This window comes from Hypanus sabinus, chromosome 15 (genome assembly GCF_030144855.1).
Source record: "Hypanus sabinus isolate sHypSab1 chromosome 15, sHypSab1.hap1, whole genome shotgun sequence".
Lineage (NCBI taxonomy): Eukaryota > Metazoa > Chordata > Chondrichthyes > Myliobatiformes > Dasyatidae > Hypanus > Hypanus sabinus.
The window spans coordinates 28,605,853-28,750,031 of NC_082720.1; the positions used below are offsets into that span (position 1 = coordinate 28,605,853).

Consider the following 144,179-nt stretch of genomic DNA (forward strand, 5'->3'; position numbering starts at 1 on the left):
GTTCAGGACCAATTTTTTTTTCTCTGAGATTGTTGTATTTGACTATATCCAAATCAACTCTTCATATTACTCTGAAGCACTTTCTGATAATTGTTCTCAGGTACTCTGACTATTTAGGAATAAAATCTGGAAATACTCTCTGCCAAATGGGGAGTTAAAAAAATTAAATTGATTATGGAATAAAAAATTGCTGTGGCTGTGCAGGAAAGCATAGTTGAAGTACAATTGAATTAACTACTATCTTATGAAATGGTGGAGCAGACTTGAGTGACTTGTCTGGGCAAATATGGCAGCTTGGATGTGAAGAGCTACTTTATTATTTCTTGTCAGGTCACCTTACGTACAGCCTATTATAGGTATATAATTGGTCTATGTATATACGTTATCTTATGTACAGTATTTATATTTGTTTATTATTGTTCTTTAACTTTTTGTAAAATATTTTTGAGATGGTTGTTAAAGCTGTGTCAATTTAAATAAAATGCAAAGATTAGTAAACACTTTAGAAGCTATTTAGGGATATTAGGTAAATGGAGAACTGAATAGCCATGGTCTAAGTTAATAACAGAATGGCTGCAGTGTTGCACAGTTCAATCTTATTCCTGTTCCTGTATCCCCACTGAAGCAATAAAGTGGATTACAGAGCTAGCTCTTGCAAAATTTGAGGTTTTGGGAAAATGATAGAACTATTTTCAAGAAATGCAATCAAAACCAAAAATGAGAATAACTGATTTCATACATAAATGGCAAAGGAGGTGAGTCAAGAGATTTTGACAGGATTTAAGAGTGTATGTGGTGTTTTGACCAATTTAGTGGATAGTGCCCATTCTTCTGGATTATATAACACCCATTACGATGCTTCTAAATTTTAATCTGCTAGATAAAATATGATGTAAAATTAATCCTTAGTCACATCAAAGAGGTAATATGTATAGTGGATATGAAGAACCTGTGCATATGTTAATGTTTCCAGAGGGAATTTCATGAATTGACATGTCGGGTGATTACGGAAAATAAAAGCTAATGATGCAGGAAGCAACATTTTGGAGTGGTCAGAAGATTGGCCTACCAAGACAAAATAGAGAATAGGCATAAATGGGTCTTTTTCTGGCTGGTAAGAAGTAACAAGTAGTGTACCACAAGAACTGATGCTGGGGTTCCTACAATGGTGAATTTCTTTCTTCTCCAGAGCTGGTTATAAGATTATTGAAATACTCTTACAACTTCACTATAGATTACTAATACCTATAAACATGAATAAGCTTTTGGAAGACCAGCAGGATGGATGCTGCAGAGCTATAGACACCTTCTGCTGCCTGGGAGCTCAATTCACGAATGCATTTCCAACTAAGGAATTCAGGTTACAGATTGATCACAGGTGTGGAACCCTGCTGTAATCTGGGGAGGACCTGTACTTTATTTCCACCACCCTATGAAGAACAGAAATTCCGAAAATTTTTAAGATGGAGGTATACTAGTAATTGACTATGGAATAAAAGATTGCTGTGGCTGTGCAGGAAAGCATAGTTGAGTACAATTGAATTAACTACTATCTTATGAAATGGTGGAGCAGACTTGAGTGACTTGTCTGGGCAAATGTGTCAGCTTGGGTGTGAAAAGCTACTTTATTATTTCCTGTCGTCACCTTATGGATATATAATCGGTTTATGTATATAAGTTATCTTATGTATCTATATTTATTGTTTTTTATTATTGTTCTTTATCTGTGTTTTTTTTTCTGCTGTATTAGATCAGAGTAACAATTATTTCATTCTCCTTTAGTTACGTACAGGAAATGACATTAAACCATCTTGAAAGGCCTGTCTCTTATCTGTATTTCTCTATTACTCTATAGCTTTTCTCTAAATTTGCATAACCTTTATACAAGTATGCCCTCTATAATCTCCCTTTATCAAATTTAAACCCTCCTTTTCTTTTAATCTAATTCAAATCCATTCAGTTTATGGTCCACCCAGACCATAATATTGAGACTACTCTGAAATTAACAATATTGTGTGGAGACAGTGGTGACAAGTTATTCTTTCCAATTTTCGTTGATCGCTTTTAGCATGTCTAGTTTCCATATTGATTGCAAACAGCTACAGCACTACTGATATTGTTGTACATAAGCCATAATTACTGTGACTAAATATGAACTTAACCATTAAACACAAGAATGATACTGTCCTCAACCCTGGCTTCCAGATCAGTTTAAAACAGATGACCCACAACTTCAAATTTCTTTTTGGGTGACTAATAATTCAAACCCACCATCTAGTCTATAAAATTCATCCATTTCCATCTTTGCACCTGTGCTTGTCTCCATTAGGGAGTTTCAAGATAACTGTTTTCAGTTTGGGACTTCAGTTATACCGTCTTACTAAATTCTTTGTTTCTCTTGCAATAGGCGATAACAGTTTTATTGTTCGTGAATTTGTAAATGTCATGCAATCCAACAATCGGCAGTCAGTGTTAATGAGGCTGACAAAGATTTAGTATTTATCAAAACTGATAGAAAGACTTTAAAGAACTCAAATGAGGGTAGATTGAGCTGCAATCAAATCCACAGCAGACATGATTAATATAATCCGATTTACTTGTGATTTTACAGAGCCTTTTACTATTTGAGAACTACATTTCTACGATGAATAATTTCATGAAAAAGGATTCTGTAGCATCCAAGAGGAATGATAGCACTCTGCTACATTAATTTATGATATTGTAATCTGTCAATATTTTATAAAATTCAAATTTGGTTTTTACAAGCCAAACTCCACTGACATATTTGCTGTGCATGAAACAGCTGCTAACTAGCTATCAATGTAATAGGTTTTCAGTACCATGATCTCAAGAAATAATATGACGATTCTATTTTAAAATTTAAAGCCATGTGCTTAAATTAACCATGCTTGTCAACATTTATAAACATCTTCATGAGTTGCTAAGAATCCTTCAAGTAAATTAGTTTTCTTTTTGTGCCGGACCTCTACCAGTGATTGTTATTGTGAAGCAAATTGCTCTTTGGAATGATGTAGAAATCTCAAGGCACAAAGCTGGATTTGGGAACAATTAACTGCAACACTTACCATTTCATTTTAATTTTATACCCAGATAGATTGAAAATCTGAGTGTCTGGGTCACGGATTTCTCTTTTTTTAGTGGCATAGATGAAAATTTATTACGGGAGGAATGCCGAAGAATATACATTATACCTCATCTCTGCTGAAGGCTCATGCACTTTGTATTCCAGGAATCGCCATTTTAGTAGTAACTTCTACCCTTGCTTTATGCCATTTACAAAATTAGCTTTATAAATAGCTATTGATTCATTGAGAACATTACTTGATTAAGATTTGCCCTTCTTATATTTTTGACTTGAATGAACTATCGAATTATTCTGCATACACTTACAGTACATGATAGGCAGAACATCAAGATATTCCTCAGCTCCACCCATTGCAGATGTTCAGCAACATTGATTAAAGTGGCACAGGAGACCAACCTTATACATGAGATATTAAGTACAATTACTGTTCCATTTTATCACTTGATGTAAATTGGTCTCCTATTTACTTTGATATCTAAGTACATACAACACCTAGAATTCAGTTCCATCAATATTCCTGCAGAAGGCATTGCAGTTTAAATATAAGAAACATTTTAATCCTGAATAAACTGCTCTAAAATATACACTACAATTCTTAAAATATTACTTACAAATGATCCAATAGTTTAACATTAAGTTATTTTTCCTAATGTCTTTTAATATGTTTTAATTTTCATTTGCTAATGGAGAATCTAGTATATGTAGTCAAGAATTGATTTAAGAAAGGCATTTATACCTGACCACAAACATATGCAAAATGTTATGTAGAATAGTCTCCAGTTGGCAGTTAAGTCAATCATCAAGAAATGGAAAGATCTGTATGTCCTTCCCTGTTCTGGGTTTATTCTCTGAACCCAAAAGTAAATAAGAAGGATCTCTTATTGAGCATGTTGTAAATGAATTTAATCTTTCTTTGGGTATAAACAAAGAAATGCCTGGCTTCCAACCTGTAACTGAATTACAAGTGAAAACTGATATAAAATTACGAATTATAACTTTTAAATTCTAAATACATAGCAAGGCATGGGAAAAATGACTGAGCAAGTATTAAGAATTTGTACTATGGTAAAGGAGGATGTGGGTTTATTAAAGTGTATCTTGGAGTTCCATGTACCTATAACAAATATTCACACCCTTGTAAGTTTTCATGTTTAATTGCTTTACAACATTGAATCACAGTGGATTTAATTTGGCTTTTTTGACATTGATCAACAGAAAAAGTCTCTTTCATGTCAAAGTAGAAACAGATTCTACAAAGTAAATCTCAATTAATTACAAATATAAATCTCAAAATAACAAAATAATTGATCATTTAACTATCCACCCCCCCCCCCCCCACCTTTAATATGACACACCAAATCATCACTGGTGCAGGCAATTGGTTTCAGAAGCCACATTAATTAGTTAAATAGAGATCTGTTTTTGGAGACCTGTGTATAGTCATGGGGTTTCAATTGATTGTAGTGAAAATACATATTTATCCAGAAGATCCAACTGCTGGGGAGTCAGTATCCTGGCAAAAGCTGCACCATTAAGACAAAAGAACAGTCAAAGGAACTTCACGAAAAGGTTACTGAAAAGCACAAGCCAGGAAATGGATACAAGAAAATTTCCAAGGCACTGAATATCCCCTGGAGTACAGTTAAGTCAATCATCAAGAAATGGAAAGAATATAGCACAACTGTAAATCTGCCCAGAACAGGCTGTGCTCAAAACCTAGAGATCGTGCAAGAAGGAGACTAATGAGGGAGGTCACCAAGGGACCTAATCACAACTCTGGGGAAGTTACAAGCTTCAGTAGCTGAAATGGGAGAGACTGTTTGTAAACAATGTTGCCTGGGTGCTTCACCAGTCGTAGCTTTATGGGAGAATGGCAAAGAGAAAGCCACTGTTGCAAAAACTCACTTGAAATCTCAGCTAGAGTTTCCATAAGTATGTGGGAGACTCTGAAGTCAGCTGGAAGGTGGTTGATGAAAATAAAATTAAGCTTTTTGGCTATCAGACTAAATGGCATGCACATCATCAAAAACACACCATCCCTATCATGAAGCAGGCTTGTGAAGGTTGAGGATAAAATGAATGCAGCAAAATACAGGTAAGTCCTGGAGGAAAACCTGATACAGTCTGCAAGAGAACTGGACTTGGGAGAAGATTTGTTTTCCAGCAAGACAATGACCACAAGCATAAAGCAAAGCCACACAGGAATGGCTTAAAAACAATATTCTGGAATGGAGAGTCCAGACCTTAATCCAACTGAGAAATTGTGGCTGTGCTTGAAAAGGGCTGTTCACTCACAATCCCCATGCAATCTGATAGAGCTTGAGCAGCTTTGTAAAGTATCGAGAAAAATTGCAGTATTCAGATGTGCAAAGTTGAAAGAATCCTATCCACACAGACTCAAGGTTGTAATTGTTGCCAAAGGTGAATCTACTAAATACTGACTTGAAGGGGGTGAATATTTATGCAATCAATTATTTTGTGTCATTATTTGTAATTAATTTAGATCACTTCACAGAGATTTGTGTTCACTTTGACATGAAAGATTCTTTTTCTGTTGGATCAGTATCAAAAAAGCCCGATTAAATACACTGCAATTCAATGTTGTAAAACATGAAAACCTCTGGGGGGGGGGGCAGGGAATACTTTTTAATAAACACTGTATCAGGTAGATAGGATAACGGTTGAGTAAAATATATTCCTAGAAGATAAATAGCAAGTAAAATCAATTTGCATTCTCCCACATACTACAATTGTTGAGTTATATTTACATACACCTGGCAGCAAAATATCTAAGGAACCTTTTATCATCTGATCTGGACATAAAACTATCTTTATTCACTGGAATGAGGACTAAAATAATTAATACGTAGTATTCATTAGCTCAAAAATACTTTTGCCCCTTCCCCATTCTTCTCCCCACCCCACTTCCAATTAAAAGCTACCATGGTAAATCAAAACCATTCCAGTTTGAAGCCTATGACTGTAATCTAGATAAGACACAGTTAATGATATCCATAAAAATCAATCTACATTTGATTGGGTAACATACCCTTAAAATCAGCAGAACCACTGTTGTTTTGTATCACCTGTCAAAATTTCATGGAATTAGGGCCTGCAGTTTGCATGAAAAGAAATAATAAAGCTGGGCTTCATTATATTTTACCGTTTCCTTTTAGTGAATCCTTTTTTCTCTAAAAGTCTGTATTCATTGTTTCAGGAGGATTTAAATGATGTCAATTATTGCTGGAAACAATCAATTTACACAGCATTTTATGCTATTTTCAAAGACAAAACTTTTTTGCTAATACTTGAATCAACAGCTTCTATTACCTTAATGATACCTGGTTTGACCAGAAACTGAATGTAAAATTCAAATTCTACTCAAAGTATCTTAAATATGCAATAACGTATTTAAGTCAAATAGATTTATGTTAGAATACCACTTTATTTAAACTGACAGTTTATTGTGTTATGTTGCAGATTTCAACATTTAATACTGACAAGAAATGGACAAAGTTTCTTGGCCTACATGATTACCCACTATTCTGCAGAAGTGTTCCATTAAAAATACTAAAATCATTAAGTATTCTTCAAATTACAATCAAAGAAAATTTGTAATTTCAGATCTATCACCTGGAAGACATCAAATCATAATTTCAGAATTATATGTGCACAAGCCTTATAAATAAAATGACTGTATTCTTAAAAGTGGACAACTAATGCCCTTCAAATTACTTACAAATTCAATTCAAATACCATAATTTGACTAGTTTAACCAATATATATTTTAATTTAAAGCAATCAGACAATCTGAATAGGTTGAACAAGTTTTTAAAAAGGGCGTGAATTTGGGTTTTGTCATAATTTGTAGACAATCTTTTCCAATCTTGATTATCCTGCTCAATCCATAATTAGGACTAATTGGCTGATGTGTGAAACAAGTGTACAGAGATAAACCTAACAATTTTTGTATAACAGTATATAATTCAATGGATCCATATTATCTGAACATTAAGATTCTAAACATTATCTTCCAAAATAGACCCTGTGTATTCTATCAAGTTTGAAAGTTTAGTGCTTTATATACGAAGCTCATCATAATAATTGATTTAAGATATAAGGTTTATATTTGTAATACATTATTCAGAATTATAAAGGCCCATATTTTGTCTTCCACCAGCAATTGCACGTGAGCTAACCTCATAGCTGAACTTACCTGTTCCTAGTGCAGAATACTCCATCTTGCTTAGATTGAACTGTCCCAGTCGCGAAAAAGGAGATTTAAATGACAGGACTCAAAGCAGTACGATGGAAAAACCCATTTCCAGAAGCTCTCTTAAAAATGTTGACTCCTTGCAAAACCTCATCACTAACTTTGCTGGTTACAAATTGAAAACAAAACATTGAAAACAGATTTTTTGCATTAACACAAAAATTGAAACCAAATAACAAATATTTTAATACATTAAAAATAAGCTTCTCAACTCTCTTTTTAACAGCCTTACAATCCAGGAAGATACAGCATCACAAATTGCTTCAGTGGGGAATTTCAGCAGTGCGAGTAATGGCAAATATAGGGTACCAGGAAGACTTAAGATTTGCTGCCATTCAAAGAGGCACATGTCAATAGTTCTGAATATTTATCAGCAAAATCTGATCACAAATCTCTTGATTTGCTCATTCTGTTTCAGATTTTGCATGTAGGCTGAATACCTAATTATTTTAAATGTGCTGCAAATGTAAGATAACACATGAACAAGTGTATCAGTTGATCTTAAAAAATTCCTCTAAAATCATCCCTAAGGACTATGAGAGAGGCAAGCAGGAACACTAAAATGACCTTCAATAAAACAACAGAGGTGTATTGGGTAAATTTTGAGATTCAATACATAGAAGCAGCATCAGTAATGGTTAGCTAGCTATCCAAATTAAATAAATTAATGAAAAACAAATTGCAGACCAGTATTAGTATAAAGCTGAGACATTTACAGTACATTGAAACACTTTAATCATTCAACATTTCACATTACAAATATTTAAAAATTACTGAGCGTTATAAATAGTTGGCATAAAACTTAACAACATTTTTTTTACTATCACTTCAACAAACAAGCTGTAAAAAGGGACATTTTTGAGGGGGTACATAAAATAAAATCAAAAAAGGTGAACCAATATTAATAAAAATGAGTTTCCTTTATTTAAAATTGTTAATCACTACAACCTCCCCAAACACAGTGAAAAGCACAAGGAATTCAGCTACAGAGTGTCACCACTGATGGCTGACTTCCAGAAATAACTATTCTTCTTATGAATATTTGCCATACAGTGTTGAATACATAAGCTTTCAATAAAAACTAGACATTTTAAAATATTAAAAAAGCTGCACATCCAAAAAATATTACAACATAAAAAATCTCAATGGTCAAAATGATAAAAAACTAATTATACATTTCAATTTAAAATACCAAAAAATAAAAATGCTGGACAGGATATTGACCCAATTATTATAATGCTGCTGAGAAAAGTAGTCTTTGCTACTTTTTTAAAGTAAGGTAACAAAAATAAGCAAACAAGCACATTTTTCCTTTAGTCCATATCTAAAAATAACTTCAATTATTTATATTAGTACAAAGATCATATTCTGAATTTACAAATATCAGTAAGATAAAAGGGAATATAATAACAGTAGAAAATGACATTGTGGACAACATACTAATCTGAATGTTTGCAATTAAAAAAAATCGCATTAAAGGTTTACACTGTAAAGTTTTTTCAGAAGTTAGAAAAAAAGTATTGCACATAACAATATGACATTAACTTTTCACAATTTACCACATTCAAGTCTTCTGTAACTTTGTAAGAAATTCTTAAAATCCAGACACAAAGAATAAATTATCAAGTCCTTCCAATGGCATTCATAAAATCTTTTCCTTCTTGAACCATAAGATCAGATTTAAAATCATGCATTCTGCAGAGGTCTGTTTATGAGGATATATTTGCCATGCTATGGGCAAGTGAGAAATGAAATTTAACCTTTGTAAACAACTTTACAACACACAATAAACAAGTTTTGAATTTTACATATTGTTTTTGTTTGTTCGCATGCATGCTTTTAATAATTTTAACTTTGCACACTATTTAGAACTGAGGTAACTTGATGGCATTTCAAACCAGTTTTTGCCCATCGAAAACAGGTAAATCCAATTTTAAAACCATCAAACACCTAAGAATCCATACGTTCAAGTTTACTGCTAAATTCTTTTGTGTGCATTTTGTATTGTGAATTGTGGCAGGTCTGCTACTATACCACAAATGCAGGAGCTGAAAGAAAGTCTATATGAATATTTTCATTGAATATTAGCTGTAAATGCAATGTAATATTGGAAGAAACTGGAACCCACATTTAGACTTCAAGGTTTGGGCTGAGATTGCAGTTTGGCCCTAATATCTACTGTATCATTATTAAGATGTGAACAATATTTTTGCTGGAGTTAAGAGGGTTAATAATTTTTACATCTGTTTTTTTTGTCTGAATCTGCAGTTTTATTAATAGCATTGCTGATCCCTACCATTCATGATATTTAAATTTCACTTTGCCTTCAAATGCTAAAAGGAAACAAAAAGTGAAAATAAAACTGATTGCTTCAACTCATTCTTGTTGCACAATTAAGTTAGCTATATGTGCAAATCTTTGAATAATAAACATAGAAAAATTATTCATCTCTTCAGATTATGAAAAATCGAGGTATTGCAAAAAGAGATGTCATCTGTGAAAAAGTGAGCTTAAAAATATTAACTGTTGGAAAAATCAAGATATATAAAAGTAGTGCACAACAAATGTTGGTATATGTTTTTATAAAAGGAAAACAAAATAAGGGAACAAAAAGCCAGTTAGAGAAATAATGTCCCAAAATGTTCAAAGGCAGATTATGTAAAAAGGGATTTAACTACGAGTAAAAAAGTTATTTTTCAGTGTCAAATTTTAAAAATGTTAGTTCACTACATCTACAAACATTAGAATTGGGCATGAATGGCACAAAAGCACACCAGTTCACCTAGAAAGGATAATAACCAACACTTCCTATAGTTTAAAAATTGCCACTAAGAATTACATTTTTTTTTACTTTAACAGTAAATCCCTGACGAGCTATGGTAAGCACCCTCACAACTCTCTGCTGCTGTTCATTTGTCACTGCTGTGGCAGAACATAGATCAAATTTAAATTCTAAATTTGATCCTTTCACAGCAAATGTCTCCATTTTGACTAGGTTTAATTCTCTTTAAAGCCTTTAACTCCAAAGCAATAGTTACACTGCTCATTATCATTGTGTTACTTGTGGGTCACAAGTCAGCAATCAGCAGTGAATAATCCAGTCTTTGGTTCGCAGGAGTTTGAAGGTGCTATGAACTGTATCAGAAAAAAAAACAGCAAAAGTGAGGAGAAATAACTTTTCACATATATTTTTTAAAATTACACACGGAAACATAACCACCTTTGGCTGAATCACGCAATACTCATAAGGAATGAATTCCTTCAATGCAGTCCAGCACCTATATTGCCACTGCAAGGCAGTACCACTTAAAGCCAACCTGCATAGTTTACACTTATAGTGTTGTGACACCACATGCTAACCTATAGAAATACAGAAACATGCACATTGGCACTCTCAAATGAACTTCAGTGTTTCCTTTTTTCTATGAATTTTACATTTTGAAATGTAACTTTTTCTAAACAAAGTTTATAGGCAGAATATAAGTACTGTGGATAGTGGGAAAATGTATGAATATATAGTGCATGCAAAATAGGTGTACAAGTAAACATTCAATCATTCATACTATTCCACATAAAAAATAAAATAAAAAATCTTAGGCAGATGAAGCCATAGCCTGTGCTACACATAGTTGTGTTGTAATGTAGCCTTTTACTTTGTTATTTTCCAATTCCCATTTTTACTGGAAAAGACATGGTATTTTATATTACCATTTAAACAGCAGCAAGGCCTTTATTGTCTCTTGCAATTAAATAGCATTACTAAAAATAAAAAAATATAAATCAAGGCTACATTTGAGGTATTACTTTTGTGTGTCAAAATGGAGAGCAAAAGCTGACACATGACAATATATTAGTAGATCAAGTGGACTTTGTAAATAGCAACATCAAAAAAATAAAGGTATAAAATCTCTTCCAGCAACGAAAATGCCTCTCTACAATTAGATTTGTGTCAATCTCAACAACTTTGGTAAACTTTTAGGGGTAGCAGATCTTCAAATTGTGGTTTTCCTTTTCTGAAATAAGTGCACACTTCAACCATAGCAGCAAACTAAACCCCCTTTTCTAAAATCGTTTATTTTGGGGAGGTGAAGAAGGGATATGGGAAAAGCACCAAAAGCATTTATCCCGTATATTTGTTAGTGAAGCCTGTAGTGTGTCAGAAACAACTTTTTAAAACCACACTGATAGGTTTATGTTTGAAAACTACTGGGATTTGTATTGTTTCAGGCTATTTTTTCTTATGTGCTCTTCCGCTACTTTAGATTCAGCTCAATTGAAACAAAAACGCAGAAGGGGCTGCAGTAAAACTTCACATTAATTTTAGTTTTTGTCTATAGAACAATAAAACTGGTTCTCTGTTGTCAATTTCATTAACTTAACATTTTTCTCAAATACAAAAGCAAGCTGTGCAAATATGTTTTCCAGAAATACCAATCATACATTCCATTGAGATAAGGATCACATATCCAGTGTTATCACGAGTAATTCAATGTTATTAAAAACATTGAAACCGGAGATCAATTTAACTATTTAAAATGAATTTAGAAACTATGTTTTGAAATATGGGATGAGGCAGTAGAAGAATGCACTTATTTATTATTCCTAGCTAGTCTGGTGTCTGCAGCCCTAGAACGCACTTATCCTGCCACTAGAATCATATTTGATTATTTGTTAGTTCCAACGGAAAGGAACCTGACGTGGACGGTCTCCTCCTTCTTTGACAAGTGGCTTGTGGAACTCTCTCCCAGCACGAGAATGTATGGCAGCCCAGCAGTATTCACAGTAATACTGCAGACATGTGACATTGGCACAGAAAAACGGAGCAAATTTCCCACCACAACGGGTACCCTGGCATTCATCACATAGTTGATCATCAAGGACATATGGCTTCACTTCCACCTAAAAGTTAGCATCAGATTTCAATTAGTAGATTCAGAGATAAATATTAAACAAGTGTAAAACAATCTTTTAGATTGATGTATGTAATGCAAACTGGTATCTGACATCGGCGTTTTCTGCTCAACAGTAACACAGGGTGATATTTTACCTAGTTACTTTAATTATACTATTGAAAATTTTAAAGTGATAATTTTATTTATACAACAAATATTAACTAATATTATTTCTAAACAACAATATTATTTCTGAAAGACAGTCACTGTTGCATGGAGAACAAAATATTCAGAACAAATAAAAAACAGAAAATACTTGACATTAATATTTTGTTATTTGCTATTTTCACTGAAGGTGAAATTTAGTTAAAATGCCAATAAGCCTCCTTTCTCTCCTGTACCTACCTTAAAAGGCAGAAAAGACCAAAGTTAGCATTCACTTCAAGACAAGGATTTATAACAACTAAATTAGTACTGATCAGTATCTGGAATTGAAAGTAGTAGCTGAACCAGAAAAATGTTTATTACTTGTCATTACAACCATCAGGGAGGAGGCACAGGAGCCTGAATCCCCACACTTAATTTTCAGAAAAGCTTCTCCTCAGTCATTACATTTTTTGGCACAGTCCAAACTCAGGGACACTATTTCTTATTTTTTTGCATTATTTATTTTGTAAATTATAGTAAATGTTATGTCTTTTCACTGGACTGCTGCCACAAAACAACAAATTACACGTCATATAAGATGGTAATAAAACTGATTCTGATGAAATTTCTGCTATTAAGTTATCTGTTTCTGATCACTTCTTCTTGGGTTAAGTTACATGAAAAAAAGTAATCAAAGCAAAATTGTTATTCCAAAGAAAAAAAACTGAAAATACAGGGACCAAAACATTTTTTTTCCTGAAATTAAACTCTTAACTAAATTCTTGGCAAACACTAAACCAAACTTTTATTCATATAAAGGAAGCAAAACTAAAAGCAAAGTTATTTCTAGAAGTAAAATACATTGGGGAATGTAGCTGACACCTCTGGTTATGCTCATGTACATTACATAGAATATGAAATAGCGCAACACAATTTAGCCCAAAATGTCTGCAACCAAAATGATGCCAATCTAAACTAATCTCATCTGCCTACATGTTGTCTTAAAGCTTCTATTCCTTGCCTATTCACGTCTGTCTAAATACTTAAACATTGCTATGTAATCTACTTCTACCATCTCTACTGGCAGTATATTCTAAACTCATACCATTTTCTGTGTAAAAATAAAGAAATGCTTGCCAGTAAATCTTTAAAGTTTCTCCCCTCACCTTAAAGCTGTGCCCTCTGGTAGTTAACATTTCCACCCAGGAAAAAATAACTATCTACTCTTCCTGTGTCTCTTATAATTTTATATATTTCTATCAGATTGTCCCTTGGCCTCTAGGACTGCAAGGAAAACAAACCAACATTATCCAACATATACTTGTAGTTAATGCACTATAATCCAGGCAACATCCTGGAGGATCTCTTCTATACCCTTCTGTCTCCACATCCTCCTGCCTTATCTAATCTCTTCTGTTGTAAAGCTAAGATCAAAGATCTAGCTTACCCAGTTTTTCCTCACAATTAAAACACTCCATCCCAGACTACATTCTAGTGAATCTCCTCTGTACCTTCTCCAGCACTATCACATCCTTCCTATAGTACAGTAATCAGAACTGCACACAATACTCTAAAAATGTTATATAAAGCAACTGCAACATAACTTGCCAACCTTTATACCCAATGCCCTGACAGATGAGAACAAGCAGCTTTACTATCCTTTCCACTTGTTGCCACTTTCAGGAAGCTATGAATTGTATCCTAAAATTTTCCTGTACGTCTGTGTTCATAAGGATCCTGTAGTAGATGTTGCATTGAATCTCTCAAAATGCATTACCTCACACTTGTTCAGATTAAATTACATCTGCCATTACTCTGCCCATATTTTATTTAAATGATCTATATACTGATGTATCCTTTGACAACCTTCCGTGCTAGAACAGCTCCACAAAATTATGTCATCTGCACACTTACTAATCAGACTACTTGAAGGCAACCAAATGTGAGACAGGATTTTTCCTGCATAAATTCTCTTATAATATTTTTAAAACATGTTTGGTGATTTTCACTTACCCGTTTATCAATGTCTCCATGCTGTAACTGGACAAAGCGAGCACTGATAGCAGCAATATAGCTTTGTTGATTTGAGAAAGCCACACGGCCTGCACCTTTTGGATATTTTAACTCTGGATCTGTGTCAATGCCAGCATAGCAAACTCCACCATACAGCCTGTCCATGATCATTGCCAGCTCCACTATAGTGCAAAAATCATGACAATAAGGTAAGCAGAACAATTGCGAAGTGCTAAATGTATTAATATAAAAGAATTTCATTGAAAAATTGTGAAAAAAGGTAGTCTTTCTTGTATTTTTCTTTTCACGAATCATAGAGGTCGTTCACTCCGTGAATCACTTGTCCATTCATCCCTCTCCACTGACCTCAGACCCGGCACTTACAAAATGCCTTGTAAAAGTATTCAGCCCCCAATTCTTTGTTCACATAATTTAGTATTACAACCAGAGATTTTTATCAAATTAACTGATAATTTTTATCCTTTTTTGCCCCACAGTAGAGCCCAAAAATGAAAAATTAAAAAATCCAAAACTTAAATGTCAGCAGTTCAAAAATATTCATCTCCCTTACCCAGTACTCTTTTTCAACAGTCTCTATTAGCTTTGCACAGTGTGATGGGAGCAAGATTTGCCCATTCCTCCTTGCAAAATTGCTCAAACTGTGCTAGGTTAGTTGGGGAACAGCACTGGACATCAATTTTCTTTATTTGAAGTCATGGTTGCTCTGGCAGTACATTCTGGGTTGTTGTCCTGCTGAAAGGCAAACTTCCTCCCCAGTTTAAGATTTCTGGCAGAGGCTAGCAAGCTTTCATCCAGCATCTCTGCGTATTTAGCAGCATTCATCTTCGCATCGATCCTGACCATGATGCTACCTCCACCATACTTCAAAGTATGGATGGTGTTAAACTGACTGATGTGCAGTATTAGGTTTATGCCACACATACCGCTTAGTATTGAGGCCAAAAAGTTCCACAAGACCTTCTTCCAAATCTTTATAGTATCTTCTAAGTGATACTTTGCAAAGTTAAGTCACAGGCAAGGATATGCTTTTTTTTTACGTAGTTGTCGTTTTTGACAGACAGATAGACATACTTTATTGATTCCGGGGGAAATTGGGTTTTGTTACAGCTGCACCAACCAAGAATAGTGTAGAAATATAGCAATATAAAACAATAAATAATTAAATAATAATGTTAATTATGCCAAGTGGAAATAAGTTCAGGACCAGCCTATTGGCTTAGGATGTCTGACACTCAGAGGGAGGAGTTGTAAAGTTTAATGGCCACAGGCAGGAATGACTTCCTATGTCGCTCAGTGTTACATCTCGGTGGAATGAGTTCCTGGCTGAATGTACTCCTGTGCCTAACCAGTACATTATGGAGTGGATGGGAGACATTGTCCAAGATGGCACTACCATCAGAGAGTCCAGTTCCACCCCACAACATCACCGGCCTTACAAATGAGCTTATTGATTCTGTTGGTGTCTGCTGCCCCAGCATCTTCAGCATCGTCTGGCAGATGTTAAGGGACCTCGGTCTTCTCAGGAAACAGAGACAGCTCTGACCCTTCTTGTAGACAGCCTCAGTGTTCTTTGACCAGTCCAGTTTATTGCCAATTTGTATCCCCAGGTATTTGTAATCCTCCACCATGTCCACACTGACCCCTTGGATGGAAACAGGGGTCACTAGTGCCTTAGCCCTCCTCAGGTCCACCACCAGCTCCTTAGTCTTTTTCACATTACGCTGCAGATGATTCTGCTCGCACCATGTGATAAAGTTTCCCACCGTAGCCCTGTACTCAGCCTCATCTCCTTTGCTGATGCATCCAACTATGGCAGAGTCGTCAGAAAACTTCTGAAGATGGCAAGACTCTGTGCAGTAGTTGAAGTCCCAGGTGTAGATGGTGAAGAGAAAGGGAGACAGGACAGTCCCCTGTGGAGCCCCAGTGCTGCTGACCACTCTGTCTGACACACAATGTTGCAAGCGCACGTACTGTGGTCTGCCAGTCAGGTAATCAATAATCCATGACACCAGAGAAGCATCCACCTGCATCACTGTCAGCTTCTCACCCAGCAGAGCAGGGTGGATAGTGTTGAACGCACTGGAGAAGTCAAAAGACATGACCCCCACAGTGCTCGCCGACTTGTCCAGGTGGGCGTAGACACGGTTCAGCAGGTAGACGATGGCATCCTCAATTCCTAGCTGGGAGTTGTACTGTGTCATGTAACATCATGGTTCTGAAAAAACGTTGTCTCATTTTTACTATGTACTGTACCGGCAGTTATAGTCAAAATGTCAATAAAAGTGACTTGAACTTGAACTTCTTCCTTGCTACTCTTCCACAAGTACCCTTTTTGTGCAGGGCCTTAGAAATTGTGGAGCCAGGAACTTCATCTCCAGTTGTAGCTACTGACTTCTACAGCTCACTTAGAATGACTGTCGGCATCACAGTATCCTCTCTTACAAGTGCTATTTTTTTCTAGCAACTAAGTTTAGCGGAGTGGTCTGACCTAGGCAGTGTGGCCATAGTTTCAAATTTTTTCCCCAGGTTTTTTTTTACAATGGAATGCACTGAGCTCCGAAGTATGTTCAGTGCCTTTGAGGTGGTCCTGTACCCTTTTGCAGACTTCTGCTTCTCTATTATTAATTTCCATGACTTATCTTGAATTATCTTTTTGTCTTCACTTTGGTTTGATCTGTTGAAATCTACCATACTGTTGGACCTTACAGAGGGAGGGGTTATTTATTCTTATGAATTCATTGAAAACAGGTAATCCTCCAATTTTCTACATCAACAAATTGGGTGAGTTGATAAGATAAAATACAATATTTCACCTGAGGAAAGTTAGCATAGTAATTACAAAGGGGATGAATACTTCTTCAGCCTCAAAATTTTGGGTTATAATTGTTAAAAAATTGCTGACAGGTTTTGGAATTTTTCTTTCGATTTAACATGATGGATGATGTTTTGTAGATTAGCTCAAAACTCATACTTCAATATATTTTAAATTTAGAAAATGAGACAGTAAAATGTGAAAATAGTTGTGGAGGCTGAATACCTTTTCAAGGCACTGTATCCCTAGAAGTGGAAGAAATACTTAACCTGCCCATTCACCTCTATTCAGGACCCCAATCAGTCCTTCCAGATGAGGCAACACTTGACATGCAAACCTGTCAGAGTTATCTACTGTATCTGGCGCAATTGGTGAGGTCTCCTGGAGACGTAGATTGGGGGCCCACTTTGTAGAGCACCTTCACTCCTTCTGCAACACACAGGATTTCCCAGTGGCCAAGCATTTTAATTTCAATCCCCATTCTGATATGTCAGTCCATGAACTCCTCTACTGCTATGATGAGGTTGCCCTCAGACTGAAGAAGCAACATCTCATAGAATGTCTGGGTAGCCCCCAACCTGATGGGAGGAACATCGATTCATTAACTTCCAGTAATTTGTACCCCACCCCCTTTCTCTCTTCTTTTGTTCACCATTTCGGCTCCTCTCAGATCTCTTTCTCTTCTCTTCACCTGCCTAACACCTCCCCCAGTAACTTTCCTCCTCCCCTTTCTCCCATTGTCCACTTTCTTATCAGAATCCTTCTTCATCCCTTTACCTTTTCTGCCCATCACCTCCCAGTTTCATTCCAACCCCCTGGCTTTATCCATCATTTTCTAGCTTGTATTCCTTCCTCTCCCCTCACCACTTTATTCTGTCTTGTCCTCCTTCCTTTCCAGTCCTGAAGAAGGGTCTGTGTCCAAAATGTCAACTCTTTATTCCTTTCCAAAGATGCTGCCTGACCTGCCGTGCTCCCCCAGCATTTTGTATGTGTTGCTCACAATCTTAGTTTCTAGTCTTTTTTATGAACTAACTGCTGCTTTTTATAGTAGCTATTATGTAAACCCAAACTGGTCTTGGGAAGAACTAAATTTTTCATGTCAGATCCTGGATAGAATATGGGCAGGATTTTATAACCTGAAAACTTTACCCTATTTAGCCTGATATCATCCTCCTTAATACAAACATAACCATGATATTGTAGATGTTACCACACTTAACAAGCACAATAATCCTGGTATGGTAACTTCCTTCTTACAATCCATCGTGTACACCAATTATATCACCCTTTCTGCCAAGCTAAATGGGAATATAAATAGATATCCTATCCAATCAGGACTACAATGATAATTTGGCTGTTCAATATTTAACAAATGTGGAAAAGGCTGGGGTTTGAACCCAAAATATTTGATCCATATAATTTTTGTGGCCTTTCCTAAAACTAAATGGGGCAGCTATTTTCTCTCTTTATAACACCCAGTTTCAAATACTTATCAATTTCTCTTTCACTGCAAGTGTCTCAATAGTTGTTCAAAAATATCATAAACTCACTCAGCTGGTAATAACCATCTTAAATTGATGACCACTCAGCACTGAATCCACATCCACCACAACCAGGAAACTCTCTTCCTTTTCATCTGACACAACCAAAGCCTAATGTAACTTGCAGTTTTAAGCCACTGGCAATAATTTTACTATCTCAATTATTTCTGACATCATCTTGCTAAATACTCTCTGAACACTTTCAACGACCTTAACATTTTTTCTTATAACACTGCATGTATCTCAACCATGCACTTGTCCAAATATTTTTATTCTTGTACACTGTAACATAAATGCTAAAAAAAATACAAAATGCTGAAGTACATTGTACGTTATGCAAATAAGCATATCATGAATTCTGTGCAGCTGTTTATACTGTACACCGTATGTGGCAACTACAATCTACATCTGATGATCACCCTTTTTTAAATTTCTATTTCTCTCATGAACATTGCCTTAAACTGTTAGTCACAATATTAGAAACATAGAAAACCTACAGCACAATACAGGCCCTTCAGCCCACAAAACTGTGCTGAACCCTACCGTAGAAATTACTAGGCTTACCTATAGCCCCCTATTTTACTAAGCTCCATGTACCTATCTAAAAGCATCTTAAAAGACCCTATCATATCCGCCTCCACCATCGTTGCCGGCAGCCCATTCCACGCACTTACCACTCTCTGGGTAAAAAATTTACCCCTGATATCTCCTCTATACCTACTCCCCAGCACCTTAACCTGTGTCCTCTTGTGGCAACCATTTCAGTCCTGGGAAAAAGCCTCGGACTATCCATACGATCAATGCCTCTATCAGGTCAGCTCTCATCCTTCTTCGTTCCAAGGAGAAAAGGCGGAGTTCACTCAACCTATTCTCATAAGGCATGCTCCCCAATCCAGGCAACATCCTTGTAAATCTCCTCTGCACCCTTTCTATGGCTTCCACATCCTTCCTGTAGTGAGGCGAGCAGAACTGAGCATAGTAATCTAAGTGGGGTCTGACCAGGGTCCTAATATAGCTGCAACATTACCTCTCGGCTCCTAAATTCAATTCCATGATTGATGAAGGCCAATACACCATACACCTTCTTAACCACAGAGTCAACCTGCGCAGCTGCTTTGAGCGTCCTATGGACTCGGACCCCAAGATCCCTCTGATCCTCCACACTGAGTATTACCATTTATATTATATTCTGCCATCATATTTGACCTACCAAAATGAACGACTTCATACTTATCTGAGTTGAACACCATCTGCCACTTCTCAGCGCAGTTTTGCATCCTATCAATGTCCCGCTGTAACCTCTGACAGCCCTCCACACTATCCACAACACCTCCGACCTTTGTGTCATCAGCAAACTTACCGACCTCCATGCAGAATATGACCCGTCTACAACCACTCTTTGCCTTCCGTGGGCAAGCCAATTCTGGATCCACAAAGCAATGTCCCCTTGGATCCCATGCCTCCTTACTTTCTCAATAAGCCTTGCATGGGGTACCTTATCAAATGCCTTGCTGAAATCCATATACACTACATCTACTGCTCTTCCTTCATCAATGTGTTTAGTCACATCCTCAAAACATTCAATCAGGATCGTAAGGCACGACCTGCCCTTGACAAAGCCACGCTCACTACTCCTAATCATATTATACCTCTCCAAATGTTCATAAATCCTGCCTCTCAGGATCTTCTCCATCAACTTACCAACCACTGAAAAAAGACTCATTGGTCTATAATTTCCTCTTGCACTTCACATACTTGTAGAATGCCTTGGGGTTTTCCTTAATTCTGCCCGCCAAGGCCTTCTCATGGCCCCCTCTGGCTCTCCTAATTTCCTTCTTAAACTCCTTCCTAGTATTGTTATAATCTTCTAGGTCTCTAACATTACCCAGCTCTCTGAACCTTTTGTAAGCTTTTCTTTTCTTCTTGACTAGATTTATTACAACCTTTGTACACCACTGTTCCTGTACCCTACCATAACTTCCCTCTCATTAGAACGTACCTATACAGAGCTCTACACTAATATCCCCTAAATATTTGCCACATTTCTTCAGTACTTTTCCCTGAGAATATGTTTCCAATTTAAGCCTCCAATTTCCTGCCTGATAGCCTCATAATTCCCTTACTCCAATTAAATGCTTTTCTAACTTGTCTGTTCCTATCCCTCTCCAATGCTATGGTAAAGGAGATAGAAGTATGATCACTATCTACAAAATGCTCTCTCACTGAGAGATCAGACACCTGACCAGGTTCATTTCCCAAATATCAAATCAAGTACAGCCTCTCCACTTGTAGGCTTATCTACATACTGTGTCAAGAAACCTTCTTGAACACAACTAACAAACTACACCCCATCTAAACCCCTCGCTCTATAGGGAGATGCCAATCGATATTTGGGAAATTAAGATCTCCCATCACGACAACTCTGTTATTATTATACCTTTCCAGGATCTGTTTCCCTACCTGCTCCTCGATATCCGTGTTACTATTAGGCGGCCTATAAAAAACACCCAGTAAAGTTATTGACCCCTTCCTGTTCCTACCCTCCACCCACAGAGACTCTGTAGACAATCCTTCCATGGTGTCCACCTTTTCTGCAGCCGTGACACTATCTTTGATCAACAGTGCCACGCTCCCACCTCTTTTGCCTCCCTCCCTGTCCTTTCTAAAATATCTAAAACCCAGCACTTGAAGTAACCAATCCTGTCCCTGAGCCATCCAAGTCTCTGTAATGGCCACCACATCATATCTCCAAGTGCTGATCCATGCTCTAAGCTCATCTGCTTTGTTCACAACACTCCTTGCATTAAAATAGACACATCTCAAGCCTTTGGTCTGAGCGCGTCCCTTCTCTATCACCCACCTATCCTCCCTCTCGCACTGTCTACAAGCTTACTCCATTTGTAAGCTAACCTTTTCCCCAGTCTCTTCAGTTCGGTTCCCACCCCCCCAGCAATTCTAGTTTAAACTCTCCCCAGTAGCCCTAGCAAACTTCCCCGCCAGGATATTGATCTCCCTGGGATTCAAGTGCAACCCACCCTTTTTGTACAGGTCACACCTGCTCCAAGAGGTCCCAATGATCCAGAAATCTGAATCTCTGCCCCCTGCTCCAATCCCTTAGCCAACATTTATCCCCCAACTCATCCTATTCCTATTTTCATTGTTGCGTGGCACAGGCAGTAATCCTGAGATTACTACCTTTGCGGTCCTGTTTCTCAACTTCCTTCCTAACTCCCTGTAGTCTTTTTTCATGACCTCTTTCGTTTTCCTATGTACATCATTGGTACCAATATGTACCATGACCTCTGGCTGTTCTCCCTCCTACCGCAGGATATCTTGGACTCGATCTGAAACATCCCGTACCCTGACACCAGGGAGGCAAACTACCATTCAAGTTTCTTTCCTGTGTCCACAGAATTGCCTGTCTGATCCCCTAACTATAGAGTCCCCTTTCACTATTTCCTTCCTCTTCTCCTCCCTACCCTTCTGAGCCACAGGGCCAGACTCTGTGTCAGAGGCACGGCCACTGTTGCTTCCCCCAGGTAGGCTGACCCCCACACCAGTACTCAAACTGGAGTACTTATTGTCAAGGGGTACAGCCACAGGGGTACTCTCTAGTACCTGACTCTTCCCTTCCCCCTCCTGACTGTGACCCACTTGTCTGTCTCCCATGGCCCTGGTGTGACCACCTGCTTGTATCTCCTCTCTGTCACCTCCTCGCTCTCCCTGACTAGGCGAAGGTCATCGAGCTGCATCTCCAGTTCCCTAACTCGGTCCCTCAGGAGCTGAAGCTTGACACACCTGGTGCAGATAATGACCGTTCGGGAGGCTGGGAGATTCCAGGACCTCCCACTTCTGACACTAAGTACAGAAAACTGGCCTCACACACATACTTCCTACCTTGCCTGATCCCGCCTAAGCCCGCTGAGCCAAAGCCCTACCATTCTGCTGCTTCTCACTCCGCTGCCTGCTCCAACGCTGCCCACTGGATATGGCAGTCTTCTTAAGTTAATAGCTTGACTAATCACACCAAGTAAGGAAACAACCCATTTTTCTATTTGATTTATTTGTATTCATGGCTGCAGATAATGGACTTGGTCACAAACAGAAGAATCCTCTTTACTTCTATCTTCTATTAAAAAAAAATATAATCTTGTTTTCTCCTTATCATCCCTTTTGAATCTCTGTTCAATCTCTTGCAATAATTATTCTTTTGGTCTTAGTGTCCTCTCACCCAGTCATTTTCTGTTCTCTCCCCTTCCACTGGGCAGAAGATGCAAAAACTGGAAAACATACTTGAAAACGGCCAAGTTCAAGGTACTTTCTGTTGTGTTTGATATTGAGGGATAGTGCAGAGCACACCAAGATGCCAACATGTAGGATATTCAACTCAACTTTATTGATCCCCTGATTGAACAGTATGTGAACTCCTTTCATGTGGGAGTGGCTGAGTGGCATAGGAATAACACTATTAACTACCACTCCATCTCCCGTTGTTGGAGAAAAAAATACTAGGTATGTTCTTCTTGTCCATAGAACTGCTTTGAAATTAGTCACTGAAATAGAGCAATTTTGTGCACTTTACCCATAGCATGTAATTTATGCTCCTTAAATAAACAAAAAAAAGACTTGCCAACATTAAAACTGTCTTTGTTTTAATGGTCTCCTTCCCTCCTTTCATCAATTCTTTTTTGGTTAAAGAACAGTCTCATTTAGTGAAATGTTTTCAACATTACAACACTTTGAAAAAAAACACTATATCTAATGGAGATCAGAGTAGACTACCTGAACACACTGGCAAATTGAGAGGATTATTCTGCCTCTTTATTCACTTGTCCTAAGCTATCAGGTTATGGCGTGTATGTCTGTGGTAGGACAGATAAATGACCCGATCTGGTACAAGTTCCTGGAAGTGTTGGGGTGAATGGAGATTCTTGAACAGGTATGCCACCTCAGATAAATTGCCCTCATTATAAGGATCAGGCCACTCTATTTCTTCCTCTACCTTCTGTGGACTTTGAAGGCATACGAGCACATCACTGATCTGCCAGATTTCACCTCGTGATATTCTGATCACAAGCAATTGTGGTGCATGCATGCTATTATTCCTTTGGTGAATTGATCTGAAACCCAAACAGCTTCACCACTCCTGAGTGGTGACAAAGCTTTTATTTAGTGTCTGAAATCATGCATGTTCTTCATTTTCTCACACTGTGTTGTCTCAAAATTTCTTACTTTGTCCAAGTCCGGTAAGTGAGGTTGGAAAAGGGAAGAAAGAATGGGCAGGTGTGTTCTCAGTCTCTGGCCCGTTAACAGCCCTGATAAGCTGGAGCTATTCGCAGCAGGTGTGGAGTGATTAGCTTCGTAGGATCTTTTGCCTTCAGAATGAGACTCTTAACAGTTTGCAGTACTCTTTCCACTTCTCCATTTGCCTATGGGTATTGAAGAGTGCTTGACTGGTGTTTGAACTCAGTCCCTAACAAATATTTTAAATTCTGAACAGCTGAATTGTGGACCATCGTCTGACACAAGTGTCTCTAGTATTCCACGGCGAATGAATACAACTTTCAGGTGCTGTATAACTGCTGCTGAGGATGTAGAGGACTGCTTGGACACCTCAACATTCCATGAGCAGTTATCCACAGTGAGAAGATATCTGTCTCTTCTCAACTTGAAAACGTCTGTGCCTACAATTTGCCATGGAAAGTCTGGGAATTCTGTAGGACAGAGGTTCAGCATGATTTTTGTGCAGTTTTCTGCATGCTTCACATTGCTTTACATAATCTCCCAGTTGTGTCCTCAGACCAAGACACCACAAGGATTGCCTTGCTCTTAGGCAACACTTTTGATGCCTTAATGTCCTGGGGAGATTTGACTGATGATTTTGGCATGCATAGATAGAGGAGCGATGAGTCCTTTAGCAGTAAACCATCAAGAATGGTGAGTGTGTCTCTTTCAAGCCAGTAAAATCTGAATTTGTGAACTCCTTCTGGAACAGCTGGCCATCTATGGTCACAATATTGCATGACTTCACTGCAGATTTGGTCCTTTTTCAACTCAGCACAAATTTTGTCCAGTTTACTCTTTGATGCATAAGCCTCATTCTGAACGTTTGCAAATGTAGAGGTAAGTCATCCAAGTGTTTCAAGCTGAAGAGGCTGACAAGTAGCTTGTGGTCTGTTTCAAGTGGGAATTTAGTGCCGATCAAGCAGCAGCTGAACTGTTCACAAGCCACGAGAGCCAGCGTATCCTTTTCAATTTGGGTGTAACACCGTTCAGTAGGGAGTCAGTGCTCTTGATGCATATTTCACCGGTTTCCATATCCCACTGCAGTTTTGCATGAACACTCTCCCTAGGCCAAAGGACAACGTGTCTGCTAAGACCACGGTTACTTTGTTTAGATCAAAGAACACCCATGTTGGCTGTGAGATAAGCTTTAAGTGATGAGGATAACTTTTCTTGTGGTGTGTCCTAGGTCCAAACGTTTCTCTGAGAGAGGTTATGTAGTGGCTTTGTTTTCTCTGCCAAATCTAAAATGAACTTTCCCAGTTGGTATACCGTGCCAAGGAAACTGCGGATCTCTGATACATTCGTAGGTTGTTCCTTGTTCTGAACTCCTGTCAGTTTGTCTGAATCTGAATGCACTCCCTCTGAGGACAGTTGGTGGCCTAAGAACTTTGCCTCCAAATTTGCTAATTCACATTTCTTTTTGTTCAGGATTATTCCAGCCTGTTGCAATTTCTCCAAGACAGCTTCCACTCTTTTGTCATGTTCCTCATTTGAGTCTCCGAAGATGAGTATTTCCATGTGGCAGACTACTCCTTCCAGTCCCTCCAAAATTTGGTTTGTCCTTATCTGAAAGTGTTCAGGGGATAATGAGATGACAAAAGGGAGTCTCTTGACTCATATAGTGCGATTAGGATTGTGAGCCACTGTGGCTCAGGAACTAAATGGATCTGCCAGACTCTGAGTTTGCTTCTAGTTTGGTGAAGAACTTTGCTCCACCCAGCATACCCAATGTGTGCACAACAGGGCAGAATAAACTTCTCCCACCCCACTGCACTATTCAATTTTGCTAGATCAACATAGATCCTCACTGTGCCATTTGGCTTAGGAACATTCATTCTTGTTATGATGTCAAGTGCTCCATTTGCTCAAGTTCAGCTTTGTCTTTGTTCCACAGTGGGAACGGCATATGCCTCACTGTGGTCAGAGAGTTGAACGTCACTCCTGACCTCAGTTGGATACGGTACTTTTCTTTCAGTACCCTCAGGGCTGTGAACAACTTGGGGTATATCTGCCACTAAACATTGTTTAGCCAATCCCAGCTTGCATTGAATTTGCCCTGCACTGTTTTGTGCTCCTTTTTCTGAGCATCTGTCAGTCCTAATCCACCCATGATGTCATCTGGTTTGCCACCCATGCAGTGTATCAGTGTGCTTACTCAATGCTCTTCTGAACCGAGTGAGATAACTTACAATCCTAAATCTCTCAAAGTTTCTGAACCATCTCTCAAAGTCCCTTAGAAAATTAAAATGTCTCAGGGGCTTAATTAAGTAAGTAGATGTTGGTACTGCAGGTATTCACTCCATTTTCCTGTTTGTTTGAATCTATTTATTATTTTATTTATTTGGACTACAAATCTTCTTTTATCTTCCTGAGAGTTTGAGTGACTTCTCTGCTGTGTTTGTGTCTCTGTGCACTTTCCCAGGCTAGTGGCCCACAGATTATTACAATCTATCCATTTCTGGGAACAGCCTGAAGGCTATCCCGAGCATCTCTGGCCAATTCTCAGCTCAAGCGGTGCATACAATTAGCAACTAGCATAGGGAGTTTAGGTTGATAAGTCTCTGGATATTTTTCATAGATATATGCAAGCAAGAACAGTCTCACTGTAAATTCTTGCTTGCTGGGAATCTCACTTGGCCTGTAGCATCAATTCATTGATGATCAACCACCTCTTTAACCATGTTGTGTTCAATATTGAGAAATTGTGCAGAACACACCAGGATGCCAGCACACAGAATATTCAACTAAACTTTATTGATACCCTGCTTGTACAGTATGTGAACTTCTCCCATGTGAGAGTGGCTAACTGGCATAGGATTAACACTAACTACAACAACAGCTCTATCCTGCTCTTATCGGGCTCTTGAACGAACCTTCTTGTATTTTATTTGTTTATATACTGGACTACAGCACAGAATACAGCCCTCCTCCCCTTCGAGCCACACAAACCAGCAATCCTCCGATTTAATCTGAGCCTAATCGCAGGACAATTTACAATGACCAATTAACCTACCAACCGGTACATGTTTGGACTGCGGGAGGACATCGGAGCACCCGGAGAAAACATACAAATTACTTACAGGCAGTGGCGGGAATTGAACTTAGGTCGCCTATACTGTAAAGCGACATGCTAACCGCTACTCTACAGTATGACAAAGATAAACTCTCCATCTCTGAAAACCTCGTTGCGACCTTGCAACTTATTGTATACATCTGCTGAACTTCCTGGGTATTCTGTTATTGCCTTTCCCATTGTACTATCTTGATGTACACACGTTTTAAAATATTCTGTTGGAATGGCATGCAAAACCAAGATTTTCCACCTTAGCTTGGTACATGTGATAACAATAAATCAATTACCAATCCTCGTAAATCTTTTTAGCTGTTTTCCCAAAGTTTCTATGCCCGCTTTAATGCACAGTATAATAGTGTAGCTAGTTTTAACCCATGGAAATTTAACGAAACATAGAACAGTACAGCTCAGGAACAGGCCCTTTGGCCCACCATGTCCATGTCAAACAAGATGCCAAATTAACCTAATGCCATTTGCCTATACATGATGTTTTTCCATTCCCTGCCTGTTTAGTGTCTGAATAAATGCCTCTTAAACATTGTTATCCTATCACCTTCCACCATCTCACCTGGCAGTGCGTTCCAGGAACTAATCCGTACAAGTGGAACACCTGCCCCTACACCTCCTCCCTCACGACCATTCAGGGCCCCAAACAGTCCTTCCAGGTAAGGCTTCATCTGTGAGTCTGTTTGGGTTACCTACTGTATCAGTGAGACATAATACAGACTGGGAGACCGCTTCATTAAGCACCCTTGCTCTGTCTGCCACACAAAGTAGGATTTCCCAGTGGCCATTCCCATTCTGACATGTCAATCCATGGCCTCTTAAACTGCCATGATAAGGCCATGCTCAGGCTGGGGGAGAACGTCTTATATTCTGTCTGGGTAGCCTCTAACTTGATAGGATGAACATCGACTTATCAAACTTGCGGTAATGCCACCTCCTCTCCTTTAGCATTCCTCATTCTTGTTTCCCTCTCACATCTTCTCTCCTTACCTGCCCATCAGCTTCCTCTGGTGCTCCTCTCCTTCCATGATCCTCTTACATCTCTATCAAACTCCTCCTTCTTCAGCCCTTTATCTCTTTCACCAATTACCTTCCCAATTCTTTACTTCACCCCAACCCCTCTCCTGATTTCACTTACCATCTGCCACCTTGTACTTCTTCCTCCACTCCACCCAATATCTTATTCTGACTTCTTCCCCCTTCTTTTCCAGTCCTGATGAAGGGTCTTGGCCTGAAACATTGACTGTTTATTCCTATCCAAAAATGCTGCCTGTGTTTTGTCACAGGAATCTCTCTCTCTTTCTCTCACACCCACAACCTCTCTCAATCTCTCCCTCCCACTCCATCTCTCAAACTCTCCATGTCAGTCACTTTCTCTCTCCCTTCCTCTCCCAATCCCTTTCTCTATCTCTTTCTCACAATCCTTCACTCTCTCTCCCTCTTTCCACTCACAATCTCTTTTTTCCCTTCTCTCTATTCCCATCTCAATCTCTTTCCCTCTCCCAATCTCCCCATCTTTCTCAATCACCCTCTCCCTCTCTCTCAATCTCTATCAATCAGCTTCTCTGTCAAGCTCTCTGCCCTCTTTCTCAAAATCTGCCACACTCTGTCAAACTCTTCCTCTCTTTCTCAAACTTTCTCGCTCTCAAACCACCCCTCTCTTGAACTCTCCCTCTCAAACTTTCCTTCACTCTCACTTTCAATCACTCTCAATTTGCTTCTCTGTCACCCTCTCCCAATCTCTCTCTATTAATATGCTTATCTCACAATCACCCTCTCTTGATGTTTCTCAATCTTTCTCTATATTTCCCTCCCTATCTGTCAATCTCAATCTCTTCCTAGCCATCACCCCCTCTCTTTTTCTCAATCAGCCTCTCCCAATCTCTCCTTTCTGCAGCTTATTTTGATCCTGCGCAGTAGTAATCCCACACTAGATGGTGATGCAGCCAGTTAGAATGCTCTCCACAGTACATCTGTAGAAATTTGCAAGACTCTTCTGTGACATACCAAATCTCCTCAAACTCCTAATGAATTATAGCCGCTATCATGATTCTTTGTAACTGCATCAATATGTTGCGCCCAGGACAGATCCTCAGAGATGTTGACACGCAGGAACTTAAAATTGCTCAATCTTTCCACTTCTGGTCCCTCTATGTGGACTAGTGTGTGTTCCCTCGTCTTACCCTTTCTGAAGTCCACAATCAGTTCTTTGGTCTTACTGACGATGAGTGCAAAGTTGTTGTTGTGACACCATTCAGCTAGCTGATACATCTCATTCCTGTACGCATTCTTATCACCATCTGAAATTCTGCCAGCAATAGTTATGCTGACATAAAATTTATAGATGGCATTTGAGATGTGCCAGCAAGGTGGAGATGTTATTTGCAATCCGCACAGATTGTGGTCTTCTGGTTAGGAAGTTGAGGATTTAGTTGCAGAGGGAGATACAAAGGCCCAGACTTTAGAGCTGTTAGAACAGAACTGTAGGAATGATTGCGTTAAAACGCTGAGCTGTAGTCAACAAACAGCATCCTAACAAAGTATTAGTTTTGTCCAGGTGATGCAAGGCCACATGAAGAGCCAATGTGATTGCTGTAGACCTATTGTGGCAATAGGCAAATTGCAGTGGGTCCAGATCCTTGCTGAGTCAGGAGTTGATATTAGGCATAACCAACCTCTCAAATCTCTCACAGCACTTTATCACTGTAGATGTGAGTGCTACTGAAAGATAGTCATTCAGACAGCTCACACTGCTCTTCTTGGGCTCTGATATGATTGTTGCCTTTTGAAGCAGCTGGGAACTTCTGACTGTAGAAATGAAAGACTGAAAATATCTTTGAGCATACCCACCAGTTGGTTGGCATAGGTTTTAAGAGCTCTAACCAGGTACTCCATCAGGGCCTGTCACCTTGCAAAGCTTCACCTTCTTGAAAGACAATCTAGCCTTGGCCTCTGAGACAGAGATCACAGGGTCACCGGGTGGTGGAAGGACCTTCATAGCTGTAGTTTTATTCTCCCTTTCAAAGTGTGATCAGGTGATTGGACTTTCCACAGTGTGGGTGTAGGATGGCATGGTAAGTGCTCTTGATCGTAGTAAACAGTGGTCTAGGATGTTGGCTTCTCTAGTTCCACATGTGATATGTTGGCAATAATTATTTAGAGACTTTTTCAAGCTGGCCTAATACAATAGTACAATTCAGCCCAACTTAGCACGTTCACTCTTATCCTTATCCATAACTACCTGAAAACTTAAGAGTTATAATCATTGTTTCCAAAATTACCTCCTACTAATCACCTGGCCAGACTCCTTTTTTCAATACTAGATCTAGTATGGCACCTTCCCTAGTTGGATTATTTACATATTAAAAACACTCCTGGATGTGCCTAACAAATACTGTCCAACTTCATTACTTTTAACTCTATATTACTGGAAGGCAAAACGATGTTTTTCTTACCTGCATTATTACTATATTAGACATTGAGAAATGATCAAGGTTTAGAAAAGTAAAACATAGAATCAATTTTCGTGGAGATGACAATCAACATTGTCTTGTTGGGTGACTTCTCAACTTCTAGTTTATAAATTTCAGATTATTAAAAAATCCATATGCTACTATGCATTGAGTCCTACTCATCATTAATATCCTTAAACTGTGCCTAAATAGCTCAAAATCAATGTTTTCATTTTCAGGCTACTATCATGTTGAGGATTCAGCCTTCAATCTTTCTAAACTCTGCCACTATAACCTGACCTTGTACCTTACCAATTCACTTGTAATCTATGGTGATTTTTCTATTCTGTCTTCTAGGCATCCCCAAGTCCTGGAATTTCTTTCCTAAATCTCTGATCTCAAACTCTCTCAAGATTCCCTTGAAACTTATTTCTTTGGCCATGCTTTTAATGTTTTCAATGGCCTTTTTCATTGATTTGTTTTAATTTATTTTGTCCAAGTACCAGTTGTAATGTATATTGGTACATATACCTTTAATGTATTTTATATATTATGTACAAATACAGGTTGCTTACTTCAATCTGTTGTTTTATTACTTGATAGTGAGGTCAGCTGAGATCATTGGGGTCTCTCATCCCGCCATTATGGACGTTTACACTACATTCTGCATCCACAAAGCAAACAGCATTATGAAGGACCCCATGCACCCCTCATACAAACTCTTCTCCTTCTTGCCATCTGGGAAAAGGCACCGAAGCATTTGGGCTCTCATGACCAGACTATATAACAGTTTCTTCCCCCAAGCTATCAGACTCCTCAATATGCAGAGCTTGGACTGACACCTTGCCCTATTGTCTTGTTTATTATTTATTGTAATGCCTGCACTGTTTTGTGCACTTTATGCAGTCCTGGGTAGGTCTGCAGTCTAGTATAGTTTTTTTCTGAGTTTGTTTTTTTTACGTAGTTCAGTCTAGTTTTTGTACTGTTTCATGTAACACCATAGTCCTGAAAAACGTTGTCTCATTTTTACTGTGTACTGTACCAGCAGTTAATGGTCGAAATGACAATAAAAAGTGACTTGACTTGACTTGATAATCTCTTTTTGCTGTTTCATGTAACATATAATGCTACTGAGGTAATACAACCTAAAATATCTTTGGAGATCTGGAACTCCTAGGATGATTTTTGTAGAAAGTGCACATTACTCTACCATTAATGAAAATAAAAAGCCTGATCATTATTAAATATGATCATTGCTTAGTAAAGTACCACATTAGTTAGCCTTTAATGTTGTTATATTGAATTGACAATTTTAAAACATGATCAAGAAGCACTAAATGGCATTTTGTGCAATTTCAGAAGTTCTATACTCTCAAAATACACTATAAACATGAACAAAATGTAAAAAAGGGAAGTAGTTTTTAATTGAATCCTTTATGAGATCACTAGTTCTAATTAAGAATAGAAACAACTACACATAATTAGTGAACTTTATTGGCATTTTAGCTTACCAGCTCTAAGAGGCCTGGGAACACCACCTACAAAAATAGTCTTCCGTGGATCAAGTGGCTGAGAACCATCCATTACAAAATCACTGTCATTGAGATTCCATGGGCGTATCTGAACCTGCATTTAGAATTATGTCCAATTGAATTTCAACAATAAGATAACAAAATATACAGATCTTTTCATATACCCAAATAGTTAGCTGAAGCATTAGAAATTAAGAAAAGACACTATCTGTGGCATTTGACTATATGTTAGAATTCAGCTTTTTATAATTTTATTTAAATGATTACTTTTTAAAAACAACTTTGTGGTTTTCCTTCTCAACTGTTTTCTCTGTACTTAGAAATATGAATTTGATGTTACTGGAATAAATAGGTGAGCTTATATAATGTAGAAAGTGACATTGTTTCTCTGTCAAACACATTAAGATTCCTATGAAAGCTTAATTGCATATACAAAAGGGACAAAATTATGCACTTGCAGAACAGCATAGCTAGAGTTCCTATCTAAGGACACAAAACACAATCTAAGTCTCTTCCTAATTGAAAATACAATATATTGAGATTTGATGCTTTGTTATTAAATACACATCTGCTTACTGGTTTATCCTTGATAGTTGGACTTGATACACAAAGATACAGCTTTCCTTCCTCTTCAATGCAAGCATCAATTAAAGCTTGCACAGAACCTTCCTCCTGAAACAGCAGAAACGCATAGCCTGCAAAAGAAGATAAAGAGTAAGTTGAAAATAAAAACACGAAATGCTGGCAGAACTTAGCAGGCCAGACAGCATCTATGGGAGGAGGTAGTGATAACATTTTGGGCCGAAACATCGTCACCCCCTCCTCCCATAGATGCTGCCTGGCCTGCTGAGTTCTGCCAGCATTTTGTGTTTTTATTTATTTCCAGCATCTGCAGATTCACTTGTGTTGCCTAAAGAGTAAGTTGATTCATTTCAACTAGTGTAGTTGATTAGGCACCTTGTATTTTGCATATTATGGGAATATATACTCAGCTGCCACTTTATTAGCTGCACCTGTACCTTAATATAAACATTTAATCAGGCAATCACATGGCAGCAACTCAGTGCAGAAAAACATGCAGATATGGTCAAGAGGTTCAGTTGTTCAGACCAAACATCAGGATAGGCAAGAAATGTGACCCAAGTAACTTTGACCATGGAATAACTGTTGGTGCCAGTTAGGGTGGTTTGAGCATCATAGAAACTGCTGATCTTTTGGGATTTTCGTGCATAACAGTCTCTAGAATGATGCAAAAAACAAAAATCCAGTGAGTGGCAGTTCTGTGGGTGAAAATGCTTGTTAATGAGAGGGGCCAGAGGAGGATGGCCAGACTGGATCAAGCTGATAGGAAGGTGCCAGAAACTCAAATAACCGTGCGCACAACAGTGGTGTGCAGAGGAGCAACTCTGAACGCACATGTCAAACCTTGAAGTTGATGGGCTACAGCAACAGAAGGCCACACACACACACACACACACACACACACACTTAGTGGCCACTTTATTAGACATAAGAGATACCTAGTAACGAGGCCACTGAATGTAGATTTTAGATTTTATGCAGTGATATGATCATTACTACAAATAATTATTTTACCTTTTTATGAAGAGGCATAAAAACTACATGCTTCACTTCAGCAGAATAAACATCCTTCAAAAATCTAGCAAATTAATAAATGAACATTCTTGAAAAACTTGCAAAATATAAAAATTGAACTCTGACAGTCATTGCTAACTATTCAGAGACTGCAAGAAAACCAGATAATGCTACTCCTCTTTCCAAATGGTTCTGTCAGTAATACATGTTCTAATTATTTTATTTATATTGAAGATAAGCTATTTATTGATTGGTGGACACAGGTCTTTTGTTAAATCTTAAGGCATCAACAATGAAACAATTTTTAACATTAAAGAATAAAAGCTTATTGTCCACAGTGCTCCTACAGGGAGGAATAGAGGGAAAAAAAAAGTTTAAGCTGATACTTAGAAGAACTCACAGCATGTACTGTACTTCTGAGTTTCATGATGATCCAGGGAAAAGTAGGATTGATGGCAAGAAGGAAAGCAAGGAAGCTGATAGATCTTCCCCAGTGCTGAATGGCTCCCATTTTTGCAGTATATCACATTTTAAATTCACTTATTTATAATGAAATTCTGATGAGGTAGAAGTTCATTCTCCCTGCTGCCTGATTCTAGAAGTAAGTCTTCAGATCCCTGGTTAGCAATAGCTGTGGGTGGTGCTGTAAAGCCAAGATATGTATTCACACCCCACATGATTATAGTGTAAATTAAAACTTTGATGGGAACTATTATAATAATTCTTGGGGAAATCAATTTGCCTATGTGGTATATGTACTTGACAATAGGCATTGGGCCCACTGAAATACACAAGGTCATCAGTTACAAATAGCTCCCAGAGATAGTGATAGGGATAGTGACTCATTGGTTAAATGAACAAACAGAAAATTCTGTGGATCAGAATGAGGCATCCAGAAGACATGTTGCCTCCTATTTCCAGGGTCAGATCACATACAGCAATCTTAAGGTGGAGGGTGAGCAGTCAGAAAACATAATACACATTGGCACCAATGACAAAGATGGGAAAAGGGTTGAAGTACTGATGAGTGAAAATAGGCGGTTAGGAAGGAAGCGAAAAATCAGGACCTCAATGATAGTAATCTCTGGATTGCTGCCTGTGCCACATGCCAGTGAGAGCAAATGTAGGAAAATTGTGGAAGACAAATGTGTGGCTGAAGGGTTGGTGCAGAGGTCAGGATTTCAGATCTATGAATCATGGGGATCTGTTATGGAGAAGGTATGACCTGTACAATAGGATGGGTTACACCAGAACTCAAGACAAACCAATGTCCTCGTAGTCAGGTTTGCTACAGCTGTTGGGGAAGGCTTAAATTGGGTTGGCAGGGGGTTGGGAACCAGATAACTATAGGTCAGGTGACAGAACAGTTGCTGTAAAGGTAGAGAGAGGGTAGAACTGCACAGGGATAAAAGGGGAAACGTGCCTGGAGGGGGAGGAGGGAGGGGATGTCCTTAATGAAAACATTGTTTCAGCATTTACCAGAGGGACTTTTAATGAATGTGAGGTCAGTGTAGAACAGGCTAATGGGCTGAACCATGTTGACGTTAAGAAAGGTAGTGTTGAGAGCTTCTGAAAAACACTAACATTGATACACTCAGTAGTTACTTTATTTGGTGCTTTCTGTACCTAATAAAATAGCTATTGAGTACAGTATGTTCTTGGTCTTCTGCTGCTGTAGCCCATCCACTTCAAGGTTTGACATGATGTGAATTCAGAGATGCTCTTCTATACACTATAATTACAATGCATTGTTATTTTAGTTACTGTAACCTTCTAGTCAGCTTGAACCAATATAGTTATTCACTGGATTTTTTTTTTTGCTTTTTACACCACTCTCTGCAAGCTCTAGAGGCTGTTTTGCGTGAAAATCCCAGATCAGTAATTTCTGAGATACTCAAACCATTCTGTCTGATACCAACAATCATTCTATGGTTAAAGTAACTTAGATCACATTCCTTGCCCATTCTGATGTTTGGTTTGAACAACTGAACCTCTTGGCCACGTCTGCATTCTTTTGTGTAATGAATTGCTGCCACATGATTGGCTGATTAGATATCTGCATAATGAGCAGGAGTATAGGTGTACCTAATAAAATGGCCACTGAGTGTGTCATCGGGGAACCCAGCTTACTACAGAAAGCAAGGGGAGAGATTGTTGGGTATTGACGATGATCTTTGTATCCACCCTAGCTATACAATTCGTACCAGAGTATTAGATGTTGGCAAATGTTGTTCCATTGTTCAAGAAAGGTAATAGGGATAATCCTGGGAATTATAGACCAGTGAGTCTTCCAACAGTGATGGGAAAATTATTGGAGAGGATTCTTAGGGACAGGATTTATGAGCATTTAGAGAATTATAGTCTTATTAGGCATACAATTTAGCTTTGTGAGGGGAAGATCATGCCTCACAAGCCTTAACTGAGATACTTGAGATGTCAAAACAATTGAGATTTATGATGACAAAACAAATTGATGAAGGGAGAGTAGTAGATGTGGTGTATATGGATATTAGTAGGCATTTGACAGTTTCCTATGAAAGATTCATCCATGAAGTCATGAAGCATGGGATCCCTTGAAATTTGGCAGTGTGGACTTGAAATTGGCTTGCCCATGTAAGACAGATAGTGGTAGTAGATTAAGCATATTCTGCATGGAGGTTGGTAACTAAGTCATTTGCAGAGATCTGTTCTGGGACCTATGCTTTTTGTGATTTTTATAAATAATTTGGATGAGGGGGTGGGTTAGTAAGTTTGCAGATTACATGAAAGCTGGAGATGTGGACAGTGTAGAAGGGTATCAGAGATTGCAATTGGATATAGACAGGATACAGTGCTAAACTTTGGAAGATTGAGCTTGAAGGCAGAATACAAAGCTAGTTTCAAGATCATTCAAGATAGTGAAATTTAAGAGACTACTAGACAGGTATATGGAGGAATTTAAGGTGGGGGATTATATGGGAGGCAGGCTTTAAGGGTCGGGAGAGGGCCTATACTGTGTTGTATTGTTATATGTTCTATATACTTACCAGTGTGGAGTAACAGAAAGATCTTGGGGTCCAAGTGTCTACAGAATTTGTTGCAGAAGTTCATAGGGTGATTAAGAAGGTGTATGGTGCATTGGCCTTCATTAGTCGAGTTCAAGAGCTGCATGTCATGTTACAGCTGTATAAAACTCTGGTTAGACTATACTTGGAGCATTGTGATTTGGTCACCTCCTCAAAGGAAAGATGTGGAAGCTTTAGAGGGGGTGCAGTAGAGACTTACCAGGATGCTGCCTGGATTAGAGAACACGCCTTAGGGTTCAGCAAGCTAGGGCTTTTCTCTTTAGAGCATGAGAGGTGACTTGACAGAGGTAAGAAAGATTATGAAAGGCGTAGGAGTGGACAGAAAGCATCTTTTTTCACAGAGTGGCAATTGCCACCACCATCTGCTTAAGGTGAATGAAGTAAAATGTAGTGTGAGTGTCAGACTTAATTCTTCCCTCCTTCCCCCTCCTTCCAATACATACAGAGTGGTGGTTACCTGGAACGTACTGCCAGGTTTGGCAGTAGAGGCTGATATAACAGGGACATTTAAAAGACTCTTAGATAGGCACATGGACGTAAGGAAAATGGACAGTGTAGGATGGAAGGGTTAGATTGATCTTGGAGGTTTATAGGGGTCAGCACAACATTGTGGGTTGAAGAGTTCATACTGTGCTGTACCGTTCTATGTTCTAGATAACTATAAATGTACCTATGAGTTCAGCAAAATCCTGACCAAATGTCCAATTGGTTAAGAACTGTTCGACTGATTACTATGTTATCAGTGCACACAAACATATGCTAAAAAATATTGGTTTTTATCTTAAGCCTTTGATTGTATTTGTGATCACTACTGTGCACCCCATCGAAGCACAGAATGAAGGTAAAGCATTTTAGTACAACTGTTCCTTAAATCTTGTTAACATTGTGACTTAACTATACAAATTTTAAGCTCCATTTGTATCAAACTCATATAGATCACAAAGCTGCTGAAAACAGAATTATAATCCTGGTGGGGTCAGCTGTAATTGCATTTCACTTTCTTTCTTTCGTAATTCAATTCACATCATCAATATTTAATTCATCTTTCTAAGCATCCTGTATATCAATAGCAACATTAAGCTTAGTTTTTTCAATCAATATAGACAGATTATTCTTGGTTGGCATGGAAATGGTAGGCCTAAAGACCTGTTTGTATGCTTTATTACTTTTATGCTTCTTAAAATTTTACGGTGCTATCCTCAACATCGTCAATAAGCATACAGCCTGATTTTTCATGCTGAAAGTAAAATTTCAGAAAATATTCTTACAAACTGATATCATGGTAACAAATATTTGTTTGCATCTTTTTAAATTATTTGTAATCTATGGCAATATTTAGACTAAAGCTAATTAAAATTCCTTCTTTTTAAAGATGAAAAAGTTATTTTTTATAATCATCAGCTCTTTTTCCATTATGCATACCGAACATTCCAACAATGAATACACTGGACAGTTTTATATTTTTCTCAGTTAGGTACATCATGAATTGCTATGAAATCAAAAGCAAAATCATATGTTAAATACAATCTGGCTTACCTTTTGGTGGAAAATATGACTTGCTCTCTGCTTTGTGAGGCCAATCAACAACCAGGGAACCAAAACGACGAAAACTAGCTGTGATTTCATCTGTTTGAATAAAGTACATTTTCAATCTTTCTGTTGATAATTTTTTTAGGTTCAAATCAACTACATTCTTCATTTACAAATATGGAAGAAAATCATGCACAGCCTTTGGGCCCAAATTGCCCAGTTGGATATATGTGAAGATGTTTCTCATTTCAGGTGTCCCCCGTTTTTTGAATGTTCGCTTTACGACAGCTTGCTGTTACGAAAGACCTACATTAGTACCCGTTTTCGCTAGACTTATTTTCGCTTTATACGCGTTTACCCCGAGAAAGACTACAATGACCGTGAAGTGAAACTACATCGTACATACAATATTTCTACTTTATATAGGGTGTATATTTATCAGATCATTCCTGTTCTTATTTTATGTTAGTGCTATTTTAGGTTTTATGTGCTATTTGGTAGGTTATTTTTTGGGTCTGGGAACACTCAAAAATTTTTCCCATATAATTTAATTGTAATTGCTTCTTCGCTTTACGACATTTCAGCTTACAAATGGTTTCATAGGAATGCTCTACCTTCGGATTGCGGGGGAAACCTGTATATAGTTTATATGATATACAGTACTGTGCAGACATCTTAGGCATCCTAACTATATATGTGCCCAAGACTTTTGCACAGTACTATATACAAATGATATATAAACATACACATTGTAGACATCTAAATATCTGTTTATTTTAGCAAGTTATAAATGATTTTCTTATTTTGTGTTTATAAGAAAATGTAGGTCATTCTCATCTTAAGCTTATTATTCTGCCATTGGGATAGATTCAAATTTTTTGTATATTTTGTTTCAAATTTTGTACCAACAAAACAATTTTAAAACTGCTATCTTACCTTCATCAATATCAGGTGGCAGACCACCAACAAATACTTTGCGGGAATATCGTTCCACTCGTTCACCATTTTGGTGAGGAAAACAATGAGGAGAATTTATGCCGCTATGAAGAGTTTGATCACCACGTCCATCATCAAGGAAACCATCTTCAACAGGGAAGAGGGATGAATGACCTGGATGAAATCAAATATTAAACAATTATAAAAATACACAAATATTACTCTTTAAAGAAGTTTTAATTCAAACTTGTTCACCCAAGAACCTTATCTACTTCTTCTGTGACTGAATTGTATCTTTTCAATGCAGAACGTTGAAATCTTTGTTCACACCGGAACTTGTTCATTCAAGTTTGGAAGTACAGCAAAGTTAAACAAATAGAGATGCAGAATAAAAATAAATTGGCTGACATAACTGGCCATCTGTATCTAAGTAAAGGTTAATATTTGTGTTAAGGATTTAACTGAATCATTTTCAAGTTCTATCATGTAAAATCATATGATTAATGCCACCTGGAAAACATACAGACAGCTGCCTTAGCCATGTCTGCAGTTCAGTCAGCTGTTAAAGACTAACAGTTAATTATTAGTAACATTTAAATATTCTAAAATTAAGAAATATCCCTAAACTTCACTATTTACAGATTAGTTTTATTTGTTTCATGTACGTGAAACATATGGTAAAATGCATTGTTTGTGTCAATGATCAACACAGTCCATGGACCAGTTTGGGGCAGCCCGTGGGTGTAGCCATGCCTCTGGCACCAACATAGCATGCCTACAACTCAATAACCCTAACCGTACATCTTTGGAATTTAGGAAGAAACTGGAGAGGAAGCCCACATGGCCATGGGAAGTACATATACATATAAACTCCTTACAGACAGCAGATGGAATCAAACATCGCCAACTGGCGCTGTAAAGAGATTGCCTTAACTGCTACACTACCATTTTGCTTCCTATTTGTTATAAACTTCTAAAGTTTCTAAATGATTAAATATATTTATGAACAGAGAAACAATGATATTTATAAACTAAAACAATTCAAAGGATTACTTAAGTGTAGAAGTTGTGGATACTATCGAAAAGATCCACAGAGGTTTTGGGACCACTGGGGCCTTTTGAAACCAGAAGGGTAAATGGATAATCCTACAGATCAGTTGACCTAATACCAATTTTGGAGAAACTTCAGAATGCTATAAATTAATAAATTAAAGACAAATGGTGTTTGATCAATTTCTTTGAAGTGGTGACAAAGAAAAATAATGAAGCTAACGTCTTGTTTGACATTTTATCATTTGGAGATTTGTAAGCAAATTTGGCTTTGTAACACTAAGATGTGGCCAGTGAAAAATGTTTATTTTCCAGACCCCATTTCCAGAAAAGTTGGGATATTTTCCAAAATGGAATAAGAACAAAAATCTGTGATATGTTAATTCACGTGAACCTTTATTTAACTGACAAAAGTACAAAGAAAAGATTTTCATTAGTTTTACTGACCAACTTAATTGTATTTTGTAAATATACACAAATTTAGAACTTGATGGCTGCAACACACTCAACAAAAGTTGGAACAGAGTTAAAATAAGATTGAAAAGTGCACAGAATATTCAAGTAACATCGGTTTGGAAAACTCCACATTAAGCAGGCTAATTGGTAGCAGATGAGGTATCATGACTGGGTATAAAAGTAGCGTCCATCAAAGGCTCAGTCTTTGCAAGGATGGGTTGTGGTTCACCCCTTTGTGCAAAAATTCATGAGAGAATTGTTAGTCAGTTCAAAAGGTACATTTCCCAATGCAAGATTGCAGAGAATTTAGGTCTTTCAACATCTACAGTACATAATATTGTGAAAAGATTCAAAGAATTCAGAGACATCTCAATGTGTAAAGGGCAAAGTCGGAAACCACTGTTGAATGCGCGTGATCTTCGAGCCCTCAGGCGGCACTGCCTAAGAAACCATCATGCTACTGTGACAATTATAGCCACCTGGGCTTGGGAGTACTTCGGAAAACCATTGTCACTTAACACAGTCCATCGCTGCATCCAGAAATGCAACTTGAGACTGTATTACGTAAGGAGGAAGCCATACATAAACTCTATGCAGAAACGCTGGCGAGTTCTCTGGGCCTGAGCTCATCTCAGATGGACCGAAAAACTGTGGAACCATGTGCTGTGGTCAGGTGAGTCCACATTTCAGCTAGTTTTTGGAAAAAATGGGCATTGTGTTCTCCGTGCCAAAGATGAAAACGACCATCCTGATTGTTATCAGCAAAAGGTGCAAAAGCCAGCATCTGTGATGGTATGGGGGTGCATCAGTGCCCACAGCACAGGTGAGTTGCATGTATGTGAAGGTACCATTGACTCTGAGGCATATATTAGGATTTTAGAGAAACATACGTTGCCATCAAGGCGACGTCTCTTCCCGGGATGTCCATGCTTATTTCAGCAGGACAATGCCAGACCACATTCTGCATGGGCCACAACAGCGTGGCTTTGTAGACACAGAGTGCATGTGCTTGACTGGTCTGCTGCCAGTCCAGATCTATCTCCTATTGAAAATGTATGGCGCATCATGAAGAGGAGAATCAGACAACGGAGACCACGGACTGTTGAGCAGCTGAAGTCTTATATCAAGCAAGAATGGACAAAAGTTCCAATTGCAAATCTACTACAATTAGTATCTTCAGTTCCAAAACAATTAAAAAGTGTTATTAAAAGGCAAGGTGATGTAACACAATGGTAAACATGCCTCTGTTCTAACTTCTGTTGCGTGTGTTGCAGCCATCAAATTCTAAATTTGTGTATATTTACAAAATACAATTAAGTTGGTCAGTAAAACTATTGAAAATCTTTTTACTTTTGTCAGTTAAATAAAGGTTCATGTGAATTAACATATCACAGATTTTTGTTTTTATTGCATTTTGGAAAATATTGCAACTTCTCTGGAAATGGGGTTTGTATATTTACAGAGGTAATTCATCTTGTTTTCACTTAATGACTTAGGCATTTTTACCCTATTCTTCTTTACAAAACTGCTCAAGCCCTGATAGATGCATGGTCATCGTGAGTCAACAGCCCTTTTCAAGTCCAGCCACAAGTTCACAATTGGATTGAGATCTGGACTCTGACTTGGCCACTCCAGGATATTAATGTCGTTATTTTTAAACTATTCCTGTGTAGTTTTGGCTTCATGCTTGGGGTCATTGCCTTGTTGGAAAACAAATCTTCTCCCAAGTCACTGTTCTCTTGCAGACTGCATCAGGTTTTCCTCCAGGATTTTCCTGTATTTTACTGCAGTCAATTAACTCTCTACCTTCACAAATCTATTCCTATTCTGCTCTCAATTGAGGGTCTGTTATGGCCATGGCACCATGTACTGATCATGCTCTTAAGTTCATTGCCTCTATTAGCACCAGAATACCCAAACTTCAATCTTCCCGCTCCATCATGGATATTACATTGCTCCTGCATGTTCTTACTGATCATGACTTACAATAAATCAGTGTCTTGGAAAATTTCTTGTATCTATCTTCTGACTCATGCTTTTCAATAACCTTTTCGCAGAGTTGTTTGGAGTGCTCTTTTGTCTTCATGATGTAGTTTCTGCCGGGATACTGACTTACTAGCAGTTGGACCTTCCAGAAACAGGTGTACTTTACAATTGAAACGCCCTGACTGCACACAGGTCTCCAGAAAGAGATTTCCATTTAACTAATTAATGTGACTTCTAAAACCAACTGGTTGCACATCAAATAGGGTGAAAACTTATGCAATCAATTATTTTTGATTTATATTTGTAATTAAGTTAGATCACTTTGTAGAAATCTGTTTTCACTTCAACATGGAAGAGTCTTTTTCTGTTGATCAATGTCAAAGCAAAAGCCAAATTAAATCCACTGTGATCCAATGTTGTAAAACAATAAAACATAAAAACTTCTGGGGACGACGACACTTTTTATAGACCTAGAGTGCTGGTCTTTTAAAGAACATTAACCAATATCCTTGACCAATATCTTCATTTCTCTCCAGCCAAAGCGAGGTCCCAGAGGACTGGCAAGACTGACAAGTAGCTAATGTTGTGTCATCATCCAGGAAGGGAAATGGGGATAATCCTGGAAACTACAGACAAGTGAGTCTCACATCTGTAGTAGAGAGGTCACTAAAGAGTATTCTTAAGGATAAGATTTATGAGCGTTTAGAACTTCATAGCATAATTAGGGATAGACAGCGTGACTTTTGATGGGGCAAATTGTGTCTTATTAACATAATCGAGTTTTTAACAGGAGTGGACAAAGGTGGTTGATGAAGCTAGACCTACGGATGTTGTCTACATGTATTTTAAAAAGGCATTTGACAAAATCCCTCACGGGAGGCTATCCAGAAGATTAAGTTGCATGGACACAGCGAATTGGCTATTTGCATTTAGAATTAGCTTGTCATAGAAGACAGAGGGTAGCAGTTGATGGAAATTATCTTGGCTGGAGGTCTGTAAACAATTAAGTGACCTTAATGAAAACATAGAAGGGTAGATAAGTTAGTTTGCAGATGATATGAAGATTCATGGTATTTGGATAGTGTAGTGGACTGCCAGAGAATATAGATCAATTGCAGATTTGGATGGAGAAATGCAGATGGAGTTTAATATGGTCAAATATGAAGCGTTGTACTTTGGGAGATCATATGTAAAGGGACAGTACACTGTTAATAGCAAGAACCTTAATAGTGTTGATGTGCACAAGAATTTTGGGGTCCAAGTTCATAACTCCCTACAGGTGGCCACACTGTGGTAAAGATGGCACATTTATTACGTTTGTAGTTGAGAAACTGAGTTCAATAGATGGGAAGTTAAGTTGCAGCTTTATAAAATTACATCTGGCATATTGCACTGAATTCTGGTCTCTCCATTATAGGAAGGAGAGTTTTGGAGAGGGTGCAGAAGAGATTTACTAGAATCCTGCCTGGATTAGAGAGCATGTGCTATAGGCACATAGACAAACTTCCGTTTTCTCTGAAGTTGTGAAGGTCAAGATTAGATTTGATTGAGGTTTATAAAATGGTATGAGAGGCACAGATAGACAGCCAGTATTTTACCAGAGGGCATGAATTTAAAATAGCAGAGGTAGGTTTCAAGGAGATATATTGGGGATGAGGCACCTTTTTATAGAAAATACAGTGGTGCTGCCTGGAATGTGCTGGCAGGGCAGGTAATGCAGCCAAATATGATAAAAGCATTCAACACGTACAAAAGCTGGACAAACACACAGTATATTGCAGATGCTGTGGTCAAATCAACATGTACAAAAGCTGGACGAACTCAGCAGGTCAGACAGCATCTGTTGAAATGAGCAATCAACTTTTTGGGCTGAGACCCTTTGTCAGGACTGAAGAAGGAGGGGGCAGGGGCCCTATAAAGAAGGTGGGGGGAGGGTGGAAGGTGCCAGGTGAAAAACCAATCAGAGGAAACATCAAGGGGTGGGGGTGGGGGAGAAGGGAGGGGATAGGCAGGAGAGGTGAAGAAGAAATGAAAGGGGAAAGCACTATGGGTAGTAGAAGGCAGAATCATGAGAGAGGTGATAGGCAGCTGGAAGAGGAGGCAGAGTGAAAGAGGGATGGAATTACCAGGTCTCCCTTCCACCATCCCACTTTCACTCTGCCTCCTCTTCCAGCTGCCTATCACCTCTCTCATGATTCTGCTTTCTTCTACTACCCATAGTGCTTTCCCCTTGTATTCCTTCTTCACCTTTCCTGCCTATCCCCCCTCTTGCTTCCCCTCCCCCACCCCTTGATCATTCCTCTGATTGGTTTTTCACCTGGCACCTTCCACCCTCCCCCCACCTTCTTTATAGGGCCCCTGCCCCCTCTTCTTCAGTCCTGACGAAGGGTCTCGGCCCGAAACGTTGACTGCTCCTTTCAACGGATGCTGCCCGACCTGCTGAGTTCGTCCAGCTTTTGTACATGTTGATTTGACCACAGCATCTGCAGTATACTGTGTGTTTGATAAAGACATTCAAGAGGCTCTTAATTAAGCACACAAATTTGCAGGATATGGAAGGATGTGGATATTGTGCAGACAGAAGGGATTAGTTTAGTTGAGCATTTGATTACCAATTTAATTAATTCAGCACAACATTGGGGTTGAAGGGACTGTTCCTGTACTGTATTTTTCTAAGTTCTATCCAAATAGCTGAGTGATGAGAGATTGCAGATATCTGAAATGCAGAGGGACCTGTGTGTTCTGATACTTGCATCATAAGACTAGTATTCAGATAGAGCAAGCAATGAGGAATGTTAAAAGAATGTAATAATTTATTGCTAGGATAAGTGAATACAAAAATGGGAAAGTAATACTTCAGATCTATACGGCATTGGAAAACTATTCATAAAATTGTTTTTCTTACTTAAGAAAGGATGTTAATGCATTAAAGCAATTTAGGGAAGGTTTACTTGATTAATGCCTGTAATAAGTGCACTCCCTTGGGAAGAAAGGTTGGACAGACTTTGCTTGCATCCGCTGGGGGAGTTCAGAAGAGTGAGGGGGAACTTGATTTTAAAAAAGGACTCTGATTGGTCCTGACAAGCTGGACATGGAAAAACTCTCTTTTTGTAAAATCTAGAATAAGGGTTCATTGTTTAATAATAAGGGTGGGCTACCCATTTAAGACAGATAAGACAAAACAATTTCTCCTGGAGAGGCCTGTGAAAGTCTTTGAATATTTTTAAGCCAGAGGTTTATCAAGTTGGGAAGAAAATTATCAAGAGTAGGTGAAAGTGTAGAATTGAGTTTACAACAAGATCAGCTGTGCCCTTATTAGCTGTGCCACTTGCGTGGCAGTGTGAAATGTCAGGAGGATGTTATGAGAATGCAGGGTGACTTGGACAGGTTGGGTGAGTGGCCAAATGTATGGCAGATGCAGTTTAATGTGGATAAATGTGAGGTTATCCACTTTGGTGGCAAGAACAGGAAGGCAGATTACTATCTAAATGGAGTCAAGTTAGGAAAAGGGGAAGTACAATGAGATCTAGGTGTTCTTGTACATCAGTCAATGAAAGCAAGCATGCAGGTACAGCAGGCAGTGCAGAAAACCAATGGCATGCTGGCCTTTATAACAAGAGGAATTGAGTATAGGAGTAAAGAGGTCCTTCTGCAGCTGTACAGCACCCTGGTGAGACCCCACCTGGAGTATTGTGTGCAGTTTTGGTCTCCAAATTTGAGGAAGGACAATCTTGCTATTGAGGGAGTGCAGCGTAGGTTCACAAGGTTAATTCCCAGAATGGCAGGACTGTCATATGTTGAAAGATTGGAGCAACTGGGCTTGTATACACTGGAATTTAGAAGGATGAGAGGGGATCTGATTGAAACATAAGATTATTAAGGGATTGGACACACTGGAGACAGGAAGCATGTTCCCGCTGATGGGTGAGTCCAGAACTAGAGGTCACAGTTTAAGAATAAAGGGTAGGCCATTTAGAATAGAGATGCGGAAAAACTTTTTCACCCAGAGAGTGGTGGATATGTGGAATGCTCTGCCCCAGAAGGCAGTGGAGGCCAAGTCTCTGGATGCATTCAAGAGAGAGTTAGATAGAGCTCTCATAGATAGTGGGGTCAAGGGATATGGGGAGAGGGCAGGAACAGGGTACTGATTGTGTATGATCAGCCATGATTACAGTGAATGGTGGTGCTGGCTAGAAGGGCCGAATGGCCTACTCCTGCACCTACTGTCTATTGTCTTATTAAACTTGGAAAAGGGATGAAGTACTGAGTAGCCTGCTACTGTTCCAAATAAAATCAAAGAAATCCTTTGGTTTCTCATTAAAAACTCAGGGAGAGAAGGATTAACTGCAGCACGGGCATGATGAGGTTTATAACCTTGATCACTTCGAGGTCTCATGTTGTGACAATTTTTTCAATGCTCCCTAAATTTGAGGACACCGTAACTTACATAAAATAATTTTTAGGAAAAGCAACACTTCCTTAATACTAGGAGAAAAAAAGGAAGTAAACTTAGTGAAATTGCCGGTCAAACTGCTATTGAAGTATGACAAAATAAGGATAAAATGCAATACACAATGTAGATGTCGTTATGCTTTAGACACAAAAATAACTTCTCCTTAGGTTATAAGCAGTGCTGAATGGGTCACTTGCTACTGGACAGCAGCAATATACTGTAGTGTGATGAGAAACTGAAATGAGAATCACTATGTAGGGATAGTATGTGGAAGTGCTTGCTCTTTCCCCAGCTCCCCCAAGCTTCCAAATGTAATCATAGTAAAATATGATAAAACTCATTCATTCCATGGTCTCCATGCTGCTTTAAGAACTGCCAAACGCAATTCCACATTCCAGCTACTACAGTTCGCATACTGACATACTGACAGCTATGAAAATCAGGTAGACTGAGATGCGTTGGTGGGGGGGGGTGAGTGTGGAGACTTGTAGGCTGTCAAAGTAGTAGTTCTGAGTCCAGTAGGCTATGCCAACTGTTGGGAGTCAGCTTTCCAAAGGAAGACTACGCTCCTAACAACTAATCAGGAACAAGCAGCACTCTATGGAGGCAAGTGTCGGTGATCTCAGGGCAATGGAAAATCTGCTCTTCTGTCCATCATTTTGTTGAACAATCCATTTTCCTCTAAAGCAAAGAATACAAGAAAATGCAAGTAGGCTCTTCAAGCCTGCCTTACTGATCAATAGGATCACAACTAATCTATCCCCACCTTAAATATTTATTTAGAGATACAGCATAGAACAGGCCCTTCCACCCCAATGAGCTGTAACGCCCAGCAACACACCTATTTACACTATCCTAATCACAGGACTATTTACCATTTACTACTAACCGGTACATCTTTGGAATATAGGAGGGAGGAAACTGGTGTGTCCAGAGGCAACCCATGAGCTCACAGGAAGGATGCACAAACTTCTTGAAGACTTCTTGAACTCTGAATTCTGAAGCTTCGAGTTGTAGTAGTATCGTGCTAACCACTATGTTATCATGGTGCCCTGGTATATATCCAGTGATCTGGTTTCCACAACCACTGGGGTGAGAGAATTCCATAATTTCTCTTCCCTCTGAGAGAAGAAATTTCTATGCACCTTAGTTCTAGATGACCAGCACCCACTTTATCATTATGCCCCCTTGTTTGTGACTCTTCCATTAGTGAAAACATCTCAATATTTACCCTGTCAAGCCCCTTTAGGCTATCACTTTATCATTTGTTTAAGGTCACACCTAATTTTTTTCCCTAAAGAAATACACACCCAAATCTGTCAGCCTCTCATGATAGCATATCCTTTATCCTGTGAATTAGCCTGGTGGATAATCCAGTCCTTGTGCAATCCTTTGGGATTGTATCCTTTTTATGCAAGGGAACTGAAGAGTGCAGTATATTCCAGGGGTGGTCTCACCAACACTGTAACAAAACCTCCCTATTCTTAAACTCCAACCCATTAGTTATGAACGTTAACATACTGTTTGCTTTTGCAAAGCCATAGAGCACTGCACCAAAGAAAAAGGCCTTTCAATCATCTAGTCTGTGCCAAATTGCTATTCTATCTAATCCCATCAACTCACACCTGGACCATAGTTCTCCATACTTCTCCCATCCATACACTTATCCAAACTTCTCTCAAATGTCGCATTATACCTATATACACCACTTCCATGGGCAGCTTATTCCACAGTCGCATCATCCTCCGAGTGTAGAAATTTTCCCTCAGGTTCCTTAAATATTTCACCTTTTACCCTTAACCTACTGTCTCGAGTTCTAGTCTCATCTAACTTCAGTGGAATGAGCCTGTTTGCATTTATTCCATCTATAATCCTCCTAGTTTTGTACACCTCTATCAACTCTCCCCTCATTCTCCTATTTTCCAACAAATAAAGTCCCAACCTATTCAACCTTTCTCTACAAGTCCATTTGTCAAGTGCCTGCAATATCCTTGTAAGTTTTCTCCATACCCTTTCAATTTTATTGATATCTTTCTTATAGGTAGGTGACCAGAACTGAACATAATACTCCAATTAGGCCTCACCAACATCTTAAACAACTTTAACTTAACATCTCAACTCAAGTATTCAAAAGCTTTGATTTATGAAGGTCAATGTGCCAAAAGTTCTCTCTATGATCTTATCTACCTGTGATGCCACTTTAAAGGAATTACGGATCTGTATTTTCAGATTCCTTTGTTTTACTGCACTCCTCAGTGCCCTGCCATTGATTATGCAAGTCTTACCCTGATTTGTCTTCCCAAAGTGCAAAACCTCACACTTAACTGCATTAAATTCATCTGTCATTTTATAGCCCTTTTTTTCCAGCTGGTTTGGATCTCACTGTGAGCTTTGATAGGCTTCATTGCTGTCCACTATGTCCCCAATCTTGGTGCTAACCACAAGTTTTTTGATCCATGTTACCACATTATCATCCAGATGGTTGATACAGATAACAACAATGAACACTGTACTAATCCTTGTGCACACCACTACTCACAGGCCTCTAATCAGAGAGGCAGCCACCTACCACCCCTCGCTGGCTTCTCTTGCTAAACTAATGTTGAATCTAATTGACTACTTCACCCTGAATGCTAAGCAACTGAACTTTCCGGACCAGCCTCCCATGCATGACATTGTCAAAGGCCATTGTCAAAAATCCTTGTTTTTCCTTCAACTATTTTGTATGTAACCTCCTTAAAAACTCTACAAAATTGGTTAATCATACACAAAGACACATTAAATGTTATGTATTGTAATTCCAAAAACTAATCAAAAGAAAAACACCACAGCTAGGGAAAACATGTCTATTAGCTTTACTTTAGTGAGGTGTACAAATACAACATGGTGGTGTAATGAATTATGTATACAGAGAATGCTTAATCAAACTTTACATTTACAATATTACTGAAATATTAAATAAACACCCTCTCTGCTTAGCTATAAATTCCAACTCAATATAGAATGCATCTCAACTATATATATCAAATATGAGGTAAACTTAGTGAAATTATACCTGGTTAAACTGCTTTTAAAGTATGGTGAAATAAGGATAAAATGCAATACACAATTTAGATGTTGATTTTACAGTAAAAACTGCTGCTATGCTTCAGGCATTAAAAATAACTTCTTGGGATATGAGCAGTGCTGACAGAGTCTCTTGCTACTCAAGAGCAGCAATACACAGTGACTATGTAAGTTGAAAGTTATGTTTTACTGTTTTACAACATTGAATCACAGTGGATTTAATTTGGCTTTTTTGAGGCAGATCAACAGAAAAAGACTCTTACATGTCAAAATAGAAACAGATTTCCACAATCAAAATAATTGATTGCAAAAGTATTCACCCCCTTTACTGTGACATACCAAATCTTCACTGGTGCAGCCAATTGGTTTTAGAAGTCACATAATTAGTTAAATACAATTCTGCTTTTCAAGACCGGTGTGCAGTCAGGGTATTTCAATTGAATGAAGTAAAAATAAACCTGAATCCAGAAGGTCTGGTCAGTATCCTGGCAAAAACTACGCCAAAGAATCAAAAGAACACTTCAAGCAATTCTGTAAAAAGGTTATTGAAAAGCACAAGTCAGGAGATGGATATAAGAAAATTTCCAAGTCACTGAATATCCCTTGGAGTACAGTTAAAAGTCAATAATCAAGAAATGGAAAGAATATGGCAGAGATGTACATCTGCACAGAGCAGGCCATCATCAAAAACCAAGTGACCATACAAGGGGACTACTGAAGGAGGCCACCAAGAGATCTATGCCAAATCTGGAGGAGTTACAAGCTTCAGTGGCTGAGATGGGAAACTGTGCATGCAACAACTGTTGCCCGGGTGCTTCACCAATCGCAGCTTTATGTAAGAATGGCAAACAGAAAGCCACTGTTCAAAAATGCCCAAATGATATCTCGGCTAGTTTGCCAGAAGGCAAGTGGGAGACTCTGAAGTCAAGCTGGAAGAAGGTTCTATTGTTTGATGAAACCAACATTTAGCTTTTTGGCCATCAGGATATGCTCTGTTTGGCATAAGCCAAACACCACACTTCATTAAAGACATACAGTTACTACCGTGAAGCATGGTGGTAGCTACGTCATGCTGTGGGGGATGCTTCACTGCAGCAGGCCCTTGAAAAATTGTAAAGTTAGAGGGTTAAATGAATGCATCAAAATAAAATGAAATCCTGGAGAAAAACCTGATGCTGCCTGTAAGGGAACTGCGAGTTGGAAGAAGATTTGTTTTCCAGCAAGACAATGACCCCAAGCATAAAGCTAAGGCTACACAGGAATGGCTTAAAAATAACAAAGTTATTTTGTTGTTGGAGTGGCCAAGTTAGAGTCCAGACCTCAATCCAATTGAGAATTTGTGGCTGGACTTTAAAAGGGCTGTTCACTCATGATTCCCATGTAATCTGAGAGAGCTTGAGCAATTTTTACAGACAAATGAGGAAAATTTGCAGTGTCCACATGTGCAGAGCTGACAGAATCCTATCCACACAGAATCAAGGCTGTAATTGCTGTCAAAGGTGCATCCACTAAATACTGACTTGATGAGGATGTGCAATTATGCAATCAATTTTTTTTGTGTTTAATAACTGTAATAAATTTAGACCAATTTATAGAAATTTGTTTTCACTTTGACACAAAAGAGTCTTTTCTGTAGATCAGGATAAAAAAAAGGCAAATATTCACACACATACACAGTATACTGTATAATACAAGTACTTTATAGATATCGACAGAATAATAAACTTTAAAGTATCCCATTCACTCTTAAAAATTTAATTGCTGTGGAGGATTTTCTTACTTCTATGGGATATCTTTCCTGACAAGGGAGGTCTCTCTACTTGATAGGAGCAACTTTTGGCTGTGAAACAATCTTAGGTTCTGGGGCCTCCACTGTGGTAGATGTAGGATTTGACTCTGGAATGGCAAGAAGTGGTTCACCTTTCTTCTCTAACGAATGACTCTACTCTCAACTTATTGATGTCTCCTCTTCAGATGACATCAGCTGCAATCTTCACTGTGTACGACAGTGGTCCAGTTCTGTACTTAATCTTTCCAAGTACCTGTACCCACTTTTGATCACCTCTTTAGTCCCTCGCCAGCTCTGCTTAATCATAAATGAAACTTCGATCCTCCTTGTTTGAGGAACCCTCTATTTGTCCCGCCTATGAAATTGGGTTTGAAGAGATCTGTGCATTAGTGCAAGGGATGACCTACAAAGAGCAGAGCTGGTGGGTTGCTGGTTATGGAATGTATTGCATTGTGATATGCAAGGAGGAAATTGGTGAACTTCTAATTCAATGTCAGTGTAGTGTGTTCTGCTGACATTGCTTGCAGTGCATTCTTTAGATTCTGGACAAACCTTTCCACCATTTACAGCTGCGTGGTATTACACCTGCACCATACATCTTATTCCAGTCATTTTTCAGAATGACTGAAACTGCTCAGCAACAAACTGTGGCCCATTGTTGCTGACTAAGCGTTCTGGAACACCAGCCTTTGAGAAAAGGCTTTTCAACACCATCAACTCTGTGTGAGGCTGTACTGGAAGCCATTGGGAACACTTTGTAGCTACATCTATGACGAGATTTGTGCCCATGAATAGTTCAGCAGAATCTACATGAATCCTCTGCCAGAGCAATATAGGCTATTCCCATTGAGGGAGAGGCACTGCTCCTGGCATCTTCTGGACGTGTTGGAATGCCAAACAATGCATGGTGAGCCTCTCAATCTGCTGATCTATCCCAGGCCACCAGTCAAAACTTCCAGCCAAAGCTTTCATTTTGATCACACCTAGATGACCAGTGTGTAGCTCTCAGCCTGGATAGTACAACAACTCTGTCTCCACATAAGCCAAACACCAAAAATAGCAAATTCATCCCAGTGCTGGTAAACTTGGGGGAACTGAAAATTCTGCTGAGGATTGCAACCATTTTGGGTTGCCATGTATACCTGAGGCAGTTTGGGACCTCTCTCATTTCTCTTTGGATCATCTCTGCTGGAACAGGGGGACTTTCAATTTGCATTAGTGAGAATATGTCAAGAGGAGTGTCCTCTTTTGTAAATTTTTCAGATATTTCTTTTTCCAAGGGTAAATGGAACAATCTAACAGCATTTCCATGATTAATTGTCCTCTTAAATTCAATCTTGTAATTGTGTCCCTCAATAAACAGAGCCCATCTCTGCATTTGTACTGCTGCTGTTAGTGGACCACCCTTTAGTGGCCTGAAAATGGACACTAGTTGTTGATAATCAGTAGTAAGGGTAAACTCTCTCCTATATAAGTACCGGTTGAAACATTTTACACCAAACCAGAGTTAAGGCCTCTGTCAATCCATGTGTAAATTTTCTCTGCCTCAGTAAGGAAACATGATGCAATGGTTCTGGGGCATTCATTTCCATTGGACATAACATGTGACATGATTGCACCTGTATCATAAGGGAAGGTGACACAGGCATGCTTCACTGGACAATGCGGATTATGTGTGAGTATAGTGCCTGATGTCACCATTTACTTTGCCTTCTGGAAAGCCACCTCACACTACTTTGTCCATTGCCATTTCTTCCTGATCTGTAGTAATGAGTTCAAGGGGTGAAGCACAGTGGCCAAGTTTGGCAAGAACTTACTACAGTAATTGACATATCCTACAAAGGACTGCAACTGTGACCTTGGGGCATCCACCAGTGCTTGATTTTTTTCAGCAGACTTGTGTAAATCTTGTGTGTCAATGTGTGACTACATTGTGATGCTTGGTTTAAAGAATTCACACTTGTTGCATTATGCTCTAAGCCCATAACCTTCTTCAAAGATTCAAAGTACACTTATTACCAGAGTGCATAAATTATACAACCTTGAGATTTGTTTGCTAACAGTTAACACTGTTGAGATTTTGGAGATGTTCCTTGTCATCCTCATCGGTATAATAATGTCATCCAGGTAAATCTGAGTGCCTGGGGTAGCCTTGCAGTATCTGGTCTACAGCTTTCTGCCAGACTGCAGATGCAGATGCTACTCCAAAAATGTCTATTATTTTGATAAAGCCCTTTGCGACTGTTTATGGTCAGAAACAGTTTAGATTCTTTTTCCATCTCTATCTATAGGTAGGCCTCAGTTAAGCTCACTTTGCTGAAGCATTTCCCTCCAGAGAGGTTTTCAAAGGTATTCTCTATCCTGGGTAGATGGTATTGATCTATTTTAAGTACTGGGTTGATGGTGACCTTAAAACGACAAATCCTGACAGACCCATCCTTTTTGGCTACCAGAACTACTGGTGTTGCCCATTGACTCCACTCAACCTTGGAAAGAATTCCTTCAACCTCCATGCAATCTAGCTCACTAGCTACTTTAACAAAGATGGTACAAGAAACTGGATGGGCGGGGGACGTCACGTGATGACGTAGGATCAAGACGCTGGAACCCAGCCCTCCCGTAAAAAAGTTAATAAATTAATGTTTAAGTGAAGAAAAGTTAATTAATACTTTTTTAAGGTTACTTATAAACTACTCCGGATTGTTTTAAGTTATGCCTCATAAACAGAGGACTAAGAAAACTGCTACCGCGAAGACCGCTCAAGTTGGAACAGAATCAAGGCCTACATCTACTGAAGAACCGCGGACTCAGATACAACACACCACCGGTGAAACAGAAAAGGAGACTACGGCAGCATCGGCCATTTCTAAAGGGAAAGATCAACGAAAACTGCGCAAGCGTAAAGGAACGAGCATGCGCAAAAGAGAGCAACCAGAACTACAAAACCCAGCAACGACTGAAACCGACAGTGAAAGTGAGTCTGAGAGAGAGATAGACTCTCTGGAAAAATCAGACGAAGACGGAGATCAAGATGAAAGTTCCTCTGAAAATACAAAAAAGACTTTGAGGCAAATAATGCATAAATTAGAAAAATTAAATGCATTAAAAGTAATTAAAAGTAACCAAAAAGTAATTACAGAAAAAATAACAAATATGGAGGCTATGTTTGATAAAATGACAAAGAAACAGGAAAAAATGGAAAAGAAAATTACAGATTTGGACGTCAAAATGGAAGAAATGGAGGGAAGAATGAAGAGGATGGAAGATGATAATGATGCCTGGACATCAGAAAGAAAACAACTCATGGGAAAAATTGATAAACTTGAAAATTTTAGTAGACGCAACAATATTAAAATTGTTGGACTTAAAGAAGGTACCGAAGGAGAAGACCCAATAAATTTTTTTCAAAAATGGATTCCTGAAAAATTGGAAATGGGAGAAGAAACTTTAATTGAGATTGAAAGGGTGCACAGAGCCTTAAGACCAAGATCTCAAGATGATCAAAATCCGCGATCAATTTTGATAAGATGTTTAAGATACCAGGATAAAGAAAAGATTTTGAGGGCGGCTGCCCAGGGTGCTAAAAGAAGAAAAGGTCCGTTGATGATAGCTGAGAAACCAGTTCTTTTTTATCCTGATATAAGTTATAACCTTTTGAAGAGAAAGAAAGAATTTAATCCAGTTAAAAAGGTTTTGTGGGAAAAAGGTTATAAGTTTTTAATGCGTCACCCAGCAACACTGATAATTTTTTTGGAGGAAGGAAAAAGATTTTTTTTTGATTATCAAGATGCGGAGGTGTTTGCACAAAAACTTTCATCTCTTCGTTAATTAAAAGTAGAGATTTCTAAATGTAATGGTTAAAGACGAAGACAGAGAAAGCAAATGGAACTGATGGACATTTAAGGACGATATAAGGGAGAAAAGTAATATTTTAGAAATATTAATTGAGAATAGTATGTTTTTTTATATGTATATTTTTTATGTTGCGGGGAGGGCTGGGGAGCTTTGAATCGGTTACTACGGGATTCACGTGTGTAATCATGGCGATTGCCATGACCCGTACAATAGAGGGGGGTAATGTTGTGTTTCCTTTCTTTCACAACGTTAGTAGGGGGGTATTTTGTTTTTTTCTTTATTTTTTATTTTTCTTCTATTCTTTTGCCTGGATGATTGGTGGGGACACACATAGCAACATGGAGACTTTTAAAAAGATTTCCCAGGATACAATGAAAGTTGAAGGATTAGGTATTATTATAGATTGGAGTAACATAAATAAAAATAATGACTAATTTATTGAATTTTTTAAGTTTTAATGTTAATGGGCTTAATGGACCAATAAAAAGAAAAAGAATTTTAACATACATTAAAAAAATGAAAATAGATATAGCTTTCTTACAAGAAACTCATTTAACGGATATAGAACATCAGAAATTAAAAAGAGACTGGGTTGGAAATGTTATTGCAGCTTCATTTAACTTAAAGGCAAGAGGAGTTGCAATTTTGGTTAATAAAAATTTACCAATTAAAATACAAAATGTATTAATTGATTTGGCAGGAAGATATCTAATTATACATTGTCAAATTTTTTCAGAACTATGGACTCTTATGAATATTTATGCACCAAATGAAAATGATGTAAAGTTTATACAGGAGGTCTTTTTGAATTTGGCTAATGCACATGATAAAATATTAATAGGTGGAGATTTTAATTTTTGTTTAGATCCAGTTTTAGATAGATCAACAAAGGCTATTACAAAATCAAAAGTAGCAAAATTAACTCTATCATTGATGAAAGATTTAAATTTGATTGATATATGGAGAAGAATCAATCCAAAAGAAAGGGATTATTCATTCTATTCAAATAGACATAAAACATATTCAAGGATAGATTTTTTCCTATTATCAACAAATACTCGATAGAGTGAAAAACGTGGAATATAAAGCAAGAATATTGTCTGATCACTCTCCTTTAATAATGACAATGATAATGATAGATAAAGAGGAATCAATTTATAGATGGAGATTTAATTCAATTTTACTAAAACGTCAAGATTTTTGTGATTTTATGAAAAAGCAGATTCAGTTCTTTTTAGATACAAATTTACATTCAGTTGATGATAAATTTATATTGTGGGAAGCAATGAAAGCATATTTGAGAGGCCAGATAATAAGTTATACTTCTAAAATTAAGAAGGAATATATGATAGAAATAGATCAATTGGAAAAAGAGATTATAAAATTAGAAAAAGAATCTCAAAGAAATATGACAGAAGAAAAACGAAGACAACTTATTAATAAGAAGTTAAAATATAATACACTCCAGACATATCGAACAGAAAAAGCAATTATGAGAACTAAACAGAGATATTATGAATTAGGTGAAAGATCACATAAAGTTCTTGCATGGCAGTTAAAAACAGATCAGATTTCTAAAACAATAAATGCAATTCGGACAAAAGTGAATGAAATTACTTATAAACCTCTAGAAATTAATGAGGCTTTTAAGAATTTTTATTCTGAGTTGTATAAATCAGAATCAAAGAATGATGATGTTAAGATAGAAGAATTTTTATCACAAATAACTCTTCCAAAATTAAATACAGAAGAACAGAAGGGATTAGGTATATCTTTTACATTGAAGGAAGTTGAAGAAGCTTTGGGATCACTTCAAAGTAATAAATCTCCAGGAGAAGATGGTTTTCCACCTGAATTTTATAAAAAGTTTAAAGATTTATTAATTCCTCCTTTTATGGAGTTAATATATCAAGCGGAAAGAACGCATAAACTTCCAGAATCTTTTTCAACAGCTATTTTAATAGTATTGCCAAAAAAAGACAGAGACCTTTTAAAACCAGCATCATATAGACCTATTTCTTTATTAAATACCGATTATAAAATAATAGCAAAAATCTTATCTAATAGATTATCTAAATGCTTACCAAAATTAGTGCATATGGATCAAACAGGATTTATCAAAAATAGACAATCGGCAGATAATGTAACTCGGTTATTTAGTATAATCCATTTAGCACAAAAGAGGGAGGAAATGAGTGTGGCAGTTGCTTTAGATGCAGAAAAAGCATTTGATAGATTGGAATGGGATTTTTTATTTAAGGTATTAGAAAAATATGGACTAGGAACATCATTTATAAAATGGATTAAAACCTTAAATACTAATCCCAAAGCTAAAGTAGTGACAAATGGTCAAATTTCAACATCATTTCAGTTAACAAGATCAACTAGTTAACAAGGTTGCCCACTATCACCTGCTTTATTTGTGTTGGCAATAAAACCACTAGCTGAATTAATTAGAATGGACCCAGATATTAAGGGTTTCAGAGTTAATCAGGAAGAATACAAGATTAACTTATTTGCTGATGATGTTCTACTTTATTTAACAGATCCATTACATTCACTACGCAAATTATCTTATAGACTAGAAGAATATGGGAAAATATCGGGTTATAAAATAAATTGGGATAAAAGTGAAATTTTACCTCTTACTAAAGGAGATTATAATCAATGTCGATTAATAACTCAATTTAGATGGCCAGCAAATGGTATAAAATATTTAGGTATAAGAGTTGATAATGATATAAAAAACTTATACAAATTAAATTACTTACCACTTTTGAAAAAAATTCAGGAAGATCTTGAAAAATGGATGGCATTACCAATAACATTAGTAGGTAGAGTAAATACTATAAAAATGAATATATTCCCTAGATTACAATATTTATTTCAATCATTACCAATACAATTACCCCAGAAGTTTTTTCAAGAGTTAAACAAATATGTGAGGAAATACCTCTGGAAAGGTAAGATGTCAAGAATATCGTTGGAAAAATTGACATGGAAATTTGATCTAGGAGGATTACAACTTCCAAATTTTAAGAATTATTATAAAGCAAATCAACTTAGACTTATTGCATCTTTTTTCGAGAAAGATAAACCAGCATGGATTAGAATAGAATTAGATAAAATAGGAGAAAATGTACCAGAAGATTTTATATACAAATGGGAATCTAAATGGATACGGGAAAAGAAAGAATCTCCTATATTAAAACATTTGATTGATTTATGGAATAAGATAAATGTTGATGATGAGACAAAAAAATCTTTATTAGCAAAGAGATCTTTAATTCAAAATGGGATTAGATATATAGGGAATTGTTTTGAAGGAGGTATATTAATGTCATTTGATCAATTAAAGAATAAATATAAAATATCAAATAACACTTTATTTTGTTACTTTCAATTAAGGGCGTATTTAAGAGAAAAATTAGGTCAAACAATGTTATTGCCGAAATCTAATGAAATAGAAATTTTAATTCAAAAAGGAAATATTAAAAAATTTATATCTTGCATGTATAACTTGATTCAAAGACAGGTAATTAAACAAGGAGTCCATAAGTCAAGACAAAAATGGGAAAGTGATTTGAATATTAAAATTGAAGAAACAAATTGGTCAAGACTATGTCTTGATAGTATGACAAATACAATAAATGTTCGGTTAAGATTAGTGCAGTATAATTTTCTACATCAATTATATATTACACCACAAAAAATAAAAAAATTAAATCCAAATTTATCGGATCAGTGTTTCCGATGTAACCAGGAAACTGGTACTTTTTTACATTCGACATGGTCTTGCTCTAAAATTCAACCTTTTTGGACAAATTTAAGACTTTTACTGGAACAAATTACAGGAACACAACTTCCTCATAATCCAATATTATTTTTACTAGGTGATATTGAAGGGATAAAATCGAAACTCAAACTAAATAAGTATCAGAAAGAATTTATAAAAATTGCTCTGGCAGTAGCCAAAAAAGCTATTGCAGTTACTTGGAAATCAGATACACATTTAAGTATAGATTCTTGGAAGAAAGAAATCTATGGTTGTATTCCATTAGAAAAAATTACTTATAATTTAAGAGATAAATATGAAACATTTCTGAAAATTTGGAGCCCTTATTTACAAAAGACAGGATTAAATATATAGATGCTCTGAAGATGAAACAATTGGTTATTAGGGGAAAGAAATAAATATACATATTAAAGTTGTTACGAATTCCATGGAGCATGTGGAGATCTTCCAACAACCAGGCATTCTTTCTTTCTTTCTTTTTTTCTATAGGGCAGTTAGGGGGGAGGGGTTAAGGGGAGGGGGTAAGGGTTATATACATTGTTTTTTCATACTTTGTAACCATTTAAAAATGCAATAAAAAAAGTTTAAAAAAAAGAAACTGGATGGGCTTTTTAAAATGAGCGTGTGGCATTTTCATTTAACACCATTATACTCTTGATATGTTTGAGTTTTCCAATGTCATCTTTGAACACTGCCTTGGCATCATCCAGCAGCTTCCTTAATTCACTTTCAGTTGACTCTATTGCAGAGATTGTGGAATGCAAATTGTGGATGCATCTTCAAACAAGTTGTGATTAGCAGAGACAACTACATCTCCTGTTTTAAATCACACACAAGCCCAATGTTGCTTTTAGTAGTTGCTTTCTCTGTTATGAATGTCATTTCCCCAGTACAAGTTCTTAGATGGATATCCACAGGCTTTGGATCAGTATCTTTGAAATACTGTTCAAGGTCATTTTGTGTAACGACTGAACAGCCAAGCATATGTTCAATTCCATCTCAATTAATTTGCCATTCACTTCAGGTGTGAGCCATATTGTTTGTCTCATTAGTTTTCACACTGTAAATCCCAAGGCTACGCAGTCCAGTGTCACTCATTATTACTGGAGGTTTCATCAACAGCATACAGATTAGTGCTCTTTTTGAAACTGCAGCTTGACTTTTTCCTTCTGTGCAGTCCATTTATTTTTCTCTGCCCAACATGCTCTTTGTATGTATCATAACTTCTTGTACTTTCTGTAAGTTTCACCTTTAAACCTGCATTGGTCTGGTGACACGAGCCCCTGCCATAACAGTAACCTAATTTGTGCAGCCAGGCAGGTTTCTATTTAGACTTTACAATTTTGTTCATGCTCACTTTCATTCTGACTGCAATTCACTTGCAGCTCTGGCTGATGATTTTAAAATGAGAGCTGTACTTCAGTTCGGAGCCATTTTTGAATCCTATTTTTTGTTCCAGAAACTAAACGATCTCTCAGTGTATCAGAAAGCCCATTACTGAAGTAGTAATGCTCAGATAATTGTTTCAATTCAGTCATATGAGCTGAAATGGACTCCCCTGCCTTTTGATTCTACCTAAGAAACTCAAGTGTTCTGCAATCTACAATGTTTTATGTTCTAAATGTCCCTGCATTACATTCACAATATCAGCAAAGCTCATTTTGGTTGGAGCAGTCTAACTTCCAAATAAACTGTATGCTCTTCCATCAAGTGCACTCAGCAAAACTGACACACGTTTCTCATCAGCTATTCCACTTTAAAATGCAGCTCAATTTCTTCAAAACAGCCAGTTATGTGTTGTGCAATTGACCATGTCTATCCTTCCACTGTAACCAGCTATTTCTGCTTTTCTTTATTATCAACACTAAGCACTGTTTATGAACCTGTGAATTTCATTTGTATTCTGCCTTTTTTTTAAACCTTGAATGTCCGTCTCCCCTTGCAAAGAAACTTGCTATGCTTCTCAGGTTCATTTTAAAACAACTTGGTCGCCACTATTACGCTTTGTGACTCAAAAAACTAATCAAAGGAGAAACAAGGGAGCCAGTAAATGTGTTTACTTAGTTTTACTTCACTGAAGCGTGCAAAAATGACAAGGTGGTATAGAGATGTATGCCATTCACATACTTCTTACATATAACCTGTAATGGACCATGTAAATAAAGAATGCTTAATAAAACAATATATTTACAATAGCATTCAAATATTACAGAAATATTACATAGACAGCATTAAGTATCCCTAATTCGGCCCCGTTTATCCAAATGCTTGTACATTCTGTTCTTCAGAATACCTTCCAATAATTTACCCACTACTGTCATCAGGCTTACTGGTCTAGAATTTCCTTGCTTTGTCTTAGAGCCTTGCTTGAACAGAACAACATCAGATATCCTCAAGTCCTCTAGCATCTAACCTGTGACTAAAGACATTTTAAATTTCTCTGCCAGTGCCATGCAATTTCTGCACTTATCCACCCTAATTTGTCTCAAGCCAATGAGCATTACTTCTCATGTCCCCCCTTCAGTTCTATAGACTCCATGTTCCACTCTCAAGGAAATGCAGATGCAGAAATCCATTGAAGATCTCCCCCATCTCTCTTAGCTCCATGCATAGATGGTTATGCTGATCTTTAAGTGGACCAATTTTGTCCTTGCTATCCTTTTGCTTTTAACGTATCTCTAAAAGGCCTTGGGATTCTCCTTCATCTTGTCTGCCAGACCAACCTCATGGTTTCTTTTAGCCCTCCTGATCGAACTCCATAACCTATGGGCTCATTTTCAAGAACTTTACAACTCATGTTATAAACATTATTTTTATCATTTTTTTTTCTTTTTTGTACTTGCACAATTTTGTTGTATTTTGTACATTGGTTGTTTGTCTGCCTTGGTTGTGTGCAGTTTTTTCATTGTTTCTATTGTGTTTCTTTGTATTCACTGTGAATGCTCACAAGAAAATTATCTTAGCATAGTATACAGTGACACGTACTGTACTTCATTAACAAGCTATGAACTTGATTTCCCTCTTGTGTATTCTTGCATTTCTTGTACTTCTCAAGTACCTCGTTTGTTCCTTGCTGCCTACACCTGCCAAACACCTTCTTCCTAACCAAGGCCTCAAATTCTGTCAAAGATCAAGGGTCTCTACATCAATTAGCTTTACCTTTTATTCTAATAGAACATCAAGTTTGTACTCTCAATATTTTCACTTTTAATATTTTCACTTACCGAACATCCCTTTGCCAGAAAACAAACTGTCCCAATCCACGGATCCATTCTGATGCCATCAAAATTGGCCTTTCTCCAATTTAGAATCTCAACCCGAGGACCTTTCTCTATAATTGTCTTGTAACTAATGGAATTACGATCACTAATTCAAGTCTTCCCTTAAACACACTTCTGGCATCTGCCTTGTCTTGTTCCCCAATAGGAGATCCACTGCTCACTGTAGTTGAAACCTCTCTACATTGATTAAGGATATTTTCCTAAACACATTGGACAAAATATCCCATCCAGCCCTTTTACAGTATCGTAATCCAGGTCAACACATGCAAAGTTAAATTCATCTATTACCACAACATTTCTTGTCTTGCAACTATTTGCTATCTCTACAAAATGGCTCCTCTATATCCTGCTGACTATTCACAGGCCTATAATATAATCCCATTAATGTGTCATCTGTTTCTTATTCTTCAGATCCACCCTTATAGCAGCCGACAAGCACACCAGTCTGCCCTGTCTGAGCACTGCTGTGACATTTTCCCTGACTAGTAATGCTACCCCTCCCACTTTAATACTTTCATGTCTAAAACAATGGAACCCCATAATATTAAGCTGTCAGTCCTGCCCTTTCTGGCTATAATATCACAATTACACGTGCTGATTCATGCTCTAAGCTCACCTGCCTTAACTATAATACACCGTGCATTGAAATAGACGCAACTCAGAACATTAGCCCCACCACACCTACTCCATTAGTTCTTAACTACTTGTTGGATCTGTCTAACTTTTGGATTGATGCCTGGAATACCCAGATCCCTCAAAACTACACGCATTTGCATAATAATCCACCTTTAATTCCTCTTACTGACAGTTTAATATTCTCATCACTATTTAAATCTTTCCAAAGCCTTACCATGCACACCTTGCAGCTCTAAATTCCAGCAAATATCTTATTCCTCTTACTCTCACCTCTTAAGCACTGAATCATCATTGTATTGCACAATGATAGGTAGCTATGCATTCAGTACATGGGTGTTGTTCCCAAATTACATTACATGCCACCTAGAATTACAAAGTATACAAAACTAGACTGTTTAATCCATGACAATCTCAAATAGATTATATTGCTCCCATAAAGCTTTATTCAATCTGTTGTTAATGTTGAAGAGTTCTACTTCAATGATCAGCTTCAAAGTCTAATTCCAGTCTCATCATTCATTATGGGAAAAGATCAATCACCTATTTGTATCCTAAATCTTTCATTTCATCATTATTTAGAAATTTTATCCACTGGAAAAAGTTTGTAGCTGAATAAACATATGGTGCCTGCTTCAGCAGAGTGGCAGGCCTAAATTCATTTTGATCAAAGGATCACCACTTCAAAATATGCTTGAGACCCAAGCACCTATGTGTAAAGCTTCAAAATAGACCTTGGACTCTGTATGCTCAAAGGACCTTACTCTTACACTATCAATACTGAGCAAAAATGGATAAATTGTGTGAAAAATCAAAAAAAAACTACTCAGCAGACAAGGCAGCTTCAATCAAATTCTCCAACTTTTGGTTACTTGCTCCTTCTTTCTGTCTCTATTGAAATAAGCCATTTGTGTCTGTCTTTATTTTGGCTCAGTTCTTCCTCATCCCTTTCCCCTTCCCTATTTGGATAATCTGACTTGTTGGCCATGTCGCACAACATTACTATTAGCAGCACATTCCACAGATGAAGTATAATACAGTCCTAAATACTTTTTAACTGCAACATTGTAATTTGGTCTCACTATTCTCCATCATCTATCCATCCCTCCCCTCTTTGCTAAAAGCTAACTTCTCTTTTCCATTTCTGAAAAGTTCAAGACCTGAAAAGTTAACTTCTCTTTCCACAGATTTCAGCTGACTTGCTGAGTGTTACAAGCACTTCCAGAATAATGGGAGCTGCATTGATTACAGAGTCTCTGGTAGGGAGACAGTCACAGGATTTGTGGCAAGAGATGCACAAGGATCAACCAGAGGTGCAATCCCAGTATTAAACAGGGTAAATCTCCTTTAAATATCAGCACAGAAATCTAATTAAGGCTTGCTATGATGCAATCTTCTCTGGCCATGCATGCGTGGGCCAAATATTTAAATACACAGCACTGCAGATACCCTTGAACAAATGTATGCTTGATACTCAGGCACAAAAAGAGATTTTCCTTTGAATAAAAAAAATAAAATTGAATTGTGTACCTCATAAAACATTGGTGAATTTTTAGGTCCATTTCTCTTTACTGTCCAAACTCTTGTATTGCATCATACTAACCAATAATGTTCTATCATTTGTGTCTATTGTTCCTCTCCTTGAACTAAACAGTTCACTGTTGCACTTTACAAAATTTATTTAATTTACATAGCAATAATCCACGTAATGAAGTCATCCTGCATTATTAGCTCTATAGAAATTTTATTTTGTGCATTAAAAAACCACACTTCATGTTATGAAATAGGATTAGTTTGTATGTTTAAATACAATAATGTTAATACTCAATTATTGAATTCAATAAAAATTTGGATCTAGAGATGATAAACAACTTGGGAGATTCTGTTACTTTATGCAGTTTAAGTCTCTTGCCAAACACAAAACATCTGATAATAGCTATAACTGTTCAAAACTTATGTACTGATTGGTATTCTTGCCAAAATTTCCCATGGTATTTTACAAAAGGGTAGAACAATGTTACAACATACTCATTTGTGTATTGATTTCTCACCACAACAAATAATTTGGCTTTTGAAAACATATTCACATTGATGATCTTTCCCTCAATATAGCCATAATAATTACCACAGGTGTTAGCACTGGGTGTCCTCTTGTGAGGCCAGGTGAGAAGAAACAAAAATTTTGCAATTGTTTAACCAGAAAAGCTTGAAACCTTTTTATAATATTCTCTATGCTTCAGGATGCACAAAATGAAATCAACAGCAATTGCGTTGACCTCAGAAAACACATTTTTAGTTGCAAATTAAAAGACCAAGTTATATTAACTTTCAAAAGAATGTAAAATGGGGAATCCCGAGTAATTTTCATGGCCTCCAACAGATTAAGTATTTAAAATTAAAATCCCTGCCTTACCTAGATAATCCTCTTTAAATTATTTTTTTTTTTTTTGGTTTCACATTAACTCAATCTGGTGCTATTTTATCCCACTAAAGTTAGGCCTTCACTTCAGCAAACAACTATAAAAAAGCATTAGAATTTATAAAACTCACAGAAAATCCAAGATCCCTTTGAGATTTTTTCAAATCCAAACTGAATCAGGCAGCGCACAAAAATGCGACACTCACAACTTGACTATTCCATTTCTACATCATGCTAACATGTAGCATGGGGGCAACATAGCAAAGACATAGGTCAAAAATGGTTGATTATGAGAAAGTAACTTTCTCTTTGTTTATATTCCTAGACAGGTGAGGATTAACCAAGCTTATACCACAGTGATTAAAGGATTTAATAGTGAGAAACCAGGTTCCTTGACATTATTATAGCCAGGGGAGGTAGTAGGGATAAGTTCCCACTACCTGTTAAATGCTCTCAATGGCATCTGTCTCAAATAGCCTCTGACAACCAACACCAGCTTCAAACGTGGCTTAGCTATTAAGCCCAGCATAATTGTTTCTACTAACCGGAAAAGAGGCAAGGGTGGCTTACAGGCACCTTAAAACCAGTTGCTTTGGGCAGATGAGAGCTTATCAGCCATGGCTAGCAGCTCACCTAGAAGGAAAACTCTGATCTCAAACCCCCTCTGCCTTGCAGGTATAACCACTCACGGGGAAGGCATCAGGAGTAAATCCCAGAGCTGGAGCCCTTAAAGCAGTCCTACATGAGTTCAATGCTGACTGGCAACTCCTGTGACGCTGATGGTGCCAAACTATATCAATCTCTGCCGTTCCTTTGATTCATCAACAGTGTAGAAAAGGGGAGTCTGCTACATGGGCGAGACCTTGCCCTCCATATCGTACTGTCCTGGCTTGCATATCATGTAGGCAGCTGAGATGCAACATCCGTGGTTGACCCCAACCAATAGAGGGTCTTAACCTCATCAGTGAGAAACCATTTGTGTTCTGTAACACCATATTGTTTAATTACAGTGCCCATATAAAGTATTCACCCCCCCCCCCGAAGTTTAAAATTTTGTTTACAACATTGAATCACAGTAGGTTTAATATGGCTTTTCTGACACTGATAAACAGAAAAAAAAACTCATGTCAAGATGAAAACCTATTATAAAGTGATCTAAATTAATTACAAACATAAAACAATAATTGCTTGCATAAGTATTCACCCTTAACATGACACCACGTCATCACTGATACAGCCAATTCATTTTAGAAGTCACATTATTGGTTAAATGGAGATCTCTTTTTGGAGACCTGTGTGCAGTCAAGGTGGTTTAATCAATTGTAGTAAAAGAAGCCCACAGGTATTTGGAAGGTCCAATGCTGGTAAAAACTACACCATGAAGACAAAAGAACACTCCAAGCAACTCTGAAAAAGTTATTGAAAAGCACAAGTCAGGAGATGGATATAAGAACATTTCCAAGTCACTGAATAGTTAGAGTAGTTAGTCAAGGAATGGAAAGAATATGGCACAGCTATATGAATCTGCCTACAGCAGGCTGTCCTTTCTAGACCTTGCGAGAAAGGGGCTAGCAAGGGATTCCACCAAGAGACCTACGACAACTCTGGATGGGATACAAGCTTCCACAGCTGAGGTAGGAGAAACTGCACATACAACAACTGTTCACCAGTCACAACTTTATGGGAAAGTGGCAAAGAGAAAGCCACTGATGCAAAAAAAACTCACAAGAAATCTTGGCTCAAGTATGCCAGAAGTCCTGTGGGAGACTCTGAAGTCCACTGGAAGAAGATTCTATGGTCTGATGAAACCAAAATTGAGCTTTTTGGCCACCAGATTAAATGCCATGTTTTGACATAAACCAAATAGCCCACATCATCAAAAATACACCATCCCTACCGTGAAGCATAGCGGTGTCCGCATCATGCTGTGGGAATGCTTCATAGCAGCAGGACCTCGAAGGCTTGTGAAGGTAGAGGGTAAACATACAGAGAAATCCTGGAGTAAAATCTGATGCTGTCTGCAAGAGAACTGCAATGTGGGAGAAGATTTGTTTTCCAGCAAGACAATGACCCCAAACATAAAGCCAAAGCTACATCGGAATGGCTTAAAAACAAAGTTAATATCCTGGAGTGGCCAAGTCAGAGTCCAGAAGCCAAACCAATTGAGAATCTGTGGCTGGACTTGAAAAGGGCTGTTCACTCATGATTCCAATTCAATCTGACAGAGCTTGTGCAGTTTTGTAAAGAAGAATGGGAAAAAAATTGCAGCATCCAGCTGTGCAAAGCTGATAGAGACCTATCCACACAGACTCAAGGCTATAATTGCTGCTAAAGGTGCATCCACTAAATACTGACTTGAACTGGGTGAGTAATTATGCAACCAATTATTTTGTGTTTAATACTTGTAATAAATTTAGACCAATTTGTAGAAATTTGTTTTCATTTTGGCATGAAATAGTCTTTTCTTTAGATCAATGTCAAAAGAGCCAAATTAAATCCACTATGATTCAATTCAGTAAAACAATAAAACATGAAAACTTCTGGGGGGGGGCATGAATAATTTTTATAGGCACTGTATATTGCAACTAAGACATGACCACACTACAGACTAATGTGCACTAATATTAAGTGAGGTGGTTCTGGAATACTTCTGTGCCTCTTCCTCCTGCACCCAACCCACCCCAACAAAAAAAAGTTTGATCTTGTTTTCCACAAGGAAACTAACAAGAATAGAGAATTAAAATCTATACAAATCAAATGTAGAGGCTGTAACTTTGTGTACAATGCCAACAAATCTTTTGATCAAAGTGTTCAATTATACATTTGCATCTTTTGAATGCAAATTAATTTGCTATCAATTTTACTGTTGATGCAAAGGCATGAACATTAATGCTATTTGCAATATATTCTTACTTTTTATTTTAAGATTTAAGGTTGTGAAAAATGTTTTCAATGGGAATAATACTGCTGATTGCTAGTATCCTTTTAAAAATATGCATTAAGGAAGCAGACAAACTTGAATTCTGAACTAAAATGGTAAAATCAATATATTTGTAAATATTAAACTTAATAAAAAATTAAATCTGCAGTTCCAATTTGGTGAACATTTTCCTTAAGATTGTTAATACAAATGTTAAACTGTATTTGTACTGTTGAAACATGAGATTTGAACAATGTTTGTGAAAAACTAACATTGAGTATTCATACAGCAATGTGAAAGGAACACAGCAAGAACACTTGGTGGAATGCAACAGTGCAAGAGAACATAAAACTACCAAGGTTATGTTAATTGAAGGAATGGAGAACAGAACAGTTTTCAGGAAGTAGATTATTTTCATACAAAATAGAGAATGCATAAAGGAAATTTTTCATGTGTCCCAATTACACATATCATAAACAGCTGGCAAAATGTTCAGTTTGAATTACAGGCCCACAGATATTTTAATTTCACCTTCCACTCTGCATCTTAAAAGGACTCTGTCCCAGTTTCCTAATTTCTCCTGCTCTGTTGTATCTGCTCCAATGATTGGTGTTCTATACCAAAGCTTTCAAGATGCTTTCTTTTCTCTCAACTCTGCCTCTAAGTTGACAGAATACTCAGCTGCATCTGTTCTATTTTGCATATCTCTGTTCCATTCCCCCTCCACACCTAGAACTCAGCTATGATATCTTAGACAAGTGCAAATTTGTGTTGTAATTTTGTAAAAGAGGGTAGGACTTGCAAAGTAAAAGGACCGCAAGGAGTGTTGTAGAAACAGTGAGACTTAGGAGGTGCAAGTACATCATTCCCTGGAAGTGACAACACTGGCTGAGAGGCTTAAAGCAGCATTTGGCACACTTGCCTTTACTAGTCAGAGCATCGAGTATAGATTTGGGACATCATATTACAATTGTATAACATGTTGGAAAAATTGTATCTGAAGCACTGTGTGTAATCCTGTTAGCGAACTATAGGAAGGGTATCATTAGGTTGGAAAGGGTGCTAAAAGGATTCAGGTGGTTGTTACCAGGGCAGAAGGGTTTAAGTTTAAGGAGAGACTGGAGAGGTTAGGGCTTTTTTCTCTGAAGCATAGAAGGCAGGATTCTATAAAATTAGGAGGGACATAGAAATGTCAGTCTTTTCCTCAGGGTAGAGAAATCTAAAACTAACAAAGGAAGATTTCAGATGAGGGGAAATTTTTAAATGATACTTGAAGGACAATATTTTCCATATAGAGGTGTTAAGTATATGTTACCAGAGGAAGTGGTAGAGGCAGACGCACTTTGGACGTTTGGACAGGTATTTGGATAGAAAAGGTTTAGAGGAATACGAGCCAAACATGGGCAAATGGCGTGCTGGTCAGCATGTACAGGTTGGGTTTAAGGGCCTCTTTTCTACGCTGTAGAACTATGACTAGGGCAGGATTCTCCTTGCCCCTACTTTCTACTCCACCAGACTCAAAGTGACTGAATATTCTCTAATTTCTGTAATCTTCAATAAGATTCCAGAGAATAAACTAAAGAGCCATGAATGAAATGGGTCCTTTTGTATACCTAAAGGGTGGGAATAAAGGGACCACAGCTCCTTAGTTTATTCTCCCCCAAAATACCAACTCTTCTCACAGCAACTTTCCATGCTACATCTGACATTTTAACTTTCCTTTTCACCATCCAGAGCGAAACAGCAGTAATCCATTTGTATTACTTCCAATTTAATGTACTGCACAAGGTGCTAACAATGTAGCTTCTTCTGTATTAGGGTAACCATGTGTAGCTGACCATTCACAGAACATCTTCATTCCATCTGCAAGGGTGACCCAAGAATTTATAGCTACAGTTAAATCTTCAATCTCAGTAACCCCCATAGTCTTTGGCCTCTCACATTGAAAATGGCAATTGAGTGCAAGTTTCTGGAATAGTATCTTATCTTCTGAACCAATACATTCACATCCATTAGGATTCAGCACAAAGTTCAACCATTTCCAAATGCCAGTCTTTCCAGTTACGATCAAAATTTGTCAGATCTCATGAAAAATCATCAAACTGAATCATTAAATACTTCCTATCTTCATTGTTCTGCTGGATATTTCCAATATTTTGTTCATGTACAATTTTCAAAAGCATTATAATATTCCAAAACTCCATAAAGCCTTCAAGTTGTGCAGCAGTTTATCAGAACATTGAAACAACTATTAAACTTCGTTGGATCCAAATTTGTAACAATATCAAATGAAGTACATATTAAAAAGGATTTTTTTTCTGACTCAGAAGCTCAATGATGTTGACAGAAAAAACTAGGTAGCAGGGTTATTTTAAGATTTCCCTCTGCCCCCTCCCTCCAATGAGCAGATCTGCTCTAAATTCCTCTCCAATAACTCTAGAAAATTAAAATGTATTATAATATTGAAGCCAATATACTCATGAAATAGAAGTAGAAACCAGCGTCATGAATCTCAGAAATTAGAAAGATCGTGTCTACAATTATATGACATATTTACACTGAAAATTAGTTTTATTTTAAGCAAAATACACTTGTTTGCATATGAAACTTAAAATACTTATTTGAAGTGATGTGTAAAAAAGTGATTAAATACTAGTCCATTGTTCTGAGATGCAATACTATGAATACATTACACTAATTTTCAGTTTTACCTCTCCTTCGCCCATATGTCCTTGCTGCATGTAAACAGAAAGAAAATACTTTTCAATCATAAGAGAAAATGGTGTGGAATAGTTGGTCATGGAAACAGTTTAAATTGGATTCAGTTTGCATCTTCAATTGACAAAGGATAGGAAATACCTAATGCTGAAATGTTAAAGCCATTTTATTATGGAACTAAAGGATATGATGCCAAATTATCACCACTTAATTGTGATGACGGGACAAAATGCAGGATAGAGTGTACTAATACAAGATGAATAATAAATTAAAGAAGTTCCTCATGGTGAGTTCCTGACTATGAAAAGTTTTAAAGAATTAGAACACTATTAACCCAATGTACAAAGAAAGCATAGTTAGTCAGTTTATTAAAATTTATGGCATTTTATTTGGAAGTATGTTTCTACCAGGATGATATCTTTAACTGCTTTGAGCAGGTGGTGTGCACCACCTTTGTGATCAGCTGCAACTTCTGTGATGGAAGGTGCCCTCACAGTTACTAAATTGGAACTACTCAGATTTTCATTGATGAATAGCTGATACAAATCCAAGTTACTACAGTGTGAAACTTGGATGAATAAGAATAGAAGTGAATTTTTTTCCAAAGCCATCTGCTGCCTTTTTTCCTTCCAAGGTTAAAGTTTAAGAGCAGCTGTTAAAGAAGCCATGCTGAATTGCTGGAAGACATTATAAAGTTTATGACACAGCTGCAGCAACCCTGTTGAGGACAGAGTGGATATTCAAGTCTATAGACAGAGTCCTAATCATGCATATTTCATAGGAAGTCTCAAAAAATTCTCTTACAAACTCTACTTTGGGCAAGTGAAGTGTACAGTGTTCAATCAGACATCAGACTACATCTTACAAGCAAAAGAAAATGTGCAGATGTTGGAAATCCAAGCAACTGATGCAAAATGCTGGAGGAACTCAGTAGGCCAGGCAGCATCTATGGAAAAGGATACAGTTGACATTTCGGGCCGAAACTCTTCAGCAGGACAAAGGGTTTCGGCCTGAAACGTCAACTGTATTTCTCCCCCCTCACAGATGCTGCCTGGCTTGCTGAGTTCCTCTAGCATTTTGTGAGAGTTACTCAGACTACATCTTTGTAGGAGTGAAGGAACATGAGAGATTTGAGGCATTTACCACGAAGTACGTTGCTCCTGACCTGCTTTGTGCACCCTAACATTTTTTTATACAAAGTATGCACAATTTATCCACAAACATAATTCATGTCAACATCAACTTGAAACCTAACTGCTTAGTCTCAAACAGTCTTGCCCTTAACTGTATATAATCATAAATGAGAAGATATTGGGTATAAACTCCTGATGCAAAGGTTGCGTAGGAAAAAAGTTTATATCATGCATGAGAACATATTACCAGCAATGCATCTTGAGAGGGAAGCTAATGCTTCAAAAACTTCTACAGGGAGGAAAATTTAAGAATATATTAAAATTTCATAAGGGAAGGTATGCTGGTATAAAGAGTTTAGGTTATCATAGCCTTAGTTCATTGATTTGATTAAACAAATGCTATCCTACAATGACACATACTTAAATATACATACTTGTATATCTCAAATATCTGCACCTATTAATTTTTTCAAGATGTAGTGAACAACTAAACTTGCATGGCATTTGGGGGTTGATGCATTGTTCATACTGTATATTAATCACTCAATTCAAAATTAGAAGAAATTGCTTCACAGAAAATTAAATTACAATGTTGGCCTTCCATATATTTAAATACTCAATTATACTGTTTAAACTTTGTGTAAGTAGTTATCAAGACAGTCAGAGCAATACAGCACAGATACAGTCCCTTTGGCCAATGGGTCCAAACATCTCACAGTGCCCACTCAGCTAGTCCCAATTTAGTGTTTGAACTTCCCTATCCTGGGAAATACATGTTATCCACCTTATCCAAGTTTCTCAATTTTAAACAGTTCATTCTAAGTGCCAAGGAATAAAGACTTAGCCTGGCCAATCTCTCCCAAGAACTCAGGCCCTTTAGTCCCGGCAACATCCTCACATTTCTTCCTTTTCAGTTTTAAGATAAAATGCATCTCATTTGCATGCAGGAACACAGCAGTTATAGACTCAGTGGCCACTTTATGAGGTATCTCTGGTATGCTTGTGGTCTTCTGCTGCTACAGCCTACCCACTTTAAGGTTTGATGTGTTGTGCATTCAGAGATGCTCTTCTGCACACCACTGTTGTAACATGTGGTTATTTGCCTTCCTGTCAATTTGAATTATTCTGGCCATTCTTTTCTGACCTCTCATTAACAAGGTATTTTTTTACCACAGGACTGTTGCTCACTAGATGTTATTTTTGTTTTCACACCATTCTCTGCATACTCTAAAAGGAGGATGTGATGGCACTAGCTGAAGAGATTCATCAAGATGTTGCCTGGGATAGAGCTAGTTAGTTGCAAGGAAAAATGGAAGGAAAAATTAGGTCTATTTTCTTTAGAGCACAGGTGGTCAAGAAGAGACATGATTAAGTTCAAACTCAAATTCAGTTTATTGTCATTCAGCTGTACACATGCATAAATAACATTCTTTCAGACCAAGATGCACAACACTGTTCATATAACGCAGACACAAAGTAATATTACCACAAATAAATGAACAAAACATAAGGTGCATTTACAACAAGTTAAAAAGTGAACAGTGCAATGCTATGAGGAGGGTTATGGATACAGTAGAGTACAGTATGATCTCCCCCTCCTCCCCAATCAGAGGTAAATAAAACTAGAGGATATAGATTTCAGTTAAAGGAAAAGATTTAGAGCAGGCACAAAGGGACTGCTCTTCACACAGAGACAGCAACTACCAGGAATGCACTGCCCAAACGGTTGAAGCTTGGTTGCTAACAGGTACTTAAGTAGTGTGTAGACAAGCACTTGAACTGTCTGTCGCTACTTAATAAGGGGTCATCAATTCAAGTTGATGAGACAAAATATATTCTCAGTTTTGAGTCTTTGGGGGACTTCCTCAAACAGTAGGAGAAGCAGAGTCAAAACATTAAGCGGGTCAAAAACACTAGAGTCAAGGTTATAATAAGATTAGCCATGGATCTTACTAAATATGTGTAAGCTCAGGGGTAGGAGAGAAAGAAGGTGCTATTTCATTTCTACATTTATATACCGTACATTTCCATTTCACGCCTTATCATGCTCTCTTTCTACATTCTTTTTGCCCTCACACTCCTCCAAGGCCAAAAAGCCTGTTCAAATCTGAATTTATAAATGCATTTTGAAAACTAAATTGTTTTACATTTGAGCAGCTGTAAGCAAACTGTAGAGTCAGTTTTTGCAATTTCTATTTTAACCATATTTCAACTCCATACTTGGAAAACTAACCAGGAAATTATGATGAATTATATTCCCAGTTTACAATCAGGAGTTAGTATTTCGGATAACTGAAATTTACACTGGAAGCCAAACTCTTTTTACCAATGTTAAAACCAGGAAGCTAATAGTTAATAAAATCTTTTAAACATCTGCTCGTAGGTACATGCTTAAGTTTAAATTTTCCAGACAAATTCACAAATTGGCTAAAATTCTCCAGAATAAGTCAATAGGTGAATTGTTTAATCCCATTACTTAAGTATGCCAAAATACTTCTGAGAAGTACTATGTTTAGATGTGCAGTGAAGTTAGAAATCACTTCATCATGAAGCATGAAGCTAAGAAGTCTGAAGACAAACTTAACTAGGATAAGCTTTATGTTGAGTAACATTAAATTAATAAAAAACAAACAACAAAATGGTGGTGGACTGCCGTTAAACTAAATTATAAGAGATCTTTTTGATAATTGTACTTAATTTATTTTATATTGAGATACAGCGCAGAGTAGGCTCTTTCGGCCCTTTGAGCCAGACTGCTCAGCTTAGTCCTGGCCTAATCATGGGATAATTTGTGAAGAGCAATTAATCTACCAACTAGTAGGTCTTCGAACTGAGAAAAAACCAGAACACCAGGTTGAAACCCACATGGTCATGAGGAGGAAGTACAAACTCCACATAGGCAGTGGCCGAAAATGAACCTGGGTTGCCTGTACTGTAAAGCGTTATTAACCACTAAGCTATCGTGCCAAAATAGAGCCAAAATGTATATCTGATAACCACAAGCAAGAATATGAATCTCGTACTTCAATGCAGAACATTAAAAATTAAAGTAAAAAATTAAGTTAGGTCATCAAGATATTTTCTGAGATCTTGTTGCAGAAATCATTGGCGAAAATCAAATTGAGAAAAGTAGTATTTCCCTCATACATTTGAGAAAACTAGGAATGGAACCAAATCCTCAAGATCCATCATGCTACAAAGGCCAAAAGTTATTTATCTGACAAAGGGCCACTACTTAGATTAAACTTAGCAATAAATTAGTAATAATAGGAAGACTTGTAATTAATGTAAACTGAATTACATTTGTCAGAGAAAATATATGCACCATGAGTTTGCATTTCATTGCAATCAATTACCATTAAACAAATTAGCAGAAATTTATTTTATTTTTCTCTTGCTATTTTTCTTTTTAATTTAAATTCTGGATTGCTTTTACTTTTCTATCATCTGTCCACGTTATCTTCCTGCTTTGAAGATTTGAGTGCCAAATTAAACAAGATTTAGTGCTGAGAGTTACAAAAAACATTAGCAAAATATTATGATTGTTTAACATACAGATTATTAACATACCATGTGAACAGCCCAATGAAGTTATTTATCACTAACCATACATAAGGTACAATTACAGTGCCTATAAAAAGTATTCACCCCTCTCCCTCCAGAAGTTTTCATGTTTTATTGTTGTACAACAATGAATCACAGTGGTTTTAATTTGGCTTTTTTGACACTGATCAACATAAAAAGACTCTTTCATGTCAGTGAAAACAGATCTCTATAAAGTGTCTAAATTAATTATAAATATGAAACACAAAGTAATTGATTGCATAAGCATTCACCTCCTTCAAGTCAGTATTCAGTAAAAGCACCTTTGGCAGCAGTTACAGCTTTGAGTCTGTCTGAATAGGCCTCCATCAGTTTTGCACATCTGGATGCTGCAAGCTTTTCCCCCATTGTTCTTTACAAAACTACTCAATCTCTGTCAGATTGCATGGGGATCGTGAGAGAACCGCCTTTTTCATGTCCATCCACAAGTTCTCAATTGGATTGAGGTCTGGCCTCTGACTTGGCCACTCCAGGGCATTAACCTTGTTGCATTGAAGCCATTCCTGTGTAGCTTTAGCTTTATGCTTGGGGTCATTGTCTTGCTGGAAAACAAATCTTCTCCCAAGTCGCAATTCTGTTGCAGACTGCATCAGGTTTTCCTGTATTTTGCTGCATTTATTTTACCCTCTATCTTCACAAGCCTTGCAAAGCCTGCTGCAGTGAAGTTTCCCCACAACATGATGCAGCCACCACCGTGCCTTCATAGTAGGGATGATGTGTTTTTGATAAAGTGCAGTGTATGGCTTACATCAAACATAGCGTTTAGCCTGATAGCCAAAAAGCCCAATTTTGGTTTCATTAGATGATAGAACCTTCTTCCAGCCAACTTCAGAGTCTCCCACATGCCTTCTGGTAAACTCTAGCTGAAATTTCATGTGTGTTTTTTTTCAACAGTGGTTTTCTCTTTGCCACTCTCCCATAAAGCTTCGACTGGTGAAGTACCTGGGAAACAGTTGTTGTATGTGCAGTCTCTCCCATCTCAGCCACTTAAGCTTATAACTCCTCCAGAGTTGTCATAGGTCTCTTGGTGGCCTCCCTCACTAGTCCCCTTCTTGCACGGTCACTCAGTTTTTGAGGATGTACTGCTCTAAGCAGAATTACAGCTGTGCCATATTCTTTCCATTTCTTTATGATTACTGAACTGTACTCCAAGGAAGATTGAGTGACTTGGAAATTTTCCTGTATTCATTTCCTGACCTGTGTGTTTCAATAACCTTTTTGGAGTATTCTTTTGTCTTCATCATGTAGTTTTTGCCAGGATAGTGACTCACCAGCAGTTGGACCTTCCAGATAGAGGTGTTTGAATAGTTTTATAAAGAATGGGGAAAAATTGCAGTGGCCAGATGTGCAAAGCTGATAGAGATCTATCCACACAGACTCAAAGCTGTAATTGTTGCCAAAGGTCATCTACTAAATACCAACTTGAAGGGGGTGAATACTTAAGCAATCAATTATTTTGTGTTTTATATTTTAAATTAATTTAGATCGCTCTGTAGAGATCTGTTTTCACTTTGACACAAGAGTATTTTTCTGTTGATCAGTGTCAAAAAAGGCAAATTAAATCTACTGTATTCAATGTTGTAAGATAATAAAACATAAAAACTTCCAAGGGAGGGTGAATACTTTTTATAGTCACTATATATCACATTCAAAAATGCCACTACAACAAAAATTAAAGCTCATTCACAAAGTGCTTTACTAATCTCCTGTGAATTGTACACAACCCTCAAAGTTATTTGTTTGCTGTAACAATAAATGCCATTACACTATTGGTAGAGAAAAAAAAAGACAGCTTTCAGAAATAGTTTCAGATCATAAGGTTTTCTAGTCAATTCAAAAATACTAAGGCTGCTATAAATAGAATGAAATATGAATTATTTTAACCTACAATGAATTTTTGGGATAAATGGTGGTTGACAGTTAAATATAAAACAATATTAACAAACAGACTACAAAAAAACTTGAGTACTTAGTGATTATAATTAATTTATAGCTTTAACCAACAAATTAATGTGGTACTCTTAAGTTGTTTTGATTTTGTTTCTTGATTAAGTACCAGAAAATCAAGAATGAGGAGGGTTCTAAAAATCTATTAGGATTTATGGTATAATTAGTTAATTATGACATGAACATCCCTTCAGATTTGCTTGCTGATCAATGTAATAAAGACTGCAAAAATTCTGCATATAAAGATTAATTATTAACCTTGAATTGTAATGAAATCCTTTGGTCCCAACTTAATACGTAGAGGTATTATTCCACTATGTAGTTAGCTAGTTTTCATTATTTGTTATGAAACAAAAATATATTCAAGATCACTTGTTTATACAAGGTTAAAAAGGTTTTGATAATAGATCCTAAATTAACACTTACAGAAAATGAAGGACTGTATTTGCAGGTTTCCTCAGAATAGAACCCACTGGACCAAAAGCATCTACTGCTGGGAGGAAGGATACATTGAATTTCTGGTGTTCTGCACCACAGTAATACAGTGCAAGTTGTGCCTGCAATTCTTCGAAAAAAATAAAACACCCAATTTTGGTAAAAGGATATATAGTTTGAACATAAATACTCACCATTAATAGGGAGAGGACTGTCTGATCCAGGATGCGCATAGTTTAAACGACCTATCAAAAAGGTACAAAAAGTTATAAGCAACTACAAACAGTCCAAAAAAACTCCCTTTTCATGCAATTGCCATGTTATATCTATATTCAAGGTCTTAATGACTGCAATTTTGTTCTTAACTTGCAGATTTGTGCAATTAATTATATTTACTTAAGTTACTCAAGTCTTTCAGCATTTTAAAATCTGCAAGGACTAATTCTGGTGTAGCTGTCATCACTTGTATCACAGAGAAGGCTAAAATTATGATGGCTAAGCTAACCTATATCATTTAAAGAACCAGAAGCATATGAACAGCTGTATTGTTTTAAATGGTTATACATTTACATTGGGACTGTTGGTTTCAGTTTAAAATATCACAACTCTTTCACTAAAATTTCTGTACAGCTAATATTTTCATCTGAGTATGGCCAATATGCAACTGTGACTTACATTACATTAAATCTGTCATTCCTGTCCTGTAATCAGTGTGTCAATTTGCTTATTTGTTTCCCTTTTTGATGTTTAATTTTTGAAGTTGTTCATTGATCCATCACAACCAATAAACTCAGTTTCTATAAAACTACCCCTCAACATTACCCTACCAGGGAGACTTGGTCACATCTTTCAGTCACTGATTTCCAGTGATCTACCCTATTTAAGGAACAAATTGAGGAGCTTGGATTATCTACAATCAATGAATTGGATGATAATGTGCAAAGCACAGTTAGTAAGACCACTGATATGTGAAAGGAAGTGAATAGATATTAATGTCAGGAAGAATGTTAAATATTTAAAGAAATACATTACTATGGTAATGTAGTGGTTAGCACAATCACTTTACAGTGCCAGCAATCACTGATTTGGGTTCAATTCCCACTACTGTTTGTACATTTTCCCCTGGGTTTCCTCTGGGTGCTCCAGCTCCCACCCACATTCCAAAAAAAACAATTTAGTTTATTTTCTACTGGAGTCAGATGCAGTGAGGTAACAGGTCTTTCATCCCAGAGTCCTTAATCAACCATTAATTTACACTGTGTGTGCGTGTGCACACACACGCCCTTAACTCCTGGTGAAGACGTCGGGGTGCCGTCATGACAAGCTTTTTGCACCAATTTTTTTGGTGATTGCTCATCGTACAGCGTGTTTTGGGCATCTGAAACCTGGCAGAGACCATCCCTCTCCAGGTTTTTTTTTTACAAGGTCCAGTTGCTAGCTCGACACTCAACCCAGGCACAGATGGAGAGCATGCAAGGGGGAGCCGGCCAGATTCGAACTCAGGACCTCTCGCCCCGAAGTCCAGCGCTGATGCCACTATGCTACCAGTCGGCATTTACACTAATCCTACATTAATCCTCTATTTTTATTCCTCTTACATTGTCATTCTCCCTTCCCCAGGCCTTCTCCAGATTCCACAACTAGTAGCTATTTACAATGATCAATAAACTGCAATTTTTTTGTGATGTAGAAGTAAACTGCAGCACTCAGAGGAAACAAGCAAGTAAACTCCACTTATTCCAACTTTACACTGTACTATTACATCTTGCATGTGTCTCAGTCAGCCAGTTTGACCGAAAAATTGAACTTTTGCTGAAAGGTAATATTTTATTGGAGATTGCTCAACCAAACCCGAGAATCTATTGGGAGTGTTTTCATATTCTTGGCACATCCAAAATTAGTGAGAGTGGTCTTCAAGTTTGTTGAATACATGTCAAGATAGCAACACTCTGGGTGATCAGTTATGTTTTCTTTTTGCACTATTGAATTACCAAGTGGATCAGAAGAAAGCTTGTCCAACTCAACAGAACAAAGACTCTCACCACAACTGTTTACTTAAAACCAACTTCACCCTTCTCTCTGGCAACAAGGCCAAAGCATACCAGTTGCAGTCTTAGCATCATTAAAACTAAATGTAACAAGAGTCCTGTTGATAATTGTATCTGAATGAGTACTTAAGAGGGGTACACACAAGGTCATAGACATGAACATGAAGGGCCCAGTGAGAGTGCCCCAAATTGTTACATTTCTAGCAAGTATAGACACAAAAGACAGAAATACTGCTTCCTCCAGTTTTAATCTGCAGCAGAACAAGGGATTTACTTTTGTTGAGCCTAATGAAACGCCTTTGATATAATTTTCTGTGCAGTTGCAAGCTAATATCATGGAACAACTATTCCAATTATAATTCCAAACTATATGTGTGAGGTGCTACATGCTACATTTTGGTAGGACTAATCAAAATAGGGCATACACGGTAAATGGTAGGGCATTGAGGAATGCAGTAGAACAGAGTGATCTACGAACATAGAAACAGAAAATAGGTGCAGGAGTAGGCCATTCGGCTCTTCGAGCCTGCACCGGCATTCAGTATGATTATGGCTGATCATCCAACTCAGAGCCCTGTACCTGCTTTCTCTCATTACCCACTGATCCCTTTAGTCACAAGGGCCATATCTAACTTCCTCTTAAATATAGCCAATGCACCAGCCTCAAATGTTTCCTGTGGCAGAGAATTCCAGAGATTTACCACTTTCTGTGTGAACATGTTTTTTCCTCATCTCGGTCCTAAAAGGCTTCCCCTTTATCCTTAAACTGTGACCCCTCGTTCTGGACTTCCCCAACATCGGAAACAATCTTCCTGCATCTAGCCTGTCCAATCCCTTTAGAATTTTATACGTTTCAATAAATCTTCTAAATTCCATTGAGTATAAGCCTAGTCGATCCAGTCTTTCTTCATATGAAAGTCCTGCCATCCCAGGAATCAATCTGGTGAACCTTCTCTGTACTCCCTCTATGGCAAGAATGTCTTTCCTCAGATTAGGGGACCAAAACTGCACACAATATTCTAGGTGCAGTCTCACCAAGGCCTTGTACAACTGCAGTAGAACCTCCCTGCTCCTGTACTCAAATCCTTTTGCTATGAATGCCAACATACCATTTGACTTTTTAACCGCCTGCTGTACCTGCATGCCCACCTTCAATGACTGGCGTACAATGACACCCAGGTCTCGTTGCATCTCCCCTTTTCCTAATCGGCCACCGTTCAGATAATAATCTGTTTTCCTGTTCTTGCAACCAAAGTGGATAACCTTACATTTATCCACATTAAATTGCATCTGTCATGAATTTGCCTACTCACCTAACCTATCCAAGTCACCCTACATCCTCTTAGCATCCTCCTCACAGCTAACACCGCCACCCAGCTTCATGTCATCTGCAAACTTGGAGATGCTGCATTTATTTCCCTCGTCTAAATCATTAATATATATTGTATACAACTGGGGTCCCAGCATTGAGCCTTGCGGTACCCCACTAGTCACTGCCTGCCATTCTGAAAAGGTCCCGTTTACTCCCACTCTTTCCTTCCTGTCTGCCAACCAATTCTCTATTCACATCAATACCATACCCCCAATACCATGTGCTTTAAGTTTGCACACTAATCTCCTGTGTGGGACCTTGTCAAAAGCCTTTTGAAAATCTAAATATACCACATCCACTGGCTCTCCCCTATCCACTCTACTAGTGACATCTTCAAAAAATTCTATAAAATTCGTCAGACATGATTTTCCTTTCACAAATCCATGCTGACTTTGTCCGATGATTTCACCTCTTTCCAAATGTGCTGTTACCGACTCTAGCATTTTCCCCACCACCGATGTCAGACTAACTGGTCTATAATTCCCTGGTTTCTCTCTCCCTCCTTTTAAAAAAATGAGACAATGGTGTATAATTCCCTGAAGGTGGAATCTCATGTGGATAGGGTGGTGAAGAAAGCTTTTGGTATGCCGGCCTTTATTAATCAGAGCATTGAGTATAAGAGTTGGGATGTAATGTTAAAATTGTACAAAGCATTAGTGAGGCCAAATTTGGAGTACTGTGTACAGTTCTAGTCACCGAATTATAGGTAAGATGTCAACAAAATAGAGAGAGTACAGGAGAGATTTACTAGAATGTTACCTGGGTTTCAGCACCTAAGTTACAGAGAAAGGTTGAACAAGTTAGGTCTTTATTCTTCGGAGCGTAGAAGGTTGGGGGGGGGGGGACGACTTGATAGAGGTATTTAAAATTATGAGGGGGATAGACAGAGTTGACATGGATAGGCTTTTTCCATTGAGAGTAGGGGAGATTCACACAAGAGGACATGTGTTGAGAGTTTAAGGGGCAAAAGTTTAGGGATAAAATGAGGGGAAACTTCTTTACTCAGAGAGTGGTAGCTGTGTGGAACGAGCTTCCAGTAGAAGTGGTAGAGGCAGGTTCGATATTGTCATTTTTAAAAAATGGATAGGTATATGGACAGGAAAGGAATGGAGGGTTATGGGCTGAGTGCAGGTCGGTGGGACTAGGTTAGAGTAAGCATTCGGCACAGACTAGAAGGGCCGAGATGGCCTGTTTCCGTGCTGTAATTGTTATATGGTTAATTTATGATTGTGCTTACTGAAATTCAATCTTTAAGTAATTATGCCTTCAGAATTGCTATGCAACTTCTGTACTTGTTTTCTTGAAACAGTATTATCTAGTATATTTAATTCCCCTCTTGCTCACACAAATAGAAGTATGTCACTTGCTGCCTCCCACCCCCAAAGCATACTACACTATTCAATGAGGGCATGCCTGATCTGTCCAAGGCAGATTTTTTTTCTGTGCTAGTTCTCAAGATGTTCAATTTCCTGATCTTTTAAATACAAATTAAGCTGCTACTTCAAAAACCTACAATGATCTGACCTCCAATTCTAATCATTCACCAACCTCTGCAAATTCATTTGCAGCTCAGTTCCAACCTATAGACTCCTATCATGCAACTATATCCCCTTATTTGAGATCTTCCCATCAGTGGAAAAATTTCAACATCAAACCTGTCAAGTCTTCTCTGGACATTATGTTTCATTAAGATCGCTCATTTTTTCTAACTTCAAAAGAATACAGCTTAAATTCCTTTGGCCAGTGGCTTTAGGTAGCTCTCTCATCCCTGGAATTACCCTGGTCAATCTGTTTTTGGTCTACCTTCAATGCCAGTGTATCTTTTCTTAAAGAAGAGGATCAAAACTGTGCACAGTATTCCAGGTACAACCATTTCTGTACCCTGTACAACTTTTCCAATAAAAGATAATATACTAACCACTTCTTGTACTGTCTGCTAACATTTTTTACCATGCATAGAGGTCCCTAATTAAGTGATAACTAACTTACTCTTATATTGCTCATCAGTCTTGTGTCACACATTGTTAATCATGCAACATCCACAAATTTATCTAACAACTCAGCTTTTCACATTCTTATAGAAATCTAGCAAATTTGTGAAACATGATCTTTCATAAAATTTCATTGACTTTGAGAGCATCAAGTTTCTCACAATGACCAGCCATTCCTGACGACTTCCTAGAATTTGACAAGCTTCAACCAATGGCTCCAAATACATGCAGCTGCTCCCTTAAAACACTAGTATAGGCTTTTGGGACTTGCCAACTGCTTGCCTTAGTTTTCTCCTTCTCCCTCCATCACCCCCAAACCACCACCACCAAAATACCTTGTCCCTCATGATGGTGATTGCTACAAGTTCTTACATGCTATTTGACATTAGTAATGCAGATAACTTTGGACAATTTATATTGTCCTCTACAATGCAAGCCAATGCAAAGTTTTGATTTAATTTATCCTTCTATCCCATCACCAATTCTCCAAACTTCTCCATTAGAGATCTCACACAACTGATTTTGATATTACATGGCAATTTTCTTAATTTTATACCTCTGTTTTAACAATATATCTTTTTACTGATAGTTATAAAATTCTCCAGTTTACTATTAGTCCTTGCTAGTTAGTAACATATTCCTTTACCTCCTTTGTTGACCATAGATGGTTCATTTTTCTCTTGGGATAAATTTCAGTCAGCACTTTAATTTCCTTGTTTAAATATCTGCCAGTGCCAATTCAATCACCAATACTTGAGTGTACTTGGTCCATTCCAAACAACTGCATTCATACCATTGTAAATGCCCATATTTAAGTCACGAGCATCAATTTACACATGTTCACCCTTAAACTTACAATTTTGACTCTAATGTGAACACTACTATATGGAGGGGGTGGTACAAGGACAGGAAATACTTAGCATATATTTTAATAATCTTACCAATTACACATGGCTAAACTCAAAATCTCATTTCTAGATAGGTTCCATTTCACTTTATTTTCAACAGTACCTTTGATTCACCCAACTATTATAATAACCTATGACAATTAAAGAATGTGCTCATATTTCTCCATTTATGTTTTATTCTATTAACTTATACACTTATAAATTAACCCATGGCCACACTCCACTTAGTTCTTGAATGGTACCTTCAACAGCATGCACTAACTGATATTTGTGAACTTTTCAACTATTTTCCATCTTACCAATACAGTTCCTGACTGAGTGCTTCCACAATTCTATCTTGAAAATTCTTCATGGCATGGATTCCTTCAGTGCCTATTACTTCCAATTACCTGTAATTCTAAGTTGAAATGCCAAGTTCAGCTGTGTTTGCAAATGTCGGTCATTGGCATCTCAGCTAGAGAATAGCTAATGGTGAAACAATCTGGTCTTGCACATTACCAGAAGCAATGCAAATTGATGATTTGTGGATCACTTGAACTCCTTGTCCAATGATGGTCTCTTCACCATTTACTTTACCATACAGACTAAATTGCAAACCAACAGAAGCCAGCAACCACAATCCAAAAAAAGTTACCTATCACTTCAAATGATCAACCAGGATAAAATGCTCCATTTCCAGCTGCAAAATATGCACCTTCTGAAAGGATCAGTTGGACATTATCATGTTTGAATCAGGCCAGCTGTGGCTTACAGTCCTGACATTACACAGAACTTCAGATAGTCCCAAGTTAGTTTACAAAGCCTCCAGCCACTTCATATAGAAGATCCCATCTGCAGAACTAGGACATCCTTGAGTTTCCAATTCCTTCCATGGCTCTAGTGAGGCAACTGGTTTATTGGCATCTCATGCTAACCTGCTCATCTAGAAGAACCTGATGCATCAATGGCATTACTAATCCCACCCCAATAGGCATATATGGCTTGAAGGAACATTTTATGGGGGCCCCCAGCAATCAGTAACTTGCAACTAAACAGTCATTGGCTCTTTGTGGAGGCAACTGTGACAAGTCACCTGCTGCATCATTGCTTCCATATGCAGCAGTCAGAATAGTTCAAGTGCAACAGAATGATAGCCCTTCATCAGAATCACCATCATCAAAAATTGCCACTAGTGACTTGATCTGTGACAAGAGTGAAATGCTTGCCAACCAGGAATTAGATAGTCCCAAAAGTGATGGCTAGATCTTCTTTTAATTTGTGCATCAATTTCCTCACTGGAGGAAAGGCTGCAGAAAACACATTGTCATGTCACAATTCTGTTACAGCACAAACCTTGTTGCTAAAGATACAACATTATAGTTATAAATCAATAGACAAGAAAGGCTTCAAAGCCAAGTTCTGCTCAATATTGTGCCCTCTAACTTTTCACACCCAAGCCAGAAATTCCATTAGTATAATGAGGAACTCAACGTAATGTCCAAAATAAGTGAAGCAGTGGAAAGTTAGCATTCAACATAGGCAAAACTGTTCCAATTCTCAGACCATTCTCATTGATTCCAAATTTTAAGAGGCAGCTTAAGATTGTATAAATGCATGTCTGTTCCATTTTAGCTGGACATTTCTGCCTGTGTAGTCTGCTGCATATGATGCCATGCCTTCATTTGTTCTCTTCAGTCACTATGGTAACAAGATTTTAGTAACCTATGCAATTAAGGGATATGGGAATAGTGTAGAAGTTGACATTGAGGATGTTAATCAGCCATGATCTTGTAAATGAATGGTAAAGTGGGATCAAAAAACCAAAAGGCCCATTTTTGCTCATTTTAAAGTGCTATTAGATACCCCAGGAGCTTTCATCATTGCATCCATTTCTGAAGGAATGAAAATGCTACTTGATATCTTGGTGTAGGTGTTTAATTCCTTCCACACAACAGTCAGGAGAATCCTCTACTTTAGGGAGGGATATCTGTGCAAGAGCAGGAACTATTGAAAAGAGCAAGTCTTATTGTATGTGAATTTCATTTAGACCAATAAAAAAAAGTGAGGTTTTAGCTCAGCGGCCATTAAGCAGAATGGAACAGAGTTGGGGGAAAACTGAAGTTTTGGCTCAAGATACTTCAGGCAGTAGCCAAGGTCCCAGAAGCTAATTTGAATCAGCCATTGTGTAAATGGGCCAGTGTAGGAGTCTGAAGTCTGACTTGAGAGGCTTTGGCAAGGAGCCAGAAGTGAATAGCAGGTAGGCACCAGTAAGGTGTTTCTTTTAAATATGGTAGTTACCAAACTACAACTAATAGGTTACCAAATTATGACTAATTAAATAAAGAAAGGATGCAGGATCAAGTAATGTAGCTGTATAATATGGGATCAGGTGGACCACATCTGCAGCAAGTATTGGGTGCTCAAGGAACTCTGGCTCAAAGCTGGTCACCTAAAATCTGAGCTTCAAACTCTGCATTGCATCAGGGAGAGGAAAAGAGATACCTGGACATTCTTTCAGGAGACAGTCACACCCATTAAATACTGGAGGGATTGCATACTGAGTCAGTGTGGGTAAAAGTAAGAAGCAATCTGTTGGTATTCAATAAGCTCCACAATAGCAGCAGATAAACTGAAGTTCCGATCAGGAGGCAGATTTTGGAAAGATAAAGCAAAGATAACTGCTTTTTTTGTCATAGGTAACTTTAACTTACCTAATATTGATTGGCACCTCTTCCGTGCAAAAAGTTTAGATGGGGTGGAATTTGTTATGTTGGTCCAGGAAGAATTACTGACACAGTATGGTAGACAGGCCAATTAGTGGAGAGGTCATACTGGATCTAATACTAATCAATGACCCTGATCATGTGACAAATCTCTTGGCAACTCTGAAAAAGCAACCACAGCTCTCCAATCTTTACCATAGCTTTGGACAGGATTAAGAGCAGACAGTATGAGAAAATATTTAATGAAGAGGAAGGCAAATTATGATGCTAGTAGGCAGGAACTTGGAAGTGCAAATTGGGAACAAATGTACTCATGGAAATGCACAACTGGAGTGGTTGTAAGGAAACATTTACATGGGGTTCTAGATAGGCTTGTCCTCGTGATGCAGGAAAAGGATGGTAGGTTAAAGGAACCATGGTTAACAAAATATATGCAACATTTAGTCAAGAGAATGAAAAGAAGCACACTTAAAGTTTAGGAACCAAGGATTAGGCAGGGCTCTTGAAAATTGAAGGTAGCCAGATTAAGAATGGAATTAGAAGAGCTAAAAGAGGTCATTGCCTTGGCAAGTAGGATTAAGGAAAATCCAAAGATAGAACATAGAACAGTACAGTACATTACAGGCCCTTCGGCCCACAATGTTGTGCCGACCCGCAAACGCTGCTTCCCATATAACCCCCCATCTTAAATTCCTCCATATACCTGTCTAGTAGTCTCTTAAACTTCACTAGTGTACCTGCCTCTACCACTGACTCAGGCAGTGCATTCCACACACCAAACACTCTGAGAAAAAAACCTTCCTCTAATATCCCCCTTGAACTTCCCTCCCCTTACCTTAAAGCCACGTCCTCTTGTACTGAGCAGTGGTGCCCTGGGGAAGAGGCGCCGGCTATTCACTCTATCGATTCCTCTTAATATCTTGTACGCTTCTATCATGTCTCCTCTCATCCTCCTTCTCTCCAAAGAGTAAAGCCCTAGCTCCCTTAATCTCTGATCATAATCCATACTCTCTAAACCAGGCAGCATCCTGGTAACTCTCCTCTGTATCCTTTCCAATGCTTCCATATCCTTCCTATAGTGAGGCGACCAGAACTGGACACAGTACTCAAGTGTGGCCTAACCAGTTTTAAAGAGCTCCATCATTACATCGCGACTCCTAAACTCTATCCCTCGACTTATGAAAGCTAACACCCCATTAAGCTTTCTTAACTACCCTATCTATCTGTGAGGCAACTTTTAGGGATCTGTGGACATGTACCCCAAGATCCCTCTGCTCCACCACACTACCAAGTATCCTGCCATTTACTTTGTACTCTGCCTTGGAGTTTGTCCTTCCAAAGTGTACCACCTCACACTTCTCCGGGTTGAACTCCATCTGCCACTTCTCAGCCCATTTCTGCATCCTATCAATCTCTCTCTGCAATCTTCCACAATCCTCTACACTACCTATAACACCACCAACCTTTGAGTCATCTGCAAACTTGCCAACCCACCCTTCTACCCCCACATCCAGGTTGTTAATAAAAATCACTAAAAATAGAGGACCCAGAACAGATCCTTGTGGGCTCCCTCCACCACAACCCTCTGCTTTCTGCAGGCAAGCCAATTCTGAATCCACCTGGCCAAACTTCTCTGGATCCCATGCCTTCTGACTTTCTGAATAAGCCTACCTTGTGGAACCTTGTCAAATGCCTTACTAAAATCCATGTAGATCACATCCACTACACTACGCTCATCTATATGTCTGGTCACCCCCTCAAAGAACTCTATCAGGCTTGTAAGACATGATCTGCCCTTCACAAAGCCAAAGATGTTCTACACATACCTGAGGAGGAAGATGACAAGAGTGAAGGTAGGGCCAATCAGGGATAAAAAGAGGAAACATACTTGGAGTTGGAGGAGATAGACCTGCTTAATGAATATTTTGTGTCAGTATTAAATAGCAAGGTTACCTGGTTGAATGCAAGGCCAGTGTAGAACAGGCCAATATGATGGACATGTCAACATTAAGAAAAGGATGTGCTAGAACATTTGAAAAAGGGCAAGTTTCCACTGCCAAACAGGATACATCCCAGGTTAATATGGAGACTGAGGAGAGAAATTGATGTGCCTTCAGTGTTTATCTTTGTGTACTCACTGGCCAAGGGAGAACTAGAGGGTGGCAAATTTTATTTCTTTTTTCAAGAAAGGTAAGAGGAGATAACTCCGGATATTATGGACCATTAAGTCTAACGCCAGTGGTGGGTGAACTAACAGAGGATTCTTAGAGACAAGATTTACAAGCATTTGAATAAGCAAAGTCTGATTAAGTATAGTCAACATGGCTTTGTGAGAGGCAGTCGTGCCTCATGAGCTTGACTGATTTCTTTGAGGAAATGACAAAATACTGATGAAAGCAGAGCAGTAGATCAGGATCAGAATCAGGTTTAATATCACTGACACATGTGAAATTTATTAATTTTTCAGCAGCAGTACAATGAAATACATGATAAATAAATAGAGAAAAAACTGAATTATAGCAAGTATATAGCTATTAAATAGCTAAGTTAAAGTAGTGCAAAAAAAAATTAAAAAAAATGTAGTGAGGTAGTGTTCATGGGCTCAATGTCCATTTAGAAATTGGATAGCAGAGGGAAAGAAGCTGTTCCTGAATCGCTCAGTGTGTGCCTTCAGGCTTCTGTTCCTCCTTCCCAAAGGTAACAATAAGAAGAATGCATGTCCTGGGTGGTGGGAGTCTTTATGAAGGCAGCGTCCATCATTAAGGTACTGCTCCTTGATACTACAGAGGCCAGTACCCATGATGGAGCTGACTAACTTTACAAGTTTCTGCAACTTGCTTTGATCTTGTGCAGTAGCCCCTCCTCTTACCAGTCGGTGATACAACCAGTCAGAATGCTCTCTATGGTAGGAGCTTGAGTGTTTGAATGAAATATAGTCATTGTCTTGTTTTCATTATAGCTGCATCAATATGTTGCATCAAGGTTAGGTACTCAGAGCTTTTGACACCCAGGAGCTTGAAATTACTCACTCTCTCCACTTCTGATCCCTAGGAGGATTGGTTTGTGCTCTCTCATCTTATCCTTTCTGAAGTCCACAATCAGCTCTTTGGTCTTATTGACACTGAGTGCAAAGTTGTTGCTATGACACTACTTGACTAGCTGGTATCTCACTCCTGTAACCCCTTGTGTCACCATCTGAAATTCTGCTGACAATGGTTGTATCAGCAAATTTACAGATGGCATTTGAGCAGTCTAGCCACAGAGTCTCGTGTATAGAGACAATAGAGCAGTAGGCTAAGCACACACTGCTGTGGTGCATTTGTGTTGATTGTCAGCAAGGTGGGATGTTATTTCCAATCCAGATTGTCGTCTTCCAGTTAGGAAATCATGGATCCAGTTTCAGAGGAAGGTTCAGAGGCCTAGGTTCTGTAGCTTTTCAATCAGAACCGTAGGAATGATGGTGTTAAATGCTGAGCTATAGTCAATAAACAGCATCTTGAAATAGTTATTGGCATTGTCCAGGTGATCCCAGGCTGGGTGGAGAACCTTTGAGACCACATCTGCTATAAAGCTATTGTGGCAGTAGGCAAATTGGAGTGGGTCCAGAACCTTCTCGAGACTGGTGTTGATTCTAGCCATGACCATCTTTTCAAAGCATTTCATCACCTTAGAGGAGTGCTACTGGACGACAGTCATTAAGGTAGCTCATGCTGCTCTTCTTGGGCACTGGTATAATTGCTACCTTTTGAAGCAGATGGGAACTTCTGACTGTAGTAACAAGAAATTGAAAACGTCTTTAAAAACCCATGCCAGTTGGTTAGCACAGGTTTTCAGAGCCTTACTGGCTACTCCTTCGTGCCCTGCCACTTTCTGAGGAGGGTTCACTCTGTTAAGAATCTTGCCATTAATCCTGCATTCTGCCTTCAAATTCAGTTTTATTCTCCCTTTCAAAGTGAGCATAAAAGGCACTGAGCTCATGGTAGTGAGGCACCACAGTCATTCATGATGTTGGGTTTTGCTTTATAGGAAGTAATGGCTTGCAAACCCTACCAGAGTTGACGTTAATTTGATGTCACATATGGATTTTAGTAATGCACATATATGACAATGTTCCACATAAGCTGATTCAGAAAGCCAGTAGGCATGGGAGCCAAGGAAATCTGGCAGTGTGATTTCAGAATTGGCTTGCCCACAGTAGGCTGAGGGTCATAGTAGATGGAGTGTACTCTGCCTGGAGTATGGTAAGCAGTGGTATTCTGCAGGGATCTGTTCTAGGACCCATGCTTTTTGAGATTTTATAAATGTTTTGGATGAGGGACTGGAAGGGTGGGCTAGTAAGTTTCCAGATGACAACGGCTGGAGGAGTTGTCTACAGTGTAGATGGTTGTTGTACGTTACAACAGGACAATGATAGGATGCAGAGTTGGGTTGTGAAAAGGGCAGATGAAGTTCAACCCAGAAAAGTGTAAAGCGATTTACTTTTGAAGGTCAAATTTGAATACAGGATTGAAGGCAGTTTTTTTTTGTGGAGGAACAGTGAAATCCTGGTTCAGGTCCACTGAGTACAAGAGCCACAAGGTAATATTGCAGATCTATAAAACTTTTGTTAGACTACACTTGCAATATTGTCTTCAGCTCTGGTTGCCTCATTATAGTAAGGATATTGAAACTTCAGGGAAGGTGCAGAGCAGATTTACCAGGATGTGGCCTGGATTAGACAGCATGTCTTATGATGATAGTTTGCGTCTGGGACAAGAAGACATGACTACGAGTGAGGCCAGTAGGGGGATCCAAGAACTAGTGCTGGAGAAGGAGCAGCCTTTGAACTTGCCCAGCAGATCTGACATTGTTGCTCAGAGGATGAGAGTGAAGGCTGTAGGAATGACACTGGTTCAGGGCGCCATTTCAAAGAGAGGAGAGGAGAAAGATTTAGTTGTAATTTGAAACAGTACAGTCAGGGGAATAGACAAGGATTCAGAGTCTCAAAGGCCGTGTTTGCCAGGTGCCCAGGTTCGGGACATCTCCCTTGCAGAGAAATTTGTAGTGGAAGAAGAAAGATCCAGTTGTTGTGGTCTCTGTGGGTATCAATGACATAGGAAGAACAATGAAAGAGGTTCTACTGAGGGAAACTGAGCAGTAAGGAACCAAATTAAAACACAGAAACTGAAGGATAATAATCTTTAGATTGCTACCTGAGGCACATGCAAATTGGCACAGGGTTAATAAAATTCCAGAGCTAAATGTGGGTTTGAATTTGTGGAACGTTGACTACAATTATGAGGGGCCCCATCTGAACTGTGCTGGGACCAGGGTCCTAGCGAATCACATAACCAGGGCTATGGATAAGGCTATGGATAAGGCTTTTAACTGAATAGCTGGGGGGGGGGGGGGTGCTGTGTTGAACAGCTTGGAAAAGAGTGAATAAAGTAAGGGAAGGAGAGAGCAGGAAAGGTTACTGAAGTCTCCAGAATGAAAAACAACACAAAAGTGTAGTAATGGATAAAAATTTAACTTCAAGCAACAAGGAGACAAAATTGAAAAAGGTGGTTAAAACAGGACTGAAAGTATCATACTTGGATGAACATAGTATATGAAATAAGGCAGATTAACTTGTAGAGTTATGGTTCAACAAAGCACAGCTGGGAGCTTAACATTTTAAGGCTACACATTGTATCAAAAGGACAGGTAGGTGGGTAGGTGACTTTATTAACAAAAATGAAATAAATGCTCAGAAAGAATTGACATAGGATTAGAAGATGTAGAATGTTTGTGGATAGAGTTAAGAAATTGCAAGGGTAAGAAGACCTTGATGAGAATTATATACATGCCTCCAAACCGTAGCCCGCATGTGGGGTACAAATTACAATGGGAGAAAGAAAACAAAACAGGGCATATAATATAGCAAAAATTAGTGGGAAGCTAGAGGATTGGAAAGCTCTGGGGGGGGGGGTGCGAAATCAACAGAAGGCAACTAAAAAGCAACGAGAGAAAAAATGAAATATTAGTTAGATAATATGATACAATTCTTTTTCTAAAATTTAAAAAAATAAGTTAAAAAGAGGCAAGAGTAAACACCGGACCACTGGAAAATTATGCTAGAGAGGTAGTGATGGGGAGCAAGGAAATGGCAGACAAACTGAATAGGTATTTTACATCAGTCTTCACTGAGGAAGACACCAGCAACATAGCAGGAATTCGAAAAACAGGAATGTAACCACTAGTACAATGGAGATGGTTTGGAAACAAAGGTATGAATGTAGCTAAGTCACCTTTACCAGATGGACTACACCACAGGGTTTGGAAAGAGTCAGCTGAAGAGCTGAAGAGAATCATTAGATTCTGCAATGGTTCCAGAGGACTGGAAAATTGTAAATTTCACTCCACTCTAAGGGAGAGAGCCAAGGATAGGAAATTAAAGGCCAGTTAGCCTGACTTCAGTGGTTAGCAAGATGATAGAGTCTATTATTAAATATGAAGTTTCTGGAATACTTGTGTGACTCCAATAAAATGGGCTGAAGTCAGCACAACTCCCTTGAGAAGATCTTGCCTTACAAATCTTTTGGAATTCTTTGAGGAAGTAAAAGGAAGAATTGACAGCATATGTTGCTTACTTGGGTTTTCAGAAAGCCTTTGACAAGGTGCGACACACAAGGCTGCTAAACAGGAGCCTATGTTACAACATGTGTGAATTGCAACTCACTGCTACGTGCCAGCTACCAGGGACATGGACACCCTCGGGCAATGTGGGGGTGGGGATTGCATCGCCCTACTTTGATAGACATCTACAACTCTGCAAGTCAAGATAAAAGGGGACTGCAGGAGGCGGTACCCCAGTGACGCACCAGAAGGACACACCATCGCACAGCGCTACCGTGCTAGCGGGAAGTCATTTAAAGCCGCGCGCGTCCCGTTCTCCTTTGCCTAGGGAGCAGGTGGCTGATAACACCGAAAAGGACTTCGAACTAACAACGGGGAACCAATGTTCCCGATTCAATGGATTTGCTTCATAAACAACTGGGCAAGTTTCTTTTTTCACAAGTCTCTCTTCCTAACAAGTGAAACCCAGCGGTCCCCAAAAGGCTGAAGCCTGCAGACTTCCGAGTGACTTTTATATTTCCATCGGACTCAGTATTATCCCCTAGACAAACAACAGAACTATTTCTTATTGATGATTATTACTATACCCGCGCTTTAGATGGAGCATTGACGACGTATATTATCTGAATGTTTGCATTAACCTTACTTTTGTGTCCCTTTATAAAATAAAGACTTTTAAAAATAGTACCATCAGACTTCAACGGACCTCTCTATCTTTGCTGGTAAGTGATCCAGTTACGGGATACGTAACAGAGTCCATTATTAAGGATGAGGTTTCGGGGTACTTAGAGACTAATGATAAAACAAGTCAAAGTCAGCATGGTTTCTGTGAAGGGAAATCTTGCTGGAATTCTTCAAGGAAGCAACAAGCAGGGTGGACAAAGGAAAGGCAGAGGATGTCATTTACTTAGATTTTCAGAAAGTATTTGATAAAGTGCCTCATAAGGCTGCTTAACAAGATAAAATTCTATATTGCGACAGGAAGTATACTGGCATGGATAGACATAGTTGACAGACAAGAGGCAGTGAGTGGGAATAAAGGGAGCCTTTTCCGGTCTGCTGCCAGTGACTACTGCTGTTCCTCAGCAGTCAGTATTGGGACTGCTACTTTTCACATCGTTTGTCAATTATTTAGATAGTGGAATTGATGGCTTTTTGGCAAAGTTTGCAGATGATTTTGAAGATAGGTGGGGGGGATAGTTAGCTAAGGATGCAATACAATTGCAGCAGGACAGAAAAAACTGGAAGAATGGGCGAAAAGTGGCAGATGCAATACAGTGTTGGGAAATGTATGACAATGCATTTTGGTAAAAGGAACAATAGTGCAGACTTATCTAAACAGGGAGAAAATTCAAACATCACAGGAGCAAAGGCACTTAGGAGTCGTTGTGTAAGACTCCCAGGTTAATTAACAGATTGAGTCTGTGGTAAAGGCGGCAAATACAATGTTGGCATTTGTATCAGGGGATTAAAATATTATATATAAAAAAACCAAGGACATACTGCCGAAGCTTTACAAGACACTAGTCAGGCTGCACTTAGAACACCGTCAACAGTTTTGGGCCCCATATCTCAAAGGATGGATTGTCATTGGAGAGAGTCCAGAGGAGATCCACAAGGAAGATTCCAGGAATGAAGGGGTTAACATATGAAGAGCATATGTACTCACTGGAACTTAGAAGAACATGTGGGGATTTCAATGAAACCTACTTAATGTTGAAAGAACCAGGTGGGTTCTTTCAGGTGGATGTGGAGAGGATGTTCCCTCTGGTGGGGGTATCAAGAACTAGAGAGCACAGCCTCAAAATTGAGCGGTGACCTTTTAGAACAGAAGCAAGGAGGCATTATTTTAGTCATAGAGTGGTAAATCTGTGGAATGCTCTGCCACAGACAGTAGTGGAGGCCAAATCCGTGGGTATATTTAAAGAAGAAGTTGATAGATTCCTGATGGGTCAGGGCATCAAAGGATAATGGTGAGAGTGCAGATGTATGGGGTTGAATGGGATCCGGGATCAGCCATGATGAAATAGCAGAGCAGACTTAATGGGCTGAATGGTCTAATTCTGTTCCTAAGTCTTATGGTCTTATGGATTAAAAGTAGGAACACAGCAGGGGTGGAAAGGAGAAAATCTTGTTCCGTATAACTATTGTCAATTTGTCAGCAGTGTCATTGCCATATATAATTTATTATTTCTCTTTCAATGAATGAAACTATTTAAAAAATGTAAATCTTAGCACTATTTGGCTTAATTCAAATCCATATTATTTTGCATCATATATTTGAGGAAGAGGAATGTTCTGTACTTCCCAAAACATTATTCTTGTTATGGCAAAAACCTCAGTATAAAATTGAATAACATGCATTTCAAAGCTTTCACTTACCTTTAAGAGGGTCCTGTTCAGCTCTCATGATGTCAATCAGTGAACTCTCCAATGAGTGCATGTTTAAAGTGTCATATAATCTAGTTCGATCCTGGAAAAAGAAATCATCTTTTTTTAAATATTTAAGACAAATCATGGTGAAAATTGAAATATTAGTGAACAATAGTTACTTCCAAACTAGGAGAAGGGTTTTTCACAAGCTTATTAAACTTACAATTATGAAATATTCAAATAATGACATTTTCAAAGGCTAAACATTTTAGTCATTGAATTGTTACTGCAAATAAGTAACCCTTTGAAAATGTGAAATTATTTTTCATCTAAAACTGCTGCAATAATAACTCAGCTACAATTTAAAAACGTAGAAACAGAAGTCTTCCTTTCAAACTCACTTCAAGAAACAAAGTGCAAGATTTAATGCAAAGACATTTCTGTACAAATCAAAAAAAGTTCAAGGTTCTGCTTGAAAGATTGTTGAATATGTCATCGAACATTACAAAGTTATACAAAACACCAATCATTCTTTGATGGCCAGTATAATTAAGATAACTTCAAAAGATAAAAGTAAAATATGTCATCATAATTAAAGAATGACAGAGCAGGTAAATGGAAATGAATAGCCACAATATCCTTACAGCATTAAAATATCAAGGAAAATGTCACAAGCAGCAATTATGTATCTTAGATACATTTTCCAAATTTAAAACATACCGGTAAGTAGAGAGGGAGAAAGGGAGGACCACATCTCAAACTAGTTTAGAAAACGAATGCCCGGAAAGTACAAAGTAACAATTCAATGAAGAAACATGAATAAAAACTACAAACCTCAGTAGAGGGCCATTTAATTTTCCGAGCTGTGTTGAAGAAGCCCATCATGAATGGGCACCAGGTTTATTATGAAAAAAAAATTAGCTAGCTGAAATGTTAAAATGAGGAATGTTTGGTTTCAGTGACTGCCATGCAGGGGTACCTAGACCTCTTCAGACACAAACATTTTCCAATCATTATATTAACTATTCATGTCACACTGCATTCATCAAGTATTTTTGTCAAGATACATCACATTTACTGATTCTTCATTATCTGATGCTAAAAGTGGCACCTTTAGTGTGTTGGACTTTGGAATGGAGAGCATTTAGCAACCAGATAAGGTTTAATTTATCTCCTCTTCCTTAGAAGGGTTAGGAATAACAGGACATAGAAACTAGGCCAGTAGTATACTTTTTATGCAGGATGTGAGAGATCAAAGACCTTCCAGTGTCCCGGTGACTAGATCTGCAGTTAGTGTGTTCCATTGCAGCTCTCAGACTGCAGAGCAGTTGGATCTGCAGCAGGACTCACTATTGAGCACTGGTGAGGAGGGGTGGGGGAGGGGAAGAAGACGACAGTAAATATATACCAACATTAGTGAGCTAGCTGCAACATAACTATAGAAAGAATGATAGATGACCATTAGGAAGGGCAGCAAGTGTCAGCAGATAATGTTGGAAACACTGTTCCTCATTCCTCTCCAAAGCAAGTGCATCATTTTGGACACATTTGGAAGACTGGCCTTTGAGAAATAAGGCAGAAACAGTCAAACTGTGGCACATTTGCATTGCAGGGAAGGAAAAAGTCTTCAGTAGTAGTGGTGGGGTTTTCATTAATGAGTAGAACAACCACAATTCTGTGGCCAAGAAAAAGACACCGGTATTGTGTGTTGTCTCACTGAGGCTAAGGTTTGTGATATGTTGGTACAGAATATTCTAATGGGGGAGGGAGAACAGCCAAAATTTGACATTTTTAAACAGGCAGAAGGAGTGATGAAGGCCTGCAAAGAGTTCAGTAAGTTATACTGAAGGTATAAAAGCAGGACCTCTATGACTAATTTTAGGAACATTCTGTGCCTCGAGCCTGTTTGATGGAACGAGGGCACGACAGACAGACTTAAGCTAAAAAGTGAGTGCAAGGAGAAGAGCTGTACAAGGAGGCCAGATTGTATCTAACCACAAAGAGAAATTCTTGGGAAGGTTTAAACTAATATAAAATGTGTGAAGAATCATAGCAGATGGAGACACCAACTTAAATGTACAGGATAAATCAAGTCCAATGGACAAAGCAGACAGATGTAGCGTAGGAAGCAGGCTCATATTAAGTTACTTTAACGCAAGTAACCTCACAGGCAAATCAGATGATCTCAGAGCAGATGTCTACAAATGAGTTATGAGGAGAGGGTATACAAATTTAATTGCATCACACCTCAATTTTCAAAACCAACAATACCCAAACCTTGTAAAACATTACACTAAATCACTAAAAGGCAGCTGCTTCAACAAGTGCAGCAATTACATTTTAGTATTAAAATACACACAAGGATTTTGGGTTAACTGCAGTTCAGGACCAAACATTTATAAAAAGCTCACATTAAGCTAGCAGTTCAAGCCAGTGTCTTGATGCAGCTTGCATGATGAAAGTGATTCAATAGTAGGACAGCTTATTTCTCTGGAATCCAGAGAACAACCCACATAGTCCAAAAACAGTTGCATTTAAATCAACTCGGTTAAAGCTTTTTTAAAAAATAGACAACCATTGCTTTGTTAACTTAAGTTTATTCTTTTGAGATCTCTGCAAAAACTGCTAACCAAATGAAGTTTTCAGTTCCAAACCCAAAATTATATACAACCAAGCACAGGTGCTCCAAAATACATGCACTCACATCCAACAGTTTTGCTTACATAAAGATAGTCATCAAGTTGTGTGCAATGTCTGCTGACTACATTATTAGCATACAGTCAGCCAAATTAGTTAATGTCTGAATCAATTTTGATAAAATTTTCTAATGAATAATATCCAACACTTTAAAGTTTACACTTGTGTGGAACCATAAACACTAACATTAAGATCATCCTACACTCATCCTCCAATCTCAGATGAAACTCAAGTATCTAACACAATCTAACATAATTGTACACACAACTTTAAATTTGCACTGTAATGATACAGCAATATCTTGGTCTCGTATTCTAATAATTTATAGCTAAATGTATGAAAATAGTGTCAAAGCTATACTACTGCTACTAGTCAGGGTTACTTCTAAAAATGTGCAGTGTTAAAGAAATGCAGATAAGGTTTTCAAGAGCTAGTGACAAGATTGAACACCCACATAACAATGGCAGCATTTTAAAGAGAATTTGGTTTTGCATTTCTAACACTGCTCTACACACTATATTGTTGAGGCCAAAGGAAAACCACAAAAAAAATGTTCATCTCTTTTTTGGAAAATATTTAAATACCTGCAAGGAAAAAAATAAATTTTCATTTCCTTTCCACTTTAAATAGTCCATTAATTGAGTAATTTTATCTTGAGTATGATAGACCTGAAAAAATACATGGATAGCTCATGAATCTGAATAGCAATGGAGGGATATAATTGTTGTAGGCCTAGAAATCTCCATTAAGCATCATTCTCTGCAATTAGAGCCAGACCTTTGAAGAGTACATTTCCAAACAACTTCTGCAAGAAAGGATGGTAATAGATTCAAACCTATTTCTGCTAATCATAATTAATGATAGGATTGATTTTTCAAATTTAAATCAACATTAGTACTTAGGCTTGATAACTACATATTGAAGGATAGAAGACAGATACACACTTAAATTAAACCACCCACAAAATAACCCATCTCATTGATCAGCAGAGTAGAGTGGCTAGAGGGCAGTGTGCCATGAGATTCCACAGACCTCAGGATCAGATCCCCTGCTCCTTGTTGCACATGACCAACTTAAATGTTAGCCCACAATTTAGAACATTACCCATCATCAACACTGGCAATGTGAATTAATGTGAGACAAAAATCTGGAGTGCAGAAAGACTGATATGAGACTGATATGCAGTCTCAAATGTACTGAATGGAATTTAATTTAAAAAAATGAGAGGCAATGCATGTAAAAGGCACACATTGTAAGGAGTACAAGACTGATTTCCAGATACAAGTGTACAGGAACAGAAAAATTTTCTTTTATTGTGTCAAACTGGTAAGATGGTTAAAACAGATGAGAGGCTTTTCTTCACTGGCAAAGACAGAATAAAAAATAGGGCTGACACAATAGAAGAGCTAACGTTAGACAACTGTGTATGCAATTCTAATCACCACACAGCAGGAAAAATGACAATAGTACTAGTGTGCTAGGAGTACTTATAAGGACGATGCCAAACCTTGGCAATTATTAAGAAAAACTTTGTAAACTGGAAAAAGATTAAAGTGAAATTTAAGATTTTTATATAAAATTATGATAGCACAAAAGGCAGAAATTATGTGTATTGAAAAACAATTAAAGTGACGTAAGAGTAACCAAAGTAGTTCAATACTTAGCCTTATGGACTTAATTGGTCAACAGACCATTTCCTGTGATAGAAGATTCTATGTGTCTATGATTAGAGGTTAAAATGGTTTACAACTATTCCGTTGAAATACTTTAATTTAATTGCTTTGAAGCATGGATAATTATAACGTCCTTCAGTAATGTTGTAATTCCGACTAAAAGTCCGATGGGCAAAACGTCAAGTCACAACACGAAATCACTCATCTATACTGGTTCATTTGTAGATCCATCCAATTAAACGTACCCTCTTTGTGCTCCAACACCACCCCCCCCCCCCAGTGTAACCCTACGGATCATTTTCAATTACTGGTTCTCGCCCATTACTTTTTAAACTGCTCTCACCACATTTTAGACAGTGCATTCTAGATCATTATAACCCACCTTAGTTAGGTCTGCCTGCTCTGAATTTTTACTATTTCAAATTTTTATCATTTCAATTTGTATCCATTTACCAATGCAGCTTTTGCAGGAAACCAGTTTTATAGTACTTTCATGATTGTGAGCATCTCTATTAACTTTGCTAATCCTGTTTATACAAACAGCTCCAGCTTTTCTAGTTCCCCCCCCCCCCCACAGAACCAAAGGCTCTCATTCCAAGTACCATTTGAAATCTCTTTGCACTTTCTCCATAGTCCAGATTCCCTTCCTAAAGTACTGTCAAATTGCTCAATTTTCTTTACTTTCAATAATATCCTTGAAGGTAGCCATAGTTTTGCAACTCTGATTTTCGAGCTAAAGTCTACCATCAAGACTTTAGCTTTGGCAGGCCATGAAGGATGCATAAACAGATTCTCAAATCAGACATTGATCCAAGCTCTACGTTGGAAAGAAATTACTTGGCTGATAGAGAAAAAAAAATCATAATTGTATTCAAAGTTTACCTGATTCCTGCAATAAGGAGAAACTGGGTAAAATAGTGCTGTATTGAATAGAGTTTGGAAACTCAAGAACTCGATAGCTGAATACAGAGAGGCTATTTCTGTTGGTTGGGAGGCCCAGAACCAAAGGTTCCAGACAACTAATATGGGCATGTATTTAGGACTAAAAAGGACTCCAGATGAAAGATTTCAGTTCGAAACATCGACTTTATTCCTCTGCATAAATGCTGCCTGACATGCTGACTTCCTCCAGCATTGTATGCGTTATTCTGGATTTCCAGCATCTGCAGAATCTCATGCTTAGGACTAAGTAGTAACGCTTTCTTTACTAAGAGGGTGTCAACTGATGGATTTTCTATGACTAAAAGAAGTGAAGGCCAATTTACAATATATTTAACAAAAAAGGTAGATTTCTAGATTATAAAAAGCATCACTAGATATGGAAATCAAGCAGGGTTAAGACATAAAAAAAAGGCCATGATTGTACAGAAAGCAGCATACATGGGATGAATAAATTATTTTTATGTTTCTTATTTCTATCTCCAGTAGATAAATGTAATTAACAAGCCTTTAGTGACAGCACTACCATCTTTGATATGAATCATTGCTCTAAGACCAACAATCCCCGTTTGTTTCTATCCTTCTCTGCAGTTTAAAAAAAGTTTTTACTCAACCTTTCCAATGAAAATATCTTGAAGTTAAAATACTCGCACTACTTCCATTTCATCACCCAAATATTTCAGCATTGTTTTTAAAAAAAATTTCCAGAATTTCTTCTTTAAAAATAGATATCCCTTGTCACAATTAGAAATTAAACATGAAATTGTAGTTGTAGGCTCTGCATTTCCATCAATAAAGATGCTTTCCAATCCCCATTTGTCCTTAATACTTTATGCCACTTTACATACTGCTGCAATCCATGGGGAGTTTATTTTAAAAAAAAAATGTATTATGTCACGTCAGGAGTTTCAGATTTTGGAGAACTTTTGCCATGCATTTTATGAATAACTGTCACCTGAAGGAAATAGTTGCTTAAGGCTGTGGATGACATACCAATCAAAATGGTGGGTTTATTTTCATGTCAAGCTTCCCGTGTTGCTAGGTTCCACTTAACCAGGCACAAGGATACCATTCTTTTCACAACATTAATAGCAGGAAGGTTCTGGGAAGGCAAGAGGCAAGTCATTCACTGGAGACTGCTTATACTCAGACCTGCTCTTGAAGGCACAAGTGTGTAACCACTCTAGTCTAGTTTCTGGTTAATGGTGATGACAAGTCAATGAACATTATTCCCTAAAAATATTTTCAGATGGCCAAAAGACAGTTATCACAGACGTACATGTAATAATCACATAAAATTCCATCCACCATTGTTATGAATAAAAGACAATGATAAAATTGGAAATTAAAACAAGGAAGATTGATTTTAATATGACATACTGAATGCTCCAAGGACATGGTTTTTCATATGCTTGGAAATCTCATCCTTGGTAAAAGTGGACTGGGAGCAGCTACTTTCAGTTATGCGCTACACAGTGGATTGTGGTTAATCAGGGTAACCATTTATTTGTGACAACTCCTAAAGAAGAAAAACTAATTGAGAAAATATCCAGGATTCTCTGTTTAGTTGGAACACTATGCCATTTAATTGTGGCAGGAGACTGTTGCCGGACAGCTTCTAACTAGCATCAGTCACTTATATTTGTCTGGCTGTTAGACACTGCATCATGCTTAAATAGCGTCAGTTGTGTGATAAAACCACAATTCAGAACTGTTCTGCTCATTGCAGTTTCAAGCATTCAGAATGGTAGAAATGCTGGGAGGGGAAATGAAACATTTCACTACCTCAGCTAAGAATTACGGACAATTGAAGGTACTAATAATCATCTTGAAAGTTACAATGCAAATGGAGATTTGGAGGGTGCAAGCATCAGCATTATCTGAAGGCGGTCTATTATCTGCACTAGGTGTCTGCACTAAATTTATTTATTGAGATACAAGCCACCCCAACCAGCAATCCCAATTCAATCCTAGCCTAATCGTGGGACAATTTAGAATGTCCAATTAATCTACCAACTGGTAGGTCTTCAGTGAGAGGAAACTAGAGTGCCCAGAGGAAATCCAATTGGTCATGACATGAGTGTACAATTTCTTACAGGCAGTAGTAGGAATTGAACCTAGGTCATTGGTACTGTAAAACGTTGTACAGTCGGCCCTCCTTATCTGCAAGTTCCGCATGCGCGAATTCAACCAACCTTGAATCAAGAAAACCTGGAAGTACTCTTCCAGCACTTGTTCGAGCATTATTCGAAGCCTCCGTGTCACTCGAGGGATACAACATGCCTACAACCACTGCAAGATTTGTTTGATGATGCAAAGGAAAAGAGATAGCTTCCTATAACAATGTTTCTAACTAAAGCATCTGCAATTCTGAAGTCTCGACATTCAACGCTTGAAGATCCTCAGCCCTCAACTTCCACAGTTCCTGACTTTAGTATTATTGAGCCTTCTCCAAAGCATCCTTATTCCCTAAACAAGACAGCGTAACAACTACTGTACAGGTATTACAAGTTTTACTCGTGTTGTTTGATCATTGTTCACCTTGTGTCTTGTTCGTTCACTGCTTGAGTTGTGAGCGAGAGGAACATGTTTTTTTTCTTGTCAATACTCCCTAAACAAGACAGTGTAACAACTATTTACATAGCATTTCCATTGTATTAGGTGTTATAAGTTCTGTTAGCTAGAGATGATTAAAAGTTTTACTTGTTGTTTGATTATTGTTCGCCTCGTGTCTCGTTCGTTGCTTGTGTTTGTGAGTGAGAGGAACATGTATTCTTTTTCTTGTCAATATTCCCTAAATATTACAGTATAACAACTATTTACATAGCATTTACATTGTATTAGGTATTATAAGTAATCTAGAGGTAATTTAAAGAATACATGAAGATGTGGGTAGGTTATATGCAAATATTACACCATTTTATATAAGGGACTTCAGCAGCCACGTTTTTTGGTATCCACGGTTTGGATTTTCGGAACGACTTTGACGAGGCGCCACACATGAGGCTCTTTAACAAGTTTCGAGCCCTTATTACTGGAAAGATACTAGCATGGATAAAGCAGTGGCTGATTGACAGAAGGCAAAGAGTGGGAATAAAGGGAGCCTTTTCTGGCTGGCTGCCAGTGACTTGTAGCATTCCACAGTGGTCTGTGTTGGGACTACTTTTTAACATTATACGTCAATGACTTGATTGACAGAATTGATGGCTTTGTGGCCAAGTTTGTGGACAATGCAAAGATACGTTGAGGGACAGGTAGTTTTGAGGAAGTAAAAGGCTACAGAAGGACTTAAGATTAGGAGAATGGGCAAAGTAATGGCAGATAGAATATAGCATTGGGAAGTATATGGTCATGCACTTTGGAAGAAATAAATACATAGAATATTTTCGAAATGGAGAGAAAATGCAAAAAAAAAGGGTGCGAAGGAACTTGGGAGTCCTTTTGTGGGATTCACTAAAGGTTAATTTGCAGGTTGAGTCAGTAGTGAGGAAGGCAAATGTGATGTTAACATTCATTCCAGGACGAGAATATAAAAGCAAGGATGTAATACTGAGGCGTTAGAAAGCACTGGCAAGGCCTCACTTAGAGTTTTGTGAGCAGTTTTGGGCTCCTTATCTTAGAAAGGATGTGCTAACACTGGAGAGGGTTCAAATGAGGTTCATGAAAATGATTATGGTATTGAAAGGCTTGTATATAAAGGGAGTTTGATGGCTCTGGACCTGTCTTCATTGAAATTCAAAACAATGAGGAATGACTTCAATAAAATCTATTGAGTGTTGAAGGGCCTTGATAGAGAGGTGTGGAGAGGATGTTTCCTATGGTGGGGGAATCTAGGACCAGAGAGGACAGCCTCAGAATAGAGGGGCATCTTTTTAGAATGCAGATGAGGGGGAATTTCTTTCGCCAGAGTGGTGAATCTGTTGAATTAATTACCACAGGTGGCTATGGAGGCCAAGTCATTGGCTATTTAAGACAATACAGTTGTTTGGCACCACCATCACAAGCCTGGGCGGAAGGTACAGAGATCCTGAGAACCCCAGTGATCATGACCGCCCTCTCAGCCTCACCAGTGTAATCCAAATGAAAGCTTATGAAGCAATAAGTCCAACATCAGCTTGGGTGCTAAAGCTACTGGAATGATACCCAATGACACCCAGCCACCTCAGGAGTTTCACTCTGGATCTGCTGTCAGGGTTGACTTCCGTAGCCTTTGATTCTCCCAAGAATGCTCACGAGGCAGTGGGGCTACTTACCTATAGCTGGGGATCTGGGACCATAAGATATAGGAGAAGAATTAGGCCATTTGGCCCATTGCATCTGCTCCATCATTTCAACATGGCTGGTCTAATTTTCCTCTCAGCCGCAAACTCCTGCCTTCTTCCTGTATTCCTTCATGCCCTGACCAATCAAGAATCTGTCAACCTTTGCCTTAAATATACAGCTGCCTGTGGCAAAGAATTCCACACATTCACCACTCTCTTGCTCAAGAAATTCCTCCTCATCTCCATTCTAAAAGGACCACTCTATTCTGAGGCTGTGTCCTCTGGGCTTAGAGTCTCCCACCATAGGAAACATTCTCTTCATTAAGGCCTTTCACCATTCAATAGTTTTCATTAAGGTGACCCCTCATTCTACTGAATTCTAGTGAATGCAGGCCCAGAGCCATCAAATGCTCTTCATATGACAAGCAATTCAGTCCTGAAACCCTCTCCAGTTTCAGCACATCCTTTGTAAGTGGCCAAAACCCGCTCACAGTACTGCAAGTGAGGCCTCACCAGTGCTTTATAAAGTTTCAATATTACAACCTGGCTTTTATATTCTAGTCCTCTTACTTATAGGCAGAGGCTGATAAATTCTTGATTAGTCAGGCCATGAAGACACGAGAAGACAGGAGATTGGTGCTGAGAGGGAAAATGGATCAACCGTGATGAAATAGTGGAGCAGACAATGGGTCAAAGGACCCAATTCTGCTTCTATATTTTATGGTCTTGTATCAAAATGTTTGCCAGTTTATACTATAACACATTTTACTATATTTAGTGCAATCAATAGTTACATGGTACTGGCTTTTATACTCACCCATATCCATTTCATTGATTCAGAAAGTATACCTCAAGACAATCATTTGATCTATCATTTGCTTCCCATATGGCCTTTTTCCACTGCGTACAAGTCTCTTTTTACATTACACTTCTAAAAGTACTTTAAAACCCACTTATTCCCAATCTACTTAAGTGGCCTATAATTCCTGAAAGCATTTAATCTTTCACATTTGTCATAGGTTAGGTACCATCAGCAAGTACTCCATGGTTTAAAAATCCTATCAGTTTAATGAGAGTGAAAAAAATCTGTCTAATGAAGAATAATTAATGCATCAAGGAACTCAAACGAGAGCCTAGTGGGGAGCCAAAAAAACCAACATATTCTTGCTTTTGGAAAAAAGTAACACATACAAAATGCTGCAAGCGCAAAGGTCATGCAGCATCAATGGAAATGAATAAACAGCCGACATTTCAGGCTCAGATACTTCATCAGGAATGTCAACTGTTTCTATAGTTGTTGCCCGACCTGCTGAGTTCCTCCAGAATTTTGTATGTTACTCTAGATTTCCAGTATCTGCAGAACATTTTGTGATTATATTGTACTATAAAGTCCCAATAAAATTAAACTCAAATTTGACTATGATTCATTACATCTAAAATTGTAGGTAATTAATACTTAGTAAATAACCCATAGCCACTAAAAACTTGCAATCACAATCTGCTGCATCACTGCATGGGCCCTGGAAAGAAGCTATAAAATTATAGCCTATTTCACCTTCTACAGTTACTAGGCCAACTGCCCAATGATTGTGAAATTGCCCATTCATTTAGAATATCTGCAAAAAGACTTCTACTACTCAGATACAATTTCAGTTCCAACAACCATCTCCCCTACTTATCTCATTGTAATCTATAAAGCCTTTCACTTGCTTTAAATGCTCAGTAGATATATAAAGTCTTCATTCCTAGGCATATGCTTCTATCTCTGTGCTGCAGATTCATTTGGCAATAAAAGGTTAAGTGCACATACAGCATCTGTATTACAATTAAGCAAAAGCTCCATTTTGGTCTGCTGACTTTTCCAACTGGAATGGTTAATACAACCAAACATCACTATAGTATTATACCTTTTAAAAATATATTGTATTCAGCTCGATTTTACAAATAAGCTTGCAAATGAAAGCCAAATGACAAAGTCTCCCACAGCTCTAACTCTTATCTGGTTAAGCTTTAGAGAGCCGTAAATGTCTAAGTCATACAACATTTTCTATTAGTTTTCATTCCTGCAAATAAACCTGAAAGCAGCCTCTTGAATATCACTTAGAAGCTCCATTCCTAACTGAACAATTCTAGTTTAAAAGGTTTAGTTGAACTATTTACTAAATTTTTGAAGCATACCTAGCTCCCTTCAAATACTTGTGCTTTCTTACATTCCAAAATGGTCCTGTTTGACACTTTATGTATAAGATCTTAAGACAGAAGCAGCTGTCAAAAGCTAGATCTCTTTGCCTTAAGCTACACAATAAAAGACCCCCATTGAACTCTTTGTATACAGTTTTTTCCAAAGACATCAAGCTGATAGACATCATCAACACCAACTATTGGAACATGTGGAATCAATGCTCCAAGGATACAGATTTTTAGTTTCCTCCATCTACAATACCCTTCATGACCAAAAAGCTTCTGTCATTAACTGTCATTTTGACAAAATAATATGGTGGGTAACTGTTTTTTCTGACCATGTTGAGTCTTGTTCAGAAAAATACAAATCACTCTTTTGTAAAAGTCTAATTTATAACAAATAATTAGGTTTTTTTCTGTTCTTAACTGTTCAATAGTTTAGCTACCTAGATTATGACAACATTGAGACTTGGCCTATTAATGTTTCTATCAGCAAAAATAAAGCACAAGGCTACTGCAACTGAATACTGGCAAATATACATAAGCTTTCTCATTCAGAGGAAATTGTCTTATATTCAAAATGCAAAATAGTGTTATCTATGAAATCATTCATTTAGTGAGTCCTCCAATTGTTCACTCCAATCATAGCACATTTTTAAAGCAGCTGTGTGCTAGCCTGTTTAAGACCTTGAATGTATGTATGGTAGCAATATTAAGTCATCTATTGGTCAGAAGAAATGGTACAATAGTTAAATTATGGCTTGTATTATGAGAATAAATGCTCTTAAAGATAATATCAGGTCAGTGAATATTAAACCCCATTTAAGAATTCGAAGCATTTATTTTGTTATGGCATGGCATAACTGTACTATTTCTTCTGACCAATTGGTGACTGAAGATTGCTACCATGCATTCAAGGCCTTGATCAGGCAAGCACACAACTGCTTGGAAGTTTAAAATGAGATCTGCAGTGCATGACTCTTCTTAAAAGCTAACACTATTAATGAGCTGTTCATTGTTTCACCAAATTTAAACAAAAGAACAAAAATTCTTAAAGATGCAACTGGAAAGTAACTACCAGAAATCCTATAATTTTTTACATTATTAAAAGGGGATAAAATGTTATTATTTTGGGTAAGAGATACTATATGAAATTGCCAAGAATTTTAAAATGCATTTTATGGCTTTGTGCTCTACTGCTGCTGAACAACACATTTCCTGTCATGCAAGACATTGATTCTGAGTATTTATGCAGTTTGATTTATTAATCTCTAATAGACTAAACTTTGAGCTACAACATAAAAATACCAAAAATCACCTATTTTAGTACCAGAAAGAGATTTTGCCCATTGTCTAAAAAGTGGAGACGATTTTCCCCTTAGGTTGAAACCCTGGAAAAGGAATTTCTACACATTAGTTTCCTGCAAGTTGCTACAAAGATTTTTCCAGAATAAACTACAAAGCAATGGAATCAATAAATCCCATCATCATTAATCTAACTGTCAAAAACATCTTCTATTGATAAATATTATAATTGCAAGATAACTTGCATAAACATAATTAGATTGCAAGTAGCTCGCTGGAACTGCTCATTTAAGAAAACACTGAACAATAAAAGAACTGCAGCATCAGAGGGAAAATGATATTGAACACTAAAGCGTTTTGCGGTATTTAAAAGGCAGTTATCCACATTTAAAATCAAGATGGATTGGTCTTTACCAAGGGAGCAAACTAAAGACTGTTAGGCTTTTTATCTCAACATCGGCATTTGAAATGAAACTCTAGAGATGAGCCCACTCGGGCTCTATGCCTCTCACCTGAAACGGTAAAATATCATTCCTTAACATACTGTCCTCCATCCAAGACTTGGGCTGGAAGGCTGAGCTGGATCTGGAGTACTTGTGCGCCGGGATGTGGTTGCCGGGGAAAGGTTTCTTCATGGGAGAGATGGAGTTGAGGGCTGCCATGCCGCGGCGGTGGTCCCGACCTTGGGATCCTCCCCAAACACCAACGCCACCGCCGGAGCTCCAGGACGACGAGGAAGACGACGAAGGCGACGGGCTTTGGTAGCTGTTCCACGGGGAAGGGGGTTTACTGATGCTGTTGGCCAGGTGGGGCAGCTGGTTGAAGGCGTTTCTGTGCGGGAACGGGCTGGCAGGCGAGCGCCTCTGCTGCTGGTGGTGGTGCGGCGGCGGCGGCGGGTGGTGCGGGTGGTGGTGCTGAGACAGGGCCATCTGGGGCGAGAAGCTCCCCCCGAAGCCGGGGCTGACATGGTGGGGGAAATTCTGGAACAGCATTGCCCCGTTGGCCGAGGGAGCGGGGACGCCCTGGTGGAAGAAATTATCTTCGCCCATGGTAGGAGGAGTCATCGCTGCTGACCAGTTGCTGAAACCGGTCAGGGAGGAGGTTGACGAGGTGAGGGACGGCGTCCCGGTGGTGCCGAGCCCCGAGGAAGGAGGGTCGTGGTAGTCGAAGCCGGGCAGGATCGGCGACTCCATCCTCAGCTTCTCCTTGGTGCCGCTGGAGACGCCGGCGCCCCCGCTCTCCTCCTCCGACTTGGGCGACTCGGAGAGGATGACTACTTCGGGGGCAGCCGCCTGCTGATCCAGCCGGGGGGAGAGCGGCGGCGGCTGGGGCTGGGGCTGGGGCTTGGGCTTCTCTGACAGCAGCAGATCATCTTGCATGGTCTGGATGGCCGAAGCAGGGAAGAGCCAAGCCGAAGTGGAGGCGCTGCAGAAGCTGGCGGCGCTCTGCTGCTGGTGGTATCTGACTGGAAAAGCTACCTTACTGTTGGTATTATTGGTCTGAACTAGTAAACCGAACCCGTAATCCCCCATCGAGCGTGACGGCCGCACCTCTGCCCCCTCCCTACCCCTCCTGGTTCGCTTCTTAAATATATAAAGAAAATCATAAAAGGGGGGGGAAATGTCGCGTCACCGCCCTTTCGGCACCACTTTTTTGCCTCAGAAAATCCAATTAACTGTTTCCAAACCAACAGCTCTTTTTTTCCCCCCCTCTTCGACCGGCTTCTCTCCCTGGTCTTACATTATAGGCGGGTATATTTATATTAATCAGATCGCCCCCCTCCCCGAGGAGAAACTTCTCACTCTGTCCCCCCTCCCCAATCTCTCGCTCGCTCCCTCCTCCCCCGCCGCCTCGCACTCCTCACTCTGCGCTCGCCCGGACCGACAGCCTGACTGAGCGCAATGACAAGAGGCGCGAGCTTCTTCCTGTTCGACGGTTTTCAGGCTCCTCCCCTGCCGGCGCCCCATTCGCCCTTCGCCTGACGTGAAAGGGGGAGAGAGAGAGGGGGAGAAAACAACGCCGGCTTTCCCTTCCGGTTCGACAGTTTCAAGGTGCCCTCGGCCGTCTCGTTTCGCATATCCAGGTTGCGTCACAAACAGGAAATAACGCACGCGGGGGCACGCGCCGATTTCAAACGAAAGCTCCGAGCGGCCGGTTTCGGGCCTCGATCGATCCCGGGAGAGCCGGCCAGCGGCAAAGGTTACTCTGTGGGAGTGCCACACGGTGCGTTGCGAGATGCTCTGGTTGAGTGTTTGTTTTGGTCGAAGGGCGAGGAGGCAGGTTCTGTTACTTGCCTCAGGAGAGGTTTGTGAAATGACAGCCCCCGCCCGCCGGCTGCTCTGTTGACCAACAAACAGATTTGTGCACAAAGTGTCCCGGCGAAGGGTTGCCGTCTGTTTATTCCCCATCCATCGACGCTGCCTGCTGCTGACTTGGGTCAGTTCTTCCGGCATCTGTCGAGATTTCCAGCAGCCGTAGAACCTCTTGTGTTTCCAGATTTATCCCACTCTTTGCAGCAAACATACTTGGCGAAGAAAGTACGGTAATGATGTTGCTTTGGGGCGGGAAGTGGTCCGCTGATGTCTCTATTGTCTTCTTATTTGGAAATTCTACTTCCCACCTTCACATATGACACTTTATATTTTGCTTGGATGATTGGCATTTTAGCTCTTTTGAATTGATAGATTCTGCGGGTGCTTGTATTGTGTAAATATCGATTAAAACTAACTGGTCAATTCGAGGAAATTTACTCAATGTGGTAGGGGTCTTGTCGCTGCCTTGAAGGAACAGTGGGAGCAATAGGTATTGCCTTCATATTTAAATAATGTGTATTTGTGTCCGTGTATGGTGAAAGTATGATCTGCTAGTTTACAGATCTAATGCTGGATGGAAAAACTAAGTTGATATATGCAATACAATTTGAGGTAGATTATCAGAATGTTGCTGTTTACTTAAATTAGAATTCAATAATTTCCTAACAGAATGAATGATTCTGAAGTGTAAATCAATATTTTAATTATTTCTGGCATAGGCATAATGTGCCAAATGGCATCTTTCTGTGCTGTATCATCTTGTGTATACAATAATGTGTTAACTTTGCTGAAACCCAACATCCTGCACTCTTCTCCCCCCCCCCCCCACAAAAATGAGGAATGGTCCAGCCAAGGCAACTTAGAACCAAGCAATCAAGAATAATGAAAATGGCATAAATCAAAAACACCTTTAAAGTCTTTGGAATAAGTAGACATCGCATGTTGATGTTTAAGATAAAGCTCCTCTGAAACATTATATGAAATATGCACATGACTGGAATAATTCAGCGCAATCATCCTCTGTTTCAGAGATCTGTGGACTAACAAGCAATTTTGGAGCTTGATAACTTTTGCTGTGTATCAGAATACATGTCTCACTTTGCATTACAACTTTACAAAGGTTCACGAACAGCTTCCTCCCCTCAGCCATCTGATTTCTGAATGGGTATTGAAGCCATGAACACTACCTCACTACTTATTTGTTATTTTGCACTACTTAATTTAAATAGACAATTTACAGTATATGTATTATGTATTGCATTGTACTGCTGCCTCAAAGACAATGAATTTCACGATGTATGTTGGTGATACTAAATCTGATTCTGATTAAACGGTTATATATTTTTCAAAGTCAAAGTTTGATATTATTTTCATAGCAGACATGAGGAAATAAAAGCACATTACAATAAGCATGGATATAAAAGATCCAATTTGGCATTTCTACAAACAAGGGCATTAACATTTTATCAGCCAATATGTATTCCTATTGACTTTGTAAGAAAGACCATCTAGTTGTAATTAATTTGTTTTTTTTATTGGATTATACATGAAATTCACTGATATTTTTCCTGCATGAAAAGAGTAATAGGAAAATCACTTGACTGAATGTGTGCAGTACTGGCAACTCTCAAGAAGCTTGACAGCCAGCAGGAGAAAGCAGCCTGCTTGCTTGGCACCCCATCGAACATATGTACTAAACTTTGTTCCCTTGACTGTAGTGTGCAGCATCTACAAAATGCAATTACACTAGTATCTCCCAAGCTTATGGTCTTTACTACCACAGAGGACGAGGAGAACAAGTGCATGGAACACCATCACCTTCAGGTTCCCCTCAAAGCAACACACCAGCCTGACTTGAAAATTTATCATTAGCCCTTCATTACCAATGTGTTTAAATATTGGAATTCCCTTCATTAAAAGCTTGTAGGAGCACTTTATTGGAGCAATTACAGTAGTTAAAGACAAAATATCTCAGTAGCCTTGGAGATCTTTATGACCCATAGCAGGCTTGACAGGGTAGACATTGAGATATTTTAACCAATGAAGAGGAAGCATAGTTGCAAAATAAAGGGCTACTTATTTAAAACTGAGGTACATTGAAATTTCTTTTTTCAGAGTAATACATCTGGAAAATTTTCTTTGCCTCCCAAACTCCCCCTGCCCCAGCCAAGGGTGGCAGATAGATGGGGAGAGCTAAACCTCTGAAACATCGAGGATTGAGGGTTTTGGGGATCTGACATGGAAGAGGAGTTAAAGCCAGCATAGATCAGCTATAATATTACTGGATGGTGGGACAGACTCAAGGGGCCTCATCACCTACTCTTGCTATTTTTTTATATTTTCAAGGGCAATTAAGGGTAGGCAATAGATACTCATTTTTGTAGCAACTCCCATGTTTCAAATATGATCTTTAAGGGGTAGTTCATTGGTTTTGAAGTACTCTGGGACTTGCTGTAATTGAAGTAGCATGTTTTCTTTTGATGTGTAACTGGAAGGCTTATTAACCATTAAAAAGATGAGTAACGCACAATTCATTTGCAAAAATGAAAGCTCAAACAGTATACATAAAATTCACAATGTTGCTGAGTGAAGATGTTCTTGGGGGGTAAAGATGATTAAAATTTTATTTTTATCTAGTTGAATTTCTCTGAATTCTTTGTAATGCAAATACAGTTTGATTTATTCATTAATTATAAACAAATGGCCTCAATTATAAAGAGTAACTGTGCAAGTTGATTCATGGAATACTAGATTAACAAAAGAAAAACAAAAAATCTGATGCATTCCTGAGTTTCACTGAAATGGCTTGGCCGCATTCTAATGGTGCTAATTTTTCACAAGGGGTTATTCTGTTTCTTTTTATTTCCAATATGTGAACTATTACCCAACAGAAAGGCAGTCTTTTGAAGTGTCTTGATGTCGTGTGGCTAATATACAGAAGGTAATCAAAGTATGGGATGTAAATGCATTTTGCATACTTTGGCATTTCTTCTCAAACCACATTTACTGATTTGGGTTAGTATTTATCTAAATGGCCTTTGGAAATGTTAGCACTGAGCTGCTAGACCTTGAGTAGTATTCTTGATTGTGCAGCAAATCTCTGCCTGCCTCCCAGTTTTGTATTGATAATCATAAATAATATTCTGACTGGAAGTGACCTACCATCCATTCATTTGGAACAGATAACAGCTTCATGGGCATGAATTCCTAAAATAGTACTTGTGTGATATTTTCAGTTTGTAGATCTATCTCTGGACAGATTGCCAATATGAAAACAATTATAAGAACTTAAACAGAAGCAAGAATAGGCCATTTGATTCCCATTGCTTGCTTAGCATTCAATAAAACCACATACCAAAGTTAGCAAAAAAATTATTTGCAAACTGTACACAAAGGGTACATTGATGTCTCAATAAATTGCTGCTGATATGAAGAAATAAAAGTACAAAAAAATTAATGGAAAATTTGCAACTTGCTAAATGAAAGAAGATGAAGGGGTAAGTTGATAAATGCTAAGGGGATGGTACAGATTAAAAATAAAGAGATGATTTGCAGTGCTTAAGGGCTAAAATATTGGGGGTGATGGGGGGTTAAAGATATTAAAATTAAGAGGTTTAGCATAAAAACAAGGGTGAAAACTTGTCTTTAACTGGATTTTGAGACTAAACTGCATTGGTGATGTACTGGATTGGCAAGTTTTGTACTTCAATCAAACATTTAGCCATGATGAAAGAATAAGGCCCAAAAGGGATAAAGATGTAGGATAGATTTAGAGTTATGGACAAGTACATCACAGAAACAGGCTTATTGACCCATCTAGCCCATGCTAAAACGATTTAAACTGCCTACTCCCATTGACCTGCATTGGGACCGTGGCCCTGCATACCCCTACGATCCCTGTACCTATCCAAACTTACATGTTGAAATTGAGCTCACGTGCACCACTTGTGCTGGCAGCTCATTCCACATTCTCATGACCCTCTGAGGAAAGAAGTTTTCTCTCGTGTTCCCCTTAAACTTTTTCACCTTTTACCTTTAACTCATGACTACTGATTGTAGTCCCACCCAACCTCAGTGGAAAAGCCTGCTTGCATTTACCCTATCTATTCCCCTTGATTTTATATACCTCTATCAGATCTCCTCACTCAATGTTCTACATTCTAAGGAATACAGTCCTAACCTATTCAGTCTTTCCTTGTAACTCAGGGTCTGTGATTACAAAATCATTGCATAGTTACTACTGAAAGAGGCCAAGGGGCCTAGCAATTCCATATCAATTCTATTTAAGGGCAGTCTAGCTAGTCCCATATTACTGCTCACTTTTCATAGTCCTACAAAATCTACATTGCTACTTACTTTTTCCAATCAGAATGTAACACTTCCCATTTCTGAGCACCTATCTGCCACCTATCACTTATTTTGCCAACCACTCTGTATTGTATTCTCAACCCCACAGCTCACGTGTTGTATTCCAAGTGTTGTATAATCTATCAGCTTGGAACTTGTGCTCTATACAATTCCATATCCTTGATAAATATTAAGGAAAGTTTGCCATTGTATTGCTTTTATGAATCAACACAGATTGGTCAGCTGGTTGGAGGGCCTAAATTAAACTCAAGACCAGGCCCTATCCAAAGGTAAATTGAGGAAATCCCAATGTGCCAAGGCCTACTCCACAACAAGCTAATCTGAGATTACATTTCTGATTTCATTGCATGTAGTGCACAAGGAAACTTAACAAATTTTGTTTGGTTGTGATAGTTTATGCTTCCCATCTCATCTATCCCAATGAAGTTTGTTAAACATTTGGAGATACTTGTGTATTGCTGGGCAATGCTATCCTGTTGTAGGGGGAAAAAGAGTGGAAACTGCAAAATAATATTAAAACAGCTTGAATCCATATAGTATTCTAAATCAGAAACAATCTTAGCCAGAGCTATTCTTAGATCAATAGCAAAACTCAGCTACAACTTTTTTAAAACAGAGCGGTGCAAACTGTAGTGTAAAATAAGTTCTCCACCTAAAGCAGGTAACTTCTTCAGAAATGAAGGATACTTACATAAAGATTGTGGGTACAAAATCATCTTGAAACACAAGTATGATCACAAATTTGATTTATCACAGAATTGCTCTGATCGCATCCACTCGTACTGGAGTAATAGATTGGTTGACCTGTCAAATCATTTATAAAGTGAGTACTTCAGCTAACAGGAATATTGTAACTAACTAAACTACTGGAAAGTTAGAATTTCCACAGTTCAGTATCCGGTGAAAATGCACATACGGTGGTGACGACTGGAGTTTGCTTAATTCTAAAGCTGTCAGTGAATGAATAAATTACTTGAACAATTAGACTTTCACATAAATAATTGGCACACTTGAGGTATAAAGTACTTCTGGTCCCTGCGAGTACAAACCTGAACTAAGATGCCATTTACATGAAATGTAAGAGGGGAAAAATAACATCCAGTTAAAGATGAAAATAAAGATTAATTTTAAATGTGAAGTTTGTTCTGCTAGGTGAATCTTCCCATTTAAGTTTATAACCTGAAGGATTGTGACCTCAGTTTCCATTAAAGAGTTGAATGTTGTCTCTGCTGCAGCTATTTTAATTCATTGCCTGACAATTAAAATTACCATTGCATGCAATAGTTCAAAACCCATTCTAGAATATTTACTGGTTCTACATGAATAATGTACTGTTATAAATAAATATTAAGATTCAAGAATTCCTATCTTGCTGCATTTGATTAAGGAAGTAAGCTACATGGTTTATAGACGTGTGCACATATACTGTGATGGGAAATAACACTGCTTTTAAGAACTTAAATTATTGTGCAAAATTGCAATATGTTTCAATTTTTATGGCTCGCTGTTTTACATATGTGCCATTATGTGGAAACAATTTTTACACTTTTACAATTGCTCTATTGTGACAGTATCATCCAATAATTTGTAGCATTTTACCAATTTTAAAATTGCCTCATGTTAAAGCTACTTCAATTCTTATAAGCAAAGAATGTTTAAGTGGATCAAGGCAAACATTCAAGACTGTTATTTTAATTAAATAGGTGTTTATTGTTTCCATGTTCATTTTCCTGTGGTACTAGAAAGTTTGTGAACCCCATAGAATTTTCTCTATTTCTACATAAATATGGCCTAAAATATGATCAGATCAGATCTAGTCCTAAAACTAGATAAAAATAATCCAATTAAGTAAATAACACAAAAAGATTATACTTGTTCATTTATTTATTTAATGAGAAAAATGATCCAATATTACATGTATTTGTTGGAAAAAGTATGTGAACCTTTGCTTTCAGTAACTATTGCGACAGCACTAACTTAAACCAAACATTTCCAGTAACTATTGATCAGTCCTACATATCGGTATGTAGGAATTTTAGGCCATTCCTCCTTACAAAACTATTTCAACTCTGGGATGTTGCTGGGTTTCCTTGCATGAACTACTTGCCTTAGTTCCTTCCATGACATTTCTTTAAGATTTAAGGTCAGCACTTTGACTCAGCCATGCCAAAACACTAATGTTCTTTTTAAACCATTCTGTTGTTGATTTACTTTTGTCTTTCAGATTATTATCTTGTTGCATTATCCAACTAATATTAAGCTTCGGGTGATGGACTGCTATCTGACATTCTCCTGTAAAATGTCTTGACACAATTTGAATTCATTGTTCCCTCAACAACTGCAAGCTGTGCAGACCCTGAGGCAGCAAGTAGCCCCAAAAACCATGATACTCCTTCCATGTCTCACAGTTGGGATGAGTTTTTGATGTTGGTGTGCAGTGCCTTTTTCCTCCAAACAGCAATGTTTATTTCTGTTAAAAAGTTCAACTTTTGTTTCATCTGTCCACAGAACATTGTCCCAGAAGTGTTGTAGAACATCCAGATGGTCTTTTGCAAACTTGAGAAGTGCAGCAATGTTTTCTTTTGGAGAACAGTGGTTTCCTTTGTGGTGTCCTTCCCTGAACACCATTCTTATTCAGTGTTTTTCTTATAGTGGACACAGGAACAGAGACTTCAGCAAGCTCTAGAAATTTCTGCAGGTCATTTGCTGTTACCCTTGGGTTCTTTGTCACCTCCTTCAGCATTGCATGTTGTGCTCTTGGTGTGATCTTTGCAAGATGTCCACTCCTAGTGGACTGATGAACACTCAGGTCTTTAGAAATGCTTTTGTAGCCTTTTCCAGCTTCATGCATTCACAATTCTTCTTGTAAAGTCCTCTGAAAGATGTTTTAATCGAGGCATGGTGCACATAAATACAGGTGTCCCCCCTTTACAACAGTAGAGTGTTCCTATGAAACCTTTCTTAAGTCGAAATGGCATAAAGTGAAGAACCGTTAATTTATATGGGGAAAATTTTCGTAAAAGTGGAAATCCTCTTTGTAATGCGAGAACAGGTTACTAATGTAGGTCTTTTGTAAGAGCGAAGTGGCGTAAATTGAACATTCGTAAACCAGGGGACACCTGTAGATCTTTCTTGAGAAGTGCAGTCTCTGTCAGTAACAACCTTGCGTGCCTCTTTTTTTTATAAGGCAGGGTACCTCTACCACACCTCCAATCTCATCTTATTGATTGGAGCAACTGACTACAAAATGCTTTTGCAGAAGGCATTACCCCAGAGGTTCACATACTTCTCCCAACAAATACATATAATATCGAGTAATTTTTTTCAATAAGTAAATGAACAAGTATAATGACTTGTTTTTCCTTGTTTTAGGAATGCATGAAGATCTGATCACATTTTAATTAATATTTATGCAGAAGTGGAGAAAATTCTACAGGGTTCACAAACTTTCTAGCACCATTTTATGTCTATAAAGCCAACTTTGTGGCTGACTGCTAATTAACTGGTTGTAATTCGCTTGTTCATGAGATACCCAGGTATTCTTGCTATGGTACTTGAAATATATTTCAGAAGGACAATTTTCAGTTTGGTCTGCATACTTTTCTGTGAATTATGTAGGGGTTTCTCACTGGAAGATGAATTACTATTAAAGAAGTATATAGCCTCTTGCAATATTGATATATGACTAGCAATACCACAAATTCAATATAAAATTTTAACAAACTATATATTTTTTTGAGACATGGAGGCTGCATGCTATTCTTAGTTTATTCAATAATCTCTAATTACCCTCCACATCATATCTGCTTTTTCAATATAGCAATTTCAGCTAACAGAAGCTCTTAGCCCAGGAGATAAATTACAATTATAGTTAAACATAGTCAAAAATAAATGCATTTGTTATTATTTAAGTGAGTAACCAGTAAATGGTATTATCATTTGAATCTCAGGATGGCTTTTTTTTTGAGGTGGGGAAAAGGTACTAAATTCATTCGAGTTCTCATCTACAGAAGTTCATTGCTTGCCAATTTAATTACAGTCACCTAATGTGAGGTATGATGCACTGTTTGGACAATTTAAATACTGACCCAGGTAGATAGTAGAAAGACTGTGTCGGGATCAGAGGCAGGAACCAATTTCACGCGCTGTCCCATGCTGTTCACTCCTCTCTCCATGGTGTTGAGGCTACGAAGACTGCCCAGCTGCTGTGCTCAGTGCCCGCTAATATGATGAACTGATACCGAGGTTTTGGGCCTACTCCGGGCTGTTCCAGGGTTAGGAACTAAGGACTCATTTTGGTTCAGAATGTTGTTACTCGCTTCTGTTGTTTGATGATTTGTGTATTTTTTACCCCCTTTCTCTGCATATGGGATGTTGGTCTTCATTTTTTTAATTGGGTTCTTTCAGGTTTCTTGCTTTTTGGCTGCCTGTTAACAATCAAATCTCAAGGTTGTATAATTTATACATTCTCTGATAATACGTATAATTTGAAACTTGTGTAACTGTGTAAACATTGATACAATTACTATCATGAATTTTTGGAAAAGGAATGGTTAGAAATTCAAGTTTAATTATAAATATAAAATTATTTTTGCTATTTTGATATAATGTTAACCAGAATTAATATATCAGATTGACTTGAATGTCACTGACACTTAATTCTATAACCTGCACTAAGTTTATTACTTTAGTGGAGCTGTATGATTCCTGGTAGATGTTCTTAGTAGAGCAAGATTACATATGAATGCAAATTGTAAATTTCTAAATTCTTCTGAGAAACAATGTTTTCTGTTGTGAGCAAGCTGATTAATTCAAGATACCCATTAGCTGGTTTAGGAGTTAATTATAGAAATGCTCATCCCAGCATGCGAAGACTGCTTCAGTGGATCAGGCGGAGGAAACCCGGGGGTTCAACGGCTGAGAAGGTGTTGCAGCAGCGCATTGTGGAGCGCGTAGGATGCGGCAGAGCACTGAAGAAGACGCAGCCTTCCAATGCAGCCAAGAAATTGCCAAACGTAATGATTCACTGTGCCACTGGATCCTGACTTCTGAGGCCGAGAGAGTGGGATGTCTCTGTGCAAGGCTTTTCCAGTTTAATATCTTTCATGCACTGCTTACATTGTGCAACAATGTTGGCGCAGTGAGATCAGCGCCGGGCTTGGGAACAGAGGTTCCTGAGTTCGATCCAGTGACAGGTTGCCCCCAAGTGCACTCTCCATCCGTGCTGGGTTGACGTTGAGCTTGCAACTTGGCCTCGTAAAAAAACACTGCCACCCTGCACAATGTAGTCTTCCTTGGACCCTGAGAGACAACCAAAATAGAAAGAGGAGGAAAAAAGAATCATTGTCCTCCAGATCTAACCTTAGCAGGCTCAGCAGGCTCCTCTCATTCTACCAGGTGCATTTATGCCATGGGCAACACTGGGGAGTTTTCAGAACATAGGTAGTACAGCAAAGTAGAGTGACTCTCCTTGTTGATATCCCTTCGCCCCCCCCCCCCCCCCAGAGCTGTGGCAGCATCTAGTGTGTTCCTGCAAGCTGGGATCTTGCAGCTAAACCAACAAGAGACAAGTGGGTATGACTGTGAGTGAGGCAGGTAGGTGGGAGGATCCAAGAGGTAGTGCTGTAGGAGCCTCAGACCTTGAGCTTGGCCAGCAGGTCTGAGATTATTGCTCAATGCAAGGATGATAGTGGGGGTGATAGAAGGATGAGTAAACAAATCATGGCATTGTGGTTCAGGGAGCCAATTAAAAGGGGTGGGGGAGTGTGAAGAGCAATGAAGTTGTGATTGGGGATAGTATAACCAGGGGATTAGATATGCATCTTTGTAGCAAGAACTGAGAGCGTCAGTGTCTTGTCTGCCTGGTACCCAGGGTCGAGACATCTCATCTGACCAGCAGAAGTATTAGGAGCACGAGGGGAAGAATCCAGTTGTCATGGTCCATATGGAGACCAACTACTTAGGAAAACCAAGGAAAGTGGTCTGTTGAGGGGAGCTTGAGCAGCTAGGGACAGCATTAAAACTCAGAACCAAAAAGGTAATATTTCTGGATTGTTACCCAAACCATATGCAAATTGGCACAAGGTTAATAAGATCAGAGAGCTAAAATCATGGCTCAGAGATTGGTATGGGAGAAGTGGATTTGAATTTGTGGGATGTTGGCACCAGTATCGGGAAAGAAGGGAACTATTCAAATGGGACTACCTGAAACATGTTGGGACCAGGGTCTGTGTAAGTCGCATAACTAGGGCTGTGAATAGGACCACAATAAACAGTAACATAATGGGAGAAGTATTGGTAAGGTAAAAAGGAAGGAAGGTGAAAGATAGGTTGCTGAAATTTCCAGAATAAAGTATAAGATAGGTGGTTTAGAGAGGGATAAGAATTTAACTTCAGGCAACATGGAGGCAAAATTGAAAAGAAGGTTAGTGAATATAATATTGTAGGTGTTATATTTCAATGCACACAATATATGAAATAAGGTAAATGATGTAGCCGTCACAGAGATGTGGTTAAAAGAAGATCACAGCTGTAGAGTTAACATCCAAAAACACACATCATATCAAAAAGACAGGCAGGTGGGCAGAGGGGTTGTGGTGGCTTTGTACAAAATGAAATCAGATTCTTAGATTGAAGTGATACAGGATCAGAAGATGTTGAATTCTTGTGGGCAGTGTTAAGAAAGTGCAAGGGGAAGAAAATCTGATGAGAGTTATATACAGGCCTCTGAGTAGTTGCCAGGATTTGGCATACAAACTCATGTAGAAAGAGCAATATTGCAAAGGTCCTGATGGTTTTCTGTATGCAGATTAGGGAAAATCAACCCTAATCAATGCTGGATCCCAAGAGAAGGAATTTGTAGAATGCCTACAATATAGCTTTTAGAGCAGTTTGTGGTCAAGCCCACTAGGGAAAAGATAATTCTGGATTGGGCATTGTGTAATGAACCAGATTTGATTAGGAAGCTTAAGATAAATAAACTCTTAAGGGGCAGTGATCATAATATGATTTATTCACCCTACAGTTTGAGAGAAGGGAAGCTAAAATTGAATGTATCAGTATTACAGTTAAGTAAAAGTAACTACAGAGGCGTGTAAGAGGAGCTGGCCAAAGTTGGTTAAAAGGGGCACCGGCAGGGATTTATTTATTTATTTGTTTGTTGGGGTACAGCATGAAATAGGCCCTTCTGACCAAGCTAAACTGCCTAATTTAACCTTAACCTAATCATGGGACAGTTTACAATAACCAATTAACCTACTAACCGGTACATCCTTGGACTGAGAGAGGAAACCCACACATTCCGCAGGGAGGATGTACAAACTCCTTACAGAAGATCCTGGGATTGAACTCCAAACTCCAAAACCCCAAGTTGTAATAGCATTGTTCTAACTGCTACGCCAGCATGGCACCCACCAATGACTGCAGAACATTAATGGCTGACATTTTGTGGGAGTAATTCAGAAAATGCAAATTAGTTCATCCCAAAGAAGCAGCATTCTAAAGGAAGGATGGGAAGACAAGGGAAGTCAAAGCATAAAGGCAAAAGAGTGGGCATTCAGTATAGCAAAATTTAAAGGATTGTGAAGCTTTTAAAAACCATCAGAAGACAACTAAAAGAAATGGGAGAAAAAAATATAATATAAAGGTAAGCTAGTCAATAATATAAAACAAAATGCCAAAAAATTTTCAGACATAGAAGGAGTAAAAGAGAAACAAGAGTAGATATTGGGCCGCTGAAAAATGACGCTGGAGAGGTAGTAATGGGGGACAAAGAAACGGCATATGAACTGAATAAGTATTTTGTATCACTCTTCACTGTGTAAGACATCAGCAGCACGTCGGAAATTTGAGAGTGTCAGGGGGAAGAAGTGAGTGTAGTTGCTATTACTAAAAAGAAGGTGCTTGGAATGCTGAAAGGTCTGAACGTAGGTAAGTCTCCTGGGCCAGGTGGACTACAGCTTGGGATACTGAAAGAGGTAACTGAAGAGATTTTGGAGGTATTCTGGAATCATTAGATTCTGGAATGTTTCTGGATGCTGGTAAATGACAAACGTTGCCCCACTCTTTAAGAAGAGAAGAAGGCATAAGACAGGAAATTGTAGGCCAGTTAGACTGACTTTCGTGGCTGACAAATGTTAGAGTCCATTATTAAGGATGTCACTTAAAGGCACATGATAAAATAGGCTGAAGTCAGCATGGTTTCCTGAAGGGACATTCTTGCCTGACAAACCTGTTAAAATTCTTTGAGGAACTAACAGGCAGGATTGACAATGGACAGTCAGTGGATGTTGTTTACTTGGCCTTTGATAAGGTGCTGAACACGAGGCTGCTAAACAAGGTAAGCGTTCCTGTATTACAGGAAAAATACTAGCAAGGACAGAAGATTGACTGACTGGCAGAAGACACAGAGTGGGAATAAAGAGACCCTATTCTGGTTGGCTGCAATTGACTAGTGGTGTTCCACAGGGGTCATTGTCAGGTCTGTTATTTTTCATGTTATATGTTAATAATCTGAATTGATGGCTTTGTGGCTAAGTTTGTAGATGATAACAAGATAGGTAGAGCAGCAGGTAATGTTGAGGAAGCAGGGAGTTTACAGAAGGACTTGAGCAGATTAGGAGAATGGGCAAAGAAGTGGCAGGTAGAATACAGCAGAAGGAAGTGTATAGTCCTGCATTTTAGTTGAAGGAATAAAGGTGTAAAGTGTTTTCTAAATGTAGAGTGAATTCAGAAATCAGAGGTTTAAACTGATTTGGAGTCCTAGTGTAGGATTCCCTGAAGGCTAACTTGCAGGTTAAATTAGTAGTATGGAAGGCAAATGCTATGTTCACATTCATTTCAAGAGGACTAAAATATAAAAACAGGCATGTAATACGGTGACTTTATAAGACTTTGGTCAGAACACATTTGGAGTGCTATAAGTAGTCTTGAGCACCATAATCAAAGAAAAGATGTGCTGACATTGGAGTATAGCTATGAGAATGATCCAGGGAATGAAGTGGTTAATATCTGGAGTGTTCAATGGTTCTGTGCCTGCACTGACTGAGATTAGGAGACTGGGGGGTGGCGGGGGGGGGGGGGGGGAAGATCTCATTGAAACCTGCCAAATATTGAAAGGCCTAGATAGAGTGGACGTTGAAAGGCTGTTTCAAATAGTGGGAGAGTCTTGGAACAAAGAGCACAGGCTCAAAATAGAAGAATGTCCCTTAAAAATAGAGATGAAGAGAAATTTCTTTAGCCATGGAATGGTGAATCTGTGGAGTTCATTGCCACAGATGGCTATGGAGGCCAAAGCATTTAAAGTAAATTTGATACTTTGACAAACCTCTAGATGTGTGGTGGAGAATATATTGACTGGTTGCATCACATACTGGTATGGAAACATCAATGACCTTGAATGGAAAATCCCACAAAAAGTAGTGCATACAGCCTTGTCCATCATGTCCCAGCCCAATTAAGCTAATCTACACAGAGCAGTATCGCAGAAAAGCAGCAACATGGACTCCCATAACCCAGGTCATTATCTCTTCTTGCTACTGCCATCAGGAAGAAGGTACGGAAACTTTAGGACTCACACTACCAGGTTCAGGAACAGTTATCACCCCTCAACCATCAAGGTTTTGGACCAGTGTGGATTGCTTCATTCAACTTCACTTGTCCAATCACTGAACTGTTCCCACAATCTATGGACTCACTTTCAAGAACTCTTCAGCTCATGTTCTCAATATTTATTGCTTATTTATTATAGTATTATTATATTTTCTCTTTTGTATTTGCACTGTTTGTTGTCTTTTCCACTTTGGTTGGTTGTTCATCCTTTTGCATGAGGTCTTCTATTGTTTCTATTATGGTTCTTGGATGCACTGAGCATGCCCACAAGAAAACAAATCTCATGGTTGTATGACGACATATATGTACTTTGATAATAAATTAACTCTGAACTTCCATGTAATAAAATTCACAATATATATGTGTTGCCTCTCAGAGTTATTTGTATGTGTATACTGTTCAAGAAAAGTAATTTGAAACTGTACTGCATTGTTATTTTATTGCTGTAATGTAATTTCTAATTATCATGGAGCATGAAACAACAGTCATCATGGCCACCATCAGTTGATAACCAATCAGAATATTCCCATTGGTCCATCACTATACTTCAAATCATTGAGCCAACAATAAAATCAAAATCTACTGAATTGTCAATTTGTCATTATCTGCAAAGAACTGTATGTCAGTCACAAAAGTCGAGTTTAATAATAACCTATGAAATTTGTTGATAGCATCACAAACATTGATTTGACTTAATGTTATTGAATTTGTTGGAGAATTTAAATTGATCACAACAGTCAGAAACTGGTTGAGAGATGAGTAATAATCCTTTGTGGTGTGTGAGATCTCAATCTATGTATTGGAATATTTGATAAATTAAATGGTTATGATTTCTCACTATTTCTATGTTTTAAAATTTTCAAATGAAGGTGAAACAGGAGAACCAATTCTTGTCTCAAAATGTGAATAATAAGCAAATTGGAAACTCAAAGATGAAAAGCTAAATAGGTTCATAGTCTGTCATTAAGTTAATTGTCAATGCACCATATACCATAAATAAATCTTGTCTTGTGATGCCATGACCAGGACTATTCTGTGTTAGAAGCACGGGTAGAAAAACATCTTGCTGTGTATCTTCAGCAAGTTTTTCTCAAGTGATCAAAAGCCTACACTTATGAGGAGTCCTGAAGAAGGGTCTCAGCTAAAACCCTCAACTATTTATTCATTTCCATAGATACTGCCTGACCTGCTGAGTTCTTCTCGCATTATATGTGTGTTGCTTTCAATTTCCAGCATCTGCAGACTTCCTCATGTTTATGAGAGGCAAGTTGACAGTTGTTAATTCGGAAACTAATTGAAAGTATTTGACAGTAGAAAGGTAATTTCCACCATTTAAAGAAATAGTACTTGATTTGCAATACATATGTTCTTTTAAAACATAAAAAGCAACAGGAAACATGGGCCAGTTATGTAATCCATAATGCAGAAATGTAAGGGTGCCAGAAAAAGCAAGAAATCTGAGGAGTGGGGTACATTTTGGATACTTGCAATCTCAAGAAAATGATAATGAAAGTTAAAATACATTATCCAGAGTAAACTAGTAAGAAACTTGGAGATTCATTCAGTCTGTAAAAGGAAAATCACTGTTAAGGACACAATTGAGTTCCTTACAGAAATGAAATTATTTATAGTAGGAAATAAGAAAATGCCAGAGGCACTATCAAGTTCAAGTTTATTGCCATTCAACAAGACACATGTATACAGCTAAATGGAACATCATTTCCTGGAGCAAAGGTGCAAAACACAGTATGTATAGTCACACACAATTCATATAGTTGCATGATTTTGTAATTTTTATTTAAAAGTTTTGTATGTGTATTCATGGAAGAAGTCACAAAAAGATTCCCAGAAATAATGGAGAAGGTAGAATTCATTTCAAGCAAGACACAAATGAATATCATTAAACAAATATCATGGGAGAAGTTAATGATCTGGAAAAACAATTACATCCAAAGATCTGATAATCTGCAATTCAAAGTTTCAAAAGGATTGGCTACAGATAGAGTGAAAGTTTTGGTTAACAGCTTTCAAAATACTCTAGATTCTGAAATGGTTCCTATAGATTAAGATTTCAAGCATGAATCTATTGTTTCCACAGTCCTTCAGTAATGGATTAGATTCATAATAGAGACTGATAGTTTTATGGATATTAAAGAATTTGAGAGAAACAAGGATAGGACTATGAAAATATTAATTGAATTTGAAGATCAGCCATCTTACTGAATGGCCTACACCTGTTTCCTCTCCTTATATTTTTCCAAGTCTTTGAATCAGGCTTGATTTTTTTTTGAGGAGTTTGTAAAATGTCCAAGGCACCATGCAACTTAAGAGCTGTAAATGAACTTTTCAGAGCTATCACTTAAATCTAAAATATTCAATATAAATAAAGCTTATAATTAAAAGTTGTTAATGAAACAATATCTATTTTGCTGTTGTAAACAAGGACAAATCATTAGCACCATCTTATTGTAATAACTTGATTATTTTCACTTTCAGAGTATCGTTATCAGTTAGGTTGCACTAAGAAACACATTATTTTTGGTGTATTGCATCATTACATAATTGGCAATTAAGAGAGAACACTACCCATTTCAAGATAACACTTAAAAAATTAAACTATTCTATGTAACATTTTTTTTAAAAGCCTAAGATTTTTCAAGGGAAATCAAGATTTATTCTCTGTCATGGAGTGGAAAATATCATAAAATTAACAAGGAAGCTTGGCCTGGGCTACATTTTTCCAGAAGAACAGAAGAGCTTCCGCTCTGAAATGTGTGGGTATTTAACTCTCACAATGTTGATATATTTCCCATTCTTGATGTTCTTTCTTTACCAAGCACAGTAGGTGATTAAGAAAGGCTACAGAGGTGTGGAAGGAAATGTATATGGTAAAAAGTATTAGAATACTTATTTTGTCTCAGTAACAGTAATCACAAGATATAGGAACAGGATTAGACTATTTGGCCCATATAGTTTACTTCACCATTCCATCATAAAAGATTTATTATCCCTCTCAACCCCATTCTCCCACATTTTCTCTGTAACCTTTGATGCCCTGACTAGCCAAGAACCTATCAGCCTCTGCTTCAAATTTACTCAATTACTTGGTCTCCACAGCCATCGATGGCAATGAATTCCACCAATTTATCAACCTCTGTCTAAAGAAATTCCACCATATTTCTGATCTAAATGCCCATCCCTCTTTTCTGAGGCTGTGCCCTCTGGTCCTCGATTCACCTACTACAAGAAACATCTTCTCCACGGCCACTCTGTCTTGGGTTTTCTATGTACGATAGTTTTCAAAGAGACTCTTCCCACCGCCCCCATTCTCTTGCACTCCAGTGAGTACAGGCCCAGAGCCATCAAACACACCTCATATGTTGACCCTTTCATTCCCAGAATCATCCTTGTGAAACTCCTCCAGACCCTTTCCAATGACACCACATCTTTTTTTAGACGAGGAGCCCAAAACTGCTCACAATACATCAAATGAGATCTGACCATAGCCTTTGCATTACATCTTTGCTCTTATATTCTAGTCCTCTCAAAATGAAAACTAACATTGCATTTTTTTCTTCCTGACCTTCTTTATCATGCATTTTGATTCCTGGACTCAACCAGATACTTAGCAATAAATATTGTACTGACTCTCATAAAGTTATCAGTGCCCTTTTTAGGATTAACTAGTAAAGCTGAACCCGACAGAACATAAAAAACATAAAAATTATGATATTGTAGTTCAAAAAATGTCAAGTTCTCCTGATATATGGATCCCAGAATATGAGATTGACTTGGCATTGATTTTCAATTTTACATCATTGTCACTATCAGAACCCATGATTTTAAATAATGTGGCCTGGTGAGACTGAGTGGTGCAAGCAGTGGCACATCTTCAAACTGCTCGTTGAAGTTTCCTCACTGATAATTTTTAACTGAAAGACCAAAAGCTGCAGATACTCAAAACATGTAAAGATGAATGTGCTCCGCAGATCAGGCAGCATACACAGAGAAAGGATCAAAGTAAAAGTACTAGGTATAAAAACAGAAAATACTCAGCAAGTCAGGCAATATTTATGGTGATGGAATCAATGGTTATGCTTTAGGTATAAAAACAGAAAACACTGAAGCATTCTGCATGTCAGGCAGCATCTATGGAAAGAGAAACAAAGTCAACTTTCCAAGTAAAAGACTTCATTGAGGTCAAGATTTTTCCATTCTGAAAAAAGACCTTCAATCTGAAGCATCAATTCTGGTTCTCTTTCCACAAATACCATGTTGCCCACTGGGTGTTTCCAGCATTTTCTATTTTTACTTCAGATTTCCAGCACCTTCAGATATCTGATTTCAATTACATTTTTTAGACCATCCACTTGATTTTCTTTAACTCATCATCAAATGTTGACCCTGTTTCTCTCTGCAGATATTTCATGTCTTACTGGCTATCCCCTACTTTTTTTGAACTGTAGTTCTTTGAATTGGGAAAATGGGCAGAATCTCATGAACACATGCAAACCAGCATCCTTGGAAGCCATTAGGATTTTGACCGAATTTTTAGTGTGAAATGACAGAAGTTTGCCTTGTGGAGAATCTGCTAAAAATTTCAACTCAAGCTCAACGTTGATGGCCACTTAAGCAGTTTTCAAAGAAAGCTCTAATTTACAGGTTTGGTTCTAAGATCCATGTGGATTGTTAACACAGTGTTCAGCTTCTGGTTTGCTGAAACTTGCCAGTTTGTTTTAAGTTAGATGAGGACAAGCAACAAAAGTCTCATCAGCAAACATAAGCAGTCGATCTGATTAGTAGCTAATGAGCTGCTTGTAAGAGTCCAAGCAGAATATGACCAGGGTTCTGTAATATTAAAATTATAGACCACACAATAAGCCCTTTGGCTCTGGCAATATTAACCGTATTTACCAACAGTTGGTTCATTGACTACAATGCCTTAATTCTTCCTCTAGATGCTTCCTAAATGAGGTGAGAGTACCAACCTCACCACCTTCTCAAGTAATAAGTTCCAAATTTGAACCATTCTCTTCCTCAGGTCTCCTCAAGGCCTCTTACTTTCACCTTAAACCTATGTCCTCTGGTCTTAGATGCCTCTGAATCAGTGAAATGCTTCTGATGATCTACCCATCTGTACTCATAGTTTTGTATAACTAGCAGCCATCAGCCTGTTTTACTATTAGTGAGGTGGTGTAATACATAGGCCATTCACATGCTTTTGCATATAACCTGCAATGCATTATGTCAACAACAAAGAATGCTTAATAAAGCAATATATTTATAATATTACTCAAACATGACTGAAATATTAAATACACAACACAATCCTCCCTCCCAACGCCCCCCCCCCCAACATCCTACTCTGCTGCAAGGAAAACACACTCAACCTAAACAGCCTCCTCTCATAACTGAGGAATCCCCAATGACTGTTCTCTGCATCCTTTGCAGTGCAATCACGTCTTTTCGATACTGTGTGGACCAAAACTGCACATATTCCAGGCATAGACGAACCAATATTTTATAAAGTTCGTATATTTTGTTCCCTGGCTAACAAATACAAGCATTTTATATGGGTACTTCATATGCTGCTACTATCCGGGATCTTTAAATTTGCTCACTAAGGTGCCTTTGATCCTCAATGCTTCTTTGAATCCTTCCATCCTTGGCATATTTCCCATCCAAAGGGCATCACCTCACACCAATCAGGTCTGAATTCCGTCTGCCATTGCTGTGTCTGACTTTCTAGCTGATCGATATCAGTGTCCTGTCTAAGACATTAAGAAGTGCCCGATGAGGCAGATGGACAATAGGTGCAGGAGTAGGCCATTCGGTCCTTCGATTTTGCAGAGCTGTTGTGTAGGGTAGATGGTAGTGTAGTTGTTAATGTACTGGTATTACAGTGCCAATACCAGAGATTGGGGTTCAATTCCTGCCGCACTGTGCAGGGAGTTTGTATGTTCTCCCCATGACCGAATGGGTTTCCTCTGGGTGCTCCAGTTTTCTCCCACTTTCCAGAGGGGTTGGGTTAGAGTCAGTAAGTTGTGGGTATACAACTTGCAGGTTGCCCCCAGCTCATATGTAGACTGTGTTGGTCATTGATGCAAATGATGCATTTTACTGTATGGTGTGTTTCGATGTACATGTGACCAATAATCTGTAATCTTTCATCAAAAGATTAAAAAGTTACACTGAAGGTTTTCAGTCCCACCCTGAGAGCTCTTTCTCCACTCTTAGTTGTAAAAGATCAGGATTACAAAGGGGAATGTTTAATTTGCTTTAACATCTTGAATCATTTCTTGCATTTGCCTGATAACCTCTTCTCTGACAAAGTTGATGTCAAACTAGCAGTGTACAAAGCCTCTGAGGCTGATGGTCTGATTAAAATTTTGGGTATAATCCTGAGCAAATTCCACATATCTTGGTGATTTAAAGATGTATCTGGAAGCTTGTTTGTGAAATTGTTACACTTGTTTACTCTTTCCACTACTTATTTCCTTGTATTACACCTTTACAAATAAATGTCAGGGAATACTGATGCACCATCAATAACTCTCGGAGACTGGAAGTGAACAATAGGCTTTTATTAACAGCAAAAGGGAGCACGACATCTCGGAGACTGAGGGGGGAGCAGTGCCCCAATCGCCTTTATACAGGGATCTGTGGGAGGAGCCACAGGAGCAGTCAGCAGAGGGGCGTGTCCAGACAGGTATACATAGTTTACCACAGATACCAACACTGCTGAGAGTGTACTGTCAGAGTGGGAAAATGATTAAATAAAAATTACATTCTTACTGTGGGGATCTTTGGAAGGATATTCCTGACAGTGACTGGGTAGTCCTCCCAGTAGTCTTCCAGTGGCCTAGAAAGAACATTGTCTCAGTCCTGCATGAAAGCTCATAGGTGAGTAGTGAACCAAAAGCTGGGCAGTCCTGAGATTCATTCTCCTGCTTAATCCTCAAAGCAGCAATGAAGTAGACAGGAAGGAATGTAGTGATGACTTTTTATTTCATATAGGCCCTCAGTGCCACGCGCCAGTCAGAGTAGAAATAGGAGGATATTTCAGATGAATATGTGGCTTGAAAAATGGTGCAAGGGGGGAGGGATTCAAATTTCTGGGGCATTGGAAATAGTTCTGGTGGAGGTGGGACCGGTATAAACAGGACGGTCTGCAACTGGGCTGGACTGGAACCAATGTCCTAGGGGGAGCGTTTGCTACTGCTGTTCAGGAAGCTTTAAACTAATGTAGCAGGGGAATGGGAACAAGTGCAGAGAGACAGAGGGGTGTAAAGTGAGGGTAGATGCAAAAAGTAGTAAGTTGAAAAGTGAAAATGGCAGGCAGGCAAATCCAGGGCAAAAAGCAAAAAGGGTCACTTTTCAACATAATTGTATAAGGGCTAAGAGTGTTGTGAAAACAAGCCTGAAGGTTTTGTGGGTCAATGTGAGGAGCATTCATAACAAGGTGAATGAATTGAATGTGCAGATAGTTATTAATGAATATGATATAGTTGGGATCACAGAGACATGGCTCCAGGGTGACCAAGGATGGGAGCTCAACATCCAGGGATATTCAATATTCAGGAGGGATAGACAGGAAAGAAAAGGAGGTGGGGTAGCATTGCTGGTTAGAGAGGAGATTAATGCAATAGAATGGAAGGACATTAGCCTGGAGGATGTGGAATCGATATGGGTAGAGCTGCATAACACTAAATGGCAGAAAACGCTGGTGGGAGTTGTGTACAGGCCACCTGACAGTAGTAGTGAGGTTGGGGATGGCATTAAACAGGAAATTAGAAATGCGTGCAATAAAGGAACAGTAGTTATAATGGGTGACTTCAATCTACATATAGATTGGGTGAACCAAATTGGTAAGGGTGCTGAGGAAGAGGATTTCTTGGAATGTATGCGGGATGGTTTTCTGAACCAACATGTCGAGAAACCAACTAGAGAACAGGCCATTCTAGATTGGGTATTGAGCAATGAGGAAGGGTTAGTTAGCAATCTTGTCGCACGAGGCCCCTTGGGTAAGAGTGACCATAATATGGTGGAATTATTCATTAAGATGGAGAGTGACATAGTTAATTCAGAAACAAAGGTTCTGAACTTAAAGATGGGTAACTTTGAAGGTATGAGACGTGAATTAGCTAAGATAGACAGGCTAATGATACTTAAAGAGTTGACAGTGGATATGCAATGGCAAGCATTTAAAGATCGCATGGATGAACTACAACAATTGTTCATCCCAGTTTGGCAAAAGAATAAACCAGGGAAGGTAGTGTACCCGTGGCTGACAAGGGAAATTAGGGATAGTATCAAGTCCAAAGAAGAAACATATAAATTAGCAAAAAAAAGCAGCACACCTGAGGACTGGGAGAAATTCAGAGACCAGCAGAGGAGGACAAAGGGCTAATTAGGAAAGGGAAAAAAGATTATGAGAGAAAGCTGGCAGGGAACATAAAAACTGACTGTAAAAGCTTTTATAGATACATGAAAAGAAAAAGATTGGTCAAGACAAATGTAGGTCCTTTACAGTCAGAAACAGGTGAATTGATCATAGGCAACAAAGACATGGCAGACCAATTGAATAACTACTTTGGTTCTGTCTTCACTAAGGAGGACATAAATAATCTTCCAGAAATAGTAAGGGACTGAGGGTCTAGTGAGATGGAGGAACTGAGGTAAATACATGTTAGTAGGGAAGTGGTATTAGGTAAATTGAAGGGATTAAAGGCAGATAGATCCCCAGGGCCAGATGGTCTGCATCCCAGAGTGCTTAAGGAAGTAGCCCAAGAAATAGTGGATGCATTAGTGATAATTTTTCAAAACTCTTTAGATTCTGGATTAGTTCCTGAGGATTGGAGGGTGGCTAATGTAACCCCACTTTTTAAAAAAGGAGGGAGAGAGAAACCGGGGAATTATAAATCGATTAGTCTGACATCGGTGGTGGGAAAAATGCTAGAGTCGGTTATCAAAGATGTGATAACAGCACATTTGGAAAGTGGTGAAATCATCGGACAAAGTCAGCATGGATTTGTGAAAGGAAAATCATGTCTGACAAATCTTGTAGAATTTTATTGTAACCAGGAAGTTAGACAAGGGAGATCCAGTGGATGTAGTGTACCTCGATTTTCAGAAGGCATTTGATAAGGTCTTACATAGGAGACTGGTAGGTAAAATCAGAGCTCATGGCATTGGAGGGAAGATATTGACATGGATAGAAAACTGGTTGGCAGATAGAAAGCAAAGGGTAGCGATGAATGGGTGTTTCTCAGAATGGCAGGTGGTGACTAGTGGGGTGCCACAGGGCTCGGTATTGGGACCACAGCTGTTTACGATTTACATCAACGATTTAGATGAAGGCATTGAGAATAACATCAGCAAGTTTGCTGATGATACTAAGCTGGATGGCAGTGTGACATGTGATGAGGATTTTAGGAGAATTCAGGTGACTTGGATAGGCTGAGTGAGTTGGCAGATACTCGCCAGATGACATTTAATGTGAATAAGTGTGAGGTTATCCACTTTGGGAGTAAGAACTGGAAGGCAGATTATTATCAGAACAGTGTAGAGTTAGGTAAGGGAGAAATACAAAGAGATCTAGGAGTCCTTGTTCATCAGTCACTGAAGGTGAATGAGCAAGTGCAACAGGCAGTGAAGAAGGCTAATGGAATGTTGGCCTTTATTACAAAGGGAATTGAGTACAAGAGCAAGGAAATCCTTTTGCATTTTTACAGGGCCCTGGTGAGACCACACCTGGAGAATTGTGTAAAGTTTTGGTCTCCAGGGTTAAGGAAGGACATCCTGGCTGTAGAGGAAATGCAGCGTAGATTCATGAGGTTAATTCCTGGGAGGTCCGGACTGTCTTACGCAGAGAGGTTAGAGAGACTGGGCTTGTACATGCTGGAATTAAGGAGATTGAGAGGGGATCTGATTGCAACATGTAAGCTTATTAAGGGATTGGACAAGATAGAGGCAGGAAATATGTTCCAGATGCTGGGAGAGTCCAGTACCAGAGGGCATGGTTTGAGAATAAGGGGTAGGTCATTTAGGACAGAGTTAAGAGTTAAGACTTCTTCTCCCAGAGAGTTGTGGGGGTTAAGAGTTAAGACATGGTTTGAGAATAAGGGGTAGGTCATTTAGGACAGAGTTAAGAGTTAAGACTTCTTCTCCCAGAGAGTTGTGGGGGTGTGGAATGCACTACCTCGGAAGGCAGTGGAGGCCAATTCTCTGGATGCCTTCAAGAAGGAGCTAGATAGGTATCTTATGGATAGGGGAATCAAGTGATATGGGGACAAGACAGGAACCGAGTATTGATAGTAGATGATCATCCATGATCTCAGAATGGCGGTGCAGGCTCAAAGGGCCGAATGGTCTACTTCTGCACCTATTGTCTATTGTCTATTATGAAGATGCAACTAGTAGAGTGGATGGGGAGACCCAGTGGATGCGGTATATTTAGATTTTCAAAAGGCTTTTGACAAGGTCCCACACAGGAGATTAGTGTGCAAGCTTAAAGCACATGGTATTGGGGGTATGGTATTGATGTGGATAGAGAATTGGTTGGCAGACAGGAAGCAAAGAATGGGAATAAACGGGACCTTTTCAGAATGGCAGGCAGTGACTAGTGGGGTACCGCAAGGCTCAGTGCTGGGACCCCAGTTGTTTACAATATATATTAATGATTTAGATGAGGGAATTAAATGCAGCATCTCCATGTTTGCGGATGACATGAAGCTGGGCGGCGGTGTTAGCTGTGAGGAGGATGCTAAAGGATGCAGGGTGACTTGGATAGGTTAGGTGAGTGGGCAAATTCATGGCAGATGCAATTTAATGTGGATAAATGTGAAGTTATCCACTTTGATTGCAAGAACAGGAAAACAGATTATTATCTGAACGGTAGCCAATTAGGAAAAGGGGAGATGCAACGAGACCAGGGTGTCATTGTACACCAGTCATTGAAGGTGGGCATGCAGGGACAGCAGGCGGTGAAAAAGGCAAATGGTATGTTGGCATTCATAGCAAAAGGATATGAGTACAGGAGCAGGGAGGTTCTACTGCAGTTGTACAAGACCTTGGTGAGACCGCACCTAGAAAATTGTGTGCAGTTTTGATCCCCTAATCTGAGGAAAGACATTCTTGCCACAGAGGGAGTACAGAGAAGTTTCACCAGATTGATTCCTGGGATGGCAGGACTTTCATATGAAGAAAGATTGGATCAGCTAGGCTTATACTCGCTGGAATTTAGAAGATTAAGGGGGGATCTTATTGAAACGTATAAAATTCTAAAGGGATTGGACAGGCTAGTTGCAGGAAGATTGTTTCCGATGTTGGGGAAGTCCAGAACGAGGGGTCACAGTTTAAGAATAAAGGGGAAGCCTTTTAGGACCGAGATGAGGAGAAACTTCTTCATACAGAGAGTGGTGAATCTGTGGAATTCTCTGCCACAGGAAACAGTTGAGGCCAGTTCATTGGCTATATTTAAGAGGGAGTTAGATATGGCCCTTGTGGCTAAAGGGATCAGTGGGTATGGAGAGAAAGCATGTACAGGATTCTTAGTTGGATGATCAGCCATGATCATACTGAATGGCGGTGCAGGCTCAAAGGGCCGAATGGCCTACTCCTGCACCTATTTTCTATGTTTCTATGTTTCTCAGTAAAACTGCACTTCAATAATGGGGAGACTGACTCTTGCAGCAATTGACTGGGCAGCTGTTCAAATGTATTAAAAAGTAGTTTGGGTATGTGCACATACACGTACACCAACACACACAGGCCTAGTTGCTGTGGCGACTGGGGGGTTTGATATTTTCCTAGCTCAGAGCTTGCCCAAGTTACATTCTGCTTTAAGATCAGTCTTGTAGCTTCTATGTTAAAGAAACCTGCAGTGGAGATTCAAAATGCTGCTGGGTTTCTGCAACTGCAGCACATGAATCATACTGCAGTGATTTTGTTGTGTGACTCATACTGCAGTTGTGTGTAATTTCTTTTCACCAAGCATGGTCGTGTAAAAGGTCCCACATATTATGTAATTATTTTCCTTTGTGACAAAAGGGAACATTCTGATTTTCCAGAATGTTGTGAACAGATGCTGCTTATTTATTCTAGGTGCAGTTCTAATGAAGGAGAAAATACAGAACAGTTATGAATGGACAAAATTTTCTGTATGCTATGTGATAATTGAGATGGAAGATGACATGCTGTTAATACAGTGTTACTTCTGGCCAGACAACATTTCATTCTAGCATTCTATGAAGGGGAAAAAAAAATCATTGGGTGAGTTTGGAAAATTAGCTGACAAGCTCACACTCAAACAATAAACTCTGTGGCTCAGCAAGCTAAAGCCTTGTTGGACTCTCAGTTGAGTGAACATGCTTATCTTGCAGACCCAGCATAACAACCATGGAAAAAGTAGTCTGTTTGGATATTGTAACAGAAAGCTTGCACAAAAGTTTGCTTCAGATCAATATCCTACATCACTGAAAGGATTATACAATTAAACCAATCACTATCTTATTGACATTAATAATAGATGTGATTACTATTAAATACAGCAAGAAGCCAGGCAAAGCACAAGAAACCAGGTTTGGTGGTACTGAGAGTTTATTAGGTTTGTGTGGTTGAAGGAAATTTGAGAGATAAAGCTGGTTACCATGATTAAGTTTACATATGAAGAAAGGATGTTCAACTTATTAGAAGATCGCGTTTAGGTTATGGATCATGTTTATCAAATGATCACTGGATTAACTGGTGACAAATGTTCGGGGAAGGTTTCAATAACGGTCGGGTTGAAAGGAAATCATGCCTTACAGCGACATGCCATTTGATTACAGCAAATTGTTCTTAGACTAACACAGTAAGGATTGGAATAGGGCTGGAGATAATTGAAACACAAAGCAATGGTTTCAGATTTCCCATTGTTGAAATATTCTAAGACTGGAAAAAAGTTTGACAATTTTAAGAGTCATGGTGCAGTGAAGAGAAACTGTTTGCAAGTTCACCCAAATACCATTCTAATTACATTGCAGTCAACCCATGGGCAGAGCTTTAACTCCTGTGGGAGTGGGCAATCAAAACTTATTGGGAATTAAGTTTATGAAAATTGGAAGTACTTGAAAACCCAACAACAATCTGCGAGCTTCTACATTCAACCCAGACATACCTGATTGCAATAGGAAAGTCCTTTGGAATTTCAGTTGGGTGTGCAAGCATATTCTGTGCTTCCTGGAACTAGTTAGTGAAAGGAAGGAAAAAAAAATGTAGTGTCATTGGACAGAAATGAAATCAACCCTCAGCTGCTTTCTTGGCAGATTGAAAGGCTTCCTTCACTGAGATTATGTTAGGAAGCTAATTAAAAACCTCTGGAGAAATTTTGCTAGGTTCTTTTCAATTTGGAGCTAACCACTTGATCACTTTACTCATCTCTGCAGCTACATCATAATGGGTGCTGATGTAGGGGCACTCTGAATCAGAGTAACAGGGTTAAAAGCAGCCGTAAACACTTTGCATGCAGGCAGCCGAAAAAGAGATAGAATATTAACAAAGAAGTGAGAACTGTCATACAGAGTGTGATGAGGAAGCAATACAATGTCTAATGCCCTGGTTAAGATTACTACTGCTATACCATAAGGTATTTTATTTTAGCAGTTTGCTGTAAAGGCTGTGTACTGTGTTTTGGCTTTGGCTAAAGATAAGGGGGCATGTTGTCCAATTTAGGAATGTTGTGTCAGCCAATCAGGAGTGGGATGGCATGGAACATTCTCAAGAGCCATGCGGGAAAAGTTTTCTGAAGGACAGTAGTCTGGTTTGGTGTCTTTTGGCTAGAGGTGCGGAGAGAAGACCACCAGGGAAGACACCTGGAGGATCCCATCTGATGGGGAGAGCCTATTCCAAGGAGTGCTTCATACGACCGAAGACTCCAAGAAGGGAACTTCTACCTGTGCTTGACGAGGAGAACTCAGCGCATGAATAAAGCTTCTCCTAGATACTACAGAAAAAAGTTCCAACATTTATGTGCACATTTAGACTGGTTTATCTGTAATGGGCCTTGTAATGTAATCTTTCTTTACCTTTACTGATAAAGTTGAAAATTGGTCAATATACTTCCTTTATAATTTTACGCTGTTATATAATCTGTTACCTCTGGGCTACCGATAACTGTGAATACGAGTATACACAGCATTCACTCGAAGTGAGGTTCCTTTAATCGGAACATCCTGACGTTCCTGTTTGGTTGAACCCTAGAACATACTGATCCTAGATGCGCTTATGAGAGCCGCCCCTCTCCCCACTAAGTCACATGGCTGTCAGCAGAGTCAACTAACGAGCCAAGTTGGTGTCTGAGTCCCAGTGAGACAATTGCAATGAGCAGTGAGCAATTGCATAGCATGATAAATAAAGAAAAATAAATGGAATTATAGTAAGTATATATATTAAGTAGTGCAAAAACAAATTAGAAAAGAATAGTGAGGTAGTGTTCATGGGTTCAATGTCCATTTGGAAATCAGATAGCAGAGGGGAAGAAGCTGTTCCTGAATCACTGAGTGTGTGCCTTCTGGCTTCTTTCTGTACCTCCTTCCTGACGGTAACAAAGAGAAGGTGGTATGTCCTGGGTCATGATGATGGAATCTACTTTTCTGAGGCATCACTCCTTGAAGGTATCTTGGATACTACAGAACCTGGTACCCATGATGGAGCTGACTAAATTTCCAACTCTCTGTGGCTTACTTCGATCCTGTGCAGTAGTACCCCTCCACCCCCATACCAGATGGTGATGCATCTGTAGAAGTTCTTGAGTGTTTTAAATGACAAACCAAATCTCTTCAAATTCCTGATGAAATATAGATGCGGTCTTGCCTTCTTTATAACTGCAGCAATATGTTGGTACCAGGTTAGATTCTCAGAGATCTTGGCACCCAGGAACTTGAAATTGCTCACTCTCTCTATTTTTGATTCCTCTATGAGAATTGGTTTGTGTTCCCTCGTCTTACCCTTCTGAAGTCCATAATCAGTTCTTAGGTCTTACTGACGTTGAGTGTAAGGTTGTTGCTGCAACACTACTGGTATATCTCACTCCTGTGCACCCTCTCGTCACCATCTGAGATTCTACCAACAATGGTTGTATCATCAACAAAGTTATAGATGGCATTTAAGCTAAAACCTAGCCACACAGTCATGGGTATAGAGAGAGTAAAGCAGTGGGCTAAGCACACATCCCTGAGGTGCACCAGTGTTGATCGTCAGTGAGGAGGAGATGTTATTACAAACCTGTGCAAATTGTGGCCTTACGTTTAGGATTCTTAAAACTGCCAAAACACTTAGCTACAGAAGCTTTGCATCAGATTAAAGTTGCAACATACTTAAGACTTCTTGTACTTTGTACACAGACTTAAGTAATGGTAGTCAAAGTGACCTTATCATTCATTTTTAGTTTGAATAGAAGTAAAGTTCAGGTTATAAAAGGTACATTGTGTTTTATGATGTTTAAGGGATATAACTTGTTTGAAGCAGCAATAGTCTCACATCCTTCTTCCATATGCACAGACAGAAGACTGGCACAGTGCCATACATGGAGACACTTGGCTTAATTATTTGGTCCCTGACAAAATAACTGTGTCTCCTGTTTATCTGGTTCCTTCAAAAATAATCTGGCATTTTACATAAAATATAGAGAGGCACACTAGGATGTGCATTTACATTCTGGCCCCACACCTAGCTTTCACTTTCCTCTCAGGTTCACAGGAGGTTCAACACTGAGTTTGACTCATAACCTCTCTCAAATCATTATATATTGAAAGTTCTTTTTGAAAGAAAGACTCATGATGAGTAAGCAGACAAATATTTCTTTTTTTTTGTTTTTTTACTATTAATGGAGCATTAATTTTTTGTTAGAGTTCTGAAAGCATTGGGATGACACTGTTATTCAGCATTCTGCATGATGAGCTGCTGACATGAGTTTAAAGTCCATTATGATGCCTCGTGAATATAAATTCAATAAATTAATTATGAACAAGATACTATATTCATACTGGTGACCATGAAACATCAGCCTGAAGTGCTGATTCATGAAGGACGTGGCCCTGAAATATTCTCATGGCTACCGTCAGGCAGCAACTACAGAAACCTGAAGTTCCACAGCACCTGACTCGAAAACAGCTATTTCCCTTCAATAATTAAGTTCTGAACCAACCTGCAAAACCCTAGTCACTGCCACAGTATATTAACACTATTGACCACTTTGCACGAGAATGAACTTCTTTTTGCTCTAATTGTACAAAGTGTACTTTTTAATGGTAAAATTTGTATAATTTCAATTAAATTAATATTTTTCTTGTGAATTCACCTCTAATTCAGCATTCTGTGCTGACTCAATGAACTAAAGACATGTTTTTGTACCAGACCTCTCTATGATTTAATGATGTCTCCCAGGATTAGGAACTCTAGTCTTCCTATGTAGTCCACCCTCTATCTTGATCCTGACCAGTCACTATGGTTGGTTCTCAACTATCCTTGGACGGCCTCACCTATGGACAGACAGACAACAAATGCCAGTTATGCCAGCAACATCCAAACTGCAAGTACAGTACAATTGAATAAATGGCATACATAATGAGCTATACTGTAAATTAGCAGGAATAGGTGGTGAATTAACCATCAAAACTTGTTCAGGCACTGAATGGCTCAGTGTGTCTGATTATAATCTCAACTCTGCATCCCTGCCTACCCCTAGCTAATGCTTTTTTTTATTATCTTGTTATCAAGAATTTATATGCCTCTGCCTTAAAAAAAAATTAAAAGTAGTCTTCCTCAGCCCTTTGGTGAAAGAAGTTCCAAAGACTTATGATCCTTAGAGAAAATTTGCTGCATCTTTGAATTGAACTCAGCCCAATAAATCACAGGTATAAACCTCCCCACCATTGAGGTTACGTACATGAACCACAATAGATGGTCAAAATCTGGAGTAACACACAGACAAAATGCCAGAGGAACTCAACAGGTCAGGGAGCATCTGTGGATGGGAACAAACAGTTAACATTTTGGGTGGAGACTCTTCATCAGGATTGGAAAGGAAGGGGGAAGGAGCCAAAATAAGAATGCGGGGAGAGGGGAAGGAGTACAAGCTGGCAGGTGATAGATGAAGCCAGGAGAGGGGCAAAGTTGGGGAGGAGAGATGATGTGAGATGCTGGGAGGGTAGGTGGAAGATATAAAGGGCTGAAGAAAAAGAAACCTGATAGAAGAGGAGTTTGGGCCATAGAGGAAGGGGCACCAGAGGGAGTTAATGGGCAAGTGAGGAGAAGAGAAAAGATATGAAGGGGCACTAGAATGGGGCATAGAAAAATGAAAAGGGGAGGGAGAAATTACCAGAAATTATAGAAATCAATCTTGATGGCGTCAGGTTGGAGGCGAACCAAGTGGAATATGAACTATTGCTCCTCCAACCTGAGAATGGCCTCATCGAGGCAGCAGGGGAGCCCATGTACTTGAAGTCACTACCATTCCAGCCAAACAATCTTCTCATGGAACCCCTCAGGCAGTAAGTACAGAAGCTTCAAGTCCCACAGCACCATGTTCCAGAACAGATATTGCCCTTCAATGATTCAGTTCTTGAACCAATTTGCACAAACCTAACCAATACCTCAGTATATATACACTGTACATTATGACTATTTTGTACTACAATGGTCTTTTTTGCTTTAATTATGCTTTTTCTTGTATAATTTTATATAATTTCCATCTAATTTATGCTTTTTTTGCTTGTGAACATGCATTTGATTCAATTTTCTTGATAGTCTGTGCTAACTTGATGAACCAAAGTTTATGTTTCTATACTAGATCTCTTTAGTTCATGTTTCTTTCATGTACATTGTGTCTCCAATGCTATGTGCCCATGATACTGTGCAAGTAAGTTGCATCTATGCTTACATGTACATGTGCATATGACAATAAACTGGTCTTGACTTGATTAAATGTTTGACACACTTAACCTATTAAGCTGCGATCCTGGTTCTAAATTCTCATGTAAG

At 38.5% G+C, this 144,179-nt stretch overlaps 1 protein-coding gene across 3 annotated transcripts; it reads right to left on the bottom strand.

The window, feature by feature from the left end:
• Positions 1-7,942: 7,942 nt before the first annotated feature.
• On the bottom strand, positions 7,943-111,408 carry cpeb4b (cytoplasmic polyadenylation element binding protein 4b). Of its 3 annotated transcripts, none has more exons than XM_059990152.1 (9): positions 110,382-111,408; positions 96,822-96,912; positions 79,016-79,066; positions 39,282-39,455; positions 38,352-38,441; positions 32,731-32,849; positions 32,134-32,248; positions 14,432-14,613; positions 7,943-12,278 (listed from the first exon to the last, which is right to left on the bottom strand). In XM_059990152.1, exons 1-9 carry the CDS (start codon positions 111,399-111,401, stop codon positions 12,051-12,053), a joined length of 2,070 nt encoding a protein of 689 aa, XP_059846135.1. In that variant the 5' UTR covers positions 111,402-111,408; the 3' UTR covers positions 7,943-12,050. The 3 variants fall into 3 exon arrangements, with proteins under 3 accessions (XP_059846135.1, XP_059846137.1, XP_059846136.1); XM_059990153.1 differs by lacking the exon at positions 7,943-12,278 and adding an exon at positions 31,198-31,286 and having other exon boundaries at positions 14,481-14,613; XM_059990154.1 differs by lacking the exons at positions 79,016-79,066; positions 96,822-96,912; positions 110,382-111,408 and adding an exon at positions 67,963-68,059.
• Between the last annotated feature and the right edge of the window lie 32,771 nt (positions 111,409-144,179).

Excerpts from the sequence above, each read along its gene's own strand:
- cpeb4b (XM_059990152.1), bottom strand. The coding sequence starts at position 111,401 with ATGGGGGATTACGGGTTCGGTTTACTAGTTCAGACCAATAATACCAAC. Across the intron at positions 32,850-38,351 it reads GTCATATTTTCCACCAAAAG|GCTATGCGTTTCTGCTGTTT; the intron begins GTAAGCCAGATT and ends CTTCTTTTGCAG. Across the intron at positions 14,614-32,133 it reads TCCCAGGCCTCTTAGAGCTG|TGGAGCTGGCAATGATCATG; the intron begins GTAAGCTAAAAT and ends TTTGCACTATAG.